General features: G+C 45.4%; 5 protein-coding genes and 2 pseudogenes across 9 annotated transcripts; 2 read left to right on the top strand and 5 right to left on the bottom strand.

The window, feature by feature from the left end:
• Positions 1–1215: 1215 nt before the first annotated feature.
• GLUL (glutamate-ammonia ligase) lies at positions 1216–10534 on the bottom strand. Of its 2 annotated transcripts, none has more exons than XM_081121552.1 (7): positions 10245–10534; positions 7473–7651; positions 6007–6168; positions 4404–4550; positions 3884–4011; positions 3486–3685; positions 1216–2917 (listed from the first exon to the last, which is right to left on the bottom strand). In XM_081121552.1, the coding sequence occupies exons 2-7, from the start codon at positions 7636–7638 to the stop codon at positions 2599–2601; spliced, it is 1122 nt and encodes a 373-aa protein (XP_080977678.1). In that variant the 5' UTR covers positions 7639–7651; positions 10245–10534; the 3' UTR covers positions 1216–2598. The 2 variants fall into 2 exon arrangements, with proteins under 2 accessions (XP_080977678.1, XP_080977677.1); XM_081121551.1 differs by lacking the exon at positions 10245–10534 and adding an exon at positions 9084–9986.
• Positions 10535–10610: 76 nt separating this feature from the next.
• RGSL1 (regulator of G protein signaling like 1) lies at positions 10611–84603 on the top strand. Its single transcript, XM_081121547.1, has 26 exons — positions 10611–10762; positions 16294–16415; positions 22210–22354; positions 49120–49202; positions 50978–51052; positions 52302–52431; positions 53864–53968; positions 54948–55109; positions 56179–57143; positions 59362–59424; positions 59851–60073; positions 62189–62296; positions 64831–64936; positions 67866–68059; positions 69442–69559; positions 69967–70081; positions 71600–71740; positions 71920–72046; positions 75318–75489; positions 77249–77387; positions 77587–77711; positions 79937–80046; positions 80682–80774; positions 81825–81891; positions 82786–82953; positions 84203–84603. Exons 3-25 carry the CDS (start codon positions 22339–22341, stop codon positions 82820–82822), a joined length of 3474 nt encoding a protein of 1157 aa, XP_080977673.1. The 5' UTR covers positions 10611–10762; positions 16294–16415; positions 22210–22338; the 3' UTR covers positions 82823–82953; positions 84203–84603.
• LOC308549174 (transmembrane epididymal protein 1 pseudogene) lies at positions 17155–20409 on the bottom strand (annotated as a pseudogene). The gene has a single exon. The product of its transcript is annotated as a transmembrane epididymal protein 1 pseudogene (transcript).
• On the bottom strand, positions 27991–28957 carry LOC308549175 (transmembrane epididymal protein 1-like; the record flags this gene model as incomplete). Its single annotated transcript, XM_081121553.1, has 1 exon — positions 27991–28957. Exon 1 carries the CDS (start codon positions 28891–28893, stop codon positions 27991–27993), a length of 903 nt encoding a protein of 300 aa, XP_080977679.1. The 5' UTR covers positions 28894–28957.
• On the top strand, positions 41802–42575 carry LOC308549026 (transmembrane epididymal protein 1 pseudogene; annotated as a pseudogene). Its single transcript has one exon. The product of its transcript is annotated as a transmembrane epididymal protein 1 pseudogene (transcript).
• Positions 84604–86508: 1905 nt separating the features above from the next.
• Positions 86509–99940, bottom strand: RNASEL (ribonuclease L). Its single transcript, XM_081121548.1, has 7 exons — positions 99842–99940; positions 96511–98170; positions 94797–94882; positions 93432–93637; positions 92739–92865; positions 90723–90859; positions 86509–90057 (listed from the first exon to the last, which is right to left on the bottom strand). The coding sequence occupies exons 2-7, from the start codon at positions 97985–97987 to the stop codon at positions 89877–89879; spliced, it is 2214 nt and encodes a 737-aa protein (XP_080977674.1). The 5' UTR covers positions 97988–98170; positions 99842–99940; the 3' UTR covers positions 86509–89876.
• Positions 99941–104934: 4994 nt separating this feature from the next.
• On the bottom strand, positions 104935–110593 carry RGS16 (regulator of G protein signaling 16). Of its 2 annotated transcripts, none has more exons than XM_081120655.1 (5): positions 110426–110593; positions 109512–109622; positions 108713–108774; positions 108260–108426; positions 104935–106831 (listed from the first exon to the last, which is right to left on the bottom strand). In XM_081120655.1, the coding sequence occupies exons 1-5, from the start codon at positions 110467–110469 to the stop codon at positions 106610–106612; spliced, it is 606 nt and encodes a 201-aa protein (XP_080976781.1). In that variant the 5' UTR covers positions 110470–110593; the 3' UTR covers positions 104935–106609. The 2 variants fall into 2 exon arrangements, with proteins under 2 accessions (XP_080976781.1, XP_080976780.1); XM_081120654.1 differs by having other exon boundaries at positions 108713–108777; positions 110426–110591.
• Between the last annotated feature and the right edge of the window lie 29435 nt (positions 110594–140028).

A 140028-nucleotide genomic window follows, 5' to 3' on the forward strand; every position in this document is an offset into this window, starting at 1 on the left:
TGGTAGGGGGCACTCCTAATAATCATGCTGAGACAGTAGGTGCAAACTGGGTCCATACCCAGCAAACTAATAGGTAAAATCATCCATCCTACTTTGAAAATCAAATTATGCCAGGAGCCAACCATCCTAGAAAAACCTGAAAAATACCTAAGACTAGAGCAAAGTATACACCTGCCCAAAGAAAACTGTCATGTTTGCTGTAACAGGCCCCAGTTACCTCCAAACTGACCGAGGACACCTTTTATGAACAGAAATACAATGTGGTGATTAAGGTGGGAGGTGGATGGGTAGGTGGGGTAAATGGTGCTGGGGGAAAAAAACCCAGGAATTACTATTCGCCACAATACCTGGCACATTAGGTAAAAGTGTTGGATGAATAAGTGTTTTTGCTAGAAGTTATTCACACACCACTATGGAGGAGGGGGGAGCTCCTACCCTGCCTGGTGTATAAATAAACGAAGGCAAGAATAAGCCAGGATAAGGTGGAAGAACTTCCAGGTAAAGGGACAGAGAGCAAGGGGACAGAGGTGTCAACATGGAGCTTTTGGGGGGAATCATAAGCAGCTCACTGGTCTAGTGCAAGGAAAGGCACACCCAGGGCGTATCTGGGCTGCCTGACCCTGAGCACACCCAGCCTCAGAGGGCTTTAACTAGGGTAGCAACGTGGTCAATATTTGCTATTTAGATGAATCACTGGCAGCTGGACAGAGGATGAAATAGAGACCAGTTAATAACAGAAATACTTCAGGCTGCTATAAAATTAAGGCAGAGGGGTGTTCAAAACAATATTACAGCATGGGGTCAAAGCCAAGCTCTGGAGCACAGGGGTGAAGGGTGGGTGTGGGGGTTCCTCTCTCTGCCTTAATCCAGAGATGCCAAATACCCGAAGTACAGGGAAGGGATGGTTGGCAATATGACTCAAGATTTTTAATTGTAAGAACAGGTAAACCTGAGCTTACTTTGCCTCTTAAAAACAACTCCCCATTTTTGGTAGGAGAATGAAATGGCACATAGGGATTTAAAAGAATCAAGTCAGAAGAGATCTTATAAATGTTAGGTTGATTTAGAGCTGCTCTGGGCAGTTAACAGTTTGTTTACGTCGAAGAGTTATCTAACTCTGAACATACTGTACATGGTAATGAGAAGTCGTCATAGCAAGAAAAAAAACCACAGGCCTGCCGCAGCCAACACAAAAACAGCCAGGAACAGTAGGGATGAAGGTGGGGTTTGTTTTTTTATTATAAAAGAAAAAATAACTCCTCAGAATCTTAACGAACGAAAGGAATATTTCACACTCAGAACAGACACAGGATACAAAATTACAAGTGTTTAACCCCAGTCCTGTCCCCCTCTTCTCTAAGAGCAGATGGGAAGGAGACAGTTGAAGCAAAACAAGCAATTCTGTAAAACAGACTTCAAATCCCTACAAATATGATTAAAATCTAAACTTGTTTTGCTTTTTAAAAAATTTTAATATATCAAAAGGCCTGCTTTAGTGACATGCTAGTCCCCCAGGAAATAACCCAATACCCCCTTGTCAGTAACATACATGCTCAAGTTGACCAGCCAACTCATATTTCTAAACCCCTGTGCATACATGTGTCTTTAAACCAAAGCCACGGGGCCCAGGTGACTGCTGCTGCTATAATGTGCTTCCTCCTGTTAGTCGACCAGTGTCCACACCCTCCAGAAGGTGGGCAGGGCACAGAGAAACCCTTAAACGGTGGTGAGTGTTAACAGCGCCTAATAGCCAACTTTTCAAGCACCAACACCCTCACCCCCCACTCAAAAGGAGAGCCTTATTTCTAACCAGACTAATCACCTCAAACGTGGCTCCCAGTGACCAGAATGGTCTTTCACCTTTGAAAAAGCACACATATCTGCACACCCATATATATAATTTTTTTGTTTTTGCATTTAAATATAAAAATACTACTCTGATTTGTGTTATAAATGGAGGACCAAGCAACGAGAACTTTTTCTTATAAGGTAGGGCTGCCCATCTCATCCCTTTACGCTGAGCTTGTCTTCAAGTGAGGGCCTTTAGCCCCAGGCCAGGGAAGCACAGCAGGGTAAGAGGGCATCTTCCTGCCTGATCCCAACACTTTCCTAATTCTCACTTTAGTTAGGAAACTGGTTATAACCTTTTAAGAAATGGAACTTCCCACCAAGAGGGAATATCTAACCTAACCACAGAGCAAGCCCAGCGTCCCCACCCCCTTCAGCTACCTCGAAGGAAAAGGTCCTTCCCCTCCCTTCACAAATACTATGCTCACTGTCCAGATAGCTACGCCTGTTGGACAAACACCTGATTAAGTGAAGCAGTGGTTATGTTTCCCCGCCCCCCTCCCCACTAACACACTAGAAAGCTTCAGTGATAGGGGAAAAAAGGGGGGTGTGTCTGTGAAGAGATTAAGAACTTGACCCCTCTAACCTGGCCAAAGAAAGCAAGAGATATTAACTGGGCACAAGGACTAAAAAAAGACCTTGATATTCGGCCCTTAGAGTTACAGCTGTTATGACAATTGAGAGGGGCAAGAGTGGGAGCGGGATGAAGAATTAATTAGAAGGGGTTCGATGACTGCAAGTCTAGTCCACTTAGTTTTTGTACTGGAAAGGCTCATCGCCAGTTTCGTTGAGAAGACACGTGCGGATGAGAGCTTCTGTCACTGCGAAGGGGTCACAGTTGGCAGAGGGGCGCCGGTCTTCAAAGTAACCCTTCTTCTCCTGGCCGACAGTACGGGGAATGCGGATGCTAGCGCTACGGTTGGCCACGCCGGCAGAAAAGTCGTTGATGTTGGAGGTTTCGTTGAATCCAGTTAGGCGCCGGGCATTATCTCGGCCCCCCTTGGGATCGTAGGCTCGGATGTGGTACTGGTGCCGCTTGCTCAGCCGCTCGATGGACTCCTCAATGTACCTAGAGGAAACAGAAAAGGTGAGGGTCAGACCTGTCTCCCCAGGAAATCTGTCCTTCAAGGGCAGGAACAGGTCTGGATTCAAGAATGGAGTGACTTATCTATCAGAGACTTTTTCCAGTTTCTAATTCATCTCAACATGGCTCCAACAGAGCAAACACTGGCCTTGTTACTGGCGTGTCCCAGGGCTCAGAATAGTGTCAGGCATGCAGTAGATGACATTTGTTAAATGAAAAGATCCTGATCAAAAACTTTCTCTCACCCATAAGCATTAAGTTCATTCACATGCTTATACTGTTACTAATTTAGTTCTTATTGAAGATTTTCAAATGCCATTAATCTATGTCAACTTTTCCCTATCACCACCCTTGAATTTTATTCCTGGAGTATTTTTGGTACTTTTCAAATAGGACAGAGCGAAAGGATCAAGAGAGGATTTTTGAAGCCAAGTGGCAAAACCTGAGGTCTGAACTGAGAAGTCTGGCTTACTACTCATCCCCAATACATTAAGTCCTTGGCAAGTACTCTTGCACAGAAAATAAGATGGCCCCAGCAGGAGAAGGCACTCACTTCAGACCGTTCTCCTCTCGCATGGCCTTGGTGCTGAAGTTGGTGTGGCAGCCCGCACCATTCCAGTTTCCAGGAATGGGCTTGGGATCAAAGGTTGCTATCACTCCAAAGTCTTCACACACTCGGTGCAAGATGAAACGGGCCACCCAGAGATGATCTCCCATGTCGATTCCTTCACAGGGTCCTATCTGGAATTCCCACTAGAGAACGAGAAGGTTGGCCTTAAAAATAAAGCCAACTGCTCACCCCAGTCCAAAGCTCTGAAACCCACTCTCATCTCATCTTGAGTCCATCCACCTCTTAGGTTTTGGGTAAAAGAGGGGTGCATCAGCAGCCCTTGCTACCAAAAGTCCCCACTTGCCTATTGGTGGGGAAAGCGACAGACTAGAGCCATTTACCTGGGCAGGCATGACCTCAGCATTTGTCCCTGAGATCTTGATACCGGCGTACAAGCAGGCCCGGTAGTGAGCCTCCACAATATCCCTGCCGTAGGCTCTGTCTGCTCCCACACCACAGTAGTATGGACCTGCAGAGGTATCAAGACGAAATGTCAAGAGAGGAAATTCAGAACATCCCTTTCCACCTAAGATGCATGGCCCAAGGTCAGCAGTCAGAAAGCTCTAATACTGGCTCTCTGGAATCACTGTCCCTGCCTTTACCTGGAGGCGGGGCAGTAGGGCAGGGGGCTCCTCCGGGTCATAATTTCAGTGCAGCCAAAGGTTTTCCCTCAGTGTCAATGGCTAAACATCTATGTTTGGATCTGGGTAACGTGAGGGCAAATATTATTCCAGCCAGTCTCAGGGACACTCTCATAGCTTTTTGATCCACAAGGAGTCACTGCTATCTCTGGGGAAATACTTTCCTCACCAATTAAGCAGCTGGGGAGGAACAAGTTCACCTCTCACCAAGGAGACTTACCTTGGGGCCCAGGGAAGCCATTTGAAGGCCAACCAAAAGGATGCCCATCTGTGCCCATGAGAGTATATTCCTGCTCCATTCCAAACCAGGGATGCTGATTGCTCACCATGTCCATTATCCGTTTACAGGTATATCTTAAATTGGTCTCTAGAAAAAAAGAGTCAAAAAGCCTTTAGAGACATATGGGCAAATACACTGAACCTCAGTGCTGATGGGGGAAAAAAGTTCTTCTGAATCCACGCAGCCAAAAAGTGTAGAGTAAAAGCTAAACTGACCCTGTGTAAACCTTCCTGGGTCCCATTTGCATAAAAGAGGAAAATGGAAGAAGCTATAATGAAACACTTATAGGGAGGTTCTTGAAAAACTTCAATTACAATCAAGTCACATGACAGTGGATCCAGGAAAGAGCCAAGTTTTCACCTTATCAACATGCTGGCCACCTCCTAAGTACCAAATGCCAGGCACTTAAACCTTCTATTCACAAGTCAGCTGCTTCTAGAGTCAGACTTACTCCTAGTTTCTTGGGCATTTAGAGCCAAATCTACAACTTTTATTGAGGGAATCACTTGTGTATTGGGAGCCTTACATTCCAGGTGAGAAGATGAAGTGCTGAATTATACAGAATTGGCTAGTGCAAAAGAAAAACATTAAAATGAGATGAGCTCAACTGGAAACAATTTCTAAGCTAGATGGGAACTTTAAAATAAGTAAATACAGACTTATTACTGACGGCTTAACTATGTCCCAGGACCCATTTTAAGAGATCTATATGAAACAAAACCTACAACTGAGCCTTCATAACAACCCTGAGAAGGGTATTATAAGTCTCCACTTTTACAAGTGAGAAAATGAGGCTCGGAGATGTTAGGTGGTTTGCCCAGGTTACAAGACTGGCAGCAGAGCCAGGAAACCCATGACTGTCTTGGCATCAGAGCTCACGTCCTTTACCATGATAGGATACTGCCTCTCAAAACAAAGGCAATGAAGGTCTAGAGTCACTACGTGATTTGCCAAAAAGTCTCACTGGCAAAGTGTACCAAGAGACTACACAGAAGTGAGATTTCAGCTGGGTTTAAAAAGATGAATGGCTGAGAACCGGGAGCAATCGGCATGCCAGACAAAACCCAAAGGTTCAGTTACAGCAAACCTCAAGGCAAAAGTATGTTATCAATGAACCAAGGGGCTCATATTTTAGTCAGTGGACAGAGAAGAAAACAAGCTGTCTGGAATGAAGGAGCAACCAGTAGTTGATGTCAAACTGTTCTCAATTACTTGTACATATTAACTCATTTAATCCTCCAAACAATTTTACGAGATAGATTTTATTATTTTCCTCATTTTAAAATCAGGGAAATGAAGGATAGGGGATAAATAACTTGCCCAAGTTCATACCCAGTAAGTGGCAGATCCCGAATAGAAACGCAACATTCTAGTTTCAGAACCATGTTCTTAAAATCTACAGGCAGGCAGGAGGGCTATCTCACAGAGGACTCCACCAGCAAACAGATTTAAACAGTTTAGTCTTCCCATTACTAATTTTGCAATATCCTCTCCCTCTCCTTTAGAGCATTCATGAATTGGGGTGGGGGTATCCTATACACACCTGCAGGTTTGTGGTTGTACTTTAAGACTTCACAGAACACCAGCTTGTTGGGGTCCTTGCGGAAAGGGTCCCGAAACATGGCAACAGGGACAAGATACATGTCACTGTTGGAGCCTTCAGACTGTAAAGTACTAGAGCCATCAAAATTCCACTCAGGCAACTCTAGGATAAAAAGAGAGGAAAAAGTTAAAAAAAAAAAAGGCACAGCTATCCAGGCAGCACACAGCCCCTCCTCACCCAGCTACACCCTCTTTTCCAGAAAGTCAGTGATGCACGACTGCCACTATTAATATGCACACTCTGACATTTGCACTTAGCCCTACAGTTCTTTCTGAGTTCTAGTAAGACCCTTGCATCACTTCCTTAAAGAAGTAACAGTCACAAAAACAGCCTAAGAATGATGTTTCCTCCCTAAATAAGATTACTGGACACCAAGGAGACATCAGCAGTGAGTCAGTCATCATTTAAAATATTGAAATAGAAAAAACAAAATTCTCCAGTCCCCCAGTAGACCATCTGTGTTGCTTTTTTCTCTAATTCATCCCTCACTGTGTCTATGGACTGTCCTAGCTTAAGCTGTGCCCTTACTTTATAGATGAGGAAACGGACGACCAGGATGACTTATTCAAGAATGTTCCCACACCGCTTACCCACTTTTCCCACTGTTTTAAAGGCCGGTTTCTTCCTCTCTAGCTGACTGAGTTCTCTGAAGGCAGAGACGAAACTTTTACCTTGTATCCCCAGTGCCTGTCTAATACCTGCCACATAGCAGGGGAGCAATGTATGCTTTATATTCATTCACTCAAATGTGAAGTTGTCAGAAGACAAGGCTATCCTAAAGGTAGGTAAGAGGTGACAGTTTCTCTCCTCTGATCTCTTTCTAGAAGGATGAGGGCTATGGCTTCTCTAGACCAAAAAAGTGAAGGTTACCACTCATATAATGACTGCTGGTGGAACAAGTAATCAGATGATTTAAGAATTTCCAAAAGTGGCATCAACTAAAAACAAATGAATGGCTAGTCTTATTAAGAAACCACTTTAGGGTGTTTGCTTTGCATCTAGAACCCCAATGATATGAGTTCAAAACAGTATTCAAGGATTTGTAAAGTAGGTGTCTCAGTCAGGTTAGAGCAGTGATTAACAAACTAGGTTCCTGGGGGTGCCTTAAGCCAACTAAGTAAGGCTACCCAAGTCAGCAAAGTCTCCAGCCCCCTTCTACCCTCTAAGCCAGACTTTTCAGCTTTTATCTTCTATATACTGAGTTACACCCAAGATTCCATTTAAATAAAGGGGTTCATCATTGCCTGCCATGCTTTGAGGCAGTGTAGGAGTTTAATGTTGACTGAAAGACGTCTGAAAAGCCCTGCCTTAGAAAAACTTTCCAATGTAGTGGCTGGGTCTCAGGTTGTTGCCCACCTTGATGTGGCTCCCACCCAGCATACACTCCCCACTCTGCCATCTCTCACCTTCTATACACTTGGGCTCACTGTCCAGGGTCCGGGTCTTGCATCGCAGCCCTTCTCCAGTACCGTCAATCCAGATATACATAGCTTGGACTTTATCCCCCTGAGGCAGGGACATGTACATCTGCTTGATGCCTTTGTTCAAGTGGGAACTTGCAGAGGTGGCCATGGTTGAAGATGCTCTGGTAAGAAAAGAAAAAACATTAAGAACACCAATTCCAAAATGATCCTCTGCAGGAATCACTCAATTAGGACAATGAAATCAAGAAGTCACAGTGAGAGTGGTGACCCCCCTCTCCCTTTGGAAGTCACACACTCAAAAGCATATTTATTTACTCTGATTTCAGGGGGATTCAAGTTCTATATTAGACAAAAATCTCCTTATAAGCTTCCTCAAGCTAGACTCTTGAGGACTAAGCTTTATTTTCTCACTGTAGCCAAGGCAGGGAATTGTTTTATTTATTTTTATACTAAGACACTGGGTGGGGGGGATATCCAAAACAAAAGATATAACAGTTCAGAAACACAAATTTACAGAACAGATATGGTGTTCCTATACAAGTAAAATCCAGCCACAGAATAGCTTGGCTGCTATGGTCTCTGGGTGAGTCTTCCCTTTGCCTGGCATCCTAGTGGGCGTGTCAATAAAAAACCCTTATTGAAGATTCCTCCAAATCCCCGAGAAAAAAACCTCACATTTAGATGGTAGGTAGAATAAAACAAGGGGGCGAGCTAGATTTAAAAGGCTGGTGGCTTCCTAAAAGAGCTGTAGTCATTATAGTCACCAAGATGTAAAAATAGCTGATCCAAGTTGGATTCTAAGATGCACACTGCCATAATTTCCAGCAGTCAGAGCCAAGCTTCTCGCTTCCAAAGTTAAGTTTGAGAATGACATTCTGAGATTCCACTAGAGAGCTTTCCAAGGAAGCAGGAAATTCCCACTTCTAAATGAAAAAGACGTGGAGTTTCAAGAGCCGAGGCATGCTAGAAACTGTAAGCCACCACCTCAAAATCTCGAAAAGAAAAGACACTCTGAAGCCACAAAACCTAAGAGGAATCGGTTCTGCCACTCCCTCCCCCCCGCGGTGGCCCAGGGTGGCTGGAAAGGGAACAAATTGTTCTCCTATGACTTGGGCAACTCTGAAGTACAATGACAAAGTTTCTATGGGCAACTGTCCATGTTTACCCGGCTGAAAACATGACCGCTTCTTCCAATATCTTCATCCTTCCCTTGGGGAAGAGGAACTCACCTGTCCAGTCGCCCTTTGCCTACCAGGTCTAGAAGCCTTGGTGGGTCCAATCCCACCCTCACCCCCACACCTGCCTATTAAATCCAGAAGGAACAATCCCCTGATCCCTCCAGCTCCCAGTAAAAGCTACAACCCAGTCTCCAGCTTTCCTCCCACACATCAAGCCACACTTGCACCCATAGGCCTCGGTGCCAGATCTGCTTTTTACTCTGAGAAAAGTTGGTCGCCAACAGCCTAGCTGTTTAATGTATCAAGTGGTGCCACCGCGCGCCTAGATGGCCCGGTGGGGAGAAAAACGGGATTCTGAAGTTTTAAAGCTGTGTCTGCAGCTGCCGCGGGCTGGAGATCGTCCTGCCCGACTCACCCCATCCACAGAAGGTCAAGCGGATCGTAGGGGGGGTTGCTCTCCTTGGCCCTTCGCTTTTTGGAGTGGCGTTCGTGCCTGTCCTCCTTGTCCCTCTCTCGCTGGTGCACAGACCGGGGCTTTAGGGGCGACGGAGTGGGGCTTGGCGAGGGAACCGGACATGGCGAGGGAATGGAGCACCCGGAGGGAGAGGGGGAGCGCGAGGGGGTCAGGGCGCGATCGGGGTCGCATCGGAACGCGCCGGGATACGCAGACTGGTGGTTCAGGGTCTTAATCTTGACTCGAGATTTCTCTCCGGGGTTCACGGAGTAGGCGACAAAGCCAAAGCAGTTGGAGGGGGGCTCTGAGGAACGCGACTCCATGTCATCTTCGTTTTCGTTCGCTGTCTTCTTCAAGGATCTGCGGCTGGGGGAGGAGCCCCTCGTGCCACCCCCGTGGTAACTGGAATAATCCACTTTGAGAGCAGCCCTTTCCCACTGAAGAGTCTCGAAAGTTGGTGCCCCGGGGTGCCCCGCCCCTCAGGCCCCGGGCCAGATCTCAGGGCCTGGCCGAGGGGGCCATGCCCCCACGAGCGCCTAGACAGGGGGACCGCGGGGGCGTCCGCGGGAGGGACAGCGCGCCGCCGCCGCCTCTACCGTCCAGGCCAGGCCTCTCCACTGGCCGCGCCCGCCGCCCCGCGGGAGCCCGGGGTCCCCATTGTTCAGTCACAGTGGCAGCCCCCGGGACCGCGGGCGGGGATACCGCACCAACACGGCCACTCGCCTCAACGGAGGCCACGAGAAGACCATCAAGGCCACGACGATCGCCAAGGCCCGCCACCGCGGAGGCCGGGGGCGCGCTCTCGCGGGGCCGCCCCGCGACTCCATTCACCGTGCGCACGACGACGCCGAGCGACCTCCAGGGGCGGCGCTCTGGGCCGCCAGCAGCCCGAGGAAGATCAAAACAAGTCCCCGCCCCCCTCCGAGCCCGGCGACAGGCGCGCCCCACCGCCGCCAGCCCAGACCCGCCGGAAGCCAGGGCGGCGCAAGCCCGGAGACCGGCCCGCAGGCCAAGGAGCGGACTAGGGCCGGGCGGGGGGAAGGGGCCAAGCCCGCAGCCGGGCGGCGCTGCGCGGGGGGCGGCGCGCGTCCCCCAGGCCCCGGGGCCCCGCGCGCCGCTTACCTGGGGGCGAGCAGCCGGCGGGGCGGGCGGGCAGTGAGAGCGAGGTGCGGAGAGGAGAAGAGAGGAAGCTGGGGCGCTGCTCAGACGCAGGGTTCTTCTCCCATCCTCGGCTCTGCCGTCGGTCCGCCGCCCCGCACCATTTATCTGCGGCCCGGGCCGTCCCCAGCGCCCTGATTGGCTCCCAGCGGCCGGCAGCCGGGGCGGATCGGCTGATGCTCGCCCGGGCACCGCGGCCATTGGGCGACGGGCGAGCGGGCGCCGCTGGGGAGGGGGCGAGCGCTCCCGGAGAGAAAGAAAGGAAAGCGCCGTGGGGGAGGAGCTCGAGAAGAGGGGAGGTGATCGCCGAGGAGAGGGGTGGTGCGGAAGGGGGGCCGGCTGCGTGACTAGGAGCGAGTTCCTGCGGGAAGGACCCTGCCCCCCCGGCCAGCGCCTGCCACCGCGGGACATCTGCGCAGCCCCCACCCAGCTCTGGAATCGCGCAGCAAACCGCCCGCAGCCTCCGCCCCTGCAGCCTTCAGGTTGGATCTTGTTGCAAGAGCCCTATCTTTCAGGAGGTCCTACTGCAGACCCTATAGGTCCCTGAGGAAATTCTGACCCACCGGAACGTAAATTTGCCTTTTGTCGTTAGAGACACCTCCCCCCAGCCTCCTCGCGCTCATGTCAAGTTGAGGGGCGCAGGGCGCAGGGGCCGCAAAGCCCTGGGCCTGCGGAGAGCGTGGTGCAGAGAGGGGGCTGCCTGGGGTAGGCCTGGAAGAGCCCGCTCTCGGTGGGTTTGGGAAAGTAACCAGAAGTCTGCGATCTCACATTTGTAGTCAACGTGCTGTGTGTATAGCACCATCCAGAGCGAGGACACTGAGGGCAGTAGAAACAAAGTCCAGAGACCCATCTGCCTGATTCCCCTTCTGTGACACGGAAAGCAAGTCTCTCAGCCTCTCTGGGCCCAAGTTTTTTTGTCTGCAAATAAAGGTTTTCAAAAGAGGACTTTTAGAGTTGCCCCCAGGGTTTGAAATTCTGTGTGCAAACTTCCCCAAGGGCAGCAGAAAGGACCGGGAGGTCTTTGCATGCCCCCAGGGTAGGTAGAACATTTTGGATTCCTTAGACAAATCCTCCCTGGTTTTGCTTTTCAGGTAATTTATTGCACCTTCTTTTTAATCTGGAAAATGAGAGCCAGTACCCTTCCTCCTCTCAGCCGTGCTGTGATCGTTGAGAAAATGTATAGGCCAACACAACAGAGAAATGCATGCTTGTCAACAGAGGCACAATAGCTGTGCGTGTGTATACACACTAATATATATACCAATTCTATTACTTAATCATTCTCTATTTTTATTCCCTGAAATCCACTTGATGGTATCTGGCCTTTATTGCATCTTTCAGGCACCCCAGTGTTTGAGACTTTGAGGTTTTTATGTTTGAAGACCAGGAAGTCATGTTTTCAGTGCCTTTGGAAGAGGAAAGGAAGAAGTTTGTTCTTCTGGTTATTTTTTGTACCACAAATATGGAAAAGAAATGTTGCCTGTGACCACACGCACACATAACTTGGCTTCTTTGGTCAACATCCCTCCCCTTTAAGAGTGTGTCTAACACTGTAGTGCTTTAAAATTACAGATGCAGCATTCATCTCAAAAGGGCTTTTGGTATGCTTCAGACAGGTGACATTCTGGACTGGGTAAAGTGCCTTGCAAGTATAAGGTATTCCATGTTAAGTCTAAGAGATTCCATGCTAAGTTTCAGTGCAGCATGTTGGAGTCTTACGTGGTTGTTGAAGGCTGGGGCCTGGGTTCGAGTCTGGGCTTTACTTCCTGCCAGCTTTGTGTTGGCTTAGCCACACGAAGCTTCAGTTTTCTTGCCTACAAAATATTGTAGGGATTAATTGTGACAGCATATGCAAGTAAATTAGGATAGTGCCTGGAACACAGTGTCTAGATATGATTATTATAGGGTAAAATAATCTGAAGAGATTGGATTATTTCTTTCCCATAACAACCTATTATGCACAATTTTCTAACTCCCCAATGCTCCACTGCTAGTTTTATGAGAATGGGCTTAGATCTGGTAACAGTGAGCTGTCTTCAGTCCATTTCTTTCTGTTAAGTCTTGAATTTAAGTAGCTGAGGAGGGGGAGTGGCAGAAGTGAAAGGTGACGTTCTTGTTTTAAAAGATGTTGATTCCCAGATGCCAAACCACCTAAGCATAAACCAGAGCCTTCTGCTGTACTCCCCCACCTCCGTCCAGCACCGGAGGTGGGGATGGCAAGCATAATAGAAAATGGAAGAGTAGAAGCAAGTACAGGTTTTTTAGCCTATGGTGTATTTTGCCCTGTGAGTTCCTGCTTCCCTTGCTAGGTATCTTAACCTCCCTGAGTAGCTTATTCGTCTTGTGTCTCCCAGGAGCATCCAGGGTGCGTGTTCAATAAGTGATGCTTGTTGACCACACAGATATGACAGCGGCACCAAGAGGCCACGTGCTTTGAGCTGCTTTTCCAAGAATGGAAGTGGATTTGCTTTGGGCCACTCATGTGACAAGGGACATACTTTGTCAGGGCTAGCAACATAATACACGATTGCTGAGTCTTTCAGAAGGGAACAAGAGGCCTTGTCCTCTTTGCCCCTCCCTACACTTACTTAAACCAACTGAAATAGGGCTCAAAGGAGTCCAAGAACTGATCAGGGAATCATAAAAGAGTATGAGGGAAGAAAAAGCAGTAAAAGGCCTCTTACTAACTAACTGATTTGCTCCCAGAAACCCTGACTGTACTTTTGGAGAAGTTAAAAGTAGAACAGCCTGTTTCATCCAGTTTGGGTTTGCTCTGTCTGCTGCCCTTTGTTCTCCTTCCTCTTCTTCCCCAAATTGCCATCCACCCCTGTTCCCCGCCCCCTCTGTAAAAAGGGCATTAGAATGCTCGAACCCACGAACTCTTCCATCTCTTGGTACACTCAGTATCAAAACCGATGGGGCTCTGTTACATGTGCTTCGGAGTCAGGTTTTTGTCTCTTAGCATTGAGTCTCTATGTCTAAGGGGTGGGTGGAGTGGGAGACCACTATTGTAGGTAAAGATTTCGTTCCATATCTAAGAAATGGCCAGTGACTAAAAGCATTTCTTCAATGTCGCTCTGTTTTCTGAAATAAAGGCCTTGTCTTGGGTGGGTTTACCTGTGAGTTCACGTCTCAATTTCTATCTCTTTTGAGGGACTCATTCTCACTCTGCAGGTTAGAAGTCCTTAATCTGGCAGTTTGAGGTGCCTTCCCAGGGCCTGTGTGGTTGCCTTGTACTCCTTAGAGACAAGATTTGGGGTAGGGCTCAAACAGACCCAAACCTTCAGCCATACATAAAGTTTGAGAAATGGAGTTTTCCCTGTACCTGAATGACTTCAACAGGCACTTGACAAAACCCTTTAATCAGGCTAAAGACATAGCTGAGACCCAAGCTTCAGAAACCCCCTGGAAACCCAACCCCAAATTGTCAACTATTTTTCTTTTTAAATGAAACAATACCAATTCTTACCCGGCCAGTGTAGCTCAGCGGTTGAGCATTGACCAATGATCCAGGAGAGGGCAGTTCGATTCCCAGTCAGGGCACATGGTTGGGTTGCTGGCTTGATCCCCAGTAGGGGCTATGCAGGGGGCAGCCAATCAATGACTTTCCCATCATTAATGTTTCTATCTCTCTCTCTTCCTCTCCCTTCCTCTCTCTGAAATGAATAAAGACATTAAAAAAAATTATAAACAAAAACACAAAACAATACCAGTTCTTTTCAAAAGAGTAGACCATCATATAACCTTAAAACAAAAATCAAAAAGAAGAAAATAAACAGTCTTGGAAGTTAATGTCATTACTCTTAAACCAGATTTAGAGAAGAAGCTGCAGTTGGCCAAGCTTTCAAATTTTATTATACAATTAAAGGAGGAAAGACTAGGTTTCCCCTTAATTCAGTATCCAACACTGAACACAGAAAAATTGTTCTTTATATCCTTTCTGATTGTTTGATATTGTTAAGCTCAGGTTAGGAAATGAGAAGTTCAATCTCAGGTGTGTTTCTTTAGCCTGATTTTTGTTGAAGGTTCCTTGAAATCATTTGAATGCAGAGAAACCTCCATTTCCCAAACTGCATGTTATGGCTGAAGGTTTGGGTCTGTTTGAGCCCTACCCCAAATCTTGTCTCCAATAAGAAACTGCTTGGAGAGTTGGGAAGAATTAAATTCATCTCAGTTAACAACGGGAAAATAAGTCCTACTGAGAAAATTAAAGCGTTGCAATTCTGGAATTAGATCTTCACATTATTCTGTCTTAAGGGTGAGGAAACAGAGGCCGCAATAACTCATAGTAGCTTGCTGAAGTCACCTTCATGCAGTATTTCACAGCCTGTGTGCTTCCAAGGTACAACTCCCTTGAGAGCCTTATTGTCTTTCCCTTTCTGTAGTGTCAGGCTGTGGACAGTGCATGCCTGGACCACCACCTCTAAAACACTGAAATCTCTACTGTACCCACTGAGCAAAGTCCCAAGTGCAGGGACCAGTCGGTTTACCTCTTAAGGCCTACACTGTGGGTTTTAGTGCCTTCCATTCAGCAGACGTTCAGTATATTCTTTGCAAACAACTAGATTACCAGAAACAAAGATGCTTTATGGCAGGTTCTATTTAAAGGAATCTTTGGAGATCATATTTCATATTCAATAATTGGCCCCTGGTTTCAGTTTTGTGAATCTGGGATATTCACAGATAAAAACTGGTTCCTTATTCTCAATGAATGTATGGATCTATCTTTTGTTCTCTAGATAGATGGGAGCACTGTTGAAGCTTATGAAAAAGTTTAGGAGATTCAGCATTGTGGTCAAAACATTACTCGGATTAGAGTGTGCCCGTTTTTAGTGGGTACTTTTCCCAAAGATGTCCTCAACTGGGTCCAAGTCCTCCTTCCCTCATCCCCGTATTTCACATTCACATGCTAAATTTTCATGGGAAACAAACAGCCCCTGGGGTATGTTTTCTGGATGCTTGGGCAATACTAAGACTGGTTCTGTATTTTTCCTGACCTCCTCTATCCTTCCCCCACTTTTAAACCGGCTCTTGAGAGACTTGTTTACCAGACTGGAGAGCTAGAGGCTTAGCTGGGGTGGTGTGAACATAGTGCCCTCTGGTGGAACTCTTGAGAATTATGTGTCTCCCTCCAAGCTATAGAGTGGGAAGTTCTTTTCTTGACTGGCCTTCAAGGGGAGGGCCTCTCCGTTGCATCTCAAATATAGTAAATTAATAGGTAACTTTATTGCCTATACTGGATATTTAAGAGGTATTATTTTGGGGGTATCAATTGATTACCAGAGGTGGCTTTGTGATTTAAAATTAAGCCTCAGGTGACTAGAAATGGTCAGCAAGCAGCACATGTGGTTTTTCGCCTTCTCGCATCAGTGCATACAAGAGTGAAGAGAAAAGGGGTACCCTCCAAGAAAGGTCATTGAAAAAAGTCTAGGAACCAATAGTGAAGGGGAAATGGCAAGAATCAGAAAACTTGGTCACAAATAAGTCTTATCCTCGGCCCTCATTCGGATTTGAGCCCAGAAATTTAAGACCCAGCCAGAAGCTGACAGTCAACCAGACTCTCTCTCAAGGAAACCCTGGGGGTAGGGCTGGGGGGTGGACAGAAAGTGAGACATAGGCACACCTTTTAGGGGGTTCTAGAGTATTTACACTGTGCTGCTTGCTCTTTTTTCTCTTTCTCTTAATGATTTCATTTTGAGGATCACTCCGTTCTCCATTGCCATTAGCAAAATCACTGTGACCCAGAGGACATAGTCACTGGCTTGAGTCAGACACACCTGCACTTGAATTCCTGTCTTGGTCTACTAGCTGTAAGACTTGGGCAAGTCATCCTGTTGAGTTTCAGTTTTCTGGAGGTTCCTTGTAGAAATGCTTGTGAGAATTATAAAACACAGTAATTAACACAGTAAATTCGGAAACAGAATAGTGGATTTTGTTATCCCAAGAATGAAGAAGAGAGTGGGCCCATGACTAAGGAGATGACTTAGTCTTTAGGGTGATTGGTGTCTTCCAGAGTTTCACGGAACTTCAGACCTGTCTGGCAACACATTTAGAAGAAACAGGTCAGCAGAGATTTTGAAAGCAAATAAGCCTTTAATGAGCTTCACCTATGCTACACAGTTAGCTCATACATAGGTAAGTATGTAATTTGATATGGCAAAGTCTTTACCCTTTAGGAGCCTACATTTTAGGTGCTGAGGAAAGGCTTCCCCAAAGGGTAAGATTTCAGAAACAGAGCAAAGCAAAGTGTATCAGCTGTATGAGCAAATGAACAAGGTGGGTCTAGTATAGGTGCCTAAGAGTTTCCAGAACAAAGGGGTCAGAGTGGAGAAGGCCTCCTTGGGGGTGCTCCGTGGTATGAGGTTGAAGGTGGGTCTTATGCCGGGTTCCAAACAACATGATAAAAATGTGATTAATGTGATTCTGGGATGGCTTTCTGGGAGATAAGGGAATGAAATTTGCCAAAACTCATGGACAGAATCTAGTAAATTACATGTGCCAACGGGATGATGACGAATAAGGCAAGCTTTGGCTGGAATAGGAGTAACAAAATGTGAAGTTGGGGAAATATTCAACGTTTGGATTCTATAAAAATTTCAGTTTTACGAATTTAAAATGTTGCTATATTAAAGCATTAATAAAGTCTCACTTCATTAATTTGAATTTAGAATTAACCCAATCCTTAAAGAATTTGTGGGGTGGGGCAAAAAAAGCACAAATTCAAGCTGTGTAAGTCCATTTAAATTCTGTTTATGCTATTTCCACGGATAGCGCCATTTTGGTGAGCAAACAGAAGTGCCCACTCTTCTTTATCAGGATGAGACTTGAATGATTCTAGTTTTGAATTATAAAAAATCATTATTCCCTCAGGTGAAGGCAATCACTTGTGCCTGGAGAAGTAGCTGGTAGATGGAAGGACTGCTGGACTCTTCTCTTCAAAGGCCTCCCCTCTATTGCATTCTTTAACTCCCATGGCTTTTCTTGCACATTTATCTAGTTCCCTGGTCTTCTTTCCCCCACCTCACCAATCCCATCAGCATCCCTTTCTCAGCCCCCTCTCATTTCCTCAGCAATTAGAGGTTCAAGGACAGGAGATGTACCAGCAGATGGAGACCAACTGCTCTCTATCACGGCCATTACCTTCACTGGGGACCAAAGAGGCTACAACGCTCATGTCTGAGAGAACCTACAAGGAGGAAGAAGGGGTGGACAGTGTGCCAGGCATCCTAGGCCCTGTCTCAGGGCGAGCTCTCTGGAAGGAGAAGAGCTTGGTCATCTCTCTCCGGCTGCTCCACTTCCGGCAGTAATTTGTACATGAGTCCTTCAGTGCTCCCGTAATATGGTGCTTCTTTGCATCCTGTTAGCTTCAAGCTGGGAGCATAACAACGATGCCAAAAGAAAGAGATGCCATAGATTCCCAACAGGCACAAAGCATCGATCATCACATGCCAGCAGAAGAAGGTGGTGACGAACATGATGTCACTGATGTCATCATCCTGCCATGGATAGCCGGTGACTGGTTTGTACAGAATAAAACCTGCCTGCATCAGCCAGGAGCCCATCATCAGAAACAGGAAGGTCTCGATCATTGAGAGGTGAAATGCGTTGGGAGCCCACAGCTCCATGGTCAACACCAGCATCAGCAGGACCACCACCAAGATGAGTAGAGAATGAACCTGCAGCTCCACCCCTGTTGAATCTTGAACATGTGACATGAACAGCAGCAGGAGCACATAGAAGGTCAGGATCAGGGTACCTTTTTCTAGGAGCACACACCTCTGAGGCAGCAAGTTCTTGCTCGTGACATCTACGCAGCCACTGAGGGTGAGGAGGATGAACATGGTGAGGTGCTGCCACTCTTTGGGGTGCATAAATCTTGGTGGCATATCCCTGTTCATCAGTATCAACCCTCCTTTAACGCATCTGTTCTCATAAGCTATCAAGGTGGAGCCCGTCACTATTTTCAACAAACCTCGGTAGGATATTTCCCACAGCCTGGCCCATCTTCCCTTATTTCTTGGAGGACATGAAGGATTCAGGAGAGAGTCATTGAATATCACAGCTCTGGAGACCAGTATTGCCTGATACAGTCCGTATGAAAATAGAAACAGCCCCGGGTACACATGACCGATAAAGTTTCCCATTGAACTACAGATTATTCTAACGAAGGAGAGAACAAAATTTGGGCACGTCCACACCTTCTGGGGCCACTCCAAGGTCTGGGCTTTGGAAAGAATTTGCCTTCCACTGTCTTTTATCATCTCACCCCACCCACTGCACCCCACAGAGAGGAAATGTTTCTTGAATCAAGCCTACACCTTTGGTGGCATAAAGCCTCTTTGTTCCATTCCATTCTGGTACATTGGCAACTGGCTTCTGCCAAAGAAGAAAGTTGATCAATGTGTTTTTAGGAGCTCCCCTCTATGGCCCTTGGGGTGCTTCAGGTCACACTTGTCCCTTTCTCCCATGGCTTCCTTCCCCTTGGGCGCCCAGCACTCAAAGCAGAAAGAGGAAGGACCACATGGGATGGAGGGTAGGGATTGCCGTGATATCCAGAGGAAGCCTATGCACTCACAAGCCCTTGAATATCCTTCAGTACCCCTCAGGCATAAATTGGGTCCAATTGTAAGGTTTTCTTTCTGGACACATATTTATAAACATTTGGATATATAACCCTGTAATGCATACTTATCATCAACTGGCTTTTCTGTTCTCTTATAGACACATTCTTGAAAATGACCAAGCAAGCTCCCTTCACCTCCTCCCCTTACCTCTTCACATCTTTGCCCAACTCTTACCCCCACTTCAACACCTCTACTGGATCTAAAAAGCTTCCTTTTGATATGACTTTAGGAACAGTGGTGGTTTTGTAGTGAAGAAACCTAAGCTTGAGCTATGTTTCCCAGAATTCCCTTCCCTATATGGTCGCAGGTTGCACTGGCTATAAGAGAAGTTTTCCTGAGAATCTGAAGGTGGGAGTGAGGCAGCAACCTAAGCACGCTTTGAAGCTGTAGGTCCCAGGCACCACTGTAGCTCATGCATTCGGTTAGTGGTCTGCTGGCTCGCCTTCTTGGCATGGCCGGAAGCCAGGCCTGTAGCTCCCTTAGCTTCTTTTAGTGTGAAGGGCACCAGCTGCTTCTGCAGGTCACCTGCCAGTGAAGTGTGAAGCGGTGAGAGGCAGACGGGCTCCATTTTGTCCTCATGGGTTTCAGTTTGTCCCTGCTCTTCCCTACCTTCATGTCACATACTTCTTCCTGGCTGCTGCCACACTGACCTGAAATGATCTCAGGCCCATCATACAGCAGAGAGGCAACAGTTCCACAGACTTCTCCACTACAAATGCATAAGGTCTAGTAACCGTAAGACATCCATATTCCATATCACTGCTCCCATGATGCATCCCTAACTCATACAAGGAATTTAGGTATAATCCTTAAGATGCAGATACTGTTGAGAGGAGTGACTCCAGTGAGCTGGTGTCGGCCATTTGTATTTTAATGTGAATTAGCCCATTAGCTTCATTTATCCATTATTAGTGTCATGGACCTTGGAGTCCTAGGTATTGGCTAACAGCCAGATGAATATAAAGCAGAGGATGGTGGAAAACAAAGTACAGGGAATGTGAGGCATGCTCAGGGCCCACAAATGGTTCTGGGTGTATTTCAGGAAGCGCAGGGCATAAGAGTTTCTCTGGAGTACTGAGGCAAGAGGAAGTTTATCACTCAACATGAACCATGCTAACCGCAGTCTCCTGTAAAATCATCTATCCCCACAGTGCAAGCAATGCTGTGGAGCAGAGGGAGCACCTGCATGCTAACAGCGCCCCTGGTGGAGAGGAGGAGAATTCACACCCAGGTCACATAGCACTGCATCTGAGCAAAATACCTACTCTTTCTCAAGTCCACTTAATTCCAGAAAAATTAAATCTCTCTCTGCCCTTGAGGATGGCAATAATTCAGATTGCTTCTTCCTACTGAGGGATTTGGTGGGGATGGGGATTTGAGTGTGAAGGCAAGCAGGAAAAACAAAACTTAATTCTGCATTCTGAAGGAATTTGCTTTTTATTTTAAATTTTAATTTTTTAGGTGATTTTATTCAATATATGTCATTGTAGAAAAAACAAAATATCTAAGCGAAAAGAAGAATATTAAAAATCATCTGTTTTCAACAATAAAGATAAATTTTTTAAAAAATCATCTGTAATCCCACAGTCTGGAGGTCACATTGTCGCCACTGAGGTATAGAAACAGTTTAGGAAGGCAGCGAGAGGAAGTGGAAAATGTGTCCACAGGGAGTCAGAAATCTGGGTTCTAAATCCAGTTCTCCCTTTGATTTACTAAATGTCGTACCCCTTATCTGAAAAAACTGAGTGTTTAACTTTCTATTAAAGTGAAAACAAAAGGGCATGAATACTGCTATCCAGATGTGAGCATATTTATCTCCTGTCTGTTTTTCCCTTCTGGTGAATTTTCAAAACACGTGGAGAGCACTGTAGAGCTCAATGCTTAGAGAAAGGAGATCCAAAGTGACAGATTTTGTGAGTCGGGGAGGAGAGAATCCCGGGGGTTCTCTGTGGTTCTTAGATTTGCTCTGGGAGAAGCGTAGGGTCCGTTGCTCCTCTAGGTATCAGCAGGTCTGTAGGCCTCAAGAGGGGCTGCACTTGGTCATTCTTAATGTTGCCTCTAGTACTTTGAGGCTGTGGTCCAAGTGAGGTGGGGGCAACAGAGCTTACCCCAGCTCCCACACTCATCTCCCCGGCTTTTCCTGGCTGCCATGAGCTGGTTGCCAGTGGCCAGAGGAGGAGAGAGAAGAGCAGCACTGACCCAACAGTGATGACCCAACAGTCGAAAGTGGCCTGAATGAGGACAAGTAGCCCCACTTAAGGTCCCATCTGGGATGCTCAGGCCCCCTCCTTGGCCACACACCAACACTACATGTTCATTGAAACATGAACATCCTGATCTCGACTTTGAAGATAAGAATCACCCATCCCAAGCCAGACACTGCCCACAAGTAGCCAAGAAGGAAGCCAAAGGGGGTGAATGATTAGCAGAACTGGCAGACAGTCCTGAGTCTGTGGGCACTGAGTTCCTGGGAAGCTGTTTCCTAAGAAAAGCTCAGCTTGACCACAGGAGGTCCTCCATGGCCTGGCTCCTCCACGGTGAGGCTCCCTCAGATCTTCCTCCCCCAGCTGCTTCCCCACATTCTTGAGGGGTCCCAGGCACAGCCACCACTAGTCTGGCATGAAATGCTAGAATGAGCAAGAAGGTCCTCAGGAATTTAGGAAACATGAATTTACTCCTGTGAATTCTGAGTGCAGCAGGGCATATAAAAAGTATATCACATAGCTCTTATCCTCAAAGAGCTTGCAATTTAGTTGAAGGCACACACTTCTACATATGCTCACACACACACACACACATACAGATATTAAAACACTATTTAGACTACCTCTCTTCTATAGAAATCAAGTGTCACATCTGTCATTTCAAATTTTCTAACAGCAACTTTAAAAAAGCATAAAAAGGTGAAATTAATTTTAATGAGATATTATATTTAACCCAATGTATCTAAAATGTTATTTCAACATGTTATAAAAACTATAAATGGAGTATTTTATATTCCTTATTTCATACTAAGTCTTCAAACTGGCATGTATTTTATACTTACAGCACATCTCAATTCAGACAAGCCAAATTACGAGGGCTCCGTAGCTGTGTGAGGTTAGTGGCTGCTATATTGGATCGCGACAATTTAGACAGTGTTGAGTGAATTTCACAGTCTTAGTGAAAAGAACAGTTCATGTAGGATGTAGAAGTTTGGTCAGAAATGGCATCGAGAGAGCCACAATATAGACTTCTCAATGGCTGGGGGACTTCATTATAGTGCTGTCTAAAAGCACCTTTTAATTTACCTCCTTTCTGTTTAGGAAGGCCTTCCTCATCACCATGTTCAGAAAGTGATTGCAACTCACCTTGCTGCAAGGCAGAAATACATCATAGGAGGAGAGAAAGCCAGAGGCTAGGGGCTTGAGCAGAACCACACAGGGAGTGCGTCCATGGAAATCGGCAAAGGTCAGAGACAACACGTATGTCCATGCACCAGACTTTCATCTTATTTCAAGTAAGGGTTACTAAGCCTTGGGGTTTGCCACTGATGCACCAAAACAAGGCTCAGGAGAGATGGAAAATAGCATTCTAATTTCTTAGCTTTAAAGGACGTATATGCTTTATTTCTCGTGGCGTACCAGCTCATAATTTTCCTCTTTGAAATTTTCTATACTGTGAAATTTTCTATACTTCACTGCATAACCATGACTTAGGTTTCACTGTTTATATAACTGATTTCAAGTACTTTTCAACAATCACATCTCAATGGCTGCAAATTTCCTTTTCTTCTGGAAATTTTTGGCAAGGTGGAAGCGCATTCTTACCTTACCTCTGTTATATTTATTTCTTCCCTTATGACTAGGCTGAAGACAGAACTTAAGGACCCTGAGTCTGTTTTTCCATAGTTCTCTCCTCTTCCAAATCAGAATATGCGTCCCCAAATAAGGAGTTAGCTTTCACTCCCTCTTGTCCAGGATGCTTAATTCTGCAACTTAGGTATCCCACCGTGAATCTCAAAATTCCCCGTGGGAGATAAAACTGTCTGATCACTGTATTCTTGCTCCCCTCCCACAATGTAGAGGGTTGCTGGGAAGTTACTGCCTAGCCAGGGACCACATTTCCCAGCTGCTTAGAGAGTTTGGGCCAGTTGAACCTGTGTGGAAGCGATGTACATCACTTTAGGACGTGGCCCATAGAAACCTCCCTCCTATTGCTCATCCTGAATGGGTACAGAGGACTATGAGGCCCAGAGAAGAACCAAGTCACAAGATGGGAGGACTTTGGTGTCTAAAAGACCAGGTAGAAGTCTGCTTACTAACTAGAAATACTGGCATTTGACTTTATGAGTGCGAGAGAAATACCATTCTGTTTTGTTAAGCCAATAAGATTTAAGGGTTTGTCTGTTTTTAAATCAGTTAATTAATATACATTGTCTACCAACCCCCCAAGAGGCCCACTGAAAGCTCATGTAAATTCAATTCCTGACTATGAATTTTGATGCGACAAACATCCAAAGGGTTACATTGATTATTCCCACCCAGCCTCCTCCTCTGCCTTAGTATCTCAAAGTCTAGAATTCTCCTGTACTCTGCCCAAGCCACTGTTTCTGGGGCCCAAGAAACTAAATTCACAAAGGCTGCCTTATGATTATAGACACAGAGCATAAGACCTCGATGGACCTGAAGCTCCTCATTCTCATTAGGATCTCTGCTTCATTTTGGATACAATCTTCCAGTGACAGGGCCACACATCTTAATGAACTGCAGTGTTTCTCATCCCCGAACCATGCTGGATAAACCTTCACTCAAAACTAATACAACCTGCATTAGCTTTCCATCGCTGCATAACAAATTAACTTAAATATAGGAGTTTAAGCAACACATGTATTATCTCATGGTTTCCATGGGTCAGGAATCCAATATGGGTTGGCTGGACCCCCTGTTCAGAATCTCACAGAGCTGAAATCAAGGTGTTGACTGGGGCTGTGATTCTCATCTGAGGCTCAGGATCCTCTTGCAAGCTCACTGGATGTTGGCAAAATTCAGCTCCTTGCAGTTCTAGGATTCAAGCTCCCATTTGCTCTGGTCTTCTGTGCGATTACTCTACTAGTATTTCAGAGAGGGTCCCAATAGGAAAGAGATGGCAACCCAAATTGGGATAGTTCAAGAAGACCTTAAAAAGGTACTTCTAACATAGATGTGGGCTGAGTGTAAGGCAACCACAGGAATAGCTGACTAACAGTTGGAGCTGTGATTTCCTCTAGGCTCCAAGGAACATGGGACAGAAGTTCCTGGTATGGGCAAGGACAGTGTGGTGGGTTGAGTGGGGGACTCTAAAAAGATATTTCTAAATCTTAACCCTGGAACATATGAATGTGACCTTATTTGGCACAAGGGTCTTTGCAGATATAATTAACTTAAAGATCTCAAGGTGAGATCATTTTGGCTTTAGGGTGGGCTCTAAATCCAATGACATGTGACTTCATAAGAGAAAGGCAGAGGGAGACTTGAGACACAGGCGCACAGAGGAGAAGACAATGTGAAGATGGAGGCAGAGATTGGAGAGATGCATCTACAAGCCAAGGAATGTTGGATATTGCCAACAGTTATCAGAAGCTGGGAGAGAAACACAGAACAGATTCTATCTGTGAGCTTCTAGAAGGAACTAATGCTGTCCACACCTTGAGTTTGGGCTTCTGGCTTCCATAACTGTGAGAGAATAAGTTTCTGTTGTTTTAAGCCACAAAATTTGTGGTGACTTGTTAGGGCAGCCTAGGAAACTAATAACGATGGTGTCATGGTATTGGGGTACTGCCAGCCGAGGTGACCCCAGAGATTGGAGCTAAGAGAATGAAAACCCTAAATTCCTTCTCTTCTCCATCCTCGTGCTGGGGCTCATCATTGGCTTAGCATTGCCTGAAGCCAGAGGGTAAGGAAGCCAAATGATGTGCTACTGACCAGGGTGGTCTCCTGGGCGAGAGAGCAGGATGGAGGTGGAAGACGAATTTGGGGGACAAACTAAAAACATACAGCATGTCTTTTTTAGGCCAGAGGTAGGGTACTCTAAGTCCCAATTTGTCTGGAGCAGTTTGATTTTTACCTCGCATGCAGGTGCAAGAATTAATTTTGCCTCTCAAGTTTCCAGGTTTGAATGCTAAATTATATGGTCGCATTGGTTATAGGTTAAAATCCAACTGCATCATTATTCAGATGGAGACAGAGTTTGTTGTAGGGTATGTGAAGTGAAACAAGTCACTACACTCATCAATATATCCTCTCTCCTTGTTACCCTATGGTCCTAACAGGTGTAAGGAGAAAACTTGACAGATGTAAGGAGAAAACTTAAGACCTTATGAAGTTAACAAGAACACACCTACCTCCAAAACCTGGATCCTATATGCCCTATATTTTCTGCATTTCTCACTTCATTGTGAAGCTCTTTTCATGTCAGGACATACAGATCTCCCCTGTTCCTTTAAACTTCTGCATAGCACTCCATAATTTATTTAACCTTTCCTCTATTGACAAGCATTTCTTATTTAGAGTTCTTTATGGAAACAATGCTTCAGTGACCATTCTTGTACATGGTCTTTGTGTACATGTATGAGTATTTCTAGGATATATACTATGTTAGAGTTCTCGGTTATGGACAACAAGACTTCATTCTGGCTAGTTTAAGAGAAAGGACTGTATTAAAATAAATGGGTTCGTTCACAGAATCATTAGGGGCTGGAGAAAGAGATTCCATTTTAAATTTGAAGGATCAGTGCCCAGAACTTCATTGTCAAAATGGGCTTAGATTGCTGCTTCTGGCACCAACCCCAGAACTATGGGGCAAACCAGCTTAATGCTGAAAAACAGGGGTTGACATCATTGCCAGTACTCTTGCTTCAGAACAGAAACCCCAGGCAGAGCTCATTTCTTTGCATTGCTCACTTTCTGAGTTGAAGTCCTAAATGGGCATGTCTAATTGGCAACATGCCTGTACCCCAGCTAGCTCCAAGGGAGGCCAGAGGTTAAAAACAAAAATCTACCAGGAAGGCAAGCCTGGTAATATGGAAACTGATCAGAATGTTTAGAGGCTGTTTCAAAGGTGTAGTTAGGTTCACATGGCAGATGTCCACTGCAGGTAGCAAGAAGTGGAATTGTTTGCTGGAAGGATATATGCATTTAAATTGCGGCACACTCTGCCAAACTGGCTTCAAGAAAATGTAGACCAATTTACATTGCCACCTGCAGAGTGTGATAACCCTTTCCCTACATCTTCTCTGGCAATGGATAATATCATTTATTTAATACTTATGATAATTTTTGACAACCTGATAGTGAAAAAAGATCCTAATTTACTTAATTCTGCTTTTTTCTCAAAAAAACAACCACCAAAAATTTTTTTTTATTAGCCATTTGCTCTTTTTCTGAGCCCTAGACACTTATATCTTCTGCCCATTTTTATATTAGGTTGCATTTTGTTTGTCAATGTTAAAACATCTCTATATAGGGGGTACTGATTTTTTTTTCTTTTTTTGTCTGTTACATGTGTTGAAAATATTCTTCACAGTGTCCCTTTTATTTTTTTCTTGTCTTTTAGTTATGGGAAAGCTCAATAAAATGGGTAATATTTTTAGAATTTTTTCTTGCTCAAGAAAGTTTTTTATGTCTTTTATTATAAAATATCTTCCTTTATATCCTTTAAAATATTTTGATAGTCTTGTTGTTCATATTTAACTTTTCAATCCATCTATAATTCTTTCCTCTGTGTTATCTGAGGTAGAAACTAAGGGCTCCCCCTACCCCCCAAATGGAAAGCCAGTTATTCCTCACATTAATTGAGGAGCCCTTTCTTAACATGTATTTAATCCTCACACGATATTTCTGTTTCTGGACTGCCTATTACACTATGTTGGTTTACGGGCCAATGGTACTTGCTTGCTCCTATACCAAAGCTTTAATTATTGAATATTTATAATGTATTATGAGAGTTGGTTAAAGCAATTTAATCCTTAAGTGTAGAGGGCAGCATTATATTCCTCTGGAACATGCAGAGCAAATGAGGTGAGTAGGATATGACAGATTTCTGCTCTTAAGGAGACTGCCTTTAGTGGGTAAGGCAAAACCTCCCCATGAGAGACAATGTGAGAAACAGGACAAAGAATGTGTCGGCAGCATGGCAAAAATAACAAGGCAGATTTATATGAGGTGCTGATGAGTTCAGATCAAAAGAGCATATGAGAATTTTCTGGAGAAAGCATTGTTGGTGGTAGTAGTGTAAGATTTAATGCCAGGTATAAAACAACACTATAGTAAATATGTGACTGGTGATGGCTTTTTCCAAACTGTACAATGTCTCTGGCACAGGCACAAGTGTAGGATAGAGTAAATTAGGGCCTCGGAAATTGCTGGTGGGGCTGGTGGTAGTTAAACAAGTAGCTAAGCCCTTGCTTTGGCTGGATTGGAAGTCAAGAATAAGAAACGTGGTAGCATTTAATGGAAATTTGGTCTACGGGAACTTGAAAAACTGTGATATGAAAGTACTAATTCTTACTTTATGTGCAAAATGTGAAACAATGCTTATCTACCCAAGTTTTAAAAATGTATAGATGAGATTCTTCTTAACTGCATCCAGGTGGGAGAAGTGAATTAGATGATATCTGTTTCTACAAGATAGTGTCACTTTAGCTGGCAAACAGAAACACCTACTACTGCAGTTTTGATTTATGAGAAAGAAGTCTTTATTCCTCGAATAAAAGCCCAGAGAAGCAGCTGGTGACAGCATGACTGCTGGACTCCGTTTTCCTTCATTCAGAGGCCAATCTTGGGTTGCATTCTGTAACTCCCATGGCTTTTCTTGCACATTTATCTAGTTCCCTGGTCCTCTTTCCCCCACCTCACCAATCCCATCAGCATCCCTTTCTCAGCCCCCTCTCATTTCCTCAGCAATTAGAGCTTCAAGGACAGGAGATGTACCAGCAGATGGAGACCAACTGCTCTCTATCATGGCCATTACCTTCACTGGGGACCAAAGAGGCTACAATGCTCATGTCTGAGAGAACCTACAAGGAGGAAGAAGGGGTGGACAGTGTGCCAGGCATCCTAAGCCCTGTCTCAGGGCGAGCTCTCTGGAAGAAGAGCTTGGTCATCTTTCTCCGGCTGCTCCACTTCCAGCAGTAATTTGTACATGAGTCCTTCAGTGCTCCCGTAATATGGTGCTTCTTTGGGCCCTGTTAGCTTCAAGCTGGGACTGTAACAATGATGCCAAAAGGAAGACACTCCATAGATTCCCAACAGGCACAAAGCATTGATCATCGCATGCCAGCAGAAGAAGGTGGTGACGAACATGATGTCACTGATGTCATCATCCTGCCATGGATAGCCGGTGACTGGTTTGTACAGAATAAAACCTGCCTGCATCAGCCAGGAGCCCATCATCAGAAACAGAAAGATCTCCATCAATGAGAGGTGATACACTCTGGGAGCCCACAGCTCCATGGTCAACACCAGCACCAGCAGGACCACCACCAAGATGAGTAGAGAATGAACCTGCAGCTCCACCCCTGTTGAATCTTGAACATGTGACACCAACAGCAGCAAGAGCACATAGAAGGTCAGGGTCAGGGTACCTTTTTCTAGGAGTACACACCTCTGAGGCAGCAAGTTCTTGCTCGTGACATCTACGCAGCCACTGAGGGTGAGGAGGATGAACATGGTGAGGTGCTGCCACTCTTTGGGGTACATAAATCTTGGTGGTATTTCCCTGTTCATCAGCACCATCCCATCATCAAGACAGAAGACCACATAAAGCGTTAAGATGGAACCCGTCACTATTTTCAACAAACTTTGGTAGGATATTTCCCACAACCTGGCCCATATTCCCTTATTTCTTGGAGAACATGAAGGATACAGGAGAGAGTCATTGACTATCATGGCCTTAAAGACCACTGTTGCCTGATACAGTCCATAAGAGAAAAGATATAGCCCTGGGTATAAATGACCATTGAACTTTCCCATGAAAGTTCCCAATGATCTTTCTGACTAAGGAGTGAAGAAGAGAATTCAGAACTTCTCTGTCCTCTCTCTTGAGGACCCCCTCAAGTTTTGGGCTGTATATAAAGAGCTAACTTCTACCTACTTTTATTATCTCTCTCTGCCCACTGCTCCCAGGCAGAATGGAAAGTTCTGGACAGAAGCCTACACTTTTGGTGAGGTGGGTCTCATTGCTACATTCCATTCTAGTACACTGGGAACTAACTGACTTCTGTCAAAGAAGGAAGATGAATATTTCCTGGTGTGTACCTGTGAGAATGTGTGTTCTCATGAGCTCTGTGTTTGGGCATTTGAGATGTCTTTGGTCATAGTTGTCCTTCTCTCCCATGGCTTAGTTTTCTCTGCTCTGCTCCAGTGCTTAGAGGAGCAATGGAGAGGTGTGTGAACATGGAGATTATCCAGATAAAGCCTGGGTTCCTTATAAATATTTATACATCTGTTAAGACTCCTCACTCATATCTTTGTTCATATATTGTAAGCCAATATATTCTTTCTGAACAGAAAAGTTTATAAACATTTGGAGGTGAGCTCACACATATACATATTAAGCCCTACCTGACCTCTTCATTCTTCTGTAACAGATTTGGGGAACCACCAGGAAAGCCCCTCACCTGCCTCCAAATCTATCTCCACTGGACAATAGTTGGACCTGAAAAGCCACCTTTGAGATCAATTTTGGGATGTTAAAGTGTAATTTCTTATTAAAATATAGAGATATTGAGACAAGTACATTTATTGATCTACTTGTATTTAATGTGAATTAGCTCATCAGCGTTATTTTCTCTTAAATTATAATTTGCCGTTGTAGAAAGTGTTCTAAGCACTAGATGACTACTGAAAAATTAATACATTGCCTTTGCAGAAACATTTGGAAAAATTCATAAGCAAAAAATTAGAGAAAAACAAGCACCTGCAATTCCAAGCCTGACGATAGTCACTGTGAACATTCTGCTGTAGAACCTCAGCTTTAGGAAGGCATGGTTGTGAAATGAAAAAAATAATGGCTGGCAATTGAGAGACCAGGATTCCAGTCCAAATTCCCCCCTGATTAGTTGAGCTTCGATTTCTCTGTTACAGAAAAGGAAGAGCTTTGGCATCTGTGTTGTTCTCTAAAGAGAGGAGTGAAGGGAGGAGGAGGAGGAGAAGAGTGGGTGGAGCAGGAGGAAGAGAAGAAAACGTGGGGCTATTGCATAGAAAGGAGTGACTTTGTTAGCCCCAATTTTTCCCTTTTTAGCTAGAACATCCAGAAAACTTCAATGAGTTGAATGCTTAGGGAGAGGAGTTACAGTGGGAAGCTGCGAGTACGACCCTGTGGTGGAGTAGACCATGGAGCAGAAAGCTCTGCTCTTCTCTTTGGTTCTTGTCTTTGTTCTCGGAAATCACTGAGCTGCTCTGAGGAGACGTGGCCCTCTGTGCAGCAATGTCCATTGCTCCGCTAAGTATTTACCATCACGAAGAACCCCTACATGTTTCTGAGTAGCCCAGTTCTACCTAGAATGAACTGAAGGTGTCAGAAGTGGCTGTTTTGGGTCACTAGTAGTGTTATTTCCAAACATCATAGCTGTGGGTCTAAGGGACATAGTGGACATTGAGGGACAAGCAGATAGCATTCACTTCCTGACCGCCACATTTGTCTCCACTTGACCATTCCTGGCATCTGTGAGCCAGTGGCCAGAGGAGGAGAGAAAACAGCAGCACTGACCCAACAGTGATGACCCAACAGTCAAAAGTGGCCTGAATGAGGACAAGTAGCCCCACTTAAGGTCCCATCTGGGATGCTCAGGCCCCCGCCTTGGCCACACACCAACACTACATGTTCATTGAAACATGAACATCCTGATCTCGACTTTAAAGATAAGAATCGCCCATCCCAAGCCAGACACTGCCCACAAGTAGCCAAGAAGGAAGCCAAAGGGGGTGAATGATTAGCAGAACTGGCAGACAGTCCTGAATCTGTGGGCACTGAGTTCCTGGGAAGCTGTTTCCTAAGGAAAGCTCAGCTTGACCACAGGACAGGGAAACAGGTGAGGCTGAGAACTCTGAACTCCCCAATTCTATAGAACCTCCCTTTCTGATAGAAGAAAAAAAACCTCTCCTCTCAGCTGAGAGATAAAGTCTTCCTCTGTAGAAATACCTTTCAATGATTGCACCTGGGAGAGTTCTGTTACCTGGGGACACCAAGGCTTTGTAGGGCTCACTCCCACCACCCTTATTACTTCCATGTTCATAGCAAGAGTAGATCCCAATAACAGCCCAGGCAAGGATGTACAAGACCTGAGGCGGGAAGGGAAATCGATACACCAAAAGAATTGCAAGACCTCACCAATCAGTATCGGCAAGAACGTGGGGAGCAGGGATGTGAATAAATTCAAAAAGTGTTTTACCACTAAAGTGAAGTGGAAGAGTTGATTGAGCCCCATTTACCAATTTGAGTTTACCTCCCTGAGATTCTAGGCTTTGTATTTGGCTTGAGCATCTGGGGATGGTGTAAATGGTCTACAAGGTTGGTCCATTGAAACCTGGACCCGGTGCAGTCTATAGTCAATGAAGTTGACCCATTGGAATTTCCCTGGCAGAGTCTGGATTAGCACTGCCAAACAGAACTTTCTGCAAAGATGGGAATTTTGTATAATTTGTGCTGTCCAATACAGAAACTTCTGGCCACTTGTGGCTACTGAGCATTTGAAATATGGGCAGTGCAAGTAGGAAACTGAATTCTTAATTTTAACAAATTTAAATTTAACCAGCCATGGAGACAGTGGCCATTGCATCGGATGGGGCAGCTCTAGAGTAAGGAGTCTGGAAGCTCAGGGAATGGCAAGGAGTCATCCTTCATCCAAGTCTGCTCCGTCTGCCTCCTCAGGTTTTGATGCATAGAGTGCTTTCATTATCATTCGTTATCATTCACTTTTGAATAATTTTTCCACTTCTGTTTTTACTTTCTTTTTATCTCCAAAATTATCTAGAACATCTGTTAATTTCCAAATAAATTTTTTTCTTTTTTCTTTTATTATCCTTTTTATGTTGGCATTTTTTTTCTGTTTTTTAAAAAACATAGTGCTTTTCTTCATAAATGTTCCATGAGAAGTATTCAAATATTCTACATTCCTATTAATGTTTATATAATATGATGATTTCTGAGGTGGGTGTCTTATGTTCTTTGACTATGACTCTGATATTTATTTCTCTTTTTATTTCTATTAGTTTTTATTCTACACAGATAGATGCCACTGTGTTAATGCATTAAAATTTATAATTGTTTTATCTTCTTGATGAATTGAATATAATAGAAAGAAGAAAATATATTTGTCCCTGTTCATTGTTAATGATTCTTATCTTTAGCTTTCTTTTGCATGATATTAGCACTATAATATCTGCTTTCTTTTATAAATTTACTAGAATTAAAATTTCCACTGAAACAAAGAAATGTCCATTAGAATTGAAGGTTATGGGAACTTAAGGTTGTTGACCCATTACTGTGTTTCTGTGTTCTCCAGCTTTTCTTACCCCTATGGCTCTAGCTTTGTAAAACTTTACAAGCAATCCTGCTAAATCTTGGCACCTTGACATCCACGTAGGCATGTCACATAAGCTAAGCTGTCCTTGGGTTCTCATAGCTCCAATAGTTTATGTGACAACATCTATTCTTTTGTTCCTCAAGTAAGTTAATTTTTATATGTGAAAGTTAATAAAAATCACTGTTACCTCATTCAGAGCAGCACCATCTAACACAGCTGTTAGTGGTCAGTGTGTCTTCTTCCTGCTAAGAAAGACTAGGATATTTCGAGGTGTCCTAAGAAACAACAGGGTGAGGTGGTTAGTAGTATGGACTCTAGCAATACTCAGCCATGGACAGAATCTTAGCTTCGTCACCAGTTTTCTGGTTGAAGAAGAAACTTGCCAAGAAAGTTTAAGATCTCAGGAGCTTAAGAATTCATCAAATAGGTTTTTTTTCTTAACAGAGTTGGTCTTCTGGACTTGTCTCAAGAGTGGTGTACCTCATTTGGGGCCATATATTGACATTTTCCATTTTTGGTATTCAATTCAACAAATGTTTATAACAGGATCTTAACTGTAACTCATCCTTTGCTCTCTGAGTAGCAGCAGAGGCTTCAACGGCTAGTAGTAAAGGGGTTGGTGGCAAACCCCAGTGTCATTCCAAGGTGGTGGTGGGGTGGGGGCTGGAACTTCTGTGTAAGACTTCCAAAGGGAAGGCCTGGAGTTGTGCTTGGTTCATCACCCAGCTCTAGCCCATGGAGAAGTTGCAGTTGACAAGAGATTGGAAACTGAGGATTTCTTTGAAGAGACTTGTCAGTACCTGTGTGCTCTCTGTTCTCCATCCCCACTGGCTTATGGGAGGCATGAAGGTGCACTCCCCTCACCTCGAGCCAGGTGAGACGGGCTTCAAGGGTGCTATGTGGAAAGCAGGATGCATGTTCTCTGGAGGGATGGAGAGGCTGTGTCTGGCTCTCCCCTGGGAGTCCAGCAGCAAGAGGCATTCATGGGGCCGCACCTGCCTGGTGCAGAGTGGGAGAGGCGGCCCCATTAGAGGGAGGTGCAGGCCCACCGAAGGAGACAATGGCTGTTGTGTCCAGGGTCTGCGTATGAACCCTGTGGAAGGCAGCAGGACAGAGCTTCTCCAAAGGTTCTTCCCCCAGGGGAACCTCTCGAGGAGTGAAGGAGTCTAAGGGGCTGAGAGGAGGGGTCGAACGTGGCCATCTGGAGGAGTGGCATTGTCAACATGGAGGTGACCTCAGTTGACTCAAAAGAGGGTGAGAGGACAGGAGTTGAGACAGGAGTATAAACAACTTTTTTGAGATTTCTAATAAAGGGAAGCAGAGCGTTAGGGTGGTATGCGAAACACTTAGCACAGAGCCAAGCACATAAAAAAGGCTCAGTAGATGTTGGTTGAAGAAGGGCTTGATGACTTATGGGGGTGCTCGGTACATGTCTGTCTACTGAATACGTGCTAACAAAAAGAAATAGAGGCCTAGAGACTGCTCAGGAAGGGCTTATTGGCATCTTTTCTTTTGAGTCCTAAATGACGGCGTTAGAGGAGGAGCATAGGGGTGAGAGCGTGTTTCAGGCATGAGCCAAGGCACCAAGATGGGGAGGTGTTGGGGGAGGGGCGGCCTGCCTGCCAAGTTCCAGAACTTTTGGGGGAGCAACCAGACTTGAATAGAGACAGCTGGCAACAAGGCTGACAGAAGACCTTGAGTGCCAGACTGTGGCATTTATTTTGGGTCTGATGAATCAGTAGGGAGCCAGAGATCTTGAGCCATCAGGGACATAATGGGAATATAGCATTAATTTATTCTTCAGACGACGTGCTGTGTTTCTATTTCAAGGGTTGAAGTTAGGCAGGTTATAACTCGTGCTCCAGACAATCTAATGAGAAACACATGTTTTTATACTAACTCCAACTTCAGTTTCTTCCCTGAGTGAGGATAATCCTGGGAATAAAATTCTGGGGATAAAGATTAATAGGAAATTGGAACTCATATTAGGGGCTTAAGGAAGGGTAGGGAGGAGGGGGTCCTCCTGAGCCTATGCATTGGATGCTGGCTTGAAAACAGGCTTTCTGCAGAAATCCAGGCATGGCTCTCCTAGCTGGCTATTAAGAGCAAGCTCTCCCAACTCACGCAGGGACCTGTAAGTCTTAACAACCCCTCTTTCGTTTCCACAAATGAGGGTGACAAATGGTCACTTGGCTGGGTATTTAGAGTTAGGGTGATTCATCTGGTCACATATGGTATTGAGATTCTGACCAGTCTGGCTACCCAGGAGAATGAGTAGTGAGTGTGGGTCTGAGAGGGCAAGTACCAGGCTTTGGGCCTGCATTTAAATTCCAATCTTTCACCTCCAGGCTATGTGACCTTTGACAAGTCCCTGAACCTTGATTACTTATCCATCAAATGGGGATGATGCTTATTGTGAGGATTCACTGGCTACAGAGTTTGTTGCATGAGAAGGATGTCTGTTACTGCCATTCATTTCTTTAAATGCCATCCAGTTCTGGCTAGTCGATAAATGCTAGGTAAATGGAGAACTATGGGAGAGAAGCAGCTGTACATTCTGGCAAGAACTTGACAGTTCAGCTAGCTAAGCCCCCTTAGCCCCAGATTATAGTCCACTCTTTGGCAATCCTATTTTGGTCACGTGTTCCAGTTTATAAGGAAAGCTCTAACTGGAGATTGCCATTTCTGAATTCTTTCCATTATTAGATTATGCCTCAATATCTTTTGATCCTGGGGCTATTTACACAGAGCAGTTAGGTGGGTGTGTAGCTGGAGGGAATGAGTAGGCAATGAAAATGTTTGTTAACCAGTGACTTTGGGCCCCATTTTTACTCAAAACTGTAGCCTTCTATTAGGTTATCAACTGCTGGCTGAATGATGGAGACACCAGGTATGTTTCCATGGGTGTCAGGGCCTTGCTTGCCCTACTTCAGCATGGAAAAGATTCTGAGCCAGGCACACATGGGCAGTCGTAGAAATTCAACATGGCCCAGGATGGGGGAGGGTCTGACCAGGAATGAAAGGTATTGTCCTAATTACACTGCCAGGGTGGCCAATAGGCCTTTTGTCCCAGAAGTTTGGATCTGCCTTATCTCTCAGGAGGGTGGACAGCTAAAGGGCTCTATGTCCTGAAAATGCAGACCCTGCCTGGTGGTGCACAAACTATTGAAGCAGAAGGGGTCAGGTTGGACCCTTTCTGTAGGAAACTAAAGAGCCAGCAGCAACCCGGCCTTGGAGGAAATCCCAGGGGTTGAGACAAGCATGAGACTTGGGGTTTGGCTGGAAGTAGATGCAACCACTCCTCTGAGCAGGACCTCAGAGGGGACATCAGGAGTCTGAGATACGGTCCTGGGGCCCATGCAAGGGGGACGTGTCTGAAGTTGCCGAGAGTGACTGTGGTGGTAGCTTAGAGTGGCCTCCTGAAGCCCCTGCTGGCTAGAGCAGGGACTAGGCTGGGGCAGCCCATGTAGCCCCTTGGGCTGCAGCACCAGAGATGGACCATCACCCCCCCCCTCGGAAGCTAGAGGAGAGGGGCATCATTGTTTTATCAACAGCAAGAGCTCTCTATCATGTCTGTCTCCTTTATGAGTGGCTTGAGCAGAAATTTATTGTCTCACAGTTCTGGGGGCGAGGAGTCTGAGGTCAGGGGGTCAGGGTGGTTCCTTCTGAGGCTGTAAGGGAGTCTGTTCTATGCCTCTCTCCAAACTTCTGGTGGTTGGTTGGCTATAAATCCTTGGCATTCCTTGGCTTCCAGAAGCATCACAAATCTCTGCCTTCATCTTCACATGGTGTTCTCCCTATGTCTGTGCCCAGATTTCCTCTTTTTAGGACATCAGTCATATTGGATTATGAGCCCACCCTACTTCACCCACTGTGACCTCATCTTAACTTAGATAATTACATCGATAATGCTCCTGTTTCAAATAAGGTCACATTCTGAGGCACTGGAGGTTAGGACTTCAACATATGGAATGGGGAGCACAATTCAACCCATATCAGGGACAATCCACACAAGCAGGGTCAGCGGACACACTGGTGAGAGAGTAGCACCCCCAAGAATGTACTACAGAGTGTAATAGAGGAATCTAAAGAGACAAGGCTCTTTACCTCGCTCAGACTCAGTCTCCCCAGCCGTCACAGGGAGGGAGCCTCCTTTGCCTGACATGGCTGTTGTGAAGGTCGGACGAGATAATGTAGAGACAGCTTGGGAAGCTGTGAAAATGTGAGCTTTCATTTTTATTACATTATTTCATTTTATTTCATTAATTAAAAACAATAACCCCACTTATTGAAGGCTGTGCTAAACTCCATTGCACTCAGTTCTCACCATCCCCGTGTGTGGTGGATTTCCTCATTTTATGGGTAAGGAGACAAAGGCTTATATAGATTCAGTCATTTGACTGAAGTCACATGGCTCTTAAGAGGCAAAGCTGGAATGAAATGCTGGGCTGTCAGGGTCCAAAGTCTGAATTACTTATTCTGAATATTTCCTGGTACTGTGGCTGAGTTCTGGGCAGTCGTGAGGCCAAGAAGGCGGTGAAAGAAAGAAAGTATGCTTTATATCTAGGAGGAAGCGCCAGGCGAATGAGGACAGGAGATGGAGGTTTATCGTAAAAGCAAGCAAGCGTGGCGTTAGGGTGGGGGGAAAGAGAAATAAAAAGATGGATAAAACCTAGCCCATGCCCTGGAGGAGGCGGGAGAGCAGCTAACAGATGTGGAGGGAAAGAAGTCTCTGACCCCAGGGAGAAACTGCTTGGGGCGGGGGTCAGGAAGGGAGGAGAGGCTGCAGGGAGCAAGTGACTTTGATCTGCCTTGGAATGTGCCCCAGGCCATGGGCTCTGTTTTGAATACAAACTCTGCCAAGCTATGTGACCTTGAGCAAGTTACTTACATTCCTGAAACCTCCGTTTTTTAAACTGTAAAATGGAAATAATTGTTTGCCTTCTTAACAGCCACCTGCCTCTTCTTTCTCCCTAAAGAACCCCGCGCTTTGTTTTGCTAGTTACCCTCCCTCTCCTGTGTGTCAGAGGGGGTGGGTCTGGGCACCAGCCACGGTTGCAGGGACCGCAGCAGGCCGAGCTTATATATATTATATATATAAAACAAAGCTCTCTTTTCTGCCCCTGGACATTCTGTAAGGAATGTAGTATCTGGAAGTGTGGCGGGATCTCAAAACCGTGACGGATGCCAATCTGAGGACAAGGCTAATGAGAAAGGCAAAGAGAAAAACTGCAAATAACCTGGATCCTCGATGACTTCGTTCAGCCACTGTACAGCCAGCTCTAGGGCTGCACTAGCTCTGGAGTTCTCGTTAAGTTAGAGAATAAATTTCTTACTGTTTAAGCCAGTGGAATCAGAGTTTTCTCTTTGTAGCCAAAAACATCCGAAGTGATTTATTACCTGATAGATTTGTGTAGAATAAATGACACATTCCTATAAAGGGTTTAGCACTGTGAAATGTTAACAATTATCATTAATAGGACACTTTAATATGGAATTATATATAGCTTTCTTCTTTACTTATGTATGTCATGTTTCTCCAAATATACATGAGAACATTTTTGGCCAGAACCCAAGCTTCTGCTTCTTTGGTGCTCAACTCAGTTGTCAAGAAAAATGCATAGTAGATATTTAATATCTACTTCGTTTTATATATATATATATATATATATATATATATATATATATTCCTACCATAAATGTAACTCTGATGGACAGTCTAACCCAGGTGTCCTTATGAGTTGGGTGGAGACTGTATCCCCAAGAATAAGTTTTATTTTGCCACTGAAAGTGAATTCCAAGATAATTTAATCTAAGTAGTTTGAAAGGGGGAAAAAATGGCAGACCTTTCTAAAACTGGAAGTCTCCAGAATCCCAGGCTGTCAGGGCTGGAAAGGACCTGTGGGCCATGTGGTCCATCTTCTTCATTCCACAGCTGAGGCCCAGAGACTGCCTCATGGTCACACAGCTAGAGGCCAGGCCAGGCCTGGAACACAGCCTCAGACTCCTGTGTCAATCACTTTCCTTTATTTGTCATTACTTTCTTGACTTTCTCTAGAGTCATCTTCCCTTACAACCTGGGTAAGGGGAAAACCCCTCTTCCCAGAAGTTGGGCTGCGGGGAATCCATGGGAATTTGTGGGAATCTGTGCATCCACTTCTTGCCGAGGTCACTCTGCAGAGTTACTGCCAGGGACCAGGTGGCCTGGCATGCAACTGAAACTCTGCACCCTTTGTTGACTGTAAACATCATCCCTGAAGGGTCGCTAAGGGCCAGGTGCTGGGAAGAGGCCTCTCCCTGTCCAAGCACTGATTAGTATCTAGTGTGGAGGGCTGGTAAAAGGGTACCATCTAGGTCAATGCAGAGGAGGGCATAGCACCTATGGGCTGAATGGCACTGTGCATCTCAGGGTGAGATTTGGAAGTTCTTGAAAGATTTTTTTCCAGTCTGTTCTAGGCTAGGCTGGCTCTGCACATGGCCTACCCTCACCCTCACCTACCCCACACACCACATTCACAACTTTGATAACACCATTTTCCATACCTGAATGCTCCTACCTTCTCTCATCTGCTCCCCACCCCCAAGTTGTTGACCAGTATTAGGAAACTGTTGTAGCTGGTACAGCAGAAAGTGAGGTGGTGTAGGACTTGGGGCTCACAGGAAGGCAGGATAAATCCTGAGTTGGACCAAGACCTCAGCTTTACAGATCCAGAAACTCAATTTTATCAGACTGTTTGGGTTCTGAAGGACTGATTGGCACTAATACATAAACCAGAAGGCCAATTTATTCATTAATGTTAAAGGACATGTCTTTCCAGTGACTGAATAACTCATGAATGCTAATGAGAAACCCCCCACCAGCCATCAATGCTCTCCAACCAGTGCTCCACCCCCGCCCCTTTCCCTGGGATCAAAGGAGCTAGGGATAACTCAGCTCAGAACATTGACTCAGAGCACAGATGACCAATGAAAGTGTGGGAAAAATAAAGCAGGTAAAGGAAAAACTTGAGAAATTGTCCCTGTTACAAAAGGATTTCAATTCTATAATAGAGAACTTATTTTCTCCCAATGGTCTTTCTCCTTGGTTAGCACTGGAGAAAGACGGATAAAGTTTGTGTTTCTGGACTCCATATAGACCAGCCATTCCCCTTTCAGCCAACACATCCTTCCACCAGGAAGCCCAGCTTCAAAATAACTGATTTGCTCACAGCTCTTTCCAGCAGCATCTAGTCTTGAGGATACATCGAAGTGGGCATTTTAATGGCAGGTGGCGTGTGTGTGGCAACTAGTATCTCTTAGTGTGGGAGACTTCTGCAGAGACTATTTTATTTGATGATGACTCTGCTTGTCTCCCAATTCTGGGGAACCCTCATTTGGCCTCTTCTCACTACCACTGAGGCATTGAGCAGAGTGGGACAGTTCGAGATCCAGCCAGTGGGCGGGCCAGAAAGCTGGGTGCTCCTGCAGTCCGGGGGCCCCATCAGCCTAGGGGCCAGCTGTGAAGGGGGCTCACAGCCTTGGCCCACTCACACGTTTGCCTCATGCTGAGCTGGGGTTCTCGTGGACAGCCAGCTTGTGACTGTCTCAGCATATGCTTTGCTACCGACTAAGCCACTAACCATATGACATCCTGTGACTCACTTCTCTCTGGACTTCAGTTTCAGATAGGCCCTATGGTCTCCTCCAGCCCTAAGATGACCAACTTAAGTAATTTATATTTATAACCTGCTTTAAAATACAACATTTTATGGAATCCCGCAACTCCACACTTATCTCTGAGGAGAATGCGTCTTAGAGGAGGTAAGCACCTCGTCTTGAAACATCCACCTAGCAAATGGCAAACTAGGTCTCAAACACAGATCGGACTCCTCATTTTCTCAATCAATGACTGATAACGCCTCCTGGGACCCAGACAAGGAGGAATTTTTACTCATCTGGGTCCTTTGCTTTCCCCTTTCCTTGCCTCTTCCATCTCAGGGCCTGCACTGCTCTCACCCTCTTTGTCTTCTGTCTTCTTTCTGCTGAGATCTCCGTGTTCTCTCTCAACCTTCTCAATCTCTCTCCCCTCCACCTTTCCTTCCTTCTTCCTGCCCTATTGATCCCTTTCTGAGCCTCTTCCCTCCCTTGCCCTCTTTTCCTCCTGCATGCCAGCCTTTCTTGGCAAACATTGCTGGGTTCTGCTTTTGTAAAAATGTCGCCCCACACTGCTGGGTGAATCTGTGGGCTGGTGAGGGCAGAAAGATGGTGTCCAGGTAACTATTTGTCTGAACTTTATTTATAGTTCCACATATGTGTTCCCATCGTTCAGTTTTGTGTTTTTGAACTTCGACATTCTTCTTTCAGTTAACGTTATATATTTGAGGTTCCATGTTTGTATTAGTCAGAGTTCTGTAGAGGAACAGAGCGAATAGATCTATGTAAAGCAGATTTATTATGAGGAAGTGGCTCATGTGGTTATGGAGACAGAGAAGTCCCACCATCTGTTCTCTCCAGCTGGAGACCTGCTGGTGTCATTGCAGCCTGAGTCTAAAGACCCGAGAACCAGGGGTGCTGATGGTATAAATCCCAGTGCAAGGGCAGGAGAAGTCCTATGTCCCAGCTCAGTAGACAGGTGGGAAAAAAGGGGCAAATTTCCTTCTCTGACTTTTGTTCTATTCAGGCCCTCAACAGATTGGATGAAACCCACCCATATTGGTGCAGGTAATCTACTTTACTAAATCCACTGATTCAAATGTAAATCCTATAGATTTACCTAGAAACAATGTTTAATCTGGGCTTCTCAGGAGTGAGTATTTTCTTGGCAATTCTCAAGTAATTGGGCACTAAGTGTGTTTACTTGCAGCTCTCAAGACTCTATACCCAGGGGAATCCATTTGTACTTAGTGTTTGTATGAGGTTATATGAGAGGCCTCTTAAGGGATGTGATGTACAGTGTGTGTTTTCCGTGCTTCCTCTGAGCACTTCCTCACGTTCTGTGAATTTGGGAGGGAAGTAAGGAAGGTGGCATTGACATCAAGGACGAGTGGGAGGAGGCGCAAGAGGGCCTCATAGCATAGTCTCTGAGAAGGGCAGATGCCCAAGCATTGTGCTGGAGAATATGCTTATATCATTGTTTGGCAATGGTTGGTTAGTTATCAATGAACCAGAGCAGAAGACCGACGGAAACCATCACACCCACCCCACCATAAGTTTGGGTTTCCTCCAAAACCATTTCCCTTCTGAATGTGGATGCAGTGAGCTGGATAGAGGATATAAGTCTACTTCAGGAAGCTCTCTCCACACTCTACAGCCTAAGGAGGTAGGTCATTGCCGAGCCTCTCGCCTCTGCCTTTGGTCTGACCTGCCTTCAGTTCTATGGGAAACTTTGAGGGTCATCTGTACCCAGGGCTGTGTTTCTTCTTCTATGGACTTTATTACGCACGACTCGCTTTCAGGGCCTTGATATGCAACTGCCCCGTTCAGTGTCTGCCAAGCCGTCCTTGGAGCAAAGGGAGATGGGCCAAGCTGCGGCAAGTATACTATGTTGGGTTGGTGAAGATACTGAGCACCTGCATTTTAGTAGCCCAAGAGCTGCATAGCATTCCTCTACAGTTTGTACTTATCACCAACATGTATCATCAGAAGAATTTTTTGTACCGCAAGCCATGGCAGCACCTCACTATGTATATGTCCTTCTTCCTGAGCGGGTGTGTGGATGTGGTGAGCCAGAACCTGCTGCCCCAGAGGTGTGCTGCTCTGGAGCAAGGTGCCCAAGCCCTGAGCGTGTTTCTGCTTGCGCCCATGATGGTGTCTCACATACAGGACCTAGATGGAGTGGAGCTGCGGGCTCACATCCTGCTCACCCAGGCCATCTTCCTGCTGATGCTCGTGGTCATTGCGGAGCTCTGGGCTCCCAACGTGCTGCAGCTCTGGGTGATGAAGGCCTTTCTGTATATGATCATTGGCTCTTGGCTGATACAGCTCGGCTTTATGCTGTACAAGCCAATCTCAGGCTATAAGTGGATGGACGATGACAAAAACGACATTCTATTTGTCACCACCTTCTTCTGTTGGCATGTGGTTTTCATTGCCATTTTGATGATCTGGATCTATGGCTTCTCCTTTTGGTGGTATTGTTACATCTGTTGATGTCTGAACCTGAGAGAACCCAGAATGGTTCCTGTCACCTGCACGTTCTGGAACACCTGGCTGAGAAACTGAGGGAAGTGGAGCTGGCAGAGAGGAGGACCAGGCGTCCTTCCTTCAGAGGTCCCACCCGATGCAGCAGACTCTGCTAGGACAGGCATGCCCCCTTCGTGCCTTCTGGCTTCTCTCTGTCTCATTTGCTGAGCAGTGTGCGGAGGGAAGGTGAATGACACACAAGAGGCACGTGACTATGGCCTTCACTCTCAGCTCCCCTAGTATTTCCCCTACCTCCCCTCACTCTCCTCAACTCCAGCCAAGGCCGTCTGCTCACCCTGCTCCCCTCTGCACTCCTTACTCGGCTCCAGGAGAATGTAAAAGTAAATGTACTAAATCCCGCCTTTGGGTCTGAATAAATGCCCCTCACCCACCACATAGAATACCAACTAGTCACATTTAGTACATCACAATAATTTACATACTGTATTACATCATAATAATTTGCCTCTCATAATAACCATCCCCTCAGCCCTCCTCTTTCTGGGCCTCTTTAATACTTATACTAAATTGAAACTGCCATTTTGAATATACAGAACTCTTAGAATTGTTACTGAGTTCTTTGTTTTGATTATAATTTGTCAAAAGGAAAGTCAGATACTTTTTTTTCAGCTTTATTGAAGTATACTTAATATTTTAAAAACCACACATATTTAATGTATACATTTTGGTGATTTTTGGACCTATGTGATACCGTGATAGCATCACCATGATCCTTAGAGTCAATGTCCTCTGCAGGGTCTAGCAGAACCGAGTAACACCCGGCACCCAGTGAGGCTCAAAGGGCTCATTTGCTTCCAGGATTTCTCTGTCTGTTTTCCCAAATGTAGTCTGTAAGATATTCCTATCTGTGCAGACCAGCCCTTTGCCCTGTACAAACTTCAATCAATTTCCAAGTAGTAGACTCACTGGGCCCACTTCTTTTTAGTTTTCATGTATAATACAATCCAATGGCTTGTTTATTTCACATACTTTTTAATCCTACAACTACCCTATCAGGTTGGTTTATAAATGATAATATAAAATTCAAAGTAACTAGCTTAAGGTAGCTAGTCACTTTGCTATGTCACATAATGCCATAGCTAAGTGTCAAGGAGGGTTGGAATGCTGAAGAGTAGAGTTAAATTATTGGGGACTTGCAAAACAGTGTCTTTATGTCACCATTCTGCTTCTGTCCTTGCTGTCCCCAGGAGATGGAGCATCTGTCAAATATTCCTCAGGTTCCCACCCTGGCAAGGTAGTCCAGATTTCTCCAGGCTTCCAGGCCTGTGGAGTTCCAAGCCTTCATTCAGCTTCTGCGCTTCTTCTTGGTCCTGACGACCAGTGGAGCTCAGCAATTTCCTCTGTAGGTTCTGCTGTGTTCCTGGTTGATCCCTCTGGTCCCATCTCCTTGTTTCTCCCCCACAAGCTTGGGGATCTTTCCAGGCCTTGCCCATCCTTGCAGCTTCTCCTTCCTGTAGCCTAGTTGAACCTCCTCTAGTGACCTGAAGTTGGGATGGCAGGGAATCTGCTATATTCTTTCCTAGTAATATGGTAAAACTCTGTTTCCTACTTTGTTTGGGCCTCATTTTTTTTAAACTGAGATTTTATCTCTCTTTTATATATATATGTTTTATTGATTTCAGAGAGAGGAAGGGAGAGGGAGAGAGAGAGATAGAAACATCAATGATGAGAGAGTCATTGATCAGCTGCCTCCTGCACTCCCCCCATTGGGGATCGAGCCCGCAACCCAGGCATGCACCCTGATGGGAAATCGAACCACGACCTCCTGGATCCTAGGTCATTGCTCAACCGCTGAGCGACATCAGCCAAGCAGGCCTCCTCTTTTTGATATTAAGAGCATATTTTAACCTAAAAAGTGATACTTTTTTGCTGTTATAATCAGACCTCATCTTGAGGCAATATCTTTCACTAATTAGGGGAAGTTATATACAAGGAGAGAAAAACAAAGCCCATGTATTGATATTTCAAGATATTATCACTGTGGAAAGGTAAACGTTGAAGAGATACTAAAGCTACTAGTTGACAAATCTATCCCATTTCTGAGGACTTTTGAGGTCCTGTTAGATACTGATGAGCTCATTTTTGTAGTAAATTAATGCCTAGAAATATTATGTCTCACAATATGTATCTTTCAAGTAAAATAATAAATATTAGCAGGGGCCTACAGAGCCATGAAGGATTATTAATGGGACCTGATATAATGGTGGAATGGACAGACTTCCTGTTTGGATGATAAGGGCCTTTCTGTATTCCTATAGCACAGTATGTATGAGCACATTGACAGTGATCCTAAACTGAAATGTACAACCAACTGAAGATAAATTTGGGGAAGAACAAAACCAAAAAAACCAAATAGGGCTTTGGAGAGAAAGGTGTCATCTTCACCATCATCCACCAGAGGGCACTATCTTTACATGAGCCCATAAAGGCACTTGCTCACCATTTGGTATTGAACTATCCATTTAATAGAAATGAAAGAGGGGAGAAAAATACAGAAACAAGTGTTATCCAAGAATCCATTAATATAATGAAGGCCTTTTTGTTTCCTGTTAAACTTAGATGTGTGGACATGAATAAATACAGTTTTAATCAACAGATACAGATTATATTTATAGATCTATAAACATAAATACATATATAGATATCTATACATACATAGATATATACATATGTGTGTATCTCAAAAACACAACAGTGTCAACATATCCCTTCAGCTAAAATGGCTACTTTTGAGCAATCTTATGAAAATCATCAAAATGCTCTTTTTTAGCTTACCACATAATAAGCATGCAATAAATAATTGGTGAATGTGTAAATAAAGAATCTGGTACAGTAGCATAGATGAAATGGCAGTTTAATTCTGATCTTGGTTTTGAAGGATAAGTAGGAGTTTGTTTGAGGAGTTCAGGCAGGCATTCTGAGGTCTTGTAAGTTCTTGTACTAAGACACCTAACTTGGCATTGCAGTTCCAGTGATGGGATTTCATGGCCCAGTGGTTTCAGAGAAAAATATTGAGTTTCTGCCCCTTAGGAAGGGTGGCCAAGGAAGAGGCACATGAAATTGTTTTATGGAAATTTGAGAATTTTCTTTTGAATTAATCTCTACTTTATAAGGCTGAGAATTGAATGAAGACAAAGTATAAACCCCAAGTCTAACTTCTTCATGGAAGGCATTTAGCTAATGTTTATCGTCTCCCTTTTCAAAGCCAATGGAAAGTGATGTAACCCACAACCAACCAGAGGAAACTATCTAGGAAGGAGGGGAAAGGATGGTAAATAAAACTTGGATCTTAGGTTGAATTTTCCAGCTTATATGGGAGATAAGTCATTACATATTCATTGAATACCTGTTAAATTTCTAGAAGGATATTATATCCAAAAGACACATTAGAAATAAATGAAGAGATCCTTGCTTTCCCAAAGCATAAAGTTAAAGAGATATAACTTAAACTCAGGACTTAAACTATAATTGCACAACAATGACAAAGAACCTGTCAATGCACACAAAGGCCTGAGTATAGGAAGAGTCTGAGTCATTCAAGGGGATCCAGGAGATTGGGTCACATAAAGACTTATAGAATCTAGAACCCCTTAGAACAGGGTGTCACTGTGCATTCTCAAAGAGCCAGGTTCTGTTGATGGGGCTAATTCTGCCCCTAATCAATCACAGCAGCAGGAAGAGCATGGCAACATGAGCAATGCTGGTGAGTCTCTGAGAGGGAGGGCTCTGAGGCTTTGAACCCCCAAATAAGGAAAATCGCTCACCTTCCCACTCATTAACAGATCTGAGTCATTCAGGGACACCATATGTGGCTCTTATTCCCCACCTCCACCCCCCACCTTATGCCATCACACTTTGAGCATAGGCCAGGACCCCCTTCATATGACAACTAAGGCAACTAAGAGGGAGGAAGTAAAATGTGAATCAGGCCATCATGTGTCATACTTCTTCCAGGTAGAAGGCTAGTATGAGGTTTAGGATTATCCAATGATTTCTTTTATTCCCAAATTAGTATTATTATTGTGTAGGATGAGTGTTGAAAGCCTTCACAATTTATTAGGAAGTTTGGAGACAGAACAGGTGAGAATGGAAAAACAAGCATGAAGAAATCATAGGATGAGTAAGGGGAAGTTGTGGAGAGCCTTATTACTAAACCCCATTAAGACAGTTCTGTTAATAGCAAGCCCTGTCATAGTCGAGCCCCTTGTCACCAGCCGTGTGTGTAGTTATGGAACAATCAATTGGGAAATTTCTGCCAAAATCCACTTTCCTGTACTCAAATGTCTTAATAATCTCATTAAACAAATTGATGCCAGGCTTTGTGACTGATAAACAAACAAAAGTCCAAAAGATTGAAGATCTTCTCTTGAAAGAACAATTCATTCAGCATTTACAGAACTCAGACATCGTGCAAACCTTTTAAATGCCTATGGGAAGAAAGGTGGAGAGGCAAGGTCCCTATTCTCATAGTGTTCAGTCTAGTGAGGAAGACAGATACATCAATGGGTGAAAGCAATGACTTGTTCATTGTAATGATGGGAGGATGTACATGATAGTGCAGGACAGGGGCAATCAATTTTACCTTTGTAGTAGATTCTACCATGCTTGGTTCACCATGAAGATGCTATGTAGACCAGTTCTTGATAGATGACTAGAAATGTGTGAAGCAGACTTGGGCTGATAGGACATTTCAGGCAATGGGAATGCACGAACAAAGATATGGAGGTTGGAAGTGAGAGTACAGAGCATATGTAACAAAGAATGTCTTGGTTGGTCAACAGGAGGCAACATGGGTGTTGAAAGCCTTTAATAGCTTCTTTCCATGTAGATATTGTTTACTTCCTCTTTTATAATATCTGTGGGAAAGAAAGTCTAATTGAACATATGAGGATACACGCAAGAAGTGGTGGGAGGAATTATACAGAAAAGCAGATCATTGAGCAGAAGTCCAAGGGATTTAATTTTAAGGGGTGGTGGGAGATGAGACTGGGAGGGAACCTAAAAGCCAGATCTGGTGAAGCCTCAGATACTGTACTAAGGAGTTTAAACTTTACTTTGTGGCACATTGAGGAGTCTTTGAAGGGTTTTTAACAATAATAACATAAAAAGATTGTGGTGGCAGTGTGTGGAGAGTGCTTGGAAAGGAAAGAGACCATAGCTAGGGAGTCCATTTTCAGAAACTGATGCAGCAGTCTGAGAGATATAGGGGCTTGACATAAGGGGGTGACTTTATGGATGGAGAAGAGAGGACAGGTTCCAGGGATATGTAGGAGAAACCACGTGGCATGGCCCTCAATTGCATGTGGGAGTGTTTGGGGATGGGGGAACAGAGAGCAAGAGAAGAAACAAAGGTGATTTTAAGGTTTCTGGTTTAGATTATTGGTGAGTTGTGTTTCTGGTAATGGAGATCAGGAATACAGGAAAAGAAGCAGGTGGGAAAGAAATAAAAGGTCAGATCAACTTTGAAAATATTGAGATGAAACTGCTGGTGGATATCTATGTAGAGATGTCCCATTGCTCACTGAGCATTTATAACCAGAGCTAAGGAAAGAAATCTGAACTGAAAACACAGATTTTGGAATTATCCACCTGGCACAAAATAAATAACTCAGGGAATGCTTATAAAAAGACCACCTGTAGTCTCCATGCTTGACTTTGTGACAGTAAACACTCATCTCCTCAGATGAATTTGGACAATGCAACAATCAAGCCTGTCAAGCCTGAGGGGAATCAAAACACTTTGTACAACCAGATCAATATTCAGAAAAGCTCTTGTTGGGTTTAATGTTGGGCCCAACCCAACAAGTTGTGATTTGACTGGAATAAATGTAGATTCCTGCCCTTGGTTTCTGAAAAGTGACTGGATAAATAAAGGATGGTGGAGTTGATAGTGTAATGAGAGAGCACCAAAGCTAACTCCACCTCCAGCCACACTAATACAACATACAATATGGGCAACAGTTGTTTATGCTCTTCCCTGGTAAGAGTGCAGAGTTGTGGGTGACACTCTAGCCAACAAAAGAGGAACCAGATGGCAAGGGGGCCATGCAAGGGACAGTTGAAGATTTGCTTAGTGACTAGCCAGTGGGGTTGGAGATAAGCAGAAGGCAGTGATAGCTTCATAAACTTGGGAGCACTGTCCCACTTAAGATGGGATGAATTCTGTGATACTTCAGAGGGCAGAATTTCTGTATGTGGAAAGAAGATAAAGGAAGGCAGTTCATAGTAGGAAGAGCCTTCCTAACCATTTTCTCTTTTCATAAATGGAGTGGCAGCCCTGTGAGGTAGCAAGCCCCCCACAGCTGGGGGTGGTGAAGCCGAATGATAGTGCAGAGGAGAGTCCTGAAAATGGGGAGACATTGAGTTAGATGACCCCACATGCCATGGTTACCTGAGGTTTGGCCATGTGAAATGCCCTATTCAGTTGCTTTCTTTTCCCATTCTGAGTGCAATCCTGGCTCATGAGGGTGTGCTTTTCCTCCCCATATAGAGATAATCGGTTCTACAAATCTTGTAATTCTGCTGGAGAATGAAATCTTTGCCGATTTTTTCAACACGTTTCTTTCTCTCCCGGTAAGTGTTCTCACTCAGACTTAAATACACAGGTTTCATCAACAGACAAGCAGTGAATCTCACTGAGCTTGTGTGCCTTTTAAAAAAAAATAAACTTCCCAAATCAAAACTATTTCAATTTGAGCAAGTAAATATGAATTCGAATTTCCTCTAAAATCCATAATCAAATTCCAAATCCCCAGCCTCCTTAATTGCCTTTGCCTGCCCATCACACCCTCTGCTGGTACCCAGTGGTCTACCCTCAGGAGCCCACCTGGCATTCTCCCTCCTCTGCACCTCTCCTGGGCTCCGTTAGTTTCCGTAGTTCCACCTACCAAAGTCTTCACCATTTTTCAAATCTCTGCTTAAATCCTGGCCTCCTTAAGGAATTCCTAGGTTCTTCCAATGGGACTTATATTTGCCTGCCTCTGTGCCCCTTAGCACTTTGCAACTCTGTGCTTTACATGTGGGTCTCCCCCACTGGATGGTGAGGTTGTGACTTCCTGCAGGACAAGGACTGTGGGTTATTCATTGTGCTCCACTCCCCTCACCAGGTGTTCAGCACACAAAAATGACTGAGTTGTTCACAGGAACCGAACCTATATATTTTCTCAATCTATGCAACTAAAATGAATGCCAAATGTCAAAATATTCTTAAACCCAACCCTAGCCTAGTTTCACATCTCTTTTGGTTGACATCTTTGGTTACATCCTAACACGGGTGCCTTATAAAAATCATGGCTCACCTCAGTACACCCTTTCCTGTGAATGCCACCCACTAAAAGGTGAGATTTTATATAACAGGGAAAAAACACTGTGTTATCCCACAAACACTTCTTGGGTGGTCACTTTGTGCCACTCACGAGGCTTAGCACTGGGACATAGATAATTAATGATATCACCTCTGTCCTCAAGGACTTCCATCTAATGTGAGTAATTTAAGGTGAGCGACATGGTAGAAGTTTCTAGGAGGTAGTGGGGTACAAGAAGAGAGAGGCCACGCCTACCTGGAAGAGTCAGGAAAAGCTTCAGTGAAGAGGTGACACAAGCCAAGTCTCGAAGGAAGACGAGGTATTTGAGAATTGGGGAGAGGGTGATGGATAAAGAAGTAGAAGGAAAAGACTGAGGGGTTGAGTAGCAAGGGACACGAAGGCATTACAGACAGAATGGGGTGAGTTAAGGCACCAAGGAACAGCAGGCATTACAGACAGAATGCCCTCTGTCAAATATACTTTGTGACACTTTGAGACATTTTTGGTGCCTATGGTGAGAAGCCCTTTCCCATCTGTCTCAGATCTGGTTGCCTAGGTCATAGTCCCTGCTCCATGACAAAAGAGAACAGTGGGCTAGAATTACTTATCAATTTTGGACACTCTTAATGCCCCCTAATTTTCATATATTTGGTCCTCTCTACTTTCTCCAGCTCAAGAGTTTAGGCAAATCCAAAGCCATTTCTCTTCATGAAAGGGTTTAGGTCTTTGCTTTAGCCAATGAATATACAAGATATACAAAAGTCAACACCTTTTAACATCATGGGCTTTGGCCTTTGCACACAGGTGAGATAACTCCCAGGCTGAGGCAGGGCTGAGCCAAAAGATGAACACATCTTGTAATTTAGTCTACTTTAGGTATTTTTGTGCAAGACAAGTTGATTCGGTGGAGCACATTCAAGAATTAATGTTCCCTGAAATAGGAAAACAATGGAACCTCTTTTCCCCTGTGGCTACAGATGGACCATGACATGTTCATGAAGAGGAGCTCTACCTCTTTGGCTGTTTCCTAGCTTTCTTTTGCAGGTCTTTGGCCAGACACCATTTTACACAGTTGAAAATGCAGAGTGGAGCTTGTGGCCAGAAATACCTCATGACTTGGTGAGTAAGGGTCTTTCTTCAATGGCCGAGGTCTTGGGATGCGGGGGAAAGAGGGAGCTGAATTGGAAGCGTGGTTGGGAGAGGGAGAGGGAGAAACCATAAAGCAGGTGAGTAGAGCAAACAGTATCAAGCTAAATAGACATTTCTCCTCTGTGCATTCTTACCACTTGGGCAAGAGGCGCTGGTGAGCCCTTTCCTTTCTATTCTAATCCTTGGTTAGCAAGTGGGAGTTATCTCTCGTGCTCACTGTGACTGTTGGGTAGTAGGTGCTTGAAGCACTGTGCTGAGAAGAACTCTGAGGCCACACCTAAACCAGAAGGAGTCTGGGAATTGATTGGCAGTGCCTGCCATGGGTGAGGGACAGGAGGTCACAGCCCATGGGCCACATGGCAACTATTTGCACTATAAGGTGTAGCTCAAGGTAAGATGCCACTCTGCAATGCCTGATGACTACTCCACCACTCTCCTCCAGAGATTGTCTCACTCTTCCTTCCTCATGCCCTTTTTCCTGGTCTTCGTCTATTAGCTTTCTCTTGTCTTTCTCCCCCTTCCTGTTACCCTTTTCCACTAGGTTGATGTTAGACTTACCCATGGCTTCCACATGCCCTACCAGCAGCAGGTGGGATCAGAAAGATCCCGCTAAGCCCTGCTCACAGCAAGGTTTTGTTTTCCTCCAGGACCTGGAGAGTTAGGACACTCTACTCTGATTCTTGCATGTGGTGTTCATGGAGAATTCCAAAACTTAAAACTTTTAGTTTTTTCCTCCCTTCTCTGGTGGTCCAGTCTCTCAGGGGTCCATCCTGGACTCTAAATGATGTTATGTGTGAGTCTCTGTGTGTTTTTGTATACGTTGTGCAGTTGATATGGGCTGGGAGCCTGCAAAAAATTATAAATGTGCTTACAAAGAAGCACATTGAATAGAGTTATGACCCAAACGCCACAGACCAAAGTCTCTTCTGCTTCTCTCCTATCAAGCAGGACTTAGATCTTTTTTTAAAACAACTTCACTCAGGGATAAGGAAGATTTTTTGATGAAAGATCAAGGCTTTTCTTGCCAACCAACTCATTCACTCCTTTGGGAGCCTCAGTCCAAGTCTCCAGTCCCCTTCGGTTCTATTTTTAATCAACACGTCTCTCCTCTGGGCCAGATACAGCAAGTGTGAGGTTATGTGTTGCCCTTTGCTAAGCTGCATTTCTTAACAGTTCAGTTCCATTTCTCTTTTCTGTTCCTATTTTGTCTGGACTCTAGATTCCAAAGTACAAAGGATTATTGACCTGGTTGGGAAAATACCGGTTACCTTTCTTCTGTAAAACCAACTTGTGTTTCCATTACATTCTCTGTCAAGAGCTCATCAGTTTCATTAATTCCCAAGAAGGAGGTAAGCATGGGGGTATAAGTGTGGAGAAATATGGAAAGCCAGGATACATAGCAATCCTGTGCCTTTAGTCCTACAGTGAAGTACAGATAGGGGCCACCTTTGCAGCCTTAGACATGCAGGTGGCTTAGCTTGTGTTGTGGCAATAGGTGAAATCTTAGGTTGGTAAATTGGTACCTAAATCAACAAGCAGAAGTCAGTTGGCTTGGCTATTTGTCTTAGTGCATCCATAAATGAGAGAGTTAGTGGTGGCCACAGGACATCAAAAATTGTCTAAAATATATCCAGAATCAAACATACCTCACGACCTTCATTGCTACCACCTGGTCTAAGCCACCATCATTTCTCACCCGGCCACTGAAATCATTTTAGACTCCTTCGTTTTGCTCTTGTTCTTCTGCTCATAGCATTTAATTCAGATCATGTCCTTCCTCTGCTCAAGGTGAAACCCAATGCCCCTACAATGGCCTTCAAGGTCCTAGAGACCTGGCTTCATTTCCTTTCTGATCTCATCTCCTTCCACTCCATTTCTACGACATTGGCCTCCTTGCAGTTCCTCAAGCATACTGGACAGATTCCCATTTCAAGGCTTTGCACTGGCTGTTTACTCTGCCTGTAATGCTCTTACCCCCCTTCCACACTGGATCCCTCTCTCGTCTCCTCAAATCTCTGTGAAGATCTCACCTACTCCATGAAGACCGTAATGCCCACTCATCCAACCCCTGCCCTAGCACTCCCAACTCCATTTACCCTCCTCTACCTTTACGTTTTTTCCCATAGTGCTTATAACCTTCAACTTTTCTAGATAATGTACTTATTACACTGACTGTTCATTGTCTGTCGTGTTCACTAGACTATAAGCTGGAGGGCAGGGATTTTTGTTCTGTTTGCTGATGTATCCCAAACACCTAGAATGGCACTTGGTACTTAGTAGACATGTAATAAATATTCGTTGAAAAAATGAATGAATAAAATCTCCATTTAGAATTGAATTGGTAACTTTACTCTCAGTTCAACTAAACAAAAGAAACTAAATATGTCCCACCCAGGGAAGGTTAAGATTCAGGAAATCCCATTGAGTAAAATGTTGTAACAAATCACCGCTATACACTCTTTTCCCTACAATATACATACTGGGGAAATTGAATTGGCAGAATCACTGTCACGTGGGGACTGTAGAAGACAAGGGGCCTTGGTTGGAGTGTGTTTTTGATCTTGGATTGTACACATGCTTGTGGGCCCTCGCATGTCACTTGATGCATGTCACTAGAGGGTCTGGTGCCTAGTTTCAAAAGCACCACATAATCAGGACCCAACTCATCTAACGGGCCACCATTTCTCCTCACTCATACTGAGCAAATGGGGGTCTGACCATGCGCAAGGCTGAGAGGAGCCAGGGACAGAACTCACTCTCACCATGGACTTTTCCTGGCAGCAAAGATGATGAGATGGAAAAAGGCAGACCAGTGGCTACTCCAGAAATGCATTGGCGGGGTCAGAAGGATGTGGCGCTTCTGTACCTACCTCAAAGGCAGTGCAGGTGGGTTTTTGGAGTTCTTTCTGGGGTCTTTGCAAGTTCTTAACAGCTTCCAGGGTGCCCCGGAGCACTTACTGACAGTTATGTATGTCTATGGTAAATATAAAATTGATTTATAATGCAGTTTGGGTAAAGTCTTTGAAAACTGAGACCCATAGTGTAGGTTAGGGCAAACACAACCAGAGTCCCTTTCACTCATTCATTTGTTCATTCATTCATTCATTCATTCAACAACGGTTATTGAGCACCACTCTGTGGCAGCCACTCTGCTGGTATGTGGGTATACAAAGGAGAATGAGAGCCATAAATCCCCACTTCATAAAGCTGCCACGACGGTGGGGAGACAGACAAGGAACAAGTAAATAAGTAAATCCCTGTAGCAAGTGTTGGGACGCACTGCTTTCTGCTTGATCGGATCCAGTATTTGGTGAGTCTGGGAGACCGACAGCCTGTACTGGCTGACAGTCCAGTTCAGTAACGTTAAGTTTTGTCCATGGACAAGCCCTAGGTTAAGGGTGAAATCCTGGATCTCCAGGGAACAGGGAGGGAAGAACTAGACACTAGACAGGCTATTGCTCAGTTTGTCAAAAAGACTTCAGCCCTGGCAAAGTTGTGAAATGGGGAACATAGTCTTTGGTACCTTTTGGCCCCAGTGTCCTTCTGCTGGCTACTCTTAGACCAAACTCAAATGTCTCATGATCCATCCTCAGAGTCTTGCAGTTTTCCCTAAAGTGACAGTTTTTCTAACAATAAGAAGTCACAAAAGATCCCTATCCATTAAGTCCCTTCTCCCCATGACTCCCATGTGCCCCCATATTAGGACATTTCTGGAGATGGTGCCTTAACCCAAAGGAGTGATGTTGGTGATGTTGGAAGCAATAGAGCAGGCTGGTGGTGGGGGTATCAGCTGCCACACCCAGATGCAACCGCTGAAGGGGCAAGATTGTGGTGCAGCTCTGTGCCTCTCCTGTCTGATCTGTAGGTGAAGAGCTGATGGACTTCTGGATCCTTGCTGAGAAGATCCTGAGCATAGATGAGATGGACCTGGAATTGAGAGACCACTACCTATCTCTCCTCCTTGTGCTGAAGGCCACTCACCTTCAGGAGGGCTCACGGGTAGTGACGCTCTGCAACATGAACATCAGTAAGAACTATAAAGTGTATCTGAAGTGAAATCCTTGAGAAATGAAACCAAGAAATCAATCCAGTGCCTGATAGCCCTCAGCCCTGCCACTCTTTCCATCTTCTATGCATCATTAGTGATGCCGGTGGGAAACCCAACCCTTAACAGGAGAGAGATGAGAGAGACTAATTGTCCTTAGGCTTGTAGGGCCTCTTCTTGAGATATTACTTGCCAGTGATTGTTGGCTGGATGGAGTGGAGAGAAATTGGAGCAAGGTAATCGCACAACTCCTCCACCTTCTGAGCCTGCAGGACTTGTCTTTTTTTTAAATTGGGATTCTCTAGAACAAACTACAGCCCACAGGCCAAATGAAGCACATGTGGCCTATGAGCTAAGAATGTTTTCATATTTTTAAAGGGTTAAAGAGGACAAGTGTGTAACAGAGACTGTAGGTGGCCCACAAAACCTATAAACTATTTACTAGCTGCCCTTCACAGAAAAAGTCTGCAAGACTCTTCTCTAGTACATCAGATTCATCTTTATTTATTTATTTATTTATTTATGTATTCACTTATTTATTTGTTTAGTGAGGAGGCATTGCTAACCCAAACACAAATGTGTTCCAGAAGATTTGCTCTTTGGGATTACTCACACTACTCCTTATTCATAGAGATAATTGAGAATTGATGAGATTAAAATCAGGGCTAGTAAAGACTCCTTCAAATTATTCAGTCCAAAGCCCTCTCTCCTGTCAGATCTAACCCTGAGAAATCCCATTCAAAGCTACATGTCTCTCGTTCTTAAACATGTTTTCATGTGACTTTTGCTTTTCTTTACAATAACATTCAATAGTCTAAAAAATAACTTGAAGAATCCCATAGAATGACTTATTCATCTGGGGAAGAAGGAAGGTAATCAGAGAAAGGGGTCACCATGCTGAACATACCTAAACATGTATCCACCATGTTTGACCTGTTCATACCCCTGGATTACGTGAGGAACAAATGAAATTCTGTTCAAAAACATTTGGAAAAATTTAACAACCTCACCATCACCACATTGTTTTCATCATTCATCTCTCTGTCTTCAGAGTCTCTCCTGAACCTCTCTATCTGGCATCCCAACCAGTCAACCACCAGGAGGGAGATCTTGAGCAACATGCAGAAAGTGGCTCTGTTCAAACTCCAGAGCTATTGGCTTCCCAACTTTTTCACCCATGCCAAGACCATCATAGCTAAGGAGGAATCATGTCATGGTCTGATGCAAGAATATGAGACTCGCCTGTACAGTATTTGCTGTACCCATGTAGGAGGGCTCCCTCTGAACATGAGTGTCAAGAAGTCCCATCACTCCCAGAAGCAGTACTCGAGCAGGAAGACCAAGCTGAAGATGTGGCACTTGATAGACCATGACTCTTGGTCTCTAGAATTGGATACCAACTCAGACACCAATTCCATGGCGTGCCAGGAGATCTGTCCTCAGGAGAAGGTGGTCATACAAATGCCTTCCCTGAAAAAGGCCTCTTCAAAGGAGAGAATAACCAGTTCCCTGGAAAAGGATAGCCTCTGTGCCAGGAAGTCCAACAAGAAGAAATCCAAGAGCCACCTCCACATGGAGGGCCTCTTTGAGACAAAGTTCTCTACCCACCTGAGGACTGCCACCCCCATCATCCGTCACTCCCCCCATATGACAATCAAGAATGCCATAAAGCAAAGACTCTCTTTGGGGTACACCCACTGGGCCTTGTGTGCCGATGCTTATGCAGGGAATCCCTTCCGGGACCACCTGAAGAAGCTGAATTTGAAAGTGGAGATCCAACTCCTGGACCTCTGGCAGGACCTGCACCATTTCCTCAGTGTACTGATAAGTAATAGGAAGACTGGGAATGGCGTCTTTTGGCACATGCTGGGCAACCGAATCTGTGAGCTCTACCTGAATGAACAGATTGGCCCATGCCTACCACTCAAATCCCAAACTATTAAAGGTCTGAAGGAGCTGCTGCCTTCTGGGAATATGAACCCCTGGATACCCAGAGCCCAGGAAGAGATCTGCCAGGTTAGTTACACCTTACAGAAATGGGTTAGTATCTGGAAAATTAGGTCAAGACCTGAAATTCTATCTAGTCATCTATACCAAGTTAATGATATAATTAGCCATATAACCCTGCACCTATCGAAGAGTTGATTAATCTTTTAGGAATAGGCTGTACAAATTCCTAAGAAGCATTCAAAACTCCAAAGTATTCCTTCTTCAATTCTCCCTTATGTGGACTCTCCCAAAGCCATGAACCTCAGAGTGTTCCACTGAGGAAAGTTTTAATAACTCTATTCTAAACATTATATATTGAAATACAGGGTCTTTCTTTCCTAAAACAGCCGTCAAGAAAATGGCCAATTGAAAAGAGTTTATTCTTATCCTAAAACATTAGATAAAAGCAGGAGACCATCCTAAAGACTCACAGGAAGTAAGGCACATTGCTTGACTATTGTATCAAGATCTTGGGAGAAAACAAATTGCAGAGTCAGTTGGGAAACAGATGAGCATCCAGGAAAAGGGACTAATTACAAGGGAGTGAGCACAAGGGTAGGGAAATCACAAAGGATAGTGCAATACTCCAGGGCCAGTAGGGGTGGGCACCTTTATCACTCTTAGGCCTGAAGAGTTGAGGAGACGGAGTAGTTACCAGAACCAGGAGAGAAAGAGCTGTATGGAGTGGAACACTCAACAGGAGCTGTAATTGTCAGGAATAGAGGGATGTAGCCAGTCCACAGTGATCTGGCTGGGAAGGAGTAGGGAAAATAGATACCCCAAACTCACTCTACTCTTGCTTTCCCATCTCCTGTCAGGACTCCTGACTGGATATGTCTAACCAGAGGTCATGGGAGCCTGTTGATGTGGTCCATACAGGTTAATTTCCCAAGGCACAAGCCAAGATCTGGAGGAGCAAGTGGATATAAGTAGCAACTTATTTAGTGCATTATAATGTATTTACCTTATAAAGCACATTACCTCCTTGAGGCTTCCTAACACCTCCAAGAGGCGGACAAGGTAGTATTGTTGTCACTTGTACAGTAAGGAAAATGAGACTCAGAGTGTAAGTGGATTAGCCCAAGGCACACAGCAGACTAGTGGAGGAACCAGGGGCAGAACCCAGAAGTTCTTGGCTGGAAGTCCAACACAATTTCCAGTACACCATAATTATCCAGGGTCGCACATCTGGGTAGTGTAGGACCAGATCAGTCCAGTGGATCCACAGCCAAAGCTCTTCTGTGCACAGTTCTTCAGTACTGGAAGTCCAGGGACCTTCTGCCCTTTGTGAAATGCGTTCCCTCCTCTCTGTTCCCAAAGAACTTTGCTCATACCTCTGTGGTGGCATGTGTCATACTGCTGTTCATCATGCTAGAAGGTGAGCTCCTTGAGGACCCAGCTTGTAGCATATTGATTTGCATATTCTCAGCAATGGGCACAGTGTCTAGCACATGGGAGACACTCAGAAAGTATTCATCAAATAAATACATGAATGAATGTAAGAGTACAAATATATAAACCTAGCTAAGCACTAACTCAAAGGTTTTTATTGTTGTTATTGTTGGGTTTTGTTTGTTTATTTATTTTAATGTAATGAAACATTCTTCACAAGTGGGTAAGGCATTCAAGTGGGAGATATTAAGAGTAGACACATCAAAAGGAGATGGTTGGTTTCAGGACCATTTTGAGAATCAGATGAGATCATACTTTGGAAAGGAACAAAGATGTACAAGATGTCAAATATTTGTCCTTCAGTAAACTATTTGTTGTATCTCTTCTTTTTTACTTCTTTTTTTATTTTTTAAATTGGTTTTTAGAGAGAGAGGAAGGGAGAGGGATAGAGAGATAAAAACATCGATGAGGAAGAAACATCATCAATCAGCTGCCTCCTGCACTGGGGATCGAGCCCACAACCTGGGCATGTGCCCTGACTAGGAATCGAACCTTGACCACTTGGTTCCTGGGTCGATGCTCAATCACCGAGCCACACCTGGCTGGGCCTCTGTATTTCTTCTTAAATAAATATTGGTTACTATCCTCTGAGATTCAGAGAGGGGCTGCCATATTTAGAAAGGCAAAGACTTGCCCCCTGGTGGGTCATGGCTAATGTTTGCTATTCCATGGTATCTCCAAGTTAGAGAATCCAGAGTCTGCAGCCCACTCCTCCCCCAGGTGAACACTAGCAGGCGAGATGCAGCAAGCTGAGCACTACCTCCTAACACTTAGGTCCGTGTTTCAATTGCAGATACTCAGCCACTGGTATGATGAATTTCTGGATGAAGAGGACTACTGGTTTCTCACGTTTTCAGTAGGAGGGGCTTTGAGTTGGGGAGGAATCATGAGGTTGAGGGAAGAAAAGAGAGTAACTGCTCTTTTAGAAGCCTTATTTGTTAAAGTAAATGAAAGGCTGATTTTTTTTCCTAGAGGCAACTGGGGTGGGGATTGACATGGTCCCTAATGTTCTAAACATAAACCTCTCAAGGAAAAAGACTCAAGTGTATGAGCTGACTTTGAAGGAGTCACATTCATATAGAATTTCTCCCTTATAGAAAGTGGTTTGATTAGAAAAGGGAGGGGGTTGGTGTGTCAAGGAGCAATGGTTCTGAACAAATTGAAAAGCGTCAGCCTAAGTCTGCATGACAGGGAGACGCAGGAGGACTGGGCTCTTACAAAAGTCTTGCTTCTGCTCTAGTTCCTGTAGAAAATGTTGTTTGCCCCCTCCCCCTTCTCTTAGACTCAGAGCAAGTTCATCAGCACCGGGAGGCATAAGAGAGACTTACTAAACAAAAAAGAGAACATTCTTCTATATAAGAGGTTTGAGGAATCCCTGGCATTAAGCCAGGGTTTGGCTAACATGGAGGAAATGGATTCTATGCAGTGGCAAAAACTAGCTACTGAGGACCTGAGACAAGGCGGGTCTCTCCAGGTAGAACTGAAGTCTCCAGTGTTTCTGGCAGGTGAGGGCAGTCACCATAATTTTTTTGACACTGACATATAAGCAACACTGACATATAGGCAATGCAAAGATGACCTCATTTGCTCTTCAAAATAACCTGAGATAAGTATTGAGTAATTGAGGCACAGAGGGGGGTCAGTGACCACCCCAGGGTCACACAAGGGGTGGCAGAGAGGATCTGAATCCAGACTGACTGACTGCAGAAGCTCCTACTGGCTGTGAAGGGGGCCAGAGCACTAGAGTGCAGCCAGACTCATGCCCACCACAGCGTCGCTGCAGTTGAACTGAACACTTCATCTCATGCATCTGATAAGCACCTTCTACCTCACTGCCCCTTCCCCAGAATCCAGTCCAAAGCATTTCTGTGCATTTATTTTTAACAGCTACCCTCCTTCCCCAACATAACACCCCAGCCCACCCCGGCAGTGGAGAGAATTGTAGAGGAGCACAAGGCTCTGCTCTCCTACAGGCCTGGGGTCACATCTGAGCTCCACTAATGACTCTGGAAGCTTGAGCAATGCATTTAACCTCTCTTTAAACCTCAGTTTTCTCATCTGTAAGTGGGGAATAATAACAGGCTTGTTGTGAAGATGACCTGAGATCATCTATGAAAGCTATTAGCACAATGTTTGGCAATAGTACAAGTCCAATAAATGTTAGCCATTGTTATTCAAATCGAACAAATTGTTTTAATTGTCTATGTTGAGGCAGTCAGGATAATGCAGTATTTCTCACACTTTGATCCGCAATAAATATATTTGACTTCAGGGGACATATACTTATATATCTATATGTGTGTGCATATAGATACAAAAATATTTTCACAAACCAGTGATGTACTCTAATAATCTCTATCCTATTCTATTTTGTTTTGTAAATGCCAGAAATGATTCAATTTATTTTTTTGACATACTGTTGAGTCGTGTGAACTACACTTTGAAAAACAGATAGAGCAAGAGTGAGCCAAGGCTTTGAAAATTCAGTTCTACCATTCCCTCACTCATGAGCCTAGGGAAGCTACCTCATCTCTCTGAACCTCGTTTCCTCATCTGTGGAATGGGGCTGATGGCCCCTACTTTGCAGGGCTGTTGAGGGTGTTGGAGGTAATGCATTTACACAGCAAACAGGTGCTCAACAAGTAGTACTTGCTAGATTACACTAAAAAATGTGACACACTCTCAAAATCAATTAAAAAATCTTTTAAAAAAAAAATCTATCATGAACAGGCCTTCTGTTTCACCTCAGAGTTTCACCTTCTCTCTAAATCCTGAACATTCCAGAACCTATCCCAGAAATCTAGAGAGAAGTGGGAGAAAGGGTAGCTGGTAAATTTCACCACACATATACAGGGCAACAGGCGTTTCTTTAGTGGCCATGGATTGTCTGGGATGGCCAGGAGGAGAGGGAACCACCCTCTCTCTCTCCCAGCACACATGATTACTTCACCCACCACTCCTGTTTTGGAGCACAGGTTTGACCTGACAAGGGCCTCCTGTGCATTTGCCCATCTTGGGGCCCTGACTGCCCAGTAGATTGATGCCTCCACTCAGGCTGCACCATAAACTCTCAGAGCACCAGAACCAGAATATTATCAACTTTCACACAGAGAAAATTAGTCCTAGAAAAGCAAAAAGGTTGCCCAAGTTTGCTCAGCAAGGGAGAACTAGAAACCTGGGTCCACTGCAGAAATAATCCACCACTCTTACAATTACAGCCAGATACCCCATTTTGAGAGACGATAATGACAGTGACAATTGACATAAGGCCAACTGACTTCTGTGAGTCCACACTCTCCAATTCCTTCTGGACTCCACCAGTATGACTCAGAAAGTACTAGACTGCCTTGGGGAGTTCCAGCTGTGCGTGACTGGGCAGAAAGTCTCCATGGGTCAGGGGTCTCCAGGAAGGGCAGAATCCTCCCACCCTGGAGGGGAGGCTGTATTTCCTTGCTTCTAATTTGTCCTAGGGAACTTGTATTCCTTGTGTATAAACATTCCATTAAAGCACTTGTTGTACTTAAATAACATTTTAAAGACAATACTTTTAACAAAAGTATATGAATCTTTGACCCCAAAGTGGTCAACTAGGCTCCCCCCTGTTTTTCTCTACTTGATAGACATAGAAAACATGTCCTTTGAGGAACTCTGCTATAAGTATCCAAAGGTGGCCATAGAGAAGATCAGCGATGACTACAAAATATATTGCGAAAAAGCACCTAAAATGGGTAAGTGTTTAAACCCACAGATAGATTTGAGACAGCCAGGTAGGAAAGCATCTCCAAACTCGATAGGCCATAAGCCAAAAGAGGAACCATGCTTTGTTTGAAATGAGGGCTGATCAGACCTGTCCCCCCCCCCCCCCCCAAGGCCACAGAAGGACATCATGGAAATGAGATTCGATTATAAAGGCCTGAGTACAGGGATGAAAACATTCCTTCCTACCTCCCTGCCTAGTTCTCATTCTGGGGTTTTAAATAATGCAGATTGGTCTTCTGCGAAGTTCCCTGGAGTCAGAGATTTGTGGAAGGAGTTTGTTGGGCGTGTTCTTGGAGATGACTCCTGTAGGGAGTGAGGAACGCAGGTCTGGGCAGAGGTAGGTGCTGGACTGTGAGGCAGTCAGAGCAGACCTAGCAGATCCCCTAGGAAGCTCGGAAGCCGAGCTTTGTCCCCGATTGAGTCAAGGGACTTTTATGCATCTACATTGACTCATCTGGGGTGTGGCTGCCCCTCGGGCAGATATGACCTTGGGTCCGGCAGTGCCCTTTGGTGGAGGCAACTCCCCGAAGGAGATTGAGTTTCAAGACCTCTTGCATTTCTGACTTGATGTCTTTTGTCAGTTTTAGGAAAATTCCAGTTATTCTCTCTTCAAGTATTTGTCCTGCTTCATTCTATTTCCTTCTTCCTTCTGCTTATCTTATCATATATATTTTCATCATTTTAGCCACATGCCCTATGTTCCATATGCCCTATTCTGTATTTTTTTTACTTTTTCTCTCTATGTTTCAGTCCGGTATCTTCTTTTGATCTTACTCCTAGTTCAACAATTCTCACTTCAGCTATCTAAAATTTGTCATCCTACCTATTTCTTAATTCTCAATTTTCTACATTTCAATCATTAACCTTTTTCTTTTTAGAATTTATTTTTTTTCTTTTTGTGGTATTCGGTCTATGTTGATTTTTTTTCTCTTTTGAATTACTTAAACTAAATGGATGATAGTTATTTTAAAGTGCATATTTGGATTTCCCATGTCTATTTCAAATGCCATCTTTTTTCTCCTTGGTTTTGGAGAATCTTTTTAAATACCTTGTCGCTTCTGCTTTATTTGTGAACATTGTTATAAAAATTTGCATAGATAACTTGAGGCTCTAGGCGATGGCATTTTCCTTTATTTCTGACACATACTGAACGAGCACAGCCAGGTAACCTTTATCCATGGAGGGATAGCATTGATTCAGAGCTAGCTTTCATTCCTTTTGATGAATGAGCTTGCTCTGGTTTTCCTTACTTTTGGGGGTCCCAGCTGAAAGCCTTCGGTGCTTTTCAGGGCCCCTTCTCCTTTGTTGTTTTACTCTCTCTGCCCTGAGAGTCTGCCAAAAGCTCTGCTGTATTTCTCAGGAGCAATCGTCATAACTGTCCCATGCCTTGAAAGTAAAAGCAGTGGCAAAAGGTTTTTTTGCCCGTTTTCTAAGGCCTGTGGCTTTGCCTTCTGTGCCATTGGGGCTTTAACACTGCAGATGCCCCTGAGACAGGTGAACTCTTGGTATCAGCCTACCCTTCTGGTTTCTAACCTTCTCTTTCCTTTAATCTCCCTGTTTGTATTTATTTTGTATTAATTTTTTACAAGCTTACTTACGAGTTTAAAAGTGTGTTATTCTTTTATCCAGCATCTCTAGGTGTTTTTTATTGGCAGGTTTCTTTCTTTCCTTCCTTCCTTCTTTCTTCTTTTGATATCTGGTCTTACATAGTCTGGATTGTACTTAATGCCAATAAAAAAAGTCTGCATTACTTTCTACAATATTAACAACCTCAAAGGGCTCTTTGAATGCTAAAATGCTTGGCGTCTGTCATTATTTAATAGTAGTGTTTTAACATAGTTTTGAAATAACAGTTTCTAAATGGCAACAGGGCACCCGACACCCACTCCAAGTTGTGTATGGTGTGACAGAACACCACTTGAGAAGCTTGCTGTGGAAGCTTGTCCTCACAAGGATCTGGTGTCCTTCACAAGGAAAGGGAATGGTTTCTGTTAAAGCAAGAAGGTGGAAGGAACTCTTAATGAAGAGGTCAAGCAAGAACCTGTGAGTTTGCTGATTAGGAAGCAGGAGTTCCAGGGGACACTTGGAAGGGTTTAGGATGGCACAGCAGAGGTGTCCAAGGAGACTGGCATGTGGGGTATGGCCTAGTGAAAATGGCTGATTGGGGGAAGGATGCCGCTTGGTGTTGAAATGATAAGGAGAAGTTGACAGACTGGGTCTCAGCGGTCTTCTGAGGAAGGTGGGCTCTAGGTCTAATAGCCAACGGACTTAAATAATACAGCCTGAACCGCTATTAGTGTCAGGGGTTAAAATCCTCCTGAAATCTCTTATGCACTAAAGGCCTGTGCAGCCCTAGCACCAGTGGCCTGAGATGGCAGCAGCTGTGGGCCTGTGGTTTTCCACATGCCCTCGATGTCTGGGAAATGTTCTTGCTACTCTGTCCCTCCTTCTCTGCAGTGTTCTTTGTAGCATGGTGTTATCCAACTTTGTGACTTCTTATTAGATTTTACAGTGAAAATTTTCAGAGAACCAAGGATATGTTCATCCACAAATAGGAAACCATCCTTTAAAAAGATTACTGTTGTCAGGAAGCCTTCGATGAGACCCAGGTAAGACAAAGGATCTGGTTACACCAGTATCTCCAGGCACAGGCCTGGAGTTCAGCATGAACTTATTTCTCTGTGTGTTAGTTTCTAGACTCTTTCTCAACTACCACACACATGCACACACATACTAAGTATTTTAAATCATTATTCATTTTCTAAACCTGGCACCATACAATATATATTATACAATAAGTTTTTCAACATAACAAACTCTTATGGACATCCTTTGATGTCAGTATAGGAGGTTTAGGCCTACCTCCTTCCATAGTGTGAATGTAGCATGATTTATTTAACTATATGTTTTTCATGGATATTTACATTATCTTCAGTTTTTGTATTGCTATCAGTAGCACCATAATAAACACCTTTGTACATGTGTTAATATACCTCTATCCTTTATAGAATTTAATGATCTTGTGATTATATGATTTAGAAAAGACTTCTGTGATATTCATATTCATAGTCTTTATTCATATAGCGTAGTCCTTACTGTTAATCTAATACATAACTAAATAAACTTTAGTTCATTGGCCTTAAAAATGTTATGATAAAATATTGACTAATTAGTATGAGAGCATAATGGAAGAAGAAAATTTTGACTGAGGCTTAGGAAAACTTAAGAGTATCAAAAGGGGCCCTCATCTGCATGGAGGAATTAAATTGCAAAGAAATGGGTGTATTTTGTGGGTAGGGCTAAACCTTCCAAGCCAAAGAAATGACACAAAGAGATAAATTCAAAAACGTGAAAGTGGTATTCAAAGACTTGAAAATAGTCCAATGGTGTTAAAGCACAGAATGCATGGGGAGAATGAACATAAAATATAAAATTAGAAAGCTAGATTGAGACTAAAATAACTGAAAGAAGGTCTTGAGTGAATTATTAAGGAATTTATATTGATTAAATGGCAATAAGGATTCATGGGGGTTTATTGGAACAAGAGTAGCAAGAAAACAAAAACACCTAGTATATGGGTTTTAAAAATATTACCCTGGTAGACATAGTGATAATAGTATGAGGAATCAGAGACTCAGACTGAAGGCAGGACTAATAGTTGGAAGGTTGTTGCAGTTGTTTGGGCGAGTGATATTAAAAACCTGAAGTTAATAGTGGGAGTAGATATACAAAGGAAGATACAGATTAAAAAACAAACACTGAAGATGAGGAATTAGACTTCTGGAATGGTAGAGCAAGAACCTCAAAAAATTGTCTCTCCATAAAAACAGTGGTAAAACTGGACAAACCTGTCAAAAAATTTTAGAACTTTATAAATTATATCATCCAAAGTTTCAGTTTTAAAAAAATTATGATACATACCTCCCACCCTACACCCTGAAAATACCCACAGGAAAGTATGGCTCAAACACAGAGTGGGGAAAGCAGTCATTAGAAACTGTCTCTGAGATGATTCAGATATTGGACTTTCTAAAGACTTCCAAGCAATATGTTCAATGAACTAAAGAAAACCATATTTAAAAAAATTAAAGTATGACGACAATGACTCATTAAATGAAAATATCAATGACTCATCAAATGAAAATATCAGGTGAGGGTAAGATAAAAATTATAAAATAGAACCAAATAGCCCTTGCTGGTTTGGCTCAGTGGTTAAAGTGTTGGCCCATGGACTGAAGGGTCGAGGGTTTGATCCCCAGCCCAGTTAGGGCGAGTGTAAGAGGCAACCAATGAATGTGTTTCTCTCACATCCATGTTTCTCTCTCTCTCCCCCCCATCCCTCCACTCTCTCTCTCAAAAAGTCAATGGGCCCGGCCAGGCATGGCTCAGTGGTTGAGCATCGACCTAGGATCCAGGAGATTGGGGTTCGATTCCCGGTCAGGGCACATGCCCAGGTTGTGGGCTAGGCAGCCGATCAATGACTCTCTCATCATTGATGTTTCTATCTCTCTCTCTCTCCCCCTCCTTTCCTCTCTCTGAAATCAATAAAGATATGTTTAAAAAAAAAAAAATCAATGGAAAAAATATCCTCAGGTGAGGGTTAACAACAACAACAAAAAATAGAACCAAATAAAACTCTGGAGTTGGAAAGTACAATAACTGAAATGAAAAATTCACTAGAAAGAATCAATAGCAGGTTTGAATTGGCAGAAGAATTAGTGAGTTTGAAATTAGCTCAGCATACATTATCCAGTCTGAAAGCATCAAAAAATAAACATCAACAGAACCTCAGAGGCCTGTGAGGCACCATCGAGAACACCAAGATACAAATAATGGAAGTCTAGGAGAGAGATAAAGGGGCAGGAAAAATATTTGAATATGTAATTGTTGAATACTTAGTCAAAACATACTAGAAGCTTAAGGAATTCCAAGTAGGATAAACTTAAAAAGATTCACACCTAGACACATCATAGTTAACTATTGAATGACAAAAAGACTAGAAACGTAGTTTCACCATATCAATGATAATTGAAACCACTTCCTCATACCAATGAAAATTGAAGCCACAGAGGAGGCAGATTACTCAGGGGGGAAATCATAAGGCAAAACTCAAGAGGATTGAGGATGAAACATTAGGGGCACCTATGTTTAAGGAACAGTGAAAAAGAGATGAGCAAAGGAAATTTAGAAATATTGATCAGTAACTGCTGATTACTCATGCTCTACCTCACTGAAATGACTGCCAGTTAGGGGTTGTTTTGAATCCATAATGTAGAAAGAAGTTTTCCTTGAAAAGAAATTATCCCCTTTAAAATACTTTTCCTCTTCATTGGGGTTGTCAAATGACTGCACCAAACTTAAGATGGACACATAAAAATGTATCTCCGAGGAAACAGAGTAAGCAATTCATTCACCCTGGTCTTCACACATACTTAAAGGCCCCACGGCCTGGGAGAAGACCTTCCCCATTCCCTAACTAGAGCAGAATTCAGGGTCACCATCCCATTCTCTCCACCAATGATGCTTTCTTGTTTCCAGAAACCTGACGGAAGTCCTCCTAAATGCAAACCACTTGGAGTACTTCATGGAGTTCCTCAAAGAACAGAACGCAGATAGTGCATTGCAATTCCTGATAGCCATACAGAAGATCAGTAATGAGCCAAATGAAAAGATCTGCAAGTCTCTTATTGAAAATACAGTCAAGACTTTCTTCCATGGCACACTCTCTCCTGGTATGCAGCCTCTTCTCCTTATACTGTTTGCTTCTTTCTTTAGCATCTTAGAAGAGTCTGGAAAAGAGCCTGTCTTAAGAGAGCCTAACAGAGTAGGGGTCACATGGGACAGTATTGAGACAAAGGTTAAGAGACAAAGAGTGAAAGCAGAGAACCACCAATAAATCCAAAGTAAATTACTAGTAAAAGAAGCCAAGTGTAAGACACTTGCAGCTCTGAAAATAGGATTTTATTTAATCCCTATAAGGTAGGGATAAATAGTTCTACTTGACTAATGAAGAAGGCCAAACAGAGGAGCTAACTAACTTACCCAATTGATGGAACTTGAATTCAAACTCAAGTTGCTTGACCTTCAAGTCAACTAGATTGGAATTAGATAGAAAAGAGATTAAGCTGTATGCAAAGTTGGAGTGTCTACCACTCATAGGTTATAAAGGTAGTTGTGCCAGGAAGCAGAACTGTGTCTTTGAAAAATCCTCATAAATTTTGCCTTGTTTTCTTGCCTGAGGTGGGAGGGTAAATCTCACCCAAGTAAATTCATTTGGCCAGAAGCAGAAGTTGCATGTAAAGTATTGACCTGTAAGTCTGGAGGCAAACAAAAGGGGGGGGGGGTGAGCTTGGTTCCATCTTGGAGGTAAACAAGCAAAGTAAGGAAGATGAAGTCTCTTATTTTAACACAGATGAACTGATGGTGTGTGTGTGTTTTGCTTGTGGTAAACCAAGATAAGGTTATAGATTTTATAAAAATAGAAAAAGAGGTAAAATTGTCAGATCTTATAAGAAATAGGTATTTGTTAAGTCTTGAGATATCAATTTCTGTACATTGTTTTGAATGAGCTAGAAGAGAAGAAAAGTAAGCAGATCCTGTCCTTGGTAAGTTTTCAAGTCTTATTAATGAACACTGTAGTCTTTGAACAAAAATCGTATTGCCCTTACACTACTTATGTGTAATCTTGGATTTCCCATCTGCTCCAGCAATTAACTTTAATCCTTTATCTTTCTGCCCTCTTCCTAAACCTAAAACTTCAAACTAGCTGCAGAAATGAATCTTTTAAACATTTATTCCCTTACACACTTATCTGAGATTTGAGTGGAACTAAACTAGAATAGGACAGTATTTGCTCTACAAACACACCATCACATAACATCCCAAAGATACGCTTGAGATTTTCAAACTGTGGAGAGCTCAGAGCCTAACCAGATTGAGAATAAGGGACTATAAGACTAAAATGAAAGAAGCACCAACTACCTCAGAAATGGTAGACAAGAGACGATGGCCTCTCTCTCTCTCTCTCTCTCTCTCTCTCTCTCCTCTCTCCCCTTCTCCTTCCTTTTTTTCTCCCTCTTCCTCTCCCTCCCTCCCTCCCTATGCCATTTTCTAGAAGAAATGCTGCAGTGCAATGCCCCTATCGTCAAAGAAATCTCTCAGATGCGCCGTGTCAGCACAACCTCACTGTTAGCACTCCAGAGCTTTGTCATGAAATCTCTGGAAGAAACGTGGTGAGTATTGCTTGGTGAAGGCAGTGAACCTTTCCAGAGCTGCTCCCTGGCTCCTGAAAGCCACATGACTCAAAAAGTCTCATAATCCACTCACAAAGTTCATTGTCAGTGCCTCCTTACAAAGAGAAAGCCCAACTTATCTTGAACCCTCTTACCTACCTGCACACACACACACACACACACACACACACACACTTCTGTTTGTTTTCCTGAACAAGGAACAATATAGTATTTATTGGGAAGGATAGGCTAACATTAGCAAAGGATTGAAATTTTAAGAAGACTATTTTTTAATATCTTGATGTTCCCCAATTTCCACTTTGGCTTCCTCCAAAAGCAGAGATAGGTTTGCCTTTTGGTATGTCAGGCTTTGGCCTTCTTTGACATTCTCGGCCTCCTTCTGGCAGGTTTAAAGATTACCAAGAGCTGTTCCCAGCTATTCCTCAGGAACCACAAACTCAAGTACGAACTTTGCCTAGGAAGCCCTCTAAGAATCCAGCAACTCACCTACAGGAATCCCAGGTCAGTGAGGAAGCCAACGAAGACAAGACACCAGGGACAAGAAAACCATTGCCTAGGCCTTGCCAACCGTACGAACGAGTTTCACTGTTAGCTACCAAAACAACTACCCTTTGGGGTAGGTTTCTAAAACCCCACTTTACGAAGGAGGAATCTGAGTCTCAGAGAAACCGTTAGAGTGGAATTTAAGGAAGTCCCTGTCTTTACTATCTTTGTGACAGGCACAGGGACTCGTGGAGATCAAAATGTCAGGTTTGTTTTTTATTGCTGAAAGCTACTTTCAAGGACATGGGATGACCGTGAAGCCAAAAGGGTTTGATAATCCTCTCTCTGCACCCAAATTACATTTGCATGTCCATCCACTATAGCATAATGGAACAACTCAGGCCTCCTCTTACCCAGGTGAGCCCCTTACTGTCCTAGGAAGGGCAGGCCTGAACTTGGGTCCTGGAGACAAACACCTCCCAGAGGGGGAATGCAAAGGGCCACGAGCAGACCACACCCACTTCCTTCTTCCAGACTCACCAGTCATCTAACTCATCCTTTCTCCCACTGGAGGAGATAAAAAGGGAAGAAAGAGAACACAGGTATGTCATTCAGGAGAGTCTTCATACGGCTTGAGGAAAAAATTAAAATAATCTTAAATGGTCTCTTGATAATTATCATTTCTTCAATGGACTATAGAATTAGTTCATATCAGAAAAATTTGAGCCCAGCTCTGACTCCAAAGATCATGCCCGGTATTTCTGAAAATCATGCCTATGCCCATTGATCCAGTACTCCAGAGGTGCAAATGGGCCTCCCTTGCCTTTCTTCTTTTTATTTCCTCCATACATGAATTAACTCCATGTCAGGGTACCAAGAATGATCAGGTAGGACGTTGGAAGGAATGCTGCACCCAGAACCAGGACGCTTTGTTTTAATTTCATGTCTTCCCGTTGCTCTTAGATAAGAAAAGATAAACAGAAAACCAACATGTACACACGCCTACTTTGTGCTAAGCACTGTATTAGGGTTTCCATATGTCATCACTAACCCACACCGCAACCATGAAGGCTGTTGTTTCGATCTTACATGCGGAGACATGGACGCACAGGTTAAGTAAGTTGACCCAAACGACACAATCGGGGTGAGGTAGGCTCCAGACTCAAAGTTTCTGATCCTAAGTCCAGTGGTTTTTGAACTTCACCATTGGCTCTCTGAAGCCATGCTTCTACTGAGGTGCCAGCCTGTAGGATGAGACAACTAAACTAGATCAGCAAGATGCTTTCTGGCTCTCAGCACCAATTTCTTAAGGTGTAAACCAACTGGAGAAGGGTCACTCGGTATCCACGAAGAAATGGGTGAAGAAACTTACCAAATAAATTTGCGCATGTGCATCTAATTATTTTTCCTTTTTTTAATGCTTAGAAATGGTTTTGCTCGTTTCCTAATTTTTTCAACATTTCAAAATCTGCCTGAGCCATATCCCCTTCTTGTGAGTCGTACTTACCTCTGTCCTCTGTTTCTTCCTGTTTTTAGCTCTCACACCTCTTGTCCCAATCACGGCATCTTAAATCTTCACTGTTGAAAGACTGTGGTAGAAAGAGCGTTGTCACTGGCCCCAGACACGCCTGGTTGAAGCCGGAATCTTCCACTCAACAGCTGCTTAATCTGGGGAAGGTTATACAAGTTCTCTGACCCAAGTTTCCTGGGCTTTAAACTGGAGCTTAAAATTCTTCCTTTTAAAGGAGGTGTTGTGAGGATTGCATGTAAAGAATGTCAAGTCCCGGCCCATAGTTGACTCCCAGTGCACAGCAGCTGTACTAATGAATATGTCATACCCCTCTCTCTTTCCCCAGAAGAGAGGCTGGCCGAAAATGGTGAGTTTTATCAGGAGCTTTTGCAAATGCCGCAGATATTTGTCCAATGTCAACATGCGCCAGGAATTTGAAGAATATCTTCACCTGGAAATAAACAACAAAGAAAGTAAGTCACGTCTCTACTTCTCCCCACCTTCCCTGTTGATTTCAGCAGCAGGGCTGGCCCAGAGAAGAAGCTGCAGAGCTATGGCTCTGTGTCATTCCTGCCTGCGTCAGCCCGGGGTCCAGCAAGAAGCCCAGGTCCTGGGTGCAAAGGCAAGCCCAGGCCAGCCTGGAGAGGATGGGAGTCCAGTGGCTTCTGCCCAGGGAGCCAGAGGGGGGAGAATGACTAGTCTAAAGCAGTGTGAGATCTCACATTTTACAAAACTATTTTCTTAACATTGTTTCTTTGTAGTAGAGATTTATTAAATAGTTTTGGTTCATTCATTCAACACGCTTTTTGAGAATGTGGCAGGCACTTTGCAGGGTGCTGGGGATACGGTAGTGAACATGCAGCATGGGCTCTGCCCTCAAGGTACCTCCAGTTTTGAGGGCAAGGCAGAAAATAAGAGCCACAAATGTTGGAGCCAGATTTCCTGGGTTTGAATCTGGCACTTTCTAACGGAAGGACCTTGTGAAAGTGACTGTGCCTCAGTTTCCTCATCTATAGAATAATGGAAATAATTGTTCCTATCTCAGAGAGTTACAGTGAGGATTAAGCGAGTTAATATATATAAAGCATCTTAGAGCTACTCCTGGCAATAGTAAGTGCTATGAAAGGGCTAGCCAGTATTCTTGCTATTATTATATAATTGTGATGTGTGGTCCCAATGATGATTGCAGGGAGACCCTAATTAGTCATGGGGGAGAATCAGGAGAGAGTTCTCCCAGAAAATGACATGGAGTTGAGTTTTCAGGGATGAGCAAGTTAAGCATGCAAAATAGGAGGGAGTGATGTCTACGGCTGCGTAGAATCCTAAAATAGGAAAGAGGATGGTGCAGTTCAGGAACTTTAAGGCCAGTTGGACTAGAGATTAATGAGATGGGAAAAGTGTCTGAGATGAGACTGGAGGGATTGATAGTGACAAATCGTGTCTCTCTCTTGAAGACTTTTGAGTTGTTCCAAATCTCACTTTAGCAAACAATGCTGCAAAACTTGCATACTTTGCAATTGTCTGTTTCTGTGAAATAAAAAAATAGAAGTAATGGGTAAATGGTTAAAAATAGTTTGATTGCAGCCCTCTAAAACCATTGCAATAGTTAAACTCTCACCAACAGTATAAAATAAGGGCTGCATTGTCACCAACACAGGCTGTTATACATTTTTTTTTAAAACTGCCAATCTGGTAGATGAAGAACAATGTATCATCCTTGTGGTATTTGAGCACCTTTATTTATTGGTCACTTGTATTCTTTTTGAACTGTTTATGTCCTTTGTCTATTTTTGTATTGGAATTTTAATATTATTATTTTTATTTTCTAACTTGCAAAAAGGTTTTGTATGTGTTTTTATGGACTGCTTCACAACCAAACATTTAGGATTAAAGAATAGTTCTAGCCCTGGCTGGCATGGCTCAGTTAGATGAGTGTGAACCCATGCACCGAAAGGTTACCAGTTCAATTCCTTGTCCTGGCACATGCTTGGGCTTTGGGCTCAATCCCCAGTAGGGGGCATGTAGGAGGCAGCAGATCCATGTTTCTCTCCCACATTGATGTTTCTCTCTCTCTCACTCCCTTTCTCTCTCTCTTGAAATACAATAAAAACACACTTTCAAAAGGAGAATAGTTCTAGCTCTTTGGTTTCTTCTTTTAAGTAAAATCAACTGAACCCCTTATGCTCAGGATGTAGAAAGTCCAATTTCACCGTCCTTTGACCTTCTACATCCCCAGCATTGTATGCAAGCCTAAGAACAAGGGTGCTTCTAAAGCTCCATGGGAGATCTACTGGACCAGTGGTCTGCTTCCCATCACTATAGTCTTTTCCAGGATTGTTATGTCCTCCAGTGAGTTGACTCAGTTATCATTGTGAAAGGACTTTCTTTATCCTCGGTGATATTCTTTTTTCTGGAATGTACTTTGTCTGATATTAAAATAGCCACTGCAACTTCTCTTTTATTAGTGTTAGCATATATAACTTTTCCCATTCCTTTCCTTATAACCTATTTAGAGCCTTACATTTAAAGTGCTTTTCCTGTATCCAGCATATATAATTGGGTCTTGCTTTCAAAAAAAACACACACACAAAACGCACCCTGATGACCTTAGCCCAACTGAGAGTCAATTATTAAACATTTAGGTATTTTGTGAGTCAGTTGACAAACCATCAATAGATTGAAATCAATCACAGTGGGAGCATTTGCTGTAGAAATGGACAAATAATACAAATCATGTCTTCCATGCCCCTACCAGAGAAGATTTATGAGCATACAACTGCACCCAGATTTCTTGGGTGGATTTAGCACACTCTTTCCTAAAATCCATGACTATCATATCAATATTCACTATTATTCAGACTTTTTTCCCCTTCAAACTCAAATCTCAGAGATAAAGAGAGACTGTAAGATAGTTGGGAGAGACCTTATGCTTTGTAACCCTAGGACCCAGCACAGTGCCTGGGACACAACAGGTGCTAGGTATTTATTGACTGTTGTTATAGTTACCCTCCCATCAAAAAGAATCCCACTAGACAGTTTCTTAAACCCAGCCAAGTAATGAACTAGGGTCTACCTGTCAGTTCCAGCCCCAAAATGTTCTCTTCTCAGCCCTGAATCCTTATGAGTTGATTTCTTTGAATATATCCTAGTCAAGAAACTTTCTAAAATAACCCTCTTAGTTTTCTGAGACACAACCCAAACCTTCTAGAGTCTTCTGCGCTCTCCTTTACTCATTCCTGTCTTATTTCTATTCTAGCTTCCTACCCTCTGTTTCTTAATTATCTTCTTTACTCTCCCTGTTTTGTCTTTTTCTTTGTGCTGCTTTCCCAGTTTACTTCTAAACTACTTCCCTGATAAACCTTGAAGAAGCATCATCAGAACCACACACTCTATTTTGAAGGTCACTTCTGCATATTTTGTTTCTGCAGAAATGTTAGGGATTGTCATAACTACAGTGTGCTTCTATCACTATTAGACAAGAGCCAGGAAGACAGCTTTCAATACTCAGCTGATCTTTTTTTTTTGGTACATATGTTGTCATACCATCTGAGCGGATGGCTTTTCCAGCAGCAGTCCTTCATGTCCAAATGAAAGACTGAGCCGAATGACAGGGAGTCACTATTTCAGTAGGCCCTAAGGTGGGTCCATAGTTTCTTTCATTTTAGTGATGCCCAGATTGAAGGCTTCAGGCTTAAGAGAGACTTGCTCAAGTTAGAAGTTAATTCCTTCCTCTTTCTTTTTCAGATTTCCCTGCATCACCAAATGTATCAGGACGCCCATCCCCACATCACTCAAATGTCAAGAGTGGAGAGGAGAATGGAGATGTAATCCTTATGAAGCGTCGTATATTTAGCCACAGGGTTGTCACTGTCAACTTTGCCCTCAATGACTTATATTTCTTTTCTGAAATGGAGAAGTAAGTTTCCCATCTTGCCTTTCCCTTATGGTTTTCCATGCTTAGTACCTCCTGGCAAAGACGGGAGTGGCCTGTAAGTGGCACAGTGATTTCTGAAAATCTCACTGAATGCTGTCACTGTATCACTTTCCACCATTTTTTCCTTTGGGCCCTAAGATCTCTTCAGTGTTCTCGAGTTTCCAATATTGAATGCACTTACTTATACCCAGGATGTGGAACCCTTTCATATTATTATTTATTAATATGATATAAATCCTCTTATGTAGCACCATTGGACCAATAGTTCTTTTTTAAAAAAAAATTATTGATTAGAGAGGGAGAGAGAGAAACAGCAATTTGTTGTTCCACTTATTTATGCATTTATTGGTTGCTTTTTGTATGTGCCCTGATCAGAGATCAAATCTGCATCCTTGGCCTATCAGGACAACGCAATAACCAGCTGAGCTACTCGGCCAGGACTGGACCAATAGTTAAAGCAAGGAATTATAATAATTAAGGTTGTGTGTGTGTGTGTGTGTATATACATGATATCAAGCAGACATTTTTTAAGTTAAAACATATTAATGTACACTCACCTGTCAAACTTTTGATGTAAAGCCAAAGCCATTCCACTAATTGGGGGTCCACATATTTTTCTTGTATATATTATCCCTATAATGCTATCTACTAATTCTATCTACCTGCATCTGGCAGCTCACCTCCTATTACTTGCCACTTGTCCCAGGCTCCAGCTCTGAGGCTCTGCACTCTGCTCCTTCCTGCCCACTGAGCTGGCTTCAAATAACTGTCTTTTTCTTTCTCCTTGTTTGAGTCTCAGTGCCTGCTCCCTTCCCAATTACATCATGCCATTTGGTTGTCTTCATAGCCTCTACTGGATATTTAATTATTCACCTATTTACTTATGCATCTTCTTTGTGAGCTCCTGGAAAACCGAACTTTGTTTACTTTGTTCACTGCTGAATCTCTGCTCCTGGAACTGTGCCTGGCACAGAGTAAACACTTAATAAAAAATGTTCATTGACTGAATACATGAATGGATATGAGAAAACCTGGTGTTCTACTATTAGGATGGCTTTAAATTGTTAAAATTTTAACTGGCCTGGATACTTAAATCAAGATAAGATATAACTGACAGATATTTCACAGTCCCTAAAAGAATAGGAGACAGAAAGTAGAGTGGCGGCTGCCAGAGGCTGGGGGAGGTGGGGAATGGGACTTAGTGTTTAATGGGTATAGAGTGTCAGTTTGGGAAGATGAAAGAGTTCTGGAGAATGTGGTGGTAAAGATCACACAACAATGTGGATGTACTTAATGCCACTTCAAAACAGTTAAACTGGTAAATTTTATGTTATATATATTTAACAATTGTAAAAAAAAATTTAATAATTTAATAAAAGGAATATGTTGCTTCAAAGACTGGTAGTAATTGGGAGAGGGTCAGCACAGGAGGGGAAAGAAAGAGCAAGATAGCGCTTAGCCCTTGAAGCAGTCAGAGGTCCGGATGGGTAAGGGAAGGAGGATGGGATAAATAGGGGAGTTGGCGATGAAGAAATACACTTGGAGAAGCACTTAGCATATTATCTGACACACGGTTGGCACTCAGTTAGCATTTGCCATAGATGAATCGTGACCGAATGAAGTCACAACCTGGCCAGGATTTGGCCCTGTCTTTTTTAGGCAAGAAATTGGTCTGGGCTGGCTGCCCTAATTAGCCACTGCTTTCCTCTTTGCTGATTTCCTACTTGCTGCCTCTTTTTAGGTTTAACGATTTGGTGAGTTCAGCTCATGTGCTACAAGTCAACCGGGCCTACAATGAAAATGATGTGATACTAATGAAGTCCAAGATTAACATCATCCTGAAGCTCTTCCTGCAATCGGATGTCCCTCCAAAGCTGAGGGTAAGGGGACTCCCACTCCTCCCAAAAGCTGTCGGCCACCTCCTAAGTCCTGGGTCAGGCGGATGGCCTTTACCCAGCAGCCCCAGGAAAAGCGTCCGCCTTCTGGGGAGGGGGTTGTCTTAAGGGTTGTGGGGACCAAGAGAGGTTTTCTGCCTTCCCTGGAGCCTCTGCCAGTGACGGGCTCCCACTCTGCGGGCAGGTGAACATCTCTGAGTCCCAGAAGGAGGCCATCCTTGCTGCCATTGCAGACGGCCGTCTTGATCGGAGCATCTTCCACGGGGCTATCATGTCTCTCTTCCCTGTCATTATATACTTCTGGAAAAGGTAACTATCTCCCCTTCCTCACCAGGTCCGGAAAACACCACCTTTGTCTTTCTAGAGAGCCTTCTGTCTTCCTGTAGCTCTCTGTTCTGGTTTCCTGATCCATGGGAACCGAGATGGTGTATTCTCGTACGCACTACACTTCTACACATCTTCCCTTACACGCTCACACTGAGCACTGATTCAGGGGGTGGAAGGCTAAGTGAGACAGGACCAGAATGCCTGGCTCCCAGCTCTCCCTCTGTTTGCTTGAAGCAAGGGTGTTAGATTATGTTAGGCGTAGGTTCCTCACCCAAGGGTGATGGTGGCCCACAGCTACTTGGGAGCAATCTTTCAAGGCTGACACAACTGTCCCCATGCTTAAGAAGCCTCAAGGGGGCAGTTAGCCAAGAGAGTTCTGCTCTGTTATGCCCACATCCCATAATTACCAGTACGGCGCAGTTGCTAGATATTTCAATTTACAAGAGAAGCTAGAAATTCAGGTTCTTATGTCATATCTCCCAAGGTTAAAGTAGGAAATGTGGCAACCAATTCAAACCTAAAACAGGGGGAGGAAATTGTGAAGGCCGGAAACGGAAGTGAAACAAAGAAAATATCTGCAGGACAAACGCTACGGGGCCCACTGGTTCCTAACCTGTCCTGTCAAGGTTTGGGCTGAGAGACTCACCTATGTTCTCCCAACTGGTTATTCACATGTGTGGTCCACTGTGGCCCCAGTTCACGCCATCCACCTGGTGAATGGCAGTGCCCTGGGTGATACTGGCCACAGGACAACTGGCTGAAACGTTTCCAGACCGAGCTAGTTGGGATGTTTAGATTATTATTGTGATTCCAGTTCTCAGAGGTTTCCCTCTCCCACACAAAAAAAGTTACTTTCTTAAAATAGAAGTGTAAAGGTTGCTCACCAATCACCAACCTTTTTTTTTAAATCCCTAAGGTAAATTATTTAGTACAGGATTGAAAGAAATTTTTTTTCAAAATCTACGTTCAAAATAACCAGTTGAGCCTTTTGAACACCAATTGTTACCTAGCACTTAAGTCTAGACTTGATTCTACTTCTGCTAACCACGACTAAATAGAAATTTGTCCTGAAACTTTCAGGGGATTAGAAAGCTCTTGGAAATATATGCTACTTCTGGCTTGAGTCAGTGCTCAGTGCCCCCCATCCCTGTTTAGGAAGTACAGGGGAGCCTCGGGAGGCTGTGAGTCGTAGTCCTCATGCAGTTGGTTCTTTACTTGCTTTCCTCTACACTTATAAAGAGTTTTATATGATGCGAACCCTGTCCACATCTATTATCTCAGGTGAACCACTCAACAACCCTGTGAGGTGGGTGGTGCAAAGTATTGTTATCCCTGTTTTATAGATGAGGAAACCGAGGTTCAGAGTGGTTAAGGGACTTGCCTAGGTAAGTGGTGCCACTTGGTAAGTGGATTAGAAACCAGGTCTCTCGGTCTCTCAGGCACCCATAAAGAATGCATCCTTGGCATATTGGGAGGTCCATGACTGGAGGGGAGACCCAGTGTAGCAAGTAAATTGGGAGAAACCAACAGTCATTGGGTGGAGTGTCCCTAGGGGAGGAGGAAGGAGGGCAGCAGTCAAGACCACCAGAGCCAAGGGAGAACAGAAAAGAAAGGCAAGAGAAACCCCCAAGGGGATCGATCTCAGGACAGGCGAGGGGATAGCAAAGGGTTAGGGCTAAGAAGGAAGAGATGGAGAGCGTTGTGAGGGCTTCTAGGGAGGACCGTGCTCGGGTTGGAGTGAGTATGAGAGTCTGAGTTCTTTCAAGGACCCAGGTTTTACTCTAGGGAAAGGACTGTTAGGAATGAGGTGAGAGGGTCAGGGCCCTCAGTAAGGGACAGGATGGGAACCAGGGTTGTTGGGACCTACGGGAGGCCAGTCAGATGTTCTGTCTGCACCAGATGGGGTTAGATGGGATCTCAGAGTCTGATGTTCAAGGGAGCAATGCACCAGGGTGGGGCACACCGGGGTGGGGTACGGCAGATCCTTACAGACTCCATTCACTGGAGGTTCCAGAAGGAACTCCCAAAGTACTGTCCATCCCGGCCCCGTGCTGGAACCAGGCAGTACGGGGAGGCAGACGCTGTCCTCTTGTCTGTAGGACCCCACTCTGTGTGAGGACTGGTCCCGACCCGGTTTTCCTGTGCTGTGTCGCAGTCCCCTCAACAGCTGGTTTTCTCCCTGTGACCAGAAGCCATTCTTCTCACAGGTTTTGTTCCTGGAAGGCAATCCGCTCTTACTTACAGTTCAGGGGGAAGAAGTTCAAGGACAGCAAAGCTCCTTCTAAATCTACGTACAAGTACCCTCCTTGGAATGGAGGTAAGCGGCACCATGACCCACAGACCCATTCTCTAGCAAACAAGGCTCAAGTAGGGAAAGCAAGGGCTGGAAGGACCAACAGTGAGACCTCACAGAGAGTGTTTGCTGGTGGGATGGGCATCGCATTACTTGGCCCTCAGAGGAGCATTAAAGTATATTTTATCTGTGGCTATCAGTGCTGGCAAAAAGCCCCCCCAACCACCACCCTGTGGGTAGCTCGCCAGCATTACCTCCCAGGAGGCCTCTGGGCACGCAGGTCACAGTCTCTGTGGTGCGGACATGGAGGAGGTGGCCTGCTTTACTACTGTTTAAGAAGCCTCCTCTCCAACTAGCTCCACAAACTATGTTACAGTGTTAAAGAAAAGTTAAGGGCAGCAGGCCCTGAATTAAGGGGTGAGGCCACTTGGGTTCTAAGCCTGGAGAGTCATCCATATGGACTGAGGTATTTTGAAAATCTTGCTTCCCTCTTATGGTCTCAGACCCCTGATCTAAGATACAGACATTTGGATTTGGAAAATGTTCTATCATTAACATCCTGTAATCCAAGGAGTGTTAAACAGGAGCTTTCTTGGAATGATTTCTTTCATTGGGTGTTGCTATAAAGGCTTTTAATGCTCCGCCTCTTCTCTCCCCAGGAGACCACGCCATCTTAAGGTTCTCCCTACTCAGAGGGGTTGAATGGTCGCGGCCTCAGCAGCGAGATGTAATAGCAAGTTCAGTGCAGAACTGTGAGTTGGAGTTAGAATTCCGCTGATTTCAAAAGTCCACTACTCAATGAGAGGGTGACCCTAAGCCAGCTTGGCCAATCTCCTTGACCAGGGAGAGACTGAAATCCCCCAAATATGAAGTAATTTGTTCAGGATCACACAGCTTGTGAGTGCAGGGATGGGGTGAGAAGCAGGTTTCCTGACTGTCTTTCCAGGGCCCTGTGCCCAGCTCTCATTAGAATAATCATATCTTCTTGAGTCTTTTATAATACCTTGAAGACAGGTAGCTTAAGCTTCTCCATATTTCTGCTGGCTCCTCTCCCCATTTCTAGGCACGATGTGTCATCTTTATTAAGAAACAGTGATGACATCCCACTTGTTACTTTCCTCTCCCACGGAGGATACCTGCTGCTTCAGATGGAACTTCATCCCATGCCTCCTGCTTCCTGGAGGCTCCTGCAACTGGTCCTCTTATCCCTGTAGTGGACACTCTGGTCCTAGCCTTCCATATTGGGTCCATGTTGTATCCTTTCTCTTCCCCATCTTTAGCCACTAGGAGTTCATCCCATTCCCAAACACGAAAACTGCCTTGGTTTCCACATAGTTTCTTCCAACAAACCTTTCCTTTCTGTCCATTGTCAGCTTCTACTTCCACATTGGAGATACTGCTTCTCTGAAATACCCACTTACCCGGCCTCCCCATTTGCATATGTCCCCCCATTGCTTAATGAGGAAGCCATTATGGAACACTGCCCATGATCCATGGGGTTCCAAACAGCCCTCAAGTCTGGTGTTCCTGGTGCTCATCTGGCTTCATCTCCTTATTTTACTTCCCTGGATCAGTGGGGTTGGCATCATGACCTGTGCATCCAAATGAAATATCCCCTAGGCCAAAAAAAGATTGCAGCACCCAACCCAGATCTCCTAACTGTCCCTGGAGCATTGCTGCTTCATCTTCACTCACCCAGCTCCTCTGGTGGCTGTCCTGGGATGGCCTCCCCGGCTGGAGGGCAGCCAGGGAGGGTCCGTGCCCTGAGTTCTGATGCAGTTTTTCTCTGTATTTGTCTTTAGCTTCATCGAGCAACCTGACCCAGCTAGGATATACCCCCTCCACCGTGCAGCTGTATCCTGTCCCAGGGTAGGCACGAGCCGGAAGCCCTCTTCTTCAGTGCTGAGCTTCTTTGTCCAAGTGCACGAGGGGAGACGGGGGAGAGGTTTCCCAGAGGCCTACCTCCACCTCCTGACACTCCTTGGCAAATAGAACCAAGAAGTTGAGCTGGCTGCTTCCAGAAAAGCCTGTGGGTGTCCTCATACAGCTCCAGTAGGACAGGCACTTTGGGAGGTTGAAGGCCCCGAGCCACCTTCCAGGGGAACACCATTGCTGGAGGAAGAGCATCCTGGGTGGTCTCTTAGTGTCTGCCTCCCTAACGCTCTAGCGCTCCCGGGTAAGGTGTGTGAGATGGGGAAGAAAGAGGAGCCGTCCTGCTGCTTGGCAGGGTATTGACGGTAAGGATAGAAAGGATTTGAGCCTGTTGAGGTCTGAATCACCCTCACTTCTGTAAGGGCGTCAGAGTGGAGCTGATACTAAGTTAAGGCTCTGGGAGAATCCCCAGTGAGCCATAGAAACCAGCGCCAAAGAGCTGCTTGAAGGTCAAGGTTACAGACAACAGGCTCTATGAATGGTGGGCCTGGTTTCCTCAGCAGCCATCCCACCTTCTCAGACCTGCTGCAAGTCCAGCGGGGGGGGGGGGGGGGGGCAGGGGGCTTGGAGCTTCCCAGGTATCACTGGCCAGTGCTGGTGCCTGGAACACGAGCCGGGTACTTTGGAGCTCTTTGCTGGGAAAGGCGTTGTATATCTTCAGAGGCTACAAGCCCTTGGGGAGGAAGGTGAGAATAAGTGGGAGGGGCCCTATCCTGAAGGCAAAGGGTTTGGGGTTTTAGACCTGTTGCCATTCCTAAAGGGAATGACAGCAACAGACTAGCAGAGAGTCTTATCGCCATAGTGATGACCAGCCATTCTCTCTTCCTTCAGACAAAAGTTCTCCATCGTCAAAAAGGAGAAGAAATAATCGAGTCAGGTCTCCAACAGAGGTGCATCATTTTTCAGAAGCCTCTGGACACTGACAGAGCCTTTTTTGGTCAGAAATGAAATGCCCTGGCACCATCTGCCCCCGAAAAATCAATGGGGTGACAGCAGTAGGTAAGATGTGGGCAGAGAATGTGAGCAGAATCACCTCTGCACCCCCACCTCCATCCTGGCGGTCCTGGCAGAGATGGCCTCTCCACAGTGGACATGTAACAGAACACCCTACTCTTGGGGCCAGGAGACCTAGGTTTTAGTCTCACTCTGCAGCCGCATGGCCTTGAGAATCCCTGACTCCAGGTTGTTGAAGAATCCTGAGACAAATGTATGTAGGAAGCAAGGCCTTGAGAATCCCTGACTCCAGGTTGTTGAAGAATCCTGAGACAAATGTATGTAGGAAGCAAGGTGCTGTTGTTATTAGCAGTGACAGATGGAGCCTTTTAATGCTAGGATCTCAGAACCCTGTGAGTAACCATGTCAGAAATCATTACTTTTTAAGCAGCTGAAGAAACTGACACACACAGGAGGTAAGTGACTTTCCCAAGATCACTAGGCAGAAATGCAGAGTCCGGACTAGAACACCCCACTGCTGCTTCTCATTCAGTGGTCACCATCTATGCAACTTCTCATGCACAAAAGGGATCATTTCCCCTGGAGTTCTGTTCATTTGCCAATTAATAGATAAAGAGACTCTGGAAAAATTTTGACCTAAAGGCCTAGCATATTATCATAGTTTAGAATGACTAGCCCATTTTCTATCCTTTGAAGAAAATCAGGAGTAAAACGATAGTCAGAATGTCATAAACGAGCTCACCCAGTCTAGGTTTCCAGGTTCATCTCTTACCTCTCCCACTCACGCATTCCATCCCGCAGCAACGCGGTTGTCAAAATGCCCTCCCCTTTCTTCGCCAGCTGGTGATAAGAGACATCACATCGGTGACACCTCCTGGCTCTCTCCTCTCTCCTCTCATCGTCTCCTCTCTGTCTCTGCAACGTATTTTTTCCCTCTTTGGAGACACCTGTTTGTGTATGTGTCACCTACTAGACTGTACTTTTGTGGGGCAGAGACCACATCCCATTTTGTTTTTGTACCTTCAACACTGACCACAGTGACATGCAGATGAGAGTCGCCCCATAAATACACAGTGAAGGCACGAGTAAATGAACTGTGCTTGGTGCTGGGGATATAGTGGAGAAAACAACCTGTAATTTATGTCTGCACTGACTGTACAGTCAGTTACCCTGACTTCACAGTCATTAGACAGTGTGAATTGCTAGAAAATCAAATCAGCAATCAATTACCGTTGTGACTAGCATAAGAAAGAAGAAATATCAGATTGTCCTTATGAAATTTTTTTCGTTCCAGTCATTCTCGATACTCAAAGAACTTTCTGGTTTTTTATGAAGCTCATACAACCCATTCAGACTAAAGAGTCACAGAAAAAGTCTGAGGAAAACAAGCGAAGAGAGACTGAATGAGACCTGCCTTCCATCTTCAGGAGCCTTTTCAGATACATGTGTCAGGGAATGACATGAAATCACCCCTCTTTCTACAGAAGTATGAAAAGAGGTCTGTGCCTCATTTTGAGTGCCTCCAACTGATACAAGTGTCACCACAGAGGAGGGGGTGGCTCATGTGCGGCACCTTGGGATGCCCATCCCCACCCCTACACCTCAACCAAGGCTGCAGATCATTAACCAGAATAAAGGATGTCCACATTCACAATCTGTGGGCTTCCTGTCCTCTTCTTTAACATAAGGGCACAGGAAACAATATGCTGCTCCCAAGAGGGATCCAAAGGTCATTTTCAATTTAAGAGATTAGCGGAAATACTTACTTCCCCTCCTGGGTGAAAACCAAGGGCCAGTTGGTCTCATTCAGAGACTTTGACACATGGACCCTCCCCTGACCAAGAGAGTCCAGGCCAGGAGGCCCTGCTGCCTTTCCTTCAGAGCCAAGTTTCCATGCGGCAGGTTGGTGTTAAATTTCATCTTCACTCCTTAGTAACTTTGTGATCATCAGCAAATTACTTAACCTCCCTGAGTCCAAACACCCTTGTGTGTGAAATGGAGATGAAAATATCTACCTCATAGGGTTGTTTGGAGACCAGAGAGATAACATAGGCCAAGTGCACAGTACAAGACCAGGCACAGAGTTGGGGGCAGGGACATTAGTTGCTGCCCTTCTTTCCACCTTTTCCCTAAACTTCCCAGAGCATGAAGAAAGTGCTAAACCAGTAGGGGTATAGCTGAATAGTTAATTCCTGGGGAAATTCTGAATGCATTTCCTCCAATAAGATACATGATTTATGGGGGGTTGAGTGGCCAGGATAGCCACAAATGTATTTAATTCCTGATATCCAAATGTATATGTTATCATTTGGAAGAGTTATGTATTTGTGATTAATGGGAGGTAAAAAGATTTCCTACTGTGTCATTACATGGACTCCCTGATCCCTAACAGATGCTTTAAAATATTCGTGACCCCTATTGAGCACTTAGTATGTGACAGAAGAGAGAGGAATTGTAAGGCTTGTTTTCAGGTGAGCTAATGGAGGTGTAGAGAGGTCAGGTCTCCTCCTCTTGCTTGCATGGTTTCAGAGAAGTCAAATCTAATTCCAATTTGTGCTTCTCTATAGATGAGGCATTTTGTTCCTCTGGCTTTTTTCAAGATCTGTTCTTTATCTTTGACGTTGCGCAGTTTGAGTATGATGTGGCAGTTATTCTTCTTGGTGTTCTCTAAGCTTCCTGGATCTGTGGTTTGGTTTCTAGCATTAATTTGGGGGAAATTCTCAGTCATCATTGCTTCAAAGATTTCTTTTCATTCCTTTCTTCTCTTTCTGGTTTCCCCAATCATTAATAACCTTCCAAAACAGAATTCATCAGGCCCAGATGGGTTCCCTGCTGAATTCTACCCAACATAACAGTTCTCTACAATCTCTTTCAGAGGATGGAAGCAGAAGGAATGCTTTTAACTCCTTCTATGAGGCTAGAATTACCCGAACACCAAACCCAGACAAAGACATTGTAAGAAAAGAAAACCACATTCCTTAAATGTTTGGTAGAATTCATCAGGGAACCCATCTGGGCCTGGTGATTTGTTTTGGAAAGTTATGAACTGTTGATTGAATTTCTTTATCAGATATAGGCCTATTTAGATTGCCTATTTTCTCTTGTGTGAATACTGGAAAATTGTGTCTTTCAAGGAATTGGTCCATTTCATCTAGGTTATCAAATCTGTGGCATAGAGCTATGCGTAGTATTCCTTTATTATCTTTTTAATGTCCATAGGATCTGTACTAATGTCCCCTCTTTCATTTTTGATATTAATAACTTGTGTTCTCTCTCTATTTTTCTTAGTAGCCTGACTAGAGGCTTATTGATATCATGGATCTTTTCAAAGAACCAGTTTTTGGTTTCATTGATTTTCTCTATTTACTTTCTGTTTTCAGTTTCATTGATTTCTGCTCTGATTCTTATTATTTATATTTCTGCTTGCTTTGGATTTAATTTGTTCTTTTTCTAGTTTTCTATTTACTATTACTAATTTTATATACATATATATAAATACATATACATATATATATATGTAAATCCCAATGATTATTAAGGTAACTATGTCATGAATATGCATCTTTAAAAACCAGAAGTTTAACAGCAGTTATTCTAAGTGTTAGGATTACACGATGGACGGCATTTATTTTCTTTTTCTCTAAAATTAACTTTCCAGCAATGAATTAAAATGAAATATACACACAAATACAAATCTCACATATTTCAACTACCAACCGTAATTTTTTTTTATAAAAGAATGAAGTATACACTTAAAGTAGCTCCTTGGATAGTTATTCATATTACTAAGAGGAAGCAAACTAAAAATAACCAAAAAAGAAACATGTAAACAATCTTTGATATCTTAACTTGATAGAGCATTATACAGTCATTTAAAATAATTACAATATGTTTTTAATATAATAAGTAAAAAAGCAGCATCAGAATGAAATAACACATTAGAGTGTCAATTATGCAAAACTCTCCTGTGCATGTAAACAAGGTCTGAGATGGAATATGGAAATTAATGGGGGTATAGCTGTTTTTTATTTCTGATGCTCCCGTAGTGTTACTTATCAAACAATATAAATTATATCTTTTAACAAGATATTACTATCAATCTTCTTATAATAAATTTTATTACTCTTATTCAACAATTGGTTTATGTCTTAAAGTTCAAGTTTATGTTGATTCTGGTTATTTTTGACCCACCTCATTTATTTTAAAAAAACGAACACCCTACAAGCTTTGTTTTGCTTTTGATTGACTTTTTGCCCAATAATATACAAGAATCTTAGCTGAAGTGTGGAAGGACCCTGGTTTCGTCATTGGCTGGTAGCACTGGCCAGTCACTGAACACGTCTGAATCTGTGCTGCATCTGTGAATGGGCATTACACGCCTGACTTGGGGGGAGGGGCAGGATGGGTGCTAGTCTTACCTTGGGGCTAGTAGAACTTCACCTTGGGGGACCATGATTTAGTTCCTCCCATAATATAATATAACAGTATAGTATAGTATATAATGCCAATGTCACCAGAGTGGAGAAGCAAATAGGGGACACAGTTTTAGGACAGTGGCAAATAAACTGTGCCCTGGGGGCTCTTTTCTACCAGCATAAAAGACACACCAGTATATAATGCCAATTTTTTTTTGAGGGGGGGGTAGGGAGTCTTCACAAATTTCCCACTCACCAACCTTCCATGTTGCTCTAAAGGGCATCAGGGAAATGCCAGCCAGTCAGCCAACAAGGCCTGGGCTGTAATTCCAGGGGTGGGAAAGGAAGCTGCTTTCAAGGCCACTGGCCTGCCCACCAGCGCCTCCTGAATGCAAATCAGCTACGAAGGGATGAGGGTGTGTGTGGATCAGGTGACTTCCAGCCCAGAGCAGAAGTGGGCAACAGAGCAGTACTGAGAAAAAACATCCCCTGTGCAGGTGACTTTAGAACCCTGGAGTGCCGCTGTCGTCTTTAAGTGGGCGGAATGGCGAGGCCACACGCCTGTGCAGAATTGCTCTCTCTCGCATATTAATTCAAGCCATCTACTAAATACCTTTGTAATTCTAAATGGGGTTAGTTCTTTAAAGGTAATAAAAAAGATCTAGATAAGAATTAAAGGAGGGAGCCAGCTTGACATAATGACAGAAATGATTGACAATTCTTACTCATTACAAATCAGAAAAACGAAGCTTAATTTTAAAACCTACCACAATCTTGGGACTCCTAAAACCTTAAATAAAAGCCCCAAGTTTGTTTGTTCCAGCATTTCTTAATTTCATTCGGTGACTCCCATTTGAGACCACTTGCTCTTCAGGAAGTACCTAAGATACTGTTTTTCCCAGCTCCTTCCATTACAAAGCTCCATTTTTACCTCCACAATGAGGATAAGTGGAAAGAAGGTCAGACTTACTGCCAGAAAATCTGTTCAAATCCAGACAGTGGCACTTCCCAGCTGTGTATTAGAGTGAGTCACCTTGTCTCTGACCTTCCTTTCCTCATCTGAAAAATTAAGATAACAACACTGGCCTTCCAGGATTGTTTTGAATACTAAGATAAAATATGCAGGTTTAATTTATAAATTATAAAGCACCATAAAAATATAAGGTAGTATTGTGACTCATATATGAAGATGGTTCGTTCATTTTTTTCATGAATATTTATTGAACAGTAACTTGTGGCAGACACTTTGCTTGACAGTAATGATACAAATTAAAATATGTATATATATGTACCGGGTGGAGCAAAAGTAGGTTTACAGTTGTTCATATGGCAAACAATACAATCATTAATAAACAATAATACAAGAATAAACTCTGTTTTGCATACTCACAACTGTAAACCTACTGTGAGTAGGTTTGGTCCTAAGGAGCTTAGATTCCAATGGGAAGAAACATGCTTAGGGTGGGGAGAAGCATGCTCCCATGTGGCTCTGGGTGCTAAGGAGTCAGAAAGAGCACTCAGACTGGAGTGTGGAAAGTGAGGGTGTTCAGAGGACTTCTGAGGTGGTGACACTGGAATCGGCTCAGTACAGATCCAAAAGCAAAAAACAAATCCAAGTCATTCACTCCTGTGTGAGATGGCCCACATACTCCATGGTCCTGGGCCCCCAGCCAGTTTGAAAGCATCCCAGCCCTCTAAAGCAGAGTTCCTCAACCTCAGTACCGCTGACATTTGAGACTGGATAATTCTTTGTCCTGTGCATTGTAGAATGTTTGGCAGTACCCCTGACCTCTACCTAATAGGTGCCAATAGCACTCCCCATTCCCCATTTTTCCAGACACTAGCAAATGGCCCTTGAGAGGCAAAATTGCCCCCAGTGTAGTGCTACTGCTTAAGGTCATAGAAAACCAGTGCAGGTGTTTCTAGAAGGGACAAAATTCTTACAAAAATCAGTGCCTTGACTTACACTACGCTCAACAGATAATGAATGAATGAGTGAACAGCCCCCTGGAGCCCGTTGGTGTATTCCTTTGATGATCCCTGGGCCAGTAATTAAGTTCTAAGATGCCTAAGTGAGAGGTAACAGCAACACATCCATTTATTCGGTGCTTTGTACAAGTTGTATGATCTGGGACAAGTAGTTCAAACTCTCTGAGTCTCAAGTTCATCAATTCTTAAATGGGGATATTGACCCATGTTGCAAGATCATTGGGATAATGACATGAGATAACTGATGTAAAGCATACGGTGTTAGAGGTCTAGGCACTCACTCCTTCAGTGCAACAGAAAAGAGGAATCTCAGCGGTGTGCCCTTTTGGCTCCTGCTTCTGACCTTTACCCAAAAAAAGCACCAGGGTAATTTGAGCATATACTTTTTGTTTGTTTTTAATAAACATGTAGGGAGTGCCTGGCACATGGCCAGGAACTGACATTATCCATCCAATTCATCCCTCACTAGCAACCAGGTTAGTTAAGAGGCCCAGAGGATTGTGACTTGCCCAGGATCACACACCTAATAAAGACCTCACCGGACTCAGCAGGCGTGGTCAGTGCTCAGAGCCTGCTAGGGTGCTGGCCACCATCACCCCGATCACACTGAGGCTTCTGTGCACTGTGAGTTTTGGGGAAATGCTTTGCATATTCTGTGTTCTGTAGTTTCGTATAGATGTAGATGACCAGATCGGGGAATTTCTCCTGTAAATATCGGGAAGGGTCTTGAATTTTCAACTTCATCCTGAAATGAAATGTAAATATTTTGGCATGCATAGCCCAAATTCTTCCCCATTTACAGCATATGGCCTGGAGATCGCTGTGCTCCCTTGATTTCTATAGCAGACTTGGGAATCTGACAGAGCTAGAGTCATCTCCTGACTCTTCAACTAATTGTGCAAACTATGGCAACGTGAGGTTTGCGAACCTCAGGCTTATCATCCATGAAATGGACACAATACAATTCCACAATCCCTTATCTACATTTCCAAAATCCAAAAGAGCCCTAGAAACTGAAAGTTGGGTTTTTTTAAATGAGTTTGCAGCTTACATTTTTGGCAACACAAGCCGATTTAATTAACATGGAGTTACTTTCTGAACTTTTATAATATTACATTCACTTTACCCAGCTTCCCAGTCCCCTGTGGTTCTTCACACAAGGGAGTCACAGGCCGCCTGTTCAATGGGACGCAGCGAAAGTTAAAAAGGGAGACGAGAGCCTGCTGGTCACGCGCATCGTTTATTGTAAGAGCCGTATAGTGGCCCTTCTCCCAACAGACGGGAGGAGTTACTTTTCTTTCATCAAAGTTAATTTTGCTCTCCCATCAAATAGCAGATATAAATTTAAAACTGGATTCTTAAATCTTCCCCATTTCAAATATGATTTACAGGAATGAGAACAATACTTACCATTTATTCTTTTCTTCGTTAATATGTTCTCCCAAATTCCGGATGAACCTTAGCAGATCACCCACGGTGTCCTCATATTTTAAATGGGGCTTCTTGTTATAAAAATTACTCATTTGGTTCATAACACATATGTCAATCTGAACAACAAAACATTACACAAAAATGTGGTAGCAATGCAAAATAAATCCTGATAGACTACAAAAAGGCAAAATACAAATTTGAGTATGTGTCAGAATTACTACTAATTAAAAATACAACGCTAACCACAGTTGTGCTTGGATGTGGGACTATCAGTAACTTGTCTGTTTTCCAAGTGAATTGTTTTAATTAAATATATTAAAACATGGTCTAGAAAATCTTTGGCCATGATGCTAGGAGATGTGCTCATTAAACTGTACTGTACTTTTACCTGTGTGGCCACCGTTCCAAATTTGTACTTGATGACATTTCCTCCCGGTAGAAACCGGGACTGGCAGCCATTGCCAAAGTGATAGTGGTTGGTCCTTGTTTTCTTTTTAATTATATTTCCCAAGGGGTTACATGTTTCTCCTTGCCCCTAGGTGTCCCAGGGCAACTTCGGTCACAGTCATGCCTCCCTCTTGCAGATGGCTTCGCATTTAGAATTTGGAGCACACAAACCCTTAGGTCCCTTAGGAAGAGTGACTGGTGCCTGGACCACGGCTAGAGAAGACCTGCTGAGACTGCCCACGTGTACTATGCGTGGGTCACACGTAGGAAATGCTGGGCAACGAGCATGTGGCGGGGTGGGGAAAGAAGACAGGGATATACACTGGAAAACTTGGTTCTGACTTGAGCTGCCAAAAAACAGATTGTATGACCATGAAAATGGGCAAGTCACTAAAATCAACAGAAAAAAAGTCTAAAATAGGAATTAAAAGGTAAGGCCTGAAGTTAATCAAAATTCAACATAAGTCAATGCAGTTTAGGGGAAACAACCAATGAATTGGAAAACAAAATAACAGACATTCATTTGGCAGAGTCACAGCACACCTACTCCATGCCAGGAATAGAATAACAGGATAACGGATGGCCTCTGCCCTCATGGATTATAGGATAGCAGGAAAGATGAACATTAAGCCAACCATTATGGATGTGACATGCAGTCTAGAGTCAAGTAAAAGAAATATAGCAAAATGAGACCCAGAAACAAAGAGGGATGGGAGAAGCAGAATCCTAGGTCAGCCTAAGATAGGGAAGCTGTTGGTCTCAGTCAAAGGCCTCAGGATTATGGATTCTCCCATAGTGCCTTGCATCTGTCTCTGGGCGCCCAGCATGTATCACACAGCCATCATTTCTGTGGGTCCTCTGGCCCCACATGGACCATGCCGTATACCCATGACCTCACATGGGCCTAGCGCATACTTGCTACTTGTTAGATGTCTGCTAACTAATAATAATGAAAATTCTGATAGTGCTGACTAGATCAAGGTGGTGATCAATTTTGATATTCCACTATTTAGTTCAAGTCAGGTGAACCTTTTCTTGAAAAGGAGAAATCTGAAAGATGGTCTCATTTTCGTAGCCTGTTTTCTCAGGCAGAATGGAGGTGTGGTATGTGGATTCTCAGAGCTGGGCTGTTCCCAGGCAGTGGAGGCCCTGGACTGAAAGGCCTCATGGTGGAGCACCTCCTCTGGGTTAAGTCCTATCTAGTCCTATCTAGTCAGCTGTTCTTGTTACCATTAGCCAGGCCCTGCTCAGAAAACAAGTCTTGAGGGAAAGAGCCACAGAAAAGGAAAAAGCTCATGGGCTGGGAAAGACCATCCTAAAGAGGAAGCTAGATGGGAGTCTCTCAGGAGAGCTTGGCCTCTAGAAGGGACAGCAGAGACCCAACAGGGACAAGGGGACTAGGATGGGGAGGAAGAGAAGGGAAATCCCCTTTTTCACTTCTTGGTTGGGCCAGGCCAATAGTATTTTTAAAAGTTAGGAAAACTATCATAAAACATTACACAACTTTTTGTTCTGGAATAACTCCCAGACTGTAGGAATTGTTCATACCTTAGAGGTCCATTGATCAAAGCTTCTGGAAGTTTCTGATGGCCCAGGCTGCAGTTGTTGGAAGATACTTGGTTTTCGCATTTTGATGTCAGACTCATTTCCCACATCTCTAAGGACCCTATAGCAGCTGAAGATGACAGAATTCTCATGGTCATTCCATCCTTCCCACTCTTCCCAGAAAGGCAAAACTGTTAGATTTTGGGTTTTAATAAAATTAGTATAACTATGTCTTTCAAAATTCTGCATGATAGGGGAGAGACAGACACCCCTCCCCGCTCCCTGCCTCCCTCTCTCTGTTCCTTTCTCCCTGTTCTTCAGAAGATGGAACCAGAATCCAGAGAGGTTAAGTCATCACTCCAAGGACACACAGACACAGGAAATGCCCAGCTGAGAGGAAAGCTGGGTCTGCTGATTCTCAGCCTGACTCCTGCCCACACCACCTCACTGTGATGGTTAATTTTACATGTTAACTTGACTGATCACAGGGTGCCCAGATTAAACGTTATTCTGACTGTGTCTGTGAAGGTGTTTCCAGATTAGATTGGCATTTAAATCAGTGGACTTAGTAAAGCAGATTGCCCTCTCCAGTGTTATATATATTTCCTATTGGTTCTGTTTCTCTAGAGAACCCTGACTAATACACTCACTGTCTCCAGTCTGGGGGCCTGTGACATACACTTAAGTTTTACTTACCTCTCACAACTCCAGAAGAAAGGATGATCCAGCAGGTCAACCAGAATATTCTTCACATTTTCCCCAGGGCAGAACAGGTGCTGAATGAGGTTCTGAATTTCTTCATTTGGAGAAAGTTTAATCACCTCTTCATTACTTTGAGTCTTCAGTGTCTCAAAAGGGATATTTCCCTTGCTTACCACATATAAGACCAGCCGTCCAAGGGCCTGCACAAAAGCCACCAATCAAGTCAAAGGTGCTTATGAATGATCACTCTATTTGGGTAACCTTGGAGTGTGTGGTGCAGGCTAGGGGCAGATGGAAAATGGGAGGAATCTCAAGGAGTCCACAGACTGGTTAGAGAGAGAAGACACAGGTTTGTTGCATAGAGAACTCCAGGCAGTATGTAGTCCTTATATTCAGGTTTATAAGAAACAAGAGATAATCCTGGGCCAGAGTTGTCAGGGCAGACTGCCTAGAGAAAGAGGGATTTGTGTTGGATAAACAGGGGAAAGAGAGGGGGTTTAAACAAGGGGGATGCCAGGAACTGGGAACTGGGACTTTGGGTTGGGAATATGTCTGCAGCAGGTAAACAGCCAGTCCAGGTCCAGCAGGATACAGTGAGAGGCCCCGGGCTTAGGCCACGGCGAGGAGGAAAGGCCAAGAAGGAGGGGCAGCATGGGAATGCCTGCATCAGGCAAGACCCCAGGGCAGGAGCTGAACTCTGGAGCCACTGAACCATGAAGGGCAGACCCCGGGATGGAGAGAGCTTGGTCACTGGGGTGGAAGTTCAGCACCTGGAGAACTCTCCAGGAGAGATTTGCCCTGACCGTATCGGAATCAATGGAATGCTTTGGTCTGCAGAGGCCAGGCTCTGTCTCTTAGGAGAAAAAGTTACTTCAGGGTCTTTACCTTTTGGGCCAAACTTAGTCTCTTTTTTTGAGCTGGGGATACCTCCCAGGTGTTTCAGAGGGCCTTAGTACCTGGCCCTCTTTGGAGTTTGAATGGAGTGAGAAAAGAAATCTTATTTACTTTGTCCTTAGGCAGAAAACACCTGCAGGAATTCTGGAACAGTTTGGGAGTTACCTCCTAGAGGTAATTTGAGAAAAGGTGTATAATTCTCAATTTACTTACTTATATAACTAGTGGAGAGAAAAAAGAGATCCAAAGAGACAGAAAGAAGCCATAGTGACCATCAATCCACACCAACCTAGGGAAATGCCATTGTCTGCAAGGGAGTGACCGCAGTGAGCACTGGGGGAATGCCTTGAAAGTTCTTTCTTTCCTGGTTAAAATAGGGATGTCACCTAATTGGCCATGGGAAATAAGGTAATGCCTGAATAGGGAAGCAGAGAGATGGAAAAGTAAACCAACTGCATAAATTACCTCTAGATCACTCTTGATTTGCTCTGGATCTTCAGCCCACTTGGTGCTTTGATCAAAATCTGCCAAGCGAACAGCCTTCTTGGAATCTAAGGAATAGTTTGTAGAGAGAGATGCATTGAAAATCCTCCTTCTCCAGGTTGTAATTCATTTAAATAAATATGGAACCCAGTGGACAATCCATCATCTCTAACGAAGGCAATAATAAAGCTTATAGCGGCATTGCTGTTTACCCCTCAAAACACTCATGTGCATTGTGTAATTTGATCTATTAAGTATCTGCCAATAGCAGGTCTTATATTTTATTTTTTCCAAGCCAGGGAGTGGGGAAGGATGAGAATGGATTTAACCAGCACCCCATTCATGCAATTCCTAGGGGCAAAGAGCAAAAACTTGTAAAGGAGCTATTGGTGGAGTCAGGATTACATCCTATTGCTAAGGAAAAACTAGCCAACAAGGCTCCAAACCCAAGGCCACCTTAGCATAACACTCCATAACAAAGCATAACAGATCTAGCCCGCGAGCCACCGCTCACCATGACATTGCAGGAAATGAAATCATTATCTCGAAGCAATACCTGCACCCTCGAGTTCACTGCAGCACTGTTTACAATAGTTAAGACATAGAAACAACCTAAGTGTCTGTCAATAGGTGAATGGATAAAGAAAATGTGATTTTATTTATATATAAATAAAATGGAATATTATTCAGCTATAAAAAAGGAAGTTCTGCTATTTATGACAACATGGATGAACCTAGAAGGCATTATGCCAAGTGAAATAAGTCAGACAGAGGAAGACAAATACTAAATGCTCTCATATGTGGAACCTAAAAGAAACTGAACTCAGAAACAGAGTAGATTGGTAGTTGCCAGTCGCTCGGGGGTTCGGGGGAGGAAATGGCTGAAGGCGGTCAAAGTGTACAAATTTCCAGTTACAAGATGAATAAGTTCTGGAGATCTAATGCATAGCATGGTGACTATAGTTAACAATATTGTATTGTATACTTGAATGTTGCTAAGAGACTAGATCTTTAAAGTTCTCGGAGAGGAAGGGAGGAAGAGAGAGAAAGAAACATGTCAGAGGAACACTGATCTGTTGCCTCCTGTAGTGCCCCAACTGGGGATCAAACCCTCAACCCAGGTATGTGTCCTGACTGAGAACTGAACGGGCCACCTTTTGGTGTACAGGACAACGCTCCAACAAACTGAGCTACCCGGCCAGGGCTCTGCTTGTTTCCTCTAATGTTGCTTTCATTCGTTTTGGTTTTGGTTTGAGCCAGTAGATACTGACTGTTCTGCTTGCTTGGAGTCTCTCTCACTGTATCGCATTTTGTCTTGGCATCCCCAATTTTGACCTTAAGTTTCACAGCAACTGCCACGTTCTCTGAAGGAACACACCTTTGGGATTCTCTGACTTGAAGACTACACTAGGAATCCAAATTTCTGGAGCTGGCTCCATCCAAGACATACCTTCCTCTTTGCATCTGCCAAAGGCAATACGAGGTTAGCTGGTATTCTGTGAGCAGCCATGACCTCCATGAGGAGGAAGGGTTATAACTGGGGGCTGGAGAGATTGCACTGTAATTATGACTTTGTTGCATTAACCCTCAAACTGAATAATCCACATTTATTCTAATCCTTCCCTCTCTGCAATGAACATGCTTTCCTTTCATTAATAAAGACCCTACAATTTCTAAGAGATGATTGGGGACTCACCTATTAAGATGTTTTGTGGCTGCAGGTCCTGGTGAGTGTATCCACATGACCCGTGAAGCTCAACAACCGCCTTAAATATAGACAAGAGGATGTTTCGGGCAAATTCCTCTTCCCCGTTGTCCACAGCCTCCTCTCTGTGTTCGGCCAAGTGCTTCTCCAGTGTCTGCTCACAGAGGGAGATGCACACATACAGACAGCCCCTGTGGCTCTCGCTCCCATAGAATGTCACCAAGTTACTGTTCCCTCGGATGCTCTGTAGACAGGAGACCTCCTTTTCCCCACGACTGCTGTCTTCAGAGAAGCGCTTCACAGCAACCTCCTGCTCATCATAGAACCCCAGGTAGACGCCCCCTTCCGAAGTGTCCGCAATTTTATATTCGTCATCCCTAAAGACCTTGAGCCTGCCGACCATCGGGCGGTACATCCCGTGGAGCTGTTTCAGGGCCTGTCCCCAGCGCGAGCTCCGAGGCTCCCAGTCTTTAGCAGGAGGGTGATAATCTTCTCTGGCTCCATGCTGGAGAAGCAGCTTTACAAGGGTCTTGTTGTAACTCCTACTCGCTAACATAAGGAGGTCGCCACAATCCGTGCTGGCTCCTTGGTCACACAGCAACTTTGCAATTTCGGTCAGCTTGAGTTCGACGGCATACAGCAGTGCTGTTTTGCCCTCCCTGTCTGTGTCATTGATCTCTATATGTTTTTGTTCCAGAAGCATCTGCACCAAACCCAAGTGCTTCTTTTCCACTGCCAGAATCAGGGGCGTCTTCCCTTTCTCCCCCCTCACGTTGACATCGGCCCCATGGTGCAACAGAAGGCGAGTAATGGCCATGGCGTTACTAACATCAGCATTCGCCAGAGCGTGGATCAAAGCATTTCTGCCCATGTTGTCACGGGCTTTGACATCTGCCCCCATCTCATCAAGGAGGACCTTCACCACATCTACCTTTCCATTTTCAGCAGCATCCATGAGAGCTGTGGCCCCTCCTTTCTTAAGCCTCTGTTGATCCTTCATGGTCTTTCGACCCAAATTTACCTCTGCCCCTTTCTCAAACAGGTATCTTAAGGCTTGGATGTGACCATACACAGCGGCTTCCATGAAAGCTGTGAAGCCATGAAGGTCGTACTCATTGACATCTGCGCCTTTGGAAAGGAAAAGTTCGAGCAGCCTCTCATTCCCCACAATCCCAGCGATGATGAAGGGAGTGGCGCCGTTCCTCTTCCTCAGACAAGGGTCAGCACCGTAACGAAGCAGGAGATGCACCATGTCCTCACTGTCGATTTGTACTGCATTATGCAGGGGAGACCAGCCCCCTTTCTCTTCCTGGAAATTGACATCAGCCCCTCTTTCCAGCAGCTGCCGGACCTGCTCCATGTCTTCTTTTCTAACAGCTTCCATCAACAAGCGATTGTCATCCCAAGTTCTCCCATCGCTTGAGGATGTGGGTCTGTCCTGGGGGTTGTTATGGCTCTTGGTCTCCATGGTGGTAAATGCCAATGATGACAGCTTTTTGGCTTTCTTTGAGAAAATAAAAATTTATCTCCTTGGGACTTGATCAAAGAAACATGGAGCTCTAGAAACTGCTGTCACGGTAAAGAAGGATGATCCGGCTACAGATCAGCATATGAGGAAGGACAATACCCTTGGAGTCTTCTGACATTACACCTGGAGACAAAAGAGGTACTTTGTAATTTTATAATAGTCATAAAACATTTGAATTAAAGAAATTAATTTTACTAGCAACTTTGTATTACATAATATTATGAATACATATAAATTAAAAATATGAAAATTATTACTCTATAATTCCACTGCTCAGAAACAGACAATGTTAATATTTTAGTATATTTCTATAGATTTTCTACAGATTTTTAAAAGATAGTTAGGATCGTGCTATGTGAAGTAACGTATCTTTCCTTTTATTTAATGCCATACTATAAATCATTCCTTATGTTATTACAAAGTCTTTCAAAACATTTTTAATGGCTGTGTAATATGCCATCATTCAGTTGTTTCATTTCCTTATTACTGAGCTGTTTTTAAAATAATATTTTAACATTTTTTAAATGAGAATTTTTGAACAATTCTAAATAGTGTTGCAGCAAATTTATCTTATTTCAGCTTGTTTTCTTATGCTAGATCTTATATTTCTTATGATAAATTTCAGAGAATTGAATGACTAATCAAAGGGTATGATTTTTTTAAGGATTCTCAACCTAATTAATAAATTTCTTTCAATGTTATTTAAACACACTGACCTAAAGTAGATAGCCCCCCCCCAAATTTAAAACAACAAGGACCCAGAACCCTTATTTTGTAAAAAACACGTATCTTGTCAATTTGCGTTTCTTACACCACAGGAAGGTTGATCCCCCTCTGTGTTCCCTGGGTCTCACGCCTTCTCTGCGCACTGTGTGCGCCCGTTCAAAGGAGTTTAGAGTAGTAAAGAGCAGAGACTCAACCTCAGCAAGATCTAAGTTGGAGCCCCTGGTTGTGTAACTTTAGAATATTATGTCCTAATTGTGTAACCATAGCTTATTAAGTCTCATTTTCTGTTCCCTCAAATGGGGACAACAATTAGCATGGTCAACTGTATAAAGTGCATTAACATAGGGGGTGTGGCAAATATTAGGCATTCAATAAACGGTAGAGCCGGTTGCGTCTCTTTATTTTAAAAAGTGTCAGTGAACCCTATTCTCCTCACCACCGTGTGCACAGACACACTTACTACACAAACAGAGAACCTGGGAATGTCAGTTTAGTCCAACTGAGCAATTTAGATCCGATCTAAGCATCAGACTGCTCCAAAGTGCTACCTGAAGATTTACTGCACCCGCTACAAAATTCACACGGCAACCGTTTCTGAGCAATCTCACCGCTCAGTCTCAAAGCCCCCCCTCTGAGGCCTAAACCAATGGTGCCACGTGAGCACAGTCGCCCAGCCACGAAGCCTATTGTCCGAATGTTTCCGTTACAACTGAGATGGGCCCGTCCCAGTAAAGGAGCAGAGAAGGCAAGGGACCCTGAGCGAAATATCAGAGCGGGCTCAGCCAGCCCAGCAAAAGCGCCAGAAGGGATCATCCTGCTTTCAGTTTCAGTTTCAGGTTCGCATTTGACCAGAGGTTTCTGATCGGCGGAGCAGGCGAGCAAACAGTGTGTGGATTGCGGCAGAGCCTTGTCCTTCTCAGGCCGGAGGGGCCCTGGGGTGGCTCTGCCTCTCCTTCCTCTCCCAAAGTCCCACACCCCCTTTCACCTGCAGTCCCCAAAGCCCAAGGAATCCTGCAAAGAAAAGAACGTCTCAGGCGTTTCCAGCTCCCCTCCTCCTGCCCGTTTTACCTTCTAAACTCAGACGCCTCCTCTGGTACTTTCTGTCCGCTCCTATTGCCAGCAGAAAAAATCTCCTTCTGGCCACAGTCACCGAGCTGAGGGGGCGGAGCCAAAAAAGGAGAGACCAGGGACCTAAGGGAGCTACACCCACACACGCCCACTCTCGGAGGCGTAGCCTGTGCAGATCGGGCTTTTACACCCTCTAGAGAAAAGTGGGGGCTCTTCTTTCACTGCTGGTGTCCAGTTTGAGGTCCAGGGTCATGCTGCTCACCTCTCGGCCTTTTGGGTCACAGCAGCCAGCTTGATCCTTACCACATTATTTCAAATCCCCTATCTTCTTGAGGGAAGTGAATGGAAAATAAATATGTATTGAGCACAGTCTCAGTTACTCTTTAACAGTCCCGCCGCTGATGAAACTGAGGTTCAGAAAAGCTAAGGAAGCCCAAAGTCCAAGCTCCCTCGCCTGTCCTGGCACACCCAATTCACTGTCCTCAAAAGGGGATTGCCCCGGCATTCTGGAGACCTGGCTCTACAGCCAGAGCTGTGACTATTTATCATGTTTTGTTTATAGGGTTGTGGCTATTTAACTGAGTGGTCAGGTGGGTAGTTTGACGATGCCGGGCCTCAGTTCTGTCATGTAAAATGATTTTTAAGGTTTTTTTCTGCTCTAGAAGTTCTGTTCTTTACCATTTTCCTAGCACTGAGCTGCATACAGTGTACTGAACGCTATAGTGGAAAGTATTACTGTCCTCAAAGAATATCCATTCTTGCTGGGGAGACAAACTCCAGAGAGGGTCATGAATAGTGAGCAGAATGCGGTTAGATGATGTTCCCCAGTGTCATGCTGTCCAGACTCTGGGTCTTTACTGCCCCTTCCACCCCAATGACACCCAAGCCTTCTTCTCCAGCCCTAGCCTCTCTGCTGAGCTACAAACCCACAAATCTTGAATATGTACCAAACAGAGACTGTCACTTCTCCCTCACTCTGCTCTGCTCTTGCTCCATCTCCGTAAATAGCAGCCCCACCTGGCTGCTACTCTTCATCTTCATCCCAATACCAAGTCCTGTACTTTTATGTGCAAAGCAATGACTAACCTCAGCCCTTGCCATTGCTTATTGCAAGAAACTGATGACTCACTTTTTAGCCTCTTACCTAGAGTCCTACCTGCTTCACTGACTCGCCATAGTTTTCAAGATCAAGTTCAAAATACTTAACCCATCAGCCATTCAATCGATATTTATTGTGCACTGACTGTGTCACTGGTGACTATTCTTCATGGAACTTGCATCTTAGTAGACAGAACTAGATCATAAACAATTGAGAAATGCAACGTATTACACGATTTCGAGTTATGCTATGGTCCCTGACTGTCCCTGTTCCTCATGGGCATCATCACTATTATCACCCAGTTTTCCATCACATCACACTTCTTCCTACACCCAGTTCTCCGCATACACTGCTTTTGCTGTCTGAATAGTAACAAAAATGATGATGATGATGGTGATGGTGATGATGGTGATGATGGTGATGGTGATGATGATGATGGTGATGATTTGATGATGGTGGTGATGGTGATGGTGATGATGGTGGTGGTGATGATGGTGATGATGGTGATGGTGATGATGGTGGTAATGATGACAAACATTTATGTAGTTCTTTAGTATGCTCCAGGAACTAATCTGAGCTTTTTATCCATATTAAAATATATAATCAAATCCTTATGAGGTACATACTATTTTTGACCCTATTGTGCAATGAGGTAAAGGAGGCACAAAATGATTAAGTAACTTGCCTTGTTCTAGGGATCTGGGCTACATCCCTGAACAGCACAGAGAAAGATGCTCACCTCATTCTTGTTGGAGATGGCGGCCAATCAGCAAAATAAGTAAACTGTATACAGATTTTTTTATGGTGAAAGTCCTACAGAGAATAATGGAGCAGGCTAAGAAGGCTGAACGTATCAGGATGGGAACTGTAAGTCAGGAGATACATTTCCTAAGCAAAGGCACTCAAACGCCATTGCCTAGGCCTAACTGCACTCCATGCCTCACTCTTAAGGTCATTTTTCAGTTGTTTAAATTTCAATTTTTTTTCTTCAAAAAACAATTTGAATAGCTGGACCAATTTCAAAGGTTCAGTGACAGTGAATTATGTTGACATCAGCACTTAATATGCCCCAAACACTTTTTCCTCTTTACCTAAGAGCTTCAAATTTTTTCCATTTTTATTGCAAAATCATTGAAATAGATCACTGAGTATGTTTAAGGTGTACAGTATAATGGCTTGATTTACATATATTGTGAAATAATTATCACAATAGGTTTAGCTAACATCCATCATTTTATATAGATGCAATAAAAAGAAAAGGAAAATGTTCTCCTTGTTATGAGAACCCTTAGGATCTGTTCTCTTACCAACTTCCCTATATATCATATCAGCAGTGTTAGCTATAGTCACCATGTCGTACATGACATCCCTAGTAATTATTTCTCTCATAACTAGAACTTTGTGCCTTTTGACCACCTTCTCTTCCAATTGCCCCGCCCCCACCCCCTGCCTCTGGTAACCACAAATCTGATCTCTTTTTATGAGTTTGGTGGTTTTTTAAAAATTAGATTCCACATATATGCGCAATCATACAGTATTTATCTTCCTCTGCCTGACTTACTTCACTTAGCATAATGCCCTAAAGTTCTATCCATGCTGTCACAAGTGGTTAGGAATTTCTTCATTTTATGGTTGAATAAAGGCCATTGTATATACATACCACAAGTTCTTTATTCATTCATCCATCGATGGACACTTAGGTTGTTTCAGTGTCTTGCCTATTGTGCATAAGGCTTCTATGAACATGGGGTGCAGATATCTTTTCAGTGATTTTTTTTTCCTTTGGCTACATTACCAGAAATGAAACTGCTGGATCATATGGTAGTTCTATCTTTAATTTTTTGAGGCACCTCCATACTGTTTTTCATAGTGGCTGCACCAATCTGCAGTTGCACCAACAGCGCATGAGGGCTCCCTTTTCTCCACATCTATGCCAAGAACTTCACGTTTTAAAGTTCATTTCAACCCTGTTGACTAAAGAAAATTCATTTTAATCCCTGTACCCACTGGGCTCTCTTAGCAGCAGTTATGCTAATAATTCTGTTTTATTAAAATTTCACATCTTTATTAAAATGGGTTAATAAACAAAGGTACAAATTATATCTCTTGGATGTAATTGCAAAGGAAGGAGTCAAACTTAAAATATGATGAAAGTCGAGCAATTCCAAGAAAAAAGCAAGCATAACCTGACATGCCCACAGGGAGGCAGCAGAGGGCGAAGGATGGGCTGGGGGGCGGGGCGAGGAGCTACCAGGTCACATGGAAGCAAGAGTGGGATTTGAAAACAGCACTGGCTGGCCTGGCTTTGAGCGAGCACTGTCTTGATTAATGGCTCAACTCTCAATTTCCTCATCTGAAATTCTGGAAATGAGTTACTGTATTGAAACAGCTGTCTTCTACTCAAAAGACAAGTAGACTTGGCCTCCTTATTTCACTTTTTTTTAAAAAGTTAATAGTTATTGACTGATGCCCACTGTGTACTTGGAGTTAGGTAGTGATAATAATAGCAAATATTCCTGGGACATCAACATTGTGCCAAACACTTTTATTTCATCCAACGTTCCCTATAAGGGTGGCACAACATTATTTTACTTTCAGGTGTACAGCATAGTGATTTGCCATTTCTCTACATTATAAAATGACTACAATAAGTCTACCTGCCATCTGTCATCATACAAAGTTGGTACAGTATTATTGTGCATATTCCCTTTGCTGTACATTACTTCTCCGTGACTTATAACTAGAAGTTTGTACTCTTGATCCCCTTCACCCATTTCACCCAACCCCCAACTCCCTCTCCCCTGGTAACCATCAGTCTGTTCTCTGTGTCTTTGAGTCTGGTTTTGTTTTGTTTAGTTTGTTGGATTTTTTGTTTGTTTTTTAGAGTCCATGTGTAAGTGAAATCATACCATATTTGTCTTTCTCTTTCTGACCTATTTCACTTAGCCCTCAATGTTCCACCCATGTTGTCTCACCCAGCTGCTCTGGGTACATTTCCTCCCTTTGGGAGCTTTAGTTTCCTCATATGTGTTATAATCATACTTAATCTCACAGAGCTGCCGTAAGGACTAAATGAAATCAGGGCACCCCACGATGTTTGTTCCCATCTTTCTTCCCAGGCCCTAAACTCAGAATTCCTCAGGTGTCACCCACAGAATCAATCGCCCCTTAGATCTGGCTTAGCATGTGACTCCTTAGGTTTTCTACTCAATGTCCCTAAATCTGGTCACTTTACTCAGACTAACAATAGGGGAGAAATAAAGATCAATATAAGGTCCAGATCTGTATATAAACAGATAATTCAACATAGGGAAGAATTTTTTTTAAAGAGTGGTAATGAGAAAAATAATTAGATTAATAGGGTGAGAAAGGAGAATAGATTTGGATCCTTGCAAACCTTCCCCCAAAGTGTTCAAGCCCCGCTCGCCCATCTCATTCCCTCAGCCCGTGGAATGAAGCTGTCTCACGTACAGAGTGGCTTCCCCTAGCTCATCTCAGAGACTTCTCTGAAATTATTCAAGAATACTAATTTGACTTTGTATGAAATTGTAAAATACTCATGCAAATGGAAAATGGGCAAAAGTAAAAATGCCACAGTCATCACCACTTGATAACATCTGGCTACGTGACCGAGGGGAAGGGCCTGTTGTGCTATTACAGGCAGAATTGGTAATGGCTGCTCTGTCTCCATTCGGTGGACAAAGGATATGGGCTCTAAAATGACAGCAGGCTGAGCTGAGACCAATCAGCATGACACAAAAGCCCAACACAAGTCCATCATCAATCATGGTGGCCACCATTAGAACCTATCCCCCTCTTCTGTTCCGCCAGTTTCCAGCCAAGCATGGGTCTTTCATCACTTGTGCCTCCGCCTGTGACAGGGAAGCTCACCCATCTGTCCTGGGGAACGTCCAGAGGCCACAGGACTCTCCACCACAAGACTCGTCTTTCCCATTCCCCCTGATCACACAGCCCTTGAAGACAGGATCTCATATTGGGGTTTTATTTTTATTTTACAAGAATATAACATGCTGAAACAGGAAAAACAGGGATTGAGTACATCATTCGTATCTCAGAAACCAGCTCCAGTTGTCAACAATAAATAAATATTTCAACAGTGAGGAGTTCCCGACAGGCGCTAAGAGATTCCCAGCACGTTCAGAGGTAGAGCCTGGCGGGGAGAGGGAGACAGGCTGCCAGCTCCTGTTGAGATTCTCAGGTCGAGGCAAACTAAAGTTATAATAATAAATAACAATAGCAATAACACCAACAGTAACATAAATAACATGCTATGACAGTTGTCACAAAACCAACAATACATTATAACTTAAATAATTGTCTCCTGGAGGAGCTCACAGTACAGCGAGAACACGGTTGATTTTCCTGGGGCACAAGGGGCCACCTGGTTCATTCACCTCCCCAGCCTGGGTTCGTGCACAGGTCCCAACTCAGAAAATTTGTTCAGTGATGCCCTGAGGTGACAGGCAGGTTCTGATTTCCCCAGTCCTGCTCTTCCAAGCAGCTTCTCTCCCCAAGTCCACTCCCATCTTCTGGGTCTGCCCAAGGATCATCGTGGTCCCTGCCCCATCTCCCCCAACATTCATTAGTGCACCTCGCACCCACGGGAAGGAAACATGAGGCTCCCCTTCCACCCTGGGGTGCTTCTTTTCCCCATTCTCATACTCACAGAAAAAAAAAATATTGGCTTGATTTAAGTAGGACTTTCAGGAACTGTCAAGAGATTTATTTCTTATGATCGCTTTCTCCCTCTCTGCACACTGCTGGGCATGAGAGCTGACCAGCTACTCACCGAGAGGTCCCACACCTTTCTCCTCGGGGGCCCCACGCTCAAGGGTGGAACCGAGCTGAGATGGCATATCCCAGCAAGAGGCCCTCATCAGGCCCTGCTCACAGGTGGACCCTGTTGCAAACACAAGGTCGGGGGCCACATACAAGGTCACCAAGAGCACCAAGATTGACTTCACATAAGCGAGACGGCTTCTTTTCAGGGCTCTCTGCTGACTTGGAAAGGGACTGAAAAGCCAGTTTTTGAGGTATAAAAATCTCAGTTGGGGCATGTATCACATTGGCTCCCTAGCCTTGAAAAGACTGAGGCTGGACACAGGAGTGTTAAAAAGTACAAGCTAAGGGGCCCTCAAGCAGCCCAAAGGCAGGTGAGGTGGACGGAATAGGAGGGGTCCACATCCAGGGCTCCCTCCTGTGCCCAGCACAGTCTGGGAAAGAGGAAAACAGGATGTGATCAGCCAGCTGTTCAACAGGCAAAGCAGCTGATCTGGCTGTCTTCCCTCTCATTTTTGAGTTTCCCTTTATTTACATTTCCCAAACCACCCTGGACTTTTTCTTGCGCTGTTGAGAGCTGTCAAGAGCTAACGATAACTCTTGCACCACCACGCTTTTGCCCAGAGAGTGCCGCACAACAGTGAACTTCAGCCCCCATCCACGAGTCCTGGGAGTGGGGCGACCCTCTCATGCATGAAGTTTAGTCCCACAGGATCTGGAGGAGAGGCTGTTGCTTCCAAAACAAAAACAGCTTTTTCCTTCACTGTCCTCTTGTTTGCTCTGCAGAACCTGCCTCCCACACAGGGGCAGCTGCCTCAGGGCTGGGTGACTCAACCTCCCTTCCCGGCTGGCTCCTCACTGCCATGAGCTCAGGTGTGCACGGGCTCTGCCGGGCTGCAGCTGGACGGAGAGGCGGTGGTGGACGAGGCTTGGGCAGCCAGGTCCTGGTAAGCGGGTGACTTCAGGAAGCGCGGGTAGGAGTCCTTCTCCATCAGGGTGCGTGTCTTACCCTGAGCCACATCGAAGCATGTGGCCGTGGCAGCCTGCAGGTTCATCCTGGTCAGCTCCCTGGTCTCATGGTCTATGTTCACCTGTGGAAAGGAAGGCAAGCACATAGGTGAGTGGGGCCTGGGGGGGGGGGGGCACAGCGACGGGTCCAGCAGGCAGAGAGAGGAAGGACTGGCAGGTGGGGCAGTGGAAGGAGCCCTGGATTCTGAGCTAGGAACCTGGGGTCTCCTGAGTCCATTATTAAGTGGCTTTCAACTCTGGGCCTGTCCCCACGTCCGATCCAGTGTCTGCCCTCCAATCTCTCAGAATTCTTAAGGCTGTCTACAAATGCAACCCCTTTTCTCCCCTTCCTCTGTAACAACCCTGGGTCCAGTCACCACTCCTAGATGAGTGCCAGAGCCTGCCAACAGGTCTCCCCTTTCTCCCTCACCCCTGTGGTCTGTTCTCCGCTCAGCAGCCAGACTGAACTTTTCAAACCCCAAGTCAGTTTGGTAGCAACTCTTGTCTTCCCATGTCACTCAGCGGAAAAGCCAAAGAGCATGCTGGGCCCACACGGCTACCTGGACCCACCCCTGGCCATCTGCTACCTGCGTGACTTCGTCTCCTACTCTCTCCCTCACTTTCCCTGCCCCACAGACCCCCTTGCTGGTCTGTGATGACAACACTCTCTGGCCTTTGCACTTTCCTTTTCCTGTGTTAGATGTTCTTTCCTCCCACAACTCTTTCATATCTTTGGTCATATGTCACCATATTGAGCGGCCCACCTCTCACTTCACCACCTTTCCCCTCAACTCCTGCCAGTATCCTGCTTTTGTTTATCTGAGGATGGACCACACCCTGGAAAACGTGTTTGTTTGATTGTTGCTGGCATTTTCTCCCCCTAGGGTAGGGGCTTCATTTTGTTCACTGCTCTATTCCCAATGACTCTAACAGGACCTGGCATGGATTTGGTGCTCAATAAATCTTTACGGAATAATGTGGAGTAAATAAAAGTGCTCAGAAAATAAAGTAGAAACTATGGCACAAAGCAAAGCATTGCTATCATCTCTCCACTAGGTGGCCCCATGGTCTTTATCAAATGCAGGTGCCCTGCGTGGAGGCCAGAGGGAAGGCTGCAAGTTCACTGACCACAGAGCTGCCCATCTGAGGCAGGTCAGCCGGGGGCGAGGCAGGTTACACATGGTCCCTACAGTGAGCTGCCTCCACAGCTGTGTAAGTGACTTGGGCCTCGAAAAAGGCCTTTGTCTGCAACAGCGGATATGACCAGAAGCCAAAACATCTGCCAACCCCTCTGACCCCACGGGTGACTCTGAGGGTAATGGCTCCCAAGGGTGGCATGAAGCCTGATTTCCCTAGGCTCCAGCCACAGAAGCCTACTCACCCCCTTGCCAAGTAAGGCCACTCTACTTCCAAACTCAGTCCTTCACCTGCTGGACCCCCGCACCCTCATGCTCAGCGGGGAAGGAGCAGGCAGGGTCTGGAGGATCCATGGGACATATCCGGGCTCTGACCTCTTTTGGGGCTTCGTTGCAGATGAACTCCTCAAAGATCCTCTGAGCCCGGGAGGCCAGCTTGCTGGCGGACCGGATCTTCTTGAACTCCTCGCAGGCCAGCCAGAACTCCAGGTTCTCCTCGCTGAACTCCGTCTTTAGGAAAGCGTGGAAGGCAGCCACCCCATCTGGGTTGGAGGGAGAAAGGAAGAGACTGGTCAGACTGAGGAACAGCAGGGAATAAAAGAAGAAAAGACAGCAATTGCAGTTAATAGCTCTATTTTTAGGACGCAATTTTCTCAAACAAGGACCTGCCTTTGTATTTGAATAGAGGCTGGCACACTAGGGGATCATTATTATTATTATTACTACTACTATTATCTTGCCCGCGCTTTCAGCATCCTTCAGGCTGGCTCCCAAGCACATGAGCACACACGTGCCATCCACAGACACACACAACAGGGTCCTACTCACTTTTACTGCTCAGCAGCAAGTCGAACGACTCTCTCCAGCCCAGCACATCTTCTGAGAAGTTTCTGCTTAAAAAACAAAAAGGCCAAGATTTTAATTTAAAGAAAAAAATCAACAAATGAATGCATAGCACAAATCCTAGCCAGAATGCTGATGAGAGTTGCATAATTCCCATAGCAAAGGCTTGCTTGGTGATTAATGGAGTTGTTAGGGGAAACAGCAGTGCTTTCTAGAGGACAAGTCAGTAACTAGGAACCAAACCCAGGCACCTTTTGACCCTCAGTAAATATCTTCTAAGACTGTCTCTTCGTTGTCCAAAATTCTTTCTTTTCCCCTCTCAGAGCATTGTTTTGTATTCTTCCCCAAGGAAATAAGGGCCTTGGGAGTAAAAGGTATGTCACCCAGAACCCCAGAGCCTAGCACAGCACCTGGGACAGTTGACGTTCAATATGAAAAGGCTTCTAGGCAAGGTGCGTACTAGTGGAAGTAGAGCCATTGATTAAAAACCTCAAGTGGTCTTGGACCCTGTCCTAGCCCTGGTTGCATGGGCAATGACATCTCCAGGTGGGAGAGTCTGGTAACTAGACATTCAGGCCCTGGGTACATTCATTTGTTAGCAGGCTTGGAACCCTGGAGCCACCCATCCATTCATTAGCCAAGCAGCCAGAGCAGACTCTCAAGAAGCCCCACTAAAATCTCCAGGAAGGGGTCACCAAGGTCCACCCTAGCACGTCCTAGTTTCTCCTTCCCCAAACCTGGCTCTGTCTCCTCTAGGGGCCCTAGGCTGGTCAGCAGGACTTACCTCTCTTTGCTGTGTTTACTGTTCCACTCGAACTTGCCAACATTCCCAGTATCGGAGCTGAGGTCTGATTTGTGAAGAAAGATCCCCAGCCGTGTCTTGAATTCTTTGGCTCTGGAAGACAAAGCATGGGCATATAAGGAACTCTCCATTTGCTCAGCCGGGGCAGAGGGGGTTATGGGGTCTCGGAGGAGCTCAGGATGGCGCCACCCAAATTCCAGCCTCGGGGGTCCCTGGGAACCCTGGGCTCTTCCCACGGCCTAAACTTTACTTCTCTCCTTAGGATCATGAAACCCCCAAACAATGAAAGCAATGTTTGTGCTGTGCCTCGGGAGATCTTACACTTTCTGAGTTTACAGCCCTTCAGACACTCAAGTCACACTGCTCTCACCCTCTAGGCTGGCACTGAATATTTCTGGAACTGCGTGGAAACTGATTCCTCACCTTTACCTTTTCCTTCCCGGCCACCAGCTCCAGCAAGGATAGGAGGCGGCCGAGTAGCTCCCTGGGAAGGGGGCGCATCCCTCAAGGGGGGGACTTGAAAAACACCTCCCTGCCTTCCCAGGGCCAGAGGAGGCCATGCCCTGAGAGCTGGGCTGTGAAACGAAAGCCAAGCGCTTAAGAAACTGAGGGGGACCCCTGGGCCTGGTGATGCCAGCACGGTCTTGGGCAGGCCACCCGAGAAGGCCTGACATTGATCAGCGGGTGGAGAACCACAGTGAGCTGCGGTCCCTCTTTTTCATTCTCCCTTTTCTTGCTCGGGCTCTTGTCTGAGACTCTAAGGGAAGCGGCTGGGCATGTGGCACCAGGGCGGCCTCCGCCTCTCCGTGCCGTCAGCAGCACCCTGTCATCCCGCCCACCCCGGCCCCCCAGCCGGCCGCCCCACCTCCCCGGGCAGCTGGACAAGCTCCTCTTACCTCTCCAGGCAGGTGGTGGGGAAGGCGGACAGCGTCCGGCACATGGCTGCGGGTTCGGGGCAGCACGTGGTGGGGAGAAGGGTGGCGGGCTCCAGCGGGCACGGGGAGCGCGAGGGGCGGGGGATCCGCCGCAGCTGACGCGGGTCTGCGGGGTCCAGTGGTCGGGCTGCACGCTCCCAGCCGGCGGGCGCGCGGCTTTTATTCCCTCGGAGGGGGCGGAGCCGACTGCCCGCCGCCAACCAATCCGAGAGCGCGGCTGAGCGCCGGCGAGGCGGGGGCGGGGCCCGGGAGCCGAGCCCGCGCGGCGCCCCGCCCCCCGGGGCTGCGCCCCGCCCACCCGCGTGCAAACTTCACCCCGGGGAGCGCGAGGGGCTGCCCTCCTCCCGGCAGACGCCAGCGCCCCGCGGGGAAGTGACACGGAGATGAGACGCGACACCCACTTAGCAGGGAAAAAAACCCGCCGGCCTCTAGCACAAGCTGGAGACCAACTCAGAGGCACTGGAGGGTTCCCATAGCGGGGTGAAGGGCCTGGGAGGCGCGCATGGCGGGGATCACAGCCTGAGCCTGTTCGTTCCTGAAATGCAGCCCCGAGCAGGACAGCATGGTGATTATACTGATAACTCCCATCTGCTGTGCTCCCACCCGACGGCCACGGGGCTAAGTAAGCCCTTCATCTATAACCATCTCATCACCGCCTTTATTTTATAAATGAAGAAACCGAGTCAGAAGGTTAAAGAGACTTGCCTGAGATCATCGAGTTGGGAATAGGTGGGGACTTGATTGAGCGTCTATGTATTAGGCCCCTTTGCTAAGACTTACTGTGTAACTCGGAGCAAGTTATTCAACCTAAGCGTTGTACCAGAATTTAAGTATGAATTTACTATGCTTTTCCCACTGCTTCCCCCTAAAAAAAATTAGAACCTCACCGTCTCTGTAAAGGATGAATGATCCTGGAAATAAGCAGCTTAGTGCCCCAATCTCTGAGATAAACGTGATAAATGTCTTCCCTGTCTCTGGCCTCACCGTCCCATCGAGGCGAGAGGCACCACCTCTCTCCTTGCCCCTCAGTTCCCTCCGGGATTGCTACCTAGAGGTTGCTTTCGAGGTTGCCTGTGTGGAGTCTACAGCAGATCCTGGCTGCAAATCAGGGCTCCACCATTTACTGGTGGAAGACCTTGGGCAAGCCTCTTAGCTTTTGTGTGCCTTGTTTTCCGGTCTCTAAGTAGAGAACATGACACATATACTTCATGAGATGGGTGTGAGGTGTAAATAAGCCAATTCTTAGTTTTAGTTTCCCAGGAAACAGGAAATTCAGTTCCTCTGAGGCAGAGACTTTGCTGGGGAGAGTTCCCGGAACTGAGAGGGAGTGAGGGAAGCTGGGTTGGGCAGAGGGAGGAGATGAATGCTACCAGTGGGACAGCCCCTTGATGCTGTCCCCCATCGAAGCATGGGGACAAATAGCCCCACATCAACCTTTCATTGGATGCAGTTGCCCCAAGAGATGGCCTTATATTAAACAAGGCATCTCTCCCTGTCAAGGGGAACTCAGAGAGAGGCCGCTGCATGTGAGCCTACAGCCCACAACACTCTGGGGTGAGGGGGATGAGGGCCTTGGTCCCAAAGAGGGGACTTGGGCGGCATGCCACAGCACCAAGAACAGTGCCCAGCACACAGTCAGCACTCAATAAATGTTAGTGCTCAGTTTTACTTAACGCGGGGGTTGCCGGACAGTAAGGAAAAGTAAGTAGTGAGTTTTGTGTCTCTTGGAATTTAGGTTTTTATTTCATAAGGGGGCATAAGAGTTGCTATTCCTCAGCAAGGCCTGGACGTAAAGGGTCAGAAAAAAGAGAAACAAGAGGAGAAATAGTTCCCCACCTGAGAGAGCTCAATGAGAAGGCCCAGAAAAGCTGGTTGGGGGAGGAAAGGGGAAAAGCACAGAGCGGGGAGGAGAGGAAGGCCTGTGAGGGGGTCCTGGAGGCACTGCTAGAGCAAGATGCCCAGATCAGAACAATGTGTGGCTTTACCTGTGAAAGCTGACCCCCTCGTTATCCAGGGTCTGCAGGAGAGGAGCCAGTTAGTCAAAACACAGTGCCCTCTGAGGAGCCAGAGTCTAAACTTCCCCAGCCTCCAGGTTGGTTAGGGGGTTGGCTAGTGGAGCTCAGGGGCAGGCACAGCGGCAGCTCACAATGGGCAGCACCATCTCAGCGGCCAGCATCCACCCTCACCCCCTTCTCGCAGACCTGGGCTCTTGTGTAACTTTCTCACAATTCCAGGGCTGGATCCCTGTGGGGCAGGAGATGGGCAAGGGTTGGGAGGGGGCGGTGGCATGCAACCAGGCAATGGCTGTATGTCTTTCTGAGCATGTGTTTCTCAGCACAGTCCTTCAGGCACACAGGGACACTGCCCCCCAGCCCATCAGCAGGCGTCCTCTGGAGGACTCTGTCAGCCGAGGTGAGGGCTGTTGTTTCACCTGGGACTGCCAGGTGGGCGTGCGGGTGTGTCCGGGACAGCTGTTCTGAAAGGGACAAAAGTGAGTTTATGGATGGATGAAACCCTCAGTAGCACCACGTAGTCATGAGCGTAGACATGACCACATGACTACAATAATCAGGATTATGCAGAAACCATCCGCAAACCTGCCCTTCCTTTCTGTTTCCCTGTCGCTGGGCCAGATTCTGTTTCCCATTCTGCAGACAATAAAACGGCAAAGCCTGGGGTACCCTCAGTTAAGTGCTCTGGAACTGAAACCAGCTGAAACCGGGGCCATAGCTCTCCAGATTCCTGAGTTAGTTCTTTCTCCCATTTGACAGAGAAAGCGAAAGAGACAAAGGGGAGGATGCTCAGAATACAGAACAGCAAATCCGATCCGCGAGCACAAAGCTCCCTGCTCAAGGTGAAGAGCCCTCCCCGTGGCCATGGTTACCTTCAGTTTCCTGGCAGAAACTTTTTGAAGTTCGTAATGTATCCCAAATTCTCTTCCCAGCAGGTTGGTCAGTTCATAACCGCAATTTCGGTAATGACTGGACAGTTGCTGTAAAGCCAGAAAGATGAGCTCACCTGTGAATTGCACTGGCTTTGACAGAACCTGACCTCATTTCTTGCCCAGCACTCTCAGCGCAGCTGCGTTTTCTTTGATGGAGGGTGTGGGGAACACAGCTCTGCTGCCTGGGTCTTCTGGGGTCAGGATTAAACATCTCACAATGACCCAGCCACATTGCTTTCCATCTCCTTCAGGCCCTCTGACCCCCCAGCCCCACCCTTCCCACCAAAGCAGAAGTCTAAATGGGACCTGTGCTGAAAATGGTTGGGGAAATGAAAACACTTCCTTGACTTTTGATTTAGCACAGACAATCCCCACATTGGTCTAGATCTTCTAAATTCAATCAACCTACCAATAAATATTTATTACGGATTTACTATGTTCTCAAGTCAGTGGGAGAGACAGCAGCCTTTCAGGCTCTTTCCTGCCTTCACTGACCTTATAATCAAGCTGAGGAACTAACATGGGGGATAGTGGTGAAAAGAAACCATTGCTTGGCCTTGCAACAGATGTCCAGGGAAGGGAGGGACCAGACAGGGTCCCAGTGTTTAAAAAAAAAAAAAAGGGGGAGTGGGGTTGGGAAGTGAGAAGGTTTGAGAGCCATGGAACATGATGGACATAGGAAGGAGCATCTTCAAGCGAGACAAGCAGCAAGGAAGAGCCTGTAGTTTGGAGGCATAGGAAAGGTGCAGAAAGACGTAGGAATTCCTGACACAGGCATTGGCACTCAGGCTTATGGAGTGAGGAGGGAGAGATCACCTCCTGAAGACTGAAATAGTCCCTGGTGGCCATTTCCCCACTGGCTGTGACAAAGCCATGGGGGAAGTTGACTGAGTTCAGCCTGGGTGTGGGAAATGCCCCCCCCCCCCGACTATCTTTTAGGGCACTGGGTGCAGCTCACTTTGACCATTCCTCTCTGGTTTCTCCTCTTTTCTCCCCTCCTCCCCCCCTCCAGACAGAGTTCTGATGGGGAGGGAGTGTGGGAGGCCTGCTTCTCTCTACCCAACCAGGCCAATGGAACCCTAGCCTCCAAGGCAGGGCAGTCTCAGCCAGGGGTAGCCATGGCTACTCGGAACATGTTTGGTCTTCTCTGTATGGCACATAAGGCTCTATCCACCTGATCTGGGGTCCTTCTCCTCACACCCTAAAACCCAGCCAAATGCAGTAGTGAGCAGGTCACCACAGGCACCAATGCTGCCTGTAACCACCACTCTTCGAGGCCCCTCCGCTCCCTATACAACTCATTTTAAAAGACAGTTTCCAATAAACTAATTTTATTTATATATTGATATATAGTTTACATATAATAAAATGCAAATATTTCAAGAGTTCAATTTGATTTTTGACAAATGTATACACCCATGTAACCAATACCCAGTCAGCTACATAACATACTCATCACTCCGGAAACCTCTTTCATGATACCCCCTTTCACAGGAAGCCACTAGTCTGAGTTCTAGAACCATAAGACTAGAGTTGACTCTTGACTTTTCTACTTATTTTTGAGGCCTCGCTCAAAAGTGCTTTCTCATCCCATCTTCAGCCCCCAGCACATACACCAGTTTGGTGTATGTGCTACAAATGTTGGCTGGCCCGATGGCTTCTGTTTCAACACAAATCATAATAACTAACATTTATTGAACACTTACTATGTGCCAGACTCTGTTCTGTGTGCTTTCCCCGGAGTTAGCTTTCAATTCCCATGATTATCCTATAAAGTGAGTCCTTTCTTGTTCTCTTTTCACATTTGAGTAAAGCTGAGGCACAGAGTGGCTAAGTAACTTGCCTATGTTCACACAGCCAGTCGGTGGTGTAGCTGGGTTTTCAGCTCAGATGGTTCAACTCCAGAGCCTGTGTTCCTAAGCATACGCCCTGCCAGCTTGTTGTGTGGCATTTTCTAAAACTCAGAACTTCCCTATGAGAAGAAGGAAGCCTAGCTTGGGAAATACTGGCAGGACGCTACAACTCATCCTTCTGTCCTCTGGAATTCTCCTTGCTGTAGCCTCTCTCTGCCCCCCTTCTCTGCTCACCCCATTCCTCTCTTGCCACTCACATTTTCCACATTATGTTTGCCCTCAGCTGTGTGTCATCTCTGGCCCTGGACTTTTTGGCTTCTTCAGTCCCTTGTGGATACAGTTCTCAAAATTCCTCCCATTACTATCTGGGCTTTTGTTTATCTTTGCAGGAAAACCCTGAGTTCAGCTTTGCCCTGACACTTGTTCCTACCATGCTTCCCCATCCCTCCTCGCTCTCAGAGGACCTGGGTCCTACCTGGGAGCAGCCCAGGGAGCTTCTGAGGGAGGCAGAGCTGCAGTTCCCAAAGGCTTTGGGCTGTGCGGGGCCCTGGGGGCCTTTGCTCTCCCCCATCTTCCTGGGAGCCTGAGTGCTGAGAGATGGAGCCTCTTGCATTTATGCTCTCTGGGTGTCCCACGCTGGCTGTGGCCCCTCCCAGGCCCTGTGCTGGGTGTTTTGTGTTCTGCTGCTCCTGCACCCACCCGCGTGGGCTTGTCTGCCTGGCTGGGAGGGTCTGCCTCACCCAGCCGCCTAACCTGACTGTCTGCCTGCCTTGGACTCCTGAGCTCTCCCTGGTGCCGGTTCCCAGGGGCCCCCGAAGCGTGCCTGTCCTGGGCCCCTCCCCAGCATGGCCCTGTGCTGCCACAGCTCTCACCTGCAAACACTCCTGTCATATGAATGCATCCCCTAAAGTACCAAAGAAATCAAAGACAATAAACAAGCCCCTAATCCTGCCCGTGCCCAAACGAGACAATTACCTAGGAGTGCGGTTTCTAACTGCATACCTTCTCACCCTCCTCCCCACTATCTTCTTCATTTGCCATGAATGTCATTTCCCTGGGAGCCTCTCACTTCCACTCCCCAAAACTTAGAAACAAAGTTGATCAAAATTTGAATTTTTCTCATTTAATCATTGGGGGAGGTCCAGAGAAGCCACTTAGAATGAAAGGTTGGAGGGAAAAATCGAGGCCTGGGATTTGAAAATGACTGAAAGGTGATGTTTACAATTCCAGTTTCCTGTTCCTTCCAGGCAGAGGAGTGAGCATTTCTTCATTCCAGAACTAAAAAGTCAGGCAGGTGCTGCACGCCGGTGTGCCTCTCCAGGCAGGAAACAAGCCTGGGGAAACCCAGCGGAGGCCACCCCGAATTGGGGAGGATTCTGACCAACGCTCAGCCTCTACCACATTCTCCAACGGGGCAGCCAACCACCAGCACTGGTAGGCAGTGTTGCAGAGCAAAGAGAAGGCAGGTTGCTCCCCGGAAAGACTCTGCAAAGAGCCTAATGGGTGTGGCAAGGGGGACAGGGATATAGAACAGGTGGAGAAGAAGCATCATTTTATTCTCAAATTGTGTGTGTGTGTGTGTGTGTGTGTGTGTGTGCGCGCGCGCGCGCGCACGCGCACGCAGGGGGAAAAATTCACAAGCAGCAGTTTATGTCCCAGGCCAACCACCCTCATTTCTTGGGAAACCTCAGTACATCAGAGTGCCCCTGGCTCCAGAGACACTGGAAAGCTGCCTTTGAGATGTGGCTGCTCACTCGGCAGGTCTAAAATGGCCTCAGGCGGGCCCTGAACCCCAAATCCTGGAGCCTAGGTACCCGTTCAATGCTGAGTGAGGAATGAAGGAATGCATCCACTCCACAGGGCTCTGTGTTTGGAGAGTCGCTGTCAACTTCACCCCCGAGAGCCTTGGGATCACAGACACTCAAGGCTGAACTTCAACCAGATGACTTTCTGGAAATGGGTCAAAGACAGGTGGATGACTCAGTGGAACTTATTATGTACCTTCTGAACATGCCCCCCACTGCGGCTGGTGGAATCCCCAATGCAGGCAAACTGGCACAAGGTCAGGGAGGGTCTGGCAGATGTCAGTGGTTCTAGTGCCCGGCTCCAGTTGGACACAGGACACCAAACACACAGGGACCCTGTTCCACCTCAACCTCCCTCTCTGAAGGTCTTCAGTAAGGAAAGCCTCCGGCACCCCTCGCACCCCTCCCCCTCTCTTAGTGATTGCAGAGAGGCCTGTGCTAGGGAGAAGCCGCGGGCCAGACCCGAGTTCTGTGTTTGGTGATAAAAGCATATTTCAGCTGGTTACAGCTGGCTCACACGTGGCCCTGCTGTAGACTCTGTCTCAGAGGAAGGAAAACTGCCCTTTGCAGGGTCCACAGTGATCCAACACTGAGCTGCCTTACAGATGGGGAACTGGACAGCAGTGGGGGCAAGCAATCCACCCACAGTGACACACTCAGTAACTGGAGGTGCCAGGACTGGAACCCAGATCCTTCTAGCAAGTCGAAACCCAGGTCTGCTCAGTGCCCCGTCCTCTGGCTTCTGAGCAGCTCTCGCGCTGGACCCCGGCTGCTACATCAGGCCCTTTCTCCACATTGCTCTAGTTAAGGGTTTCTAGGTGCTTCCACGGGCCACTGTTGAGACATGAGGGCCGCAAGAGGACAAGCCGAAGCATGTGACCGTCACACGCACATACAGAGACCTCAGGTCGGAGCTACAAGAGGGCTTTTGCCATCTACTGGGAGTTAGGAACCTGCCCTGCGTGCTTCCCTCTCCCCCTCCTTTGAGTCACCATCCTTGAACCCCCTTGTCAATAGGGAGAGTAGGGGGTAGGGGTGGGGAGGGCCGACGCAGGGGCTCAGAGGAAAAGCAGTGGGCTTTGTGGGAAAATGGGAGGCTCCACAAAGCACTCACACTAGCTGTGAGTTTCCAGTGACAAACTGTGCAGAAACCTACCTGTCTCTGTGCCCATAAGGCCTGAGCAGAGGGAGAAACGTGGTTTGATGTGTGAGCAGTGGAGGCTGGGCTGGCAGAGTTGGGTGGGAGGGAGGCAGGCAGGGGGGAGCATTGGGAACAGGTGGTCCTCCCACAAGCTCCCGGGCCATCAGCCCCTGACACAGCATCTGTCCTAGAAACAGGTCGAGGTGGACAAAAGGAAGAGCACAGCGGGAGGTGGGTGATGTTTTGCGGAGAAAGAAATGAGCTCTTCCTAATGGGCTCCATGCGTCGGAGCAGGAGGAGACACGCGCTGAGCTGTGTGACTGAGCCTGGTGAGCGCTCCCTCCCCACCCGGCTGGCTGTGCTGCTCCAAGTGCCATCACTGGGAGCCTGCTGGTCCCAAACCCCCAGGCTTCCCCACTACCTGGCTGCACTAACAGCAGTGTTACATTTCGTGGGCATTTTCTGTGCTACAGTGATGGGTATTACAGTTATCCATGTAACCCTCACACTAACCTCTGGAGAAGGTACTCTTACTACAGTTCTTATACATGGGGAAACTGAGGGCTGGAGAGGTGAACTGAGGAAGGCGCAGGAGGTAGAGCCATGATTTGATACTGGGCATCTGACTCCAGCGTCCATGCAGTCAGCCACTCACTCCAGAGCTGCAGAACCCTGCCCTGGGTCCCAAACGCTCACATCCCCAGCTCCAAGAGCAATGGAGAGATGAAGCTCTGCCTTCTCTCAGAGTTCAATCTGGGCTTCACTTCCTGGGAGGGGGCACAGAAAGTACAGGAAAAGGACTGTCAGCTTTCCAAATGGCCAGCCCGGCCACTGGGGCCCAAATTATTTGTGGAGAATTGTCCCTCCACTCTGAGAATGGACTTTCATTTATCCAGCACCTACCAACTTCAGCCTGTAGTTTGGAATCTCACATAGGAGCTCATTTAATGTCCACCTGCCAGGTGGGCCCAGCACACTCTGGGTCTCCTCCCACCTCCATGGCTGCTCCTCTTGTCCTCAATCTGTCCATTTGGCATAGGTGCTGCCCAGGGCTGTGGCCTTGACCTGCCTCTCTTCTCATGCTAGAGGCTCTACCAGAGTAAATGCTATTGTTTCAACCACTGTCTGTGTGGTGATGACCCCCAAACCTGTCTCTCTGACCCCTGCTAGAGTTCAAGACCCATCTTTCCACCATTAGGTGTCTTCATACTTAACTAGTCCAAAACAAAATCAGTATCGTGTACACACTACCACACTTTACTAGATTAATGGCATTAATTAATAATGGCAGTAAATCATCTATTCAGTTGCTTTAAGAAGAAATTTCATTCACCATCAATGATCCCTCACTTCCATCCCTCCCATTTCCAAATAGCCTCCAAGTCCTGTCTACTCTGATCTGTTCTCTGGAATCTTCCCCCTCCATCCTCACAGCCATGTCCTCACCCTCTCGCATCCTAGCCCATCTTCTCCATCACCTACTTCTTTTCTATCACAAGGTGCCAGATCAAGATAAATCAGACCACGGTATCACCCTCTTAATGCCTCCAGTCTCCCACCTCCCCCAGGGTCACACTGAAACTCTGCACCAGGACATTCCATTTCCCCCACAGTCTCATTCTCATCAGTTACTCCAACCCCCTCTTCTACCTGCTCCCCAACCCCTTCAGCTCTGGTCATGCTCAACAACCTTTACCCCAAACACTCTACGTTGGTCACTCATTTGCTTTTGCACGCATTGTCACAGCCATTACCAGGAATGACATTTCTCTTTTTTCTGATAAACTCCCATTCATCTGACAAAACCCAATTCAAAATTCACCTCTTCGAATGTCCTTATCTTTGAAGATGTATGCTGAAATGCTTAGCAATGGATGTCATGAATCCCTCACTTACATTCGAATGATGTAGCTATATGCCTACCTCAATGTGTATATGCCTATCTATATATCGAGAGAGAGAGGAAGAAAGATAACATGACAATGGCTGAATCTAGGTGGTGGCTGTAGTCATCTTTTGACTCTTCTATGCTTGGAAATTTTCTTAATTAAAAGTTGGGGGGGATCACCTCATCTGTGATAGCTTCCTCATTACCCCTGACAAAGTGAATTACCCCTTCCCAACAACACAGAACCTTTTATTGTTATTTTGTGTTTAGCAACTGTCTCTTCCATACACTGTGAACCTGTAAAAGCACAGTAGCTGCACACAGTAGGCACTCAATAAGTGATTTTTTTGCATGAATGGGTGTCCTCTCCTGTGAGGTTCAACTTGAGGAACAATAAGCTATGGAAACAGGAAATCAGAGGAGTCACCGTCCGCCCGCCACCATGCTTCATTCCCCGAAAGACAGATGCTCATTCCCCATAAAACAGATGCTCATTCCCCATAAGATGCCCATGAGCATAGGAAAGCTACCGTGAAATGGGGAAAGATAACAAAGAGCTATTTACTGAATTGCTGAACATAATTTAAAACTCAGGCCATCTAGCCTCTGTGACTGGTTCTCTGACTAACCAGCTGTGTGACCACAGGCAATTACCAACCTCTCTGTGCCTCAGTTTTCTCACTTGCAAACAAGGAGTAATAGGTCTCTCTTGCCCAACAAACGGGGGAAAGTGTGTGAGTGTGCTCTGAGAAGTCTCAGACTCATACAGATAATGCAGTTCTACTTCATTTCTGTTGTGAAAATGAGCACGGTTTTGTCTTCCCTGTGACCAGTGAAGAATTCTGAGTCACTCGGTTTAAGGCTGGGGGGCAGAGCCTCGCCTCCATGAAGGGTGGGGATTTCCACCCAGCTGGGAATAATGAGCTCCTGTGGCTAGGGCCTCGTTTTCTCCCACCCCCTCTTTCCCTTTCCTCTGACCAAGTGACAACTGCTGGGAAACAGACAGAATACAGAATCTTAAAATAGAGCAGCAAACGTCTGGCCTCCCAGCCCCAGGCTCTGTTGCGCCATCAGTCTACTTACTCGACGTACGCACAGAAACAGTTGGCTCACGTGGCCCCCGTCCTCTGTCCCAGAAGAGCGGGGCCATGGAAAAAGAAACACATTAATTCCAGAGAAAATCAGTCAGTCATCCAGGAATGTGGTGTTTTGGCTGGCTGCCCATCCTGGTGAGATGCTATGTCCTGATATTCCTGTATCCTCCAGGGCCTGGAGCTCTCTGAAGTGGCAGCTCTTCCTGGAAGCAACGATGTCCCACTGACCCCAGGGGGCTGGGGAAAGACTGTGAGAGGCTTGGGGGTGAGGGGTCCATGGCTCCATGGTTTCAGAGAAGGTTGACTTCCCGGGCTCTGAGTGCTTAGTTGGGAATGCTTATGTAACAAAATGTGGGGGCATAAAGTGCTGTGAAGTGGAGAGCCACCTTGGTTCTGTGGCCCAGTGGACCCCAAATCAAATTCCAGTCTGGCAGATGGACAGCCTGACCCCAGAGGTAGGGTCATCCTGGAGTGTGAAAGCTGAAGTGACGGGCCAAAAATCATAAGATAATGAAATGCAACTGTTACTCTGTACATTCGGGGAGGGCAGACAGATAATAAATAAGTACCATATTGCTAAAAATAATTGCCAACAGTGATTAACACAATAAAGGAAGCAGAGAGTCAAAGGGAAACTACTTAAAGCGAGGTGGTTGGAAAAGTGTACCAGTCAACTTCCTGTTGCTGAAGGCAGAAATGGACTTGCTCTGACTTAAAGAGAAAAAAAATTATTGAAGGGAGTTTTGGGGAGCCCACAGAATTTTCAGGAAGTCTCAATACAGACAAGAACAAAGGGAAGCCCAGTAGCCAAAAATCCCTCTGCAAAACCACTCTGAGGAGCCAAGAGGTGCCAGGGCTGAGGCGAGACGCCTCTGCCCGCTCCGTAGCAGCACTGGAACTCCCCAGACACCCATGCGGGCTCCAGTGCCCTGGAAACCGGATGCCACCACTAACCTCAAAGTGAATTCTCTACCACCACACTGCTTTGCATCACCAGCTCCTGACTCAAAGTCCCAGATGGGTGCACCTAATTGGCTCCCTGCTGCTTCTGATGCAAAGTTCTAAGCTGTGCTGGGCAGACATGGGCCATTGCTGGCACCAATCCAGTTGCTGATGAATAGGCAGACCTGAGCTTAAGGCAGGGCAGGGAGGGAGTAGGGGCCCTGATTACCCATCCACTCTTTATTGCAGTGGCCCCCCTCCCTACCCAGTTTGGTTCTCTTTCCCCTTCATGAGATTTCAGCTTCTTTTCCAATAAAAATAATAGCTACTAATTCTGAGTGCCTATTATACACAAATCCTTTACCGACATCATCTCTAAGACTTGCTACCGCCTTGCAAGGTAGTTAATTACTCTCTCCATTTCAAATGCTGAGTCTAAGGCTTAGAGAGATTATAGATCTTGTCCAGGCTCTCCAAAGTAGGAAATTGCTGAGCTCAAATTTGAAAGTAGGTCTGCTATGTTCTCTGGCGTACATGCTGTCTCCCAAGGGAGTTGAAATTTAGACAAATTTTCAGCACAGAAATGATCCCACTCCCAAACCCTGGCCATGATACAGGGAGAAGATAGTAAACTCCATCTGGATTTAGGACCAGAGGCTCTAAAACCTTTTTACCTGCCAATCACCTGTCGCCCCTCTTGATATCCTGGGACTGAAGCCAGCCTCCCGGGTAGCCCAGCTCTGAGGCCATTTGGCAGGATCTTGTTCCTTCTTGCCGAGGCAGACCCCTTCACCCCACTGAGCTTAGCCCACCAGGCCTCCAGAAAGCTCCTCTGGAGTTCTATACTTCTGGGTTTACACTGCTGAAGGCCAGGCTTGCTTTCATAAAATGCATATGGCCCCTGAAGCTGCATGTGAGTTGCATTTATATGAATCAGTTCTATGTACACCATCATTTCAGAAATCGTTGTTAATCTCCAACCGCGCTTCAGGGCTCATTGACATCGGGGTACTTCGTTCAGTTTAAAGTCGCACGGCCCCCTGCCTTCCTTACTTTGCTTGGCAAGCAAAGATCCACAGGCCAATATTTAAATGTACCCGGGAAGCTCACCATTAATGGACTCCCAAGAGGAATCATCTTATAAAGTGAAAAGAATGCTGTTTGATTTGATCACCCCCTAAGACATTCATATTTTGAATTGCGTTTTTTATTTTTTATTTTTTTCCAACCAAATTACATGTCTCTATTTAGTAGTCTCGTAATAAATCAGTACTATAAAGTGGGTCATTTGGTCAAACAGAATAGACAGAGAAAGAGAGAGGCAGTGAGAATGAATATGGATTTCTGGGCCTTTCTGTTACTGATTAATCATGCGCCAGCCAGTCAGCCATTCAAGACTCAGTTTCTCTCTTTGAAATACAGAGCATAGTCTCGTTTTTATTTTTCATGAGGCAGTCATGAGATTTTAATGAGGCTCTCGGGTGTTATTAGAAGCAATCTGCGTGTGTCTATCAGGAGAAAAGCATCTTACCTATGGGTACAATGAAAAAGGGGCACTACTGCTTGCTAAGTGCCCTCTCCTGGCCAGGTTTCTATTTTCCCAAAGTGCCAGTGCCTGAGTCATCCAGAGCAAGGAGGGTTGGCATTGCATCACTCACACTTTTTCCCAAGGCCCAGACAATAAGAAAAGCAAATAGCGACAAAGCTGAAGAAGACTCAGCGGCCCTGCTGGAATATTTCCCCTGGCAGCACGAAGCTGCTGTGTTAGGTGTGAATCAAACACGCAAACCTCTGGAGATTTGTCTTTCACTTTTCTGAGATGCAACTTAGCAGAATTGCTGAAAATATGGTGAGACATTGTCTCAGCACCCAGGCTCTCAGGGACACAGGGACGGGAGGTCGGGCTGCTTCCCACCAGTGCTCAAGAGTCCAGTCCCTGTGGCCACCCTCCTGTGCACCTCCATGTCCTGCCACCATCTCTCTTCTCCACCCTGCCTTTCTGGAACTGATAGACTCTAAGAAGCAGAGCTGGCCCCCAGCTGCCCCAGGCACCTCTTTGGGACTGTGATCTCATGTCCAGAGGCACTGAGGCTCTGCCTGGAGACCCCTGAGCAGGAATCAGACAGGAAATGAGCCTGGTTACCCGAGTTAGGAAGCCAATCCATGTGTCCATGCACATGTACATGGGTGCACACACAAGTGTGATTCTTAAGCTAAAGGACTGAAATTCTCTCCAGAAAGGTTAGCAGTTTCAGCTGCATTTATTTGATATCCCCTCTGGAGGGTTGGTGACCCCTGATGGTGTACGAGGGGATGATGCAGGGGAGTGTCACTCTTCAGCCTCCTGCGGTGACAGATGCAGGCTACGCTTAGCATGGAAAGCCTCACAACAGCCAGGGAGCCTACGGAAGCCTATCCAGAACGCCTGCATCTGGGGCCTAGGAATGATTTTATGTCATTACTATTATTCTATATTTTAGGTATTAGTTTAAATGAGAATGTACACACACCAGGTATGGATTCCAGTCCACAACCCCTACAATTTTCTTTATTTCCTAGAGCCTAACCTAACTTCTCAATTTGTGCACCCATTCTGCTGACTGCTGAAGAGGCAAAACACAAAGCAAAATAAGAAATCAGACCTTCCCAAGGTACATCTCCATGAAATTGTACAAGGATATGAGGCTTTCTACTCAAGGCCAAGGCATTGAGTAGTGGGGCTGAGTGGCCCCTGGGCTTTGGTCCTCTGTCCACTCAGGTTTCTGCTGAGACTGCCACAGTTCCTATCTACAAGGTCCTCGGGTACAGTAGCTCTCTGAGGCTTGGTTACTTCTCTTGCTGAACAGGAACCTTCTGCAGTACTGTCTAATGACCCCTGGCCCTCCCAGCCATTCCTCTGTAGGTCTTGTTGCCTCCCTGGGGACACCCCTGAAAAACTCCCCTCTGCTTTGATAACCCAAAGGCTGTTTATTTCTCCCTGTCCCCAACCCTGGAGGAATCTTTTTCCAATGGAGAAACTAAACCACTCCAGAGAGGAGACTTGTTGATGCTGACATTTGGGGGTCCTCATGGAAAACACGTGTTTGTCTAAAAGCCCCGCTCATGCACACGAAGCTTCCAGTCCTGATTTCAGTGTTTCACTCTTAAATATGAGCGAACAACCAAGGATCACCAGCCCTTAGAGCAAAGCCTCGAATACAAAAGAAAAAGATCAAAACAAATAATAAAAACACAAACAGTGCAGGGAACTGAATAAGAGTAAATAACAACAACAACCAAAACCCATCATTAGTATCCTCAGAGGAGTAGGAGAGAATATTGCATCCTGAAACAAACACGGCATTTTGTTTTCTAAAGAATAATTTAAGAAAGCCCTTGTAAATTAAAAATATGAGAGAGAAAAAACACCACCGCCACCAACAAAAGTGTTCAAAAACAATGTTGAAGAAATCTCCCAGAAAATAGGAAAAAATGAGAAAATAAGGGGCACCCAAAGTGAAGCCTCAGTCTCAAACCTGACAAGGCCTACCAAGCGCTCACATAGAATGTGCAGAACCACATCATTGTAGATCCAGAACCTGGACTGCAAAGGAGACCCTAAAAATGTAGAGACCAGGGTGAGGGGGAGTGGGGAGCAGGCCACAAAGGATGAGCAGGAATCAGAATGACAGCAGTTTTCCCAACAGCAACATTAAAAACCAAAGGCAATAGTAACGCCTCCAAGTTCTAAGTGAAAACAATTTCAACCTGGAATTTTATACGGCCCAAATCAAGAGTGAGCAGAGAATGAGATTTTCAATCATAACATCTCAAAAACTATTATCTTCCAGGTGCCCTTTTGTAGAAAGCTACTACTGGGAAATATGCTCTGTTGAAATAAGAACCAGAAAGAGGGTGGGGTGGGAGACAGGAATTAGGAGACAAGAAAAGGGTGGAAGGATTTCTCAAGAGGTCAGCAGAGGAAAGGGCTACAAGAGCTAGACGGCAGACAGAGAGACCAACGGATCCCTCATCAGGGCTCAGAGGACTCCAGGAGGAACATCTGGGGTCAAGGGGCCTAGGCCTGGGGGTAAGGGGATTATCTTACACACTCGACCAGTGCTTTACAGAGCTGTGGGAACATGTGGGAGGACTTAGGTGTTGAAAGAAAGCTAAACAAGTGAAAATTAGAGGCAATTATTAACCCCAGGAAAAACAAAAATAAATTGCACAAGAATGCATACGTAATTAAAACAAATTAATTAGTTTCATAGTAAACAGTATTTGCACAATCATGAGAAGGAAAGCATTGTTATCCAGACATGAGGAATAAGAGAAGAGGGGAAATTATGTGAGTTTAAAATTCTCATTGCCATAATAGGAAGTCTATAACTAATGTCTAAAATTGAATCGAGCATAAACAGCACACTGTGAGCTAGAAATAAAGGGGAAATACCAGGTGAAAAATTTAACATTGAGTTGCCAGTGGTTTTCTCCATGAAAAGGAGGTGGACAGGGGAGGGGATAAGAAATATGTGATTTTTTATTGTTTTTTTTCCTACATATATAACTTACAACTAATTTCCTATCAATAATTTTGTTTAAAATAAAAGTATAATAAGTAAATATTAAACACAAACCCTACTGGTCATGTATGTGAAACAGACACATAAACAGGTAGGTACAGGAAAGAGTTATGGGTGCTCCCTGCGAGAAGCCAACTTCACCTAACAAAGGATGGCCAAGAAATTCCTGACTTCCCTCCGCCCTATTCAGGGAACCTGCTGCCTCTGTTCATGTACAGAAGTGACTCACTTGGAAAACCTGAGAAGCAAGGTGGAAATTCACCGAACACTCCTGGAGAGGTGGCAGTGTGCTGGCTGGGAGCCCCAATCTGAGCACCACCACCTGGGTTTGAATCCTGGCTCCGCCAGCTACTAGCTGTGTCATTTTGTACAAGTTACTTACTGTCCTCGGTTCCCCCAATGGCTCCTACCTCACAGGGTTATTTCAAAGATTAAATGAGTTAGTATGTAAAGGGGTCACAACAATTCTTGGTACACGTATCGTATCCTTCCAGGAGAATCTGCTGAGTGCAGGCACTGGATAAGCTGTGAGGGGTACACAGAACTTAAGCCTGTCCCTGCCCTCCAAGGAGCTTAAGGAGGGGGTAGGGAGTTGGGGGACAACCCATCCATAAGCAGGCATCTTAATAACAACAGTGTCCAGGTGCCTGGATGCAGAATCAGGGGACTAGTTTCCTAGAGGAAGTAGCTGTCTATATGCTCTCTGTGGGAGGGTCTGGGAGACACCTTCCAGGTTGAGGCCCCCTTCTCTAGGAATTTCTCTTCTACTCCTGCCTCCACACAGTTGCAGCAGAAGCTGCTGTGCTCTGATAAAGTGACCTTGACCCAAGGAGCGCATGCAAATCAAGCTGGGACACTCAGTCTCCTACTTGGGAATTTGGGGTCCAAGATCGAGGGATGGAGATGTCTCTCCCTCGATGTCTTTGTGCTAGGACTCATATGTAAACATAGGAGCTACTGACCTTTTTTTTTTTTTTTTTTTTGCCATGGGAACTGGGAAACAGAAAAACAGCCTGCAGGAAGAAAACAGGGTAAGACAGGGGCACAGAGGGAAAGTGAGAGGGGAGGAGAGACAGGGCTTCTGGGTTCCTAGGGCTCTGCTCACTCTTTCTGTTTCCAGTTCATGCTGCTTTTCAGGTGAACTTATGTTGCAAACCAAAATTTCTTTAGAAATAGAGAGGGTGTCCCTCATTCCTTGCTCCAGTACAGACAGCAGAAAAAAGGATCCTACAGCTGGAAAAACCCAGAGGAGTCCCCAGGGTGGCACTGAGATGTGATCTGGCTCCGGCCCAGGACAGAGCAGCTCTGGCTTCCCGGGATGGACTTGGACTTGGATGGGATGAAAGACAGACAGAAAAGGCTGAGATTCTGGACTACGGGGGGAAGGCCAGGGCATCTGTGGCTGGGGCTCATTCCAGCTTGAAGTGCAGAGGCTGTGGTGGGAGGATGTGAGAGGGGGAGATGAAAGGGACCAATAGCTGTGGCAACAGGAAGATGACAAAGGAGTGGCAATGGACGCCAAGGCAAAGGTGAGCTGGAGGGGAGGTGGCCAAGCATGGTGCGGGCAGGCCAGTAAGTGGTTGCCTCTACCATTCTTGGTCTATGTCTTTTTCTGCCTTTGTATGTTAGGCAGCAAAATCTGGGCACAAGGGAATGAAAGATGAGCTTTCAGGGACCTTGTTATGGAGATGAGTTATGAAATTGTGGAGTGTTTCCATTGTGTTCTCCTAAGTAGGTGTGGCTGAGGAATCACTGATCAGCAGGTTGAAGCACCATTTAAAGCCACAATTCAAATATTCCAAAGAGGCAAAGATCAGAGATTGCAGCTCGATGAGAAATCTGGGAAGGCTGCATGGAGGAAGTGGACCTTGAGGGATGAATAGGATATAAATATTTAAAGGCCAAGCTTTGCAATATCTGCTAGGTAGTATTTCTCTTTGTAACTCCATCTCCGTAGTCCTAACTCAGCAGATGCTCCAAAAATGTTACTTAATTGAATTGGATTCCAGATAAAAGGAATGGCATAAGTGAAGGCAAGAGATGAGAAAAGGTAGGGGGTACATGTATCGGGACCACAAGTAGTAATCCTATTTGTTGGTAATAGGAGGCACAAAATTGATCAGCAGAAGGTATGCTGGAAAGGAAAGTTGAGGCTGGAGCTGTAACTTAGGAGCAGCTGCTGAGCTCTCTGAGGTCAAGAACTATGACATTGCTCTATTCTGCCTAGTCCTGGGCTCAAGGCCTGTGCAGAGTTAGGTGCACAGAAAGTATTTAAATGCATGAAAGAATACAGAAAGTATCCCATTAACAGAAACTTCATCACTGGGTTTCTTTAAATCAACTGTCTCTTAGTCCATTTAATTTAGACTCAGGGCACAGCAATTATTTTTGCCCTCAACTCCTAGAATGAAGCCCTTTGATGTAGTAAACGTGTTGGCACGTGGACCTGTGTCTGAATCCCATTGGACTGTTGGGAAAAATACGCCTTTCTGATTCCTTGTGTTTTCATGTGAAGGGGCTGCTGTAAAGTTACACTTGCGGCCTCTCTCCCCAGCTTCATACAACTTCACATAAACGGAATCCTCCAGAATGCAGCGCTTTGAGTGTGGCTTCGTCACCTCAGAAGGCTTGAAATCCATCCACGCTGTTATAATTGTCAGGGCTGCGTTCCATTGCATTTCTGAGACATATTCTCTAGGGTATGAATTCACCATGATTTGCTCGCCCATTGTCCTACTTACTGAGCTTTTTAAGGCTTTTGCCTATTGTGACTATAGCTGTTATGAACATCTGCGTACACGTCTTCTTATGGACGTTTTCAGACCCATGAGTGGACTAGCTGGACCCCAGGGTAGATATATATTTAGCTTTATATGAAACTGTCAAAATGCTTTCCAAACTGCTTTGTGCCATTTAGCAGAATCGCCGAGAATTCCAGTTATTCCACATCCTTGCCAACCCTTGCTGGAATCAGGATTTTCATTTTACATCCCAGTGAGGATGCAGTGAAACCTCACTGCGGGTTTTGGTGTAAGTTTTCCAAATGTTCCCTAGTCCCTGCAAGAGCCTCTTAGAGCTCCCAACAGGGGTCTCTTAGCACTCCTTTGGGCTGTCACTTGTACTTCACAAGTACTGCTTTTTATGGTCAGGAGAGAGTCATCTAATGGGGGTTTGTGTGTGTACGGAGGGAGGTAACTACAGCCCATGGAGAGCTTGCTCCCAGGCGAAGAGAAATATTAATATGTCATTTGTGAAAGAAAAGAGGCCTCAAAGGCCACCAGTGAAGGATTACATAACCATTGACATCTATAGATAATCTAGTAGCTTCATGGCTGTAGTGCTGTGGATAAAAATAACTTGGAGTCAGAGAAGGGATATAAGAAAAAGTTGTATGCCTAAAATAAGAAAAAGCACTTGGGTACCCATGGAAGTGTTGAGGACACAGGCCATTTCAAACGTTGGCACCATTATTTACAAAACAAGCTGTTGGCAAACGATTTGATTAGCATTTCCCTGATGATGGTGTTGATTTTTCATTTGATTCATTGACCATTCATGTACATTCTTTTTCTTTAAAGTATTTTTTTAAGTATGTCTTTACTGATTTCAGAAAGAGGAAGGAAGAGGGAGAGAGATAGAAACATCAATGATGAGAGAGTCACATTGATCGGCTGCCTTCTGCAGGCCCCTACTGGGGATCGAGCCCTGACCGAGAATCGAACCACGATATCCCAGATCCTAGGTCGATGCTCAACTGCTGAGCTACGCTGGCCAGGCTCATGTACATTCTTTTGTGAGAAGTCTGTGTGAGTCTTTTGACCAACTTTAAAAAAATTTTTTTAATTGAGTTGTAAGAGTTCTTTACACATTCTGAATACAAATTTATTATCAGATATATGGACTGCAAATATCTTCTCCCAGTCTGGCTTCCCTATTTATTTCAACGTTATTTGATAAGAAGTTTTAAATTTGGATAGTCTAATTTAATTTTTTCCTTGGAAGCTTAGTGCTTTTTGTGTCCTCAGAAATCTTTGCCTATCTCCAAGCCATGAAAGTATTCTTTTGTTTTCTTCTAGAAGCCTGGTGGGAATTACTGCTTTTAGAACCGGCCTCTGAAAACACTTGAAAGGCCTCAAGGAGAAATGATAAGGTACAGCCAACATGACCCCTGACCTTCCACCTCCTTTACCTCCTTCCTCTATCTCCCCCGAAATCAAAGCAGCCTCCTCTTCATTTTATATATTGGGGGTTTCAACTAAAATTTCGCTTAACAAAAAAATTTCCACTTTTTTTCAGCCACTCCACTGAACTGTAAATTCCTTGCATACAGGGACCACACATGTATTTAGAAATTTTTCTTTATATCCTCAGCTATACACAGTATCTGAACACTTAATAAAAAATTTTAATTGAAATCAATGTAACCAAATTTGGACAGTGAAAAGGGGCTCCATTCGATTTAGCCAAATCTTACATAAGATGTATTCCTGGGCTTCAAATCTGGGTCGGGCTCTTAGGGAGGGAGAAAAGCTCCCAGTGGGAGTGAGATCAGAGGCCTCTGCCTGCAGCAGGCTCCATAGGAAGCAGCAAGAAAAGCATCGCCTTACACTTATGTAACCTTTTACTATTTATAAAACACTTTCATATACCTTATCTCCCAAAAAAATGCCCCTAAATGTAAAAAGGCCTTTCCTTACTCTCAAAGACAAGCAAATACCCCAGAGTTTCAAAGATGTGGGAGAGGGGGAGAGAGGGGAAGCTGCCACATTTCCAAATAGGACAGAATTCTGTCCCTTTGGAGTGATGAGAAGGGCACCCAAAGGGCCCTTTTAAGCTCTCCCTCTGCCAAAATGCCAACTGATGTTCAAAATCTCACCAAGCTTTATCCCTTTAGGACTTTATCCCAGTTGAATGCAAATGATGCTGGGATGACAGGCCAACCTTAGTCACCCTCCCTCCAGTTTCCACATGAGGTCAGTAGTGACAGGAGGTATTTCCAACTGGGGAGCTGAAGGCCTCCAGGGTCTCCCTCCCAAGTATTATAACTGCTCTGGTCATAGTCTGCAGACACCACCCCCGCCTCTGAGTTAGGCAGACCTAAGACACAGGATGCCCGCACTTCCTGTCTGTGGCAGCCACTTCCACCCCAACGCCTGGTGTCTGCCCCCGCATTTTCACTATTTAGCTCAGGGTAACCCCGTGTGATCTAAGAAACTGTCTCAGGTCAATTTCACACCTAGAAAATGAACATTTGGAGACTTTGCAATGGTTAGATACCATGAAGATATTTTTTTAAGTGTACAAAAAAGCTTAGCACCATGTCAGCACATATGAATGTTCAATATATCTCTGTTTTGAAAATAAGTAACAGAGTTCACCCCAGGCTTCTAGTCTATCCCATAGGCCTAGACCTAACTATGTGCTGAGCTGGGTTAAGTCACTGTTTTTGAGGATGAAAAGAGATAACTTTCTCGGGCCAAGCGTAACAATTTTTAAAAAGGCCCATGGGTTTTACAATCCCCAGTATCTCCAAACCCTCCAACTTCCATCACTATTAGTTAGGGTTCTCCAGAATTACATGCCAGTGACTTCTTTTTCCTTCCAGGACTGCTCTGGTGGCCTTCCCTTGTTTCTATCTGAAACAACAGTTGAGAAAAGAGGGGCCAGTACCTGGGATTTGTCATGTCTTTCCCAGGCATCCTGCTCTCATGGACATGAGGCTCAAGAAGCAAGGATGGGAATCAGGGAACAAATGCCACCCATCTAACCCACCAATCTATCAGTGTTGAAACTCAAAATGACACTTTCTTGTCAAATCTTGATTAAGCCATTGTCAAGGTAGCTGGAGTGAGTGTGTCAACCCCCAGCAGGAAACTCAGGGTCTGGAGGAGATATAGGGTTCAGATTCAGCGGTTTTTGAATGTCTACTTTGTCTCAGGCAGGCATTGTAGTGTGTGTGTGTGTGTGTGTGTGTGTGTGTGTGTGTCTAATTTACGTTCCAAGCTGTATGGTACAGCTGAGGAAAGCATGGCTCAGTGAGGCTGAGTAACTTGCGACCTCCAGCCCATGAAAGGGAAGGTCAGAATTATCCTACTCTAGGTTTCACAGCTCCAAAGCCGAGTCCAGGGGACTTTCTCTTAGGCCGCAGATGCCATTCCAGGTGCAACCGCAGGCCACCTCCCCCAGCGTCCTCCTGGAATCCCGGCAGCGTCTCCGCTCTGAACACTGGCCGCGTGGTCGGGTGTCCATTCCGCCTGGAAGCTGCCCAGCCACGGGAGTTCTGTCTTATTCTTTTAATCCACAGATAGAGCGCCAGGGGAGGGAGGAAAGCAACCATTTACTGGAGGTACTTAATAGTCTCAAAACCTTCTCGTATTTACTGTCCCCATAGCTCTGTGACACAGGATAGATAAGCTTTATTTGCTCTAGGGAGGGACAGGAGAGGGAGGGAGGGAGGAAGTGAAAGGAAATTAGTGAAGGATTTAGAATTCAGCCCTAAAGAATCAAAGCACTAAGAATCCTGATTTATGGGAAGCAAGATAAGGTCCCTGGCTGGCTGGTAGAACACAGAGATTAACCTTATTTCTTGACTACTTACTGGAAACCAGATAGTGCATTAGTAGGTTGCGACGAACATCATCTCATTCAATGCAATCTTGCCATTTCTGCGATCACACTTTTTAATGGACCTCAGCGCACAAAATTGAATTAATCATTATAATCCTTGATTCATTTCACACTATCCTTATTGGTCCATGCTTGTCTTATTTATTTACTTTTCAATAATTTATTCTAGTGGTATGATGAACACCTTTGAACCTAAATTCAATCCAAGAACCAGAATACTGATGGTAACTTGCACCTACTCAAATGCTCCTCCCTACCTCCCCTTACCAGGGCAACCCCATCCCCTATCATTTCCTTGCTCTGTTTTAGTTTTATCACATACACACAGAAATCTCAAGCTATATTGTTTATTTTGGTTATACTTAAATTTTATTAAAAGGATTTGCTTTTTTTAGCTCAGCATTATTTTGCTAAGATTCATCCATACGGTTACTACAATGTCACTATAGTTCACTCATTTTCATAGCTGTATGATATTCCTTGTGGGAATTCGCCACAATTTATCCATTCTTCTTCTGGGGGTCTTTTGTGTGGTGTTGGTTTTTGTATTGCTACCAGAGCAATACTCTTGCATGTGTTTTCTGGTGTCCATGTGTAAGAATGTTTCTGAGATTTACATATCTAGGAATGCAAATTCTGCGCCCATTTTACAGATGAGAAAACTGAGGCTCAGACCAGTTAAAGAGACTATTCAAGATCACTCAGCTAGTAAATTAACCAGACCCAGGATTTGAATCCAGACTGCCATGAAGAACAGAAGGTGAAAGAAAAGTTGGGGTTGGGGGAACGAGGAATCGTCAGAGTAAAATATAAAGATATTTTACCATTTTATCTTGAGATGAGGGCTTCCATCTGCTGAATGTGCTGAGCACTTTCTATACCTGTTCTCCTGAGCTTTGGCCTATGCTGGGCCCGAGAAGCTCCAGAGCTTGGGGGAAACTCAGGCCCTGGTTCTAGATGGACTCACTTACTTGGCCCTTTAATTCCCAGAACTGACTTATTTGCTACAGAAGTAGTAAACCTTTCTAGTCTTCAGGAGCAGCCTGTTCCTAGGGGTCTCTCCTCCCCCCACCAGCTGAGATGCTCCCAGACTCTGCCCCTGCTGGGCCCTACCCCCCCACACACCCTGCCAGAGCCTCCCCTGTTGTCCTTAGTCCCACCTGCCCTACCCCACCCCCACCCCAGGCACACACACTACTGGGTGAGGCCACCCACAGAGCCATTTAATCATCCTGAGTGCAAGGCCAGCCACAGGCACAGGCACCAGGAAGGGAAAACAAGACGTGCAGCTGCGCTGTGATGTCAGTGACGGGCAGATGGGCATTCAAATAAAAATTAGAATTACCAGGCAAATATGCCCTCGGCAGACCAGCTGTTCACTGGCCTCAGGCTTGCGGGATTCACAGATCTGTGTATATTTAAGGAATGGCAGGGCCTATAAAACCCCTCCCTGCTGGGGCCCTGGGTGCAGGTTTTGTTTCTCTGGACAGAGGCCTCACTCTTTCCCAAGGCCACAGACCTGCCTTACCCAGGCCTTCTCCTTCTAATGGAATTTGCTGAGGGTTTTAAGGGAAACTGGAGGAAAGCATGTGGGCCCCAACTGGAAAAACTAATATTGTAGCCCTGTAGGTAGAGGGCCAGGGATGTCATCTCACACAGAAAGGACAGCCCAGTGTTACCTGGGATCACCAGGGAGCTCTCAGAGTTCATTGTGTATCTTATCAGGGCCCAGGCAGCAGGAGCTGCCTGCCACGAAGTATCAGATTTGGTGCTTGCTTTTGAGAGCTTATATTCTGGGTAAAAACACAGAAAACGAACAAGTGATGAAAAGCTAAGTAAATAGCTCAGCTCTCTCATAGAAGAGGTGGTCTAGAGAGGTCTTTTTCTTTAGGAAGGCAAAGTGCAGACACAGGAGTGGGGGAGGCCAGGGCCAAGGGCAGGGTGCTGGAGGCTGCAGCCCCGCCTTGCCATTCACCTGGGGGGTCGCCCGCAGCCCTAGCAAGGCTCTCGATGGAAGGGATTAGTTACAGAGCTGCAGTGAGGCTGAACGAGAAAGTGCTGGGAAAGCGTGGGCTTGGAGTATGTGCTTCATGGGTAGCAGCGCTCCCTACACCAAGAACTGAGGGCCCCATCAGCTCTCGGCTTACACTCGGTGATTGTACAGAATGTGCTTCTTCCTTATTTCTCGTGTGTTTCTTTCCTCTCTTTCCTGGGCGGTGCGGATGTGTACACAGGGTGTTTCTCCTCCAGCTTTAGAGAGGGAACCTCCCTGCTCCTCCCCCCCCCTCCCGCTGACCCCCCCCCCCACACACACAAGCACAAACACCCCAAAGGCCATTGGTTCTGCCCTGGGAGGGGCCTGTGGGTAGGCCACTCGGGTCCTAGTGGAAGGGCAAGGGCCGTAGGCTGGAGCCCCCGTCTCTGCGGAGGCCTGGCACAGCCGGCCTCTGTCTAGCCTGCTGCTAGTCTGTCTGGCTCTGAAACAGATACTGGCTCTGGGACAGGCACTTCCTTTGGGAGAGGGAAGCGGGAGCAGGGGCAGGTGCTCCTGAGACAAAAAAACAGGCCAGCTGCCAGCTGCTGAGGGGGCCCCCCGTGCATGGGACTTTAGGTGGGGTGGGGTGGGAACGTGACATGCATCTAAGCCACCCTACCCCATTCACGGCTCACCTCTAGAAACTAATGGCCTAGGCAGGCAGCACTGAAGGCCTTTATTCTAAGAGGCCAGGCTCCCCTCTCTTCTGCTCAAAAGGGGGCTTAACTCAGGCTGGTGAGCAGGTGGCCGGCAGCTGCTCCCTCAACAGGCAAGATCGTCTCCGTGGCAGCAGAGCAGGCCCAGATGCCGCCCCTCTGCGTGAGAATGCTTCCTCCCGGCTGAGACGAGTCCCTCCGCAGGGCTGCCAGTAAAGGGCCATTTGCTAGTGGGAGGGGCAAGGGTCCCACAGATCCCCTCTCTTCTTCCGCAAGTCCCTTTATCTTAGCAACTGCCTGGAGTCAGGAAAGGAAACCTGCTTGCCCTCCAGCCCTAATTGCCCCACAGTCATCTCCCCAGGAGTCAACCCCCCTCTCCCTGTGATGCTGGGAAGTTTGCCCTGACCCAGCAGGCTACTGTCTCCAGGGCTTCAGTGATTTGAATGTCATAATGATTCATAAGGTCCTAGAAGCCCCTTCCCAGCTCCCAACTCCCCCCTTCCTTGTCATTGCCTGGGACATGCTGCCATTCCAGGCCCTTGTGGAGCTGCTGATTGAAATCAATCTTGCTTATTGGTTACAACTGATCTGATAGGGCATTACTAGAAAACCCTTATGATTTCATTTTTAAAATATATGATTAAAATAATTTTCTTTAATATCCTAGTTAGCCTACACACAGCTATTCTGCAGCGAGAGGGAGGAGAGGGGCTCTATTTTAATCTATTCCAAAGCCACTCACATACTGTGCACCTTGAATGACTGTGTCCACATCAGTTCTGTCCCCGTGTTTCTCCAAAAGCTACAAGTCAAAAGTATAATCCTGATCCTGGGATCAACTACAAAAGAGAGTGCTGAAGATGCCTAATGAGTTCATGTGGTTTTGAAAGACTCTGGGATTTTTTTTTTTAATTGCCAATTTAAAATCCAGTTAATTTGTTTGCATTTGGAATGCCTCATGGAAAAGCCAGTGTGACAAGTGGGTGATCCCTGTATACTTAGCTCATAGGGCACCATGCAGTGCTCCTGCTGGTGCCTGCAAGGCTGGTCTTAGTGCCTGAGGAGACGGAGCTATTTCTCCCACCTTTGGAGAAAGCTACAAGTCAAAAGTATAATCCTGATCCTTGACTTGTACCCTTTCCCGAAAGGAAAGGCTGCCTGGAGCCTGCACCACACGAATGTGCTTGCCCAACCATGTAGGTAATAGAGCCAAAACTTGTCCCTGGGTTGAGGGTGGGGGTTGTGACTCGGCCTCCCAGAGAAAAAAAAAAGATGGGCTGGGAGGATGATGGCTGAGCTGTGCTATGAGAGAAGGCAGACGACTGATTGCACTGAAACAAAACAAACCTGAATAACTGTGCCCGAACGCGCGGCCAGGGAACAGCTCTGGCAGATAATTGGCTAATCCAATTTCCAGCCAGCTTCAGCCATGATCATTTTTCACCAGGCCTCCAGCTTCTCTAGGAGCCCAGATTTCTGAGTGAACAAAAGGCAGAGAATTGATTCCCATTTCCACCGCTCTCCTTACCTCTACCTCCCCCACATTGGCATATATACCAACCCTGACTCTACCTGGATCCTGGACTTCCAGCCTGAGGAACTGTGAGAAAATAAGTTTCTGTTGTGTAAGGCACCCAGTCTGTAGTACTTTGTTATGGAAGCCCTAGCAAGCCAACACACTTTCTCATAAAATTGTTGGGGGAGCCAACTAGATGAAGCATTGAAACTGCTCTGCGAAGTTCATGGCTCCTAAGAGTTTTCTTTTAGTGTTACCACTTCTGAATATGCAGCCACTTACTTTCCTTACCACTCATTTGGGAAGTCCTTTGGGACCTGAGATCTATCCCCTAGGCCGTGGGAAGGGTTGTGCACAGTTAAGTTCCTGGGAGAGGTAAGGAAGTTCTTTGAGGACCCCAGTTGTAGCATTCTTGCCTCCACCTCCATTCAACCCAAGTGCCTCATCTAGAAAACATTTGTAGACACAGTATTCTTTCCATACATATTTGGGGACTAGAGTGGGGAACTAGGCAGACATAGTCTCTGCCCTCAGAGAGTTTACGGTTTAGAAGGGAAGGAGGAGACAGGGATCCTGTCACATCATTTGTTTTCAGCCAAGAAGCTCTGCACGGAGTCCTGTTGACCCCAGTGTGAGAGAAGATACACCAGCTAGCACACACTGTTGCCCACTGTGTCCTGGGCTTCATGCTAAGCATCTTCCATGTTAACTTACTTAATGTCCACAACAACCCCAGTGGGTAGCTGTGTTATTATCTTCGTTTTAAAGACGAGAAATCTGAGGCACAGGGAGATAACTTTCCTAGGATCACACAGCTTTAAGAGTTAAAGCTGGGATTCAGACTCAGACAGCCTAGTGTCAGTGCCCAAATTATAAAGAAGAGTGCTGATGAAACCCTGGCCAAAGACAGCTCCCTCAGGCTGAGGACTTTCTACCTCCATGGCTGCACATGCAGCCACTATGACATGGGTGGTGGCCTCAAACTCCCGTCTGTGCTAGGAAATGAGGCAGACAGGGATGCAACGCCCATGATGAACCCTCACTCTTTTCTCTAGCCTTCACGAGGGTTTTGTCCCACACCTCCTGGACAGGGAACCAGGACAGACCCCAAGAAAGAAGTGTATCCCCAGGAGGGTGCCATCTCAATGACCTGGGACCTCTCTTTTGCCTCCCTCTGGCCATGGCGTTCACTTTGTTGATGTAGATAACAGGACCAGAAGGGATTTTGCTTGGCTTTTCCCCCACATTTATTCTGTTAATGAGATGTCCCACATAATGTTTTCCATTTGTAAGAAGTTTCTCTGTCAAGGCCTAGGAGATAGATCTCAGATACCGAAGGGGTTCAGACCAAGCAGACACTGCAGGGAGGGAGTGGAGGACCAGTGAGGGGGCACTCAAACCTGTCCCACAGAGAAAAGGCCAGGGGCTGGGAAGAAAGAGTGGAGGTTTGTTAGTGAGCTGTTAGTGTCCCATCCTACCAGAAGGGAAGGGGTGGAGTGCCTGGCTCTCAGCTCACTCCCAAGGAGAGTGGTGCGGTGCGTCCCTGGGAGAGCCTGGCATGCGCCCCTCATGGTTGGGGATTCAGTAGACTGGGGTCTGATTCCAGCCTGAAAGATCAAAAGCGTCAGCAGCAGGCCAGCGTGGTGCTCTGGCTGCAGAGTGAAGGCAGAGCAGCTGCTGCCTTGTACTCATAGGGGCAAGTAAGACCCAAATGCTTCCAATGGGCCAATTGTGGGCCTCTTGAGACAAAGAGACTGGCATGGGGGTCATCCAGGGAGCTGTCCAAGAGGGAGCTGTCCTGGAGGGGCGAATGCACTGCTGCAGTGAGAAGCTGGGGCACGGCCCAGGGAGGAGCAAGCCACCAGCCAGAGCAGGAAAGCTCTCACCCTTGTTGGGAGAGCTGGAGGGGGGAAGGAATCCCCTAGAGACAGGGTCTTCAATGAGACAAGGTCTCCTCCCAGGCCCAGAGAGCCCAAGGCTTGTCCCAGAAGGCATGTGCATTAGGTGTGTCCTCCTTGCTCCCTCTCCTCTTGTCCTTCCCTGATCTTTGTGGCCCTGAAGGGGTCAGAAACCCCCAGGGAGCAATTAGGTAAGGAGTAGGAAAGCAAAGCTGGAGAGGATCCAATCGCATCCCCTCCCCAGTGGGTGGCCTCCTGTCCGCAGCAGCACAGGCTGCCACCTCACCTTGCCCAGTCCACAAAACTGGAATTTAGGGGTGATCATAAGCATGACAAATGGCTTTTTCACTTAACACAAAGCATTCACCTTAGAAGAAATGTCAGCTTTCCTTTCAAGACAGACTTTCTCTGGTGCATTTTAATCATTTGGATTGTTAAGATTTTGTATCTCTCTATCATCACTACACCTGAAAAAGGAGCTTTTGCCAGCAGATACCACCCCTAATTCTCCTTTGGCCCCCTCCATGGAACCCGATCACCAGAGACATTCAAAGGCTGATGACAAATGCACTTTTCAGGGACACAAAGATTGTATAAAGC

The sequence above is a fragment of the Miniopterus schreibersii genome (genome assembly GCF_964146895.1).
Source record: "Miniopterus schreibersii genome assembly, chromosome: 19".
NCBI lineage: Eukaryota > Metazoa > Chordata > Mammalia > Chiroptera > Miniopteridae > Miniopterus > Miniopterus schreibersii.

Coding starts and splice junctions, on each gene's coding strand:
- RGS16 (XM_081120654.1), bottom strand. CDS start 110,469: ATGTGCCGGACGCTGTCCGCCTTCCCCACCACCTGCCTGGAGAG. Junction 108,427..108,712: donor CTTGCTGCTGAGCAGTAAAA/GTGAGTAGGACC, acceptor CCTCCAACCCAG/ATGGGGTGGCTGCCTTCCAC. Junction 106,832..108,259: donor GCAACGAAGCCCCAAAAGAG/GTCAGAGCCCGG, acceptor TCCTTTCCACAG/GTGAACATAGACCATGAGAC.
- RNASEL (XM_081121548.1), bottom strand. CDS start 97,987: ATGGAGACCAAGAGCCATAACAACCCCCAGGACAGACCCACATCCTCA. Junction 93,638..94,796: donor AAATCAAGAGTGATCTAGAG/GTAATTTATGCA, acceptor GCTTTTGTGCAG/GCCCTTGGACGGCTGGTCTT. Junction 90,860..92,738: donor TTGATCAATGGACCTCTAAG/GTATGAACAATT, acceptor TTTGTTGTTCAG/ATTGACATATGTGTTATGAA.
- RGSL1 (XM_081121547.1), top strand. Junction 71,741..71,919: donor AGCTGCTTAATCTGGGGAAG/GTTATACAAGTT, acceptor CTCTTTCCCCAG/AAGAGAGGCTGGCCGAAAAT. Junction 80,047..80,681: donor GTACCCTCCTTGGAATGGAG/GTAAGCGGCACC, acceptor TTCTCTCCCCAG/GAGACCACGCCATCTTAAGG.
- GLUL (XM_081121551.1), bottom strand. CDS start 9,445: ATGGAGTCGCGTTCCTCAGAGCCCCCCTCCAACTGCTTTGGCTTTGTC. Junction 7,652..9,083: donor CTTGACCTTCTGTGGATGGG/GTGAGTCGGGCA, acceptor TTTTCTTACCAG/AGCATCTTCAACCATGGCCA. Junction 3,686..3,883: donor CTGAGGTCATGCCTGCCCAG/GTAAATGGCTCT, acceptor CTCGTTCTCTAG/TGGGAATTCCAGATAGGACC.